Genomic DNA, 144179 nt, shown 5'->3' on the forward strand with positions numbered 1-144179 from the left:
CCCTTTTGGTAATGTGACAACCAGAACTGTTCATAGTATTCCAAATGTGGCTGAACCAAAGTCTTATAAAACTGTAACATGACCTGCCAGCTCTTGTACTCAATACCCCATCCAATGAAGGAAAGCATGCTGTATGGCTCCTTGACCACTTTACTGACCTTCAGGGAACAATGGACCTGAACACTCAGATCTCTCTGTACATCAATTTTCCTCAGGACTTTTCCATTTACTGTATACTTTGCTTTTGAATTGGATCTTCCAAAATACATCACCTTGCATTGCCATTTCTCTGCCTAACTCTCTGACCTATCTATATTCTGCTGTGTTCTCTGACAGTCCCCTTCACTACCTGCAACTCCTCTAATCTTAGCAAATTTGCAGATGACACTAAATCAGACCACCGATACCTTCCTCCAAATTACTTATGTATATCACAAACAACAGCAATCCCAGCACAGGTCTCCTTCACTGGTCACGAGTTTCCATTTTGAGAAACCCTCTTAAGGAGTAAGGTCATACCCATTTACATGAATTTGTGTTGCTACTTTATTTTTGTTTTAAATAGGTACAATATTACATTCAATTCTGGTCTTCTTCCTAACGGAAAGATGTCGTGAAATTTGAAAGGATTCAGAAAAGATTTAAGGGTGTTGCCAGAGTTGGAGAATTTGACCCATAGGGAGAGGTCGAATAGGCTAAGGCCGTTTTCCCTGGAACATCGGAGGCTGAGGGGTGACCTTACATAGGTTTACAAAATCATGAGGGGCATGGATAGGATAAATAGACAAAGTCTTTTCCCTGGGGTTGGGAGTCCAGAACTAGAGGGCATAGGTTTAGGGTCAGAGGGGAAAAATATGAGAGACACCTCGAGGGCAACTTTTTCACGCAGAGGGTGGTACGTGTATGGAATGAGCTGCCGGAGGAAGTGGTGGAGGCTGGTACAATTGCACCATTTAAAAGGCATCTGGGTGGATATATGAATAGGAAGAGTTTGGAGGGATATGGGCCGGGTGCTGGCAAGCAGGACTTGATTGGGTTGGGATATCTGATTGGCATGGACAAGTTGGACCGTGCTGTACATCTTTATGACTTTATAATACAAAAGCTGTTGCTTCTTTTCAATTTATAAAGGAGTGTTTTTGGGATTATAGACTTACTGTATAGTTAAAATCTCTGAATTTGTCCTATAGGTAGATGGTTTGATTAATTTATCTTCATTTCTCACAATAAACGTTTTAATTATTAAAACAAAATCTATAGCATTGTGTGCTTATGTTTCAGTGAGAGACCACTTTGTTAAAATCAAAATGACCCATCAAGCCAAGTTCCTGTCTGTAATAACATCAGTTAAGATCATTACATCCAATAAACATTATAAATTGAAATGTGACACCTAGCCACACAGGTTGGTTTGGATGATTTCGAATTTGTGGAGACCAGCACTTGGCCAACCGACCAGGAAAAAATTAGAATAGTCAAGTCTAGAGGTAAAGAAGCAGGAATGAGAATTCTCGCAGGTGAACTTAGTTAGAGATGACGTCAAGCAGTGATATGGAGGTGGAACTAAGTAGACTTATTGATGACACCACTGACGTTGGAAGCTCATCTCAGGGGTCAAATGCAGAACCAAAGCTGTGGACTGCCTGGTTTAGCCTCAAAAAACAAAGGGTCACTGGACCGGAAATGTTACCTCTGCTTTCTCTCCACAGGTGCTGTCATACCTGCTGAGTTTTTACAGCAATTTACATTTTTGTATCAGATTTCCAGCATCCGTAGTTCTAATATTTGGTTTAGCCTCAGACTGTTGCTGTTGAAGGATGGAGTCAGTAGCTGAATATCAAAGAAGAGTCTTTGCAATGTCTACAAAGCAAGATGTTTTAAGGAGGCTTTTGAAGATGGGGAGAAACTACCAAATGAAGAGATTAGCATAAGCACTCAATTTTAAAGTCACGATGCCTGATGGCAGGAGGTCCTTGAAGTCAGGTAGGGGTGGATCAAAATAAGTCACTTGGGTAGAGTGGAAAATGCCTAAAAAATTTGCAAACAATGCCCAACACTTTAAAACAAACATTCTTGAAGATAGCTGATGAAAGTGGAATCTGGAGAGAGGCTGGGACTTGAAGTAAGTTTACACCATAGTCTATAAGTCCCCAATTTCTCTACTGCTTTGAAGGGACTCCTGAGAACCTGTTTGTGGCCCAGCTTCTGATTGCTGACCAGAGGATCTCCTTTATCAGCTTGTATTTATTTTTATCTAAACATTTTTATTTTTATCTGTGAAAGGCCTCAAAGCATCACTCCACATTAGAACTTTAGAATTTGAGTTGTCAATTTATCTACAAAACAGTGGTCTTATGTTTTCTACTCTGGTATGCAAGGAAATAGAGTTCCATATGAAAACTCAGCCAACTCTCAACGCTCTAATAAAGTCATCTAGACTCAAAACATGAGCTTGCTCTCTTTCCATGGATGCTGTCTGTGACTTCCTGCATTTGTTGTTTTCAGTATAGATTCCAGCAGCTGCAGTAACTTACTCACTCATAATTAGCTTTGTCAGAACAAATGATGAACTACGTAAAACTAAAAGTTATCACTGGATTAGTAATCTAGAGGCCAGGTTAATGACCTAGGGACATGAGTTCAAAAGCCAGCTCATGGAATTAAGGCTAATAAATAAATCTTGAATTAAAAGCTTGTCTCAATAATTGTGACCATGAAGCTGTCATTGATTGTCATAAGAACTTATCCCTCGGAAGAAAATCTGTTGTCACGTCTTCTGGTCTCCACCTAACTCCAGGCACCCAGAAAGGTTTTTGACACTTAACAGAAATGGCATGGCCATCCACTCAGTTGTACTCAACCACTGCAAAATCAAAAAGGTCAAGGTGAAAACCAGATGGACCATTTAGTACAGGCCGAGATACAAGAAATGACACGGCAAACACAGAATTGTTGACCTTACAAAATCTTCCTTATTAATATATGGGGGCGGGGGCCAAAATTGGGATGGCTGTGGAAATTACGAGTCTAGCAATAGATTGGATGGTTTGATTTCATGACTGCATCAATTTCCCAGACACCGTCAAAGGAACAGGTGCCCTTGGACTACTCATTGATTCTGAGCCATATGAAGTCTCATGGCTACATGTTTAGTACGGGTAAGGAGACCATCTGCTGATTCCACCTATCAATTCCAAGTCCCTCCTCCCCTTTCAGCAAGTGAATCAGTATAATACTGAACACCTCTTGGAACAAGCACTGAGACACAGAGTAAACACTGTTTGGGGAACTACAATATCCATCAGAGTAGCTCAGCAGCACCAATATTGAACGAGTTGGCTGAGTCTTAAAGGATGTGGGCAGCTAGACAAATTCAGCAGCAGGTGATGCAGAAACCAAGCAGTAAAAAAAACTTACTTTACCTGATCCTACCAATCTGTTTCAATAAATTCGTCTGACCATGACAGTATCAGGAGGAACAAAGAACAAAGAAAACTTTACAGCCCAGGAACAGGCCCTTCAGCCCTCCTAGCCTTAGCCAATCCAAATGTACTGTCAATTCCTAAGCAACTGTATTCCTCTACTCCCCACCTACTGATGCATCTGTCCCGACACATCTTAAATGAATCTACCATGCCTGCCTCTCCCACCTCTGCTGGCAACCCATTCCAAATGCCCACCACCATCTCTGTGAAGTACTTGCCGTGTGTATCCCCCTTAAACTTTCCACCTCTCACCTTGAAATCGTGACCTCTCGTTATTGAACCCTTCACCCTGGGAAAAAGCTTGTTTCTATCAATCCTGTCTATACCCTTCATGATTTTGTAAACCTCAATCAGGTCCCCCCTTAATCTCCTTTTTTCTAATGCAAATAAACCTAACCTACTCAACCTCTCTTCATAGCTAGCACCTTCCATACCAGGCAACATCCTCACAAATCTTCTCTGCACCCTCTCCAAAGCGTCCACATCCTTTTGGTAATGTGGTGACTAGAACTGTACACAGTATTCTTAATGTGGCCAAACCAATATCTTGTACAATTTTAACATGACCTGCCAGCTCTCACACTCAACACCCCGTCCAATGAAGGCAAGCATACTATATGCCTTCTTGACCAATCTATCCACCTGTACAGCAACCTTCAGGGTACAACAGACCTGCACTCCCAGATCTCTCTGCCCATCAATTTTTCCCAAAGCTCTTTCATTCATTGTATAATTTGTTCTAGAATTAATCTTGCCTAAATGCATCACCTCTCATTTGTCTGGATTGAAAGCCATCTGCCACTTTTCCGTCCAACTCTCCAGTCTATCTATATCCTCCTGTATTCTCTGACAGACCCTTATTCTTTCTGCCACTCCAGCAATCTTTGTATCATCTGCAAACTTGCTGATCATACCAACAGTGTGTTCTTCTAGATCATTACAAACAACAGTGGCCCCAATGCTGACCCCTTTGGAACACCAATGGGCACCTTTCTCCATTTCAAGAAACTCCATTTAACTACTACTGTCTCCTGTTGCTCAACCAGTTCTTTATCCACCTAGCTAGAACACCCTGCACACTATGTGACTTCACTTTCTCCATTAGTCTACAATGGGGAACCTTATCAAATGCCTTACTAAAGTCCATGTATATGACATCAACAGCCCTTCCTTCATCTATCAACTTAGTCACTTCCTCGAAGAACTCTATCAAGTTGGTAAGGCATGATCTCCCCCATACAAAACCATGTTACCCAACACCGATAAGCTCTTTCCTTTCCAAATATAAATAGATCCTACCTCTCAGTACCCTCTCCAGCAACTTTCCCATGACCGTCAGGCTCACTTGTCTGTAGTTACCCAGAATATCCCAATTACCCTTCCTGTACAGGGGGACATCATGAGCAACCTTCCAGTCCTGGGAGATCCAAGATGGCGGCGACTCAGCAAGTCTGAGTTTACAGTGCTCTTCCCAAAACCTGGGTAAAGTGAGTTACTCACGCCCACCACACTTACCAAACCACCCAAAAAATTTTCTAACCTTAATTAGCTGCTTACTATTATATTTAAGCAGTTTAATATTAAGTGGATAATGAGTAAACCAAAGGGATCCCACAGCTCTCAGAAAACAAAGACCCCTCCCCCACCCTCCTCTCCTCCTCCGGCTGCAGCTGATGTAAAAACAGGCCTTGAAGAGATGATTGCCAGGCTGGAAACGACACTCGTCAATTTCATCGCAGAATCCAGACAGAGATGGAACTCATTCGAAGAAAAGCTACAAAAGCACAGCGAGGCTCTCGAGGAATTACAGGGCCGAGTGAAGGGGGCAGAGCTAAAGGCCACGACCTCCGAGGCTGCAGCACAAACAGCTGCAGAACAGGTGCCAGCTCTGGAGCAGAGAGTCCGGGCCTTTGAAATCTACATGGATGCTGCTGCAAATGTGTTGCTGGTCAAAGCACAGCAGGTTAGGCAGCATCTCAGGAATAGAGAATTCGACGTTTCGAGCATAAGCCCTTCATCAGGAATGAGAGAGAGAGAGCCAAGCAGGCTGAGATAAAAGGTAGGGAGGAGGGACTAGGGGGAGGGGCGATGGAGGTGGGATAGGTGGAAGGAGGTCAAGGTGAGGGTGATAGGCCGGAGTGGGGTGGGGGCGGAGAGGTCAGGAAGAGGATTGCAGGTTAGGAGGGCGGTGCTGAGTTGAGGGAACCGACTGAGACAAGGTCGGGGGAGGGGAAATGAGGAAACTGGAGAAATCTGAATTCATCCCTTGTGGTTGGAGGGTTCCCAGGCGGAAGATGAGGCGCTCCTCCTCCAGCCGTCGTGTAGTTGTGTTCTGCCGGTGGAGGAGTCCAAGGACCTGCATGTCCTCGGTGGAGTGGGAGGGGGAGTTAAAGTGTTGAGCCACGGGGTGATTGGGTTGGTTGGTCCGGGTGTCCCAGAGGTGTTCTCTGAAGCGTTCCGCAAGTAAGCGGCCCGTCTCCCCAATATAGAGGAGGCCACATCGGGTGCAGCGGATGCAATAGATGATGTGTGTGGAGGTACAGGTGAACTTGTGGCGGATATGGAAGGATCCCTTGGGGCCTTGGAGGGAAGTGAGTGTGGAGGTGTGGGCGCAAGTTTTACATTTCCTGCGGTTGCAGGGGAAGGTGCCGGGGGTGGAGGTTGGGTTGGTGGGGGGTGTGGATCTGACAAGGGAGTCACGAAGGGAGTGGTCCTTGCGGCGATCGCGGGGGCTCCGAGGTCGGTGGGGGCGGAAGTGACGTCACGGTCGGCGGCGGCCTTTGGTGCCGCGGGCGCTGTGGAGGCCACATGTGTAATGGCGTCCGACAGGCCTGTGGAAGATTCTGGAATAGTTGAGGGGCCACGAGTGTGGGGGTAAGTACATGAATCAGTCGGTTCCTTAGGCAGGTGCTGAGGAAGGAGATGTGGCTGTGGTAACGGGTCTGTTTGAGAACGTGGCTGAAGAGCTTCTGTGCAGAGGAGATGACCTGGGGGGTGCAGTGAGGGAGGGTCTCACTGAAATCCTTGTAGAGGGAGGAAGAGAGCTTCTTCAAGGAAGGCATCCTTGTAAGAGGATTCGCAGTAGGTTAAAATCTTCGAGTAAAAAATGAGGTCTGCAGATGCTGGAGATCACAGCTGCAAATGTGTTGCTGGTCAAAGCACAGCAGGTTAGGCAGCATCTCAGGAATAGAGAATTCGACGTTTCGAGCATAAGCCCTTCATCAGGAATAAGAGAGAGAGAGCCAAGCCGGCTGAGATAAAAGGTAGGGAGGAGGGACTAGGGGGAGGGGCGATGGAGGTGGGATAGGTGGAAGGAGGTCAAGGTGAGGATGATAGGCCGGAGTGGGGTGGGGGCGGAGAGGTCAGGAAGAGGATTGCAGGTTAGGAGGGCGGTGCTGAGTTGAGGGAACCGACTGAGACAAGGTGGGGGGAAGGGAAATGAGGAAACTGGAGAAATCTGAATTCATACCTTGTGGTTGGAGGGTTCCCAGGCGGAAGATGAGGCGCTCCTCCTCCAGCCGTCGTGTAGTTGTGTTCTGCCGGTGGAGGAGTCCAAGGACCTGCATGTCCTCGGTGGAGTGGGAGGGGGAGTTAAAGTGTTGAGCCACGGGGTGATTGGGTTGGTTGGTTCGGGCGGCCCAGAGGTGTTCTCTGAAGCGTTCCACAAGTAAGCGGCCTGTCTCACCAATATAGAGGAGGCCACATCGGGTGCAGCGGATGCAATAGATGATGTGTGTGGAGGTACAGGTGAACTTGTGGCGGATATGGAAGGATCCCTTGGGGCCTTGGAGGGAAGTGAGTGTGTTAATCTACATGGATGACCTGGATAATAGAAATCGGAGAAAGAATATCCGTCTTCTGGGCCTCCCTGAACAAGAGAAGGGAAAGGACAGTTAGTAGTATTTCTGGAGCGATGGCTGCCCCAGCTTTTAAACCTGGGGGCTGAAACTGACCGGGTAAGGGTGGAGTGGGCCTACCGGGTCGCAGCACGCGGATCTGGCCCAAACCAGCGCCCACGTCCGGTCCTGTTCCGGCTGCAGAGTTATAGGGAGAGGCAGATACTCCTGGATGCCTCCAGAAATCTTGGAAACTATCCTAAAGCCATGATCCATGAAGGATCCAAGATTATGTTATTTCAAGACTTCTCCCCGGCTTTGGCACGAAGGAGGAAGGCGTTTGATGAGGTGAAGAAATGTCTAAGGAACTTAAATATTCAATACACCTTACGCTACCCAGCGACGTTATGCTTTACCCACGAAGGATCCGAGTATAATTTTAGATCACCAGAAGAGGCTAAGGAACTTTTAGACTCGTTTAAATAAATCGTAAGAGACAATTTATGTTGGCTTGCCTCTTCCACACTCCGTGGGGAGAAGTGGATACTTTACTCTACTTTTGCTTCTGGGAGCAGGGTTGTCTTCCCTTGCTATTTTATGTTATTATACTTAACTGTAATCTGTTGGAGTTGTAATTTTATAGTTATGTGTGTTTGTACGTGGCATTGATGCTATCAGATATACTCAGGTATGGGTGGGGGTGGGGCACTCACTGTTAACTCTAGCTCGGTATTATATCTAAATCCTATTAAGGAGCGCCCGGGTCAAGGGTGGGACACTGTTTGGGAGAGGATATGGTGGACCTTTAGAAAGGAAGTAAGGCCCCCTGAGAACAAGGGGGAGGATCTCCATTCAAACATTTTTTTTTGTTCTTATTGTTTGGAAATAGTTTCCTTTTTATTATACTGTTATGAGTGTATTAGAGAACATTTTCTCTTGTTTGAAGGATGTAAGTGACTCAACTATACACTCTGGATAATTGTGGATTAGATTAGTAGTTAACTGAGTTTCATTGTTTTTCTTTCTTCTTTAGTATCATTCCTTTGAATTTTGATGATTATATATTTAAGATCTATTTTTATATTAATGTTTGTGCTTGAAAGTTCTGTTTATTTTTGTAAATCTGTCAAAATATTAAATTTCTAATAAAAATATCTTTAAAAAAAAACCTTCCAGTCCTACGGCACCTCACCTGTATTTAAGGATGCCACAAATATCTGTCAGGGCCCCAGCTATTTTCTCTCTCGCCTCCCTCAGCAACCTGGGATAGAGCCATCTGGTCCTGAGGATTTATCCACCTTAATAACCTCTAGCCTACCCAACACATCTTCCCTACTTATGTCAACATAACACAGACTAATCAAACTTTATCTCTAATTTCAAGATTCATCATGTTCCTCTCCACAGTGAACACTGATGCAAAGTAATCATTCAGAATCTCACCCATTCTCTCAGATTTGGCACACAGCCTTCCTTCATTATCTTTTAGTGGACCAATCCTTTCTCTAGTTACCCGCTTGCTTCTAATAAAACAAAATGCTTTGGGATTTTACTTAATTCTGCTAGCTAAAGCTATTTCATGACCCCTTTTAGTTTGCTTGATTCCTCATTTAAGACTTGTCCTACTCTTCCAATATTCCTCCAGGGCCCGTTCTGTTCTTAGCTGCCTAGACCTTATGTACGCTTCCTTTTTCCTCTTAGCTAGTCGTACAATTTCTCCTGTCATCCACGGTTCACAAATCTTGCCCTTCCTTTGCCTTCAACAGGACATGCCTATCCTGCACTACCGTTAACCTATCTTTGAAAACCTCCCATATCTCAAATATGGACTTCCCTTCAAAGAGCTGTGTCCAATCCACATTTCCCAGCTCCTGCCTAATTTTGATATAATTGGCCTTGGCCCAGTTTTGTACTCTTCCCTCAGGGCCACTCTCGTCTTTATATAAGAGTATTATAAAACTTACAGAATTGTGGTCACTGTTCCCAAAGAAATCCCCCACCGCAACTTCTACCACCTGTCCTGGCTCGTTCCCCAGTACCAGATCCAATATGGCCCCTTCCCTCGTCTGACTATTGACATACTGCTCTAGAAAACTCTCCTGGACGCTTCGTACAAATTCTACTCTATTCAGACCTCTGACGTTAAGTCAATGTTAGGAAAATTAAAATCTCCATCACCACTACCCTATTGCCTCTACATCTATTGATAATCTGTTTACCTATTTGTTCTTCTACCTCACGCTCACTGTTGGGAGGTCTGTAATACAGCCCCAACAATGTAACTGCACCCTTCTCATTTCTCAGCTCCACCCATAATGCCTCTACCCAAGACCGCCATAGTGTCCTCCTTTAACAGAGCTGTGATATCATCCCTGACCAGCAATACAACTCCGCCCCTCCATTTACTTCCCTCCCTGTCCTGTCTGAAATGTCTATATCCTAGAACATTCAATTTCCAATCATCATGCCCTTCCTTCAACCAAGTCTCCGTGATGGCAATAATGTCATACTCCCAGGCACCAATCCAATGCACAGCCCTTGTGGAAGCAAAGTCTTCGCAATGAAGATATCCTTTATTAAGTTGTGGGACATGGCCACATTGTCAAAGGAGATAGATTTTGAGTATACTTTGCAGCTCAAAATCCTGAACTCTCCCTAACAGTAATGCAGGTGTCCTCGCACCACATGGTTTGCAGTGGTCCAAGAGGAAGCTCATCAACATCTACTCAAAAGCAAATTAGGGATGGGCAATAAATACTGGCCTTGTCCACATTTGATGACCGAACAAATTTTTAAAAGCCTTGCAAACTCACCCATCTCTCCATCGAAAACAGGAGGAAATATAGTTCAATGAAATTAAAATATTTCACATTTACAGAACTGGAATGAAGATCTGTGCCTCGTCAGCATAGTGTCAACACATTTACCCTCCTGGAAGCAGTGAAATAATATTCAGACCCATAAGTGCTCACAAAACAGCTTATTGTCTGCACAGTCTTAAAGAGAAGCGTTTTTATTTTTTTTACAATGTTAACTATCTTTACATAGATAAACAGGTAAGAAGCTTGTGCCAAGTGGCCAGAATTATCTTAGTAGCCTTAACTCATTTCTGGAACAATCAAATTCAGCTTTACAAAAAGATTTAACACAGAAATATTAACATGATTTACAATCCTTAGATATTGTACAGTGGAAATTAGACACTATATAGAAAGCCCAAAAGATCTGAGAAATTACCCAGATTTCTTTAAATTATGTTGCAGCCTTAGAAATAACATCCAAACTTCCTATGGAATTTATTGGAAATATTTCTAAAGCTATTTATTTAAAATACCAAATACACTATTTTAAATCAAATTAACATCAGTGCCTTTTATATAACAATGGGTAACTTGTTTTGAGGGCAAGAGTGAAAGAATTCTATGCAGCTATTATCCAATGAACTTATGAAGGCTAGATGTGTTATTACAACAATCTGAGAGCGTACAATGCTGTAATAGATTTTATTTCCCTGAATCAAAGTTCGACATGAGGGAAGATATGCTGGGAACAATGAAAATGGCAGCTGACCAAGAGAGATGGGATGAAGTATTTGGTCTTTGGTTGACATGACTCCCAGCTCTAAGCTGCCTCCCTGAAAATGCAGGCAATGCGTACATACTTGAATGGCAACAAGAAAGATTATGTTCATGAATAGATGATTAAGAGAGTGGCATTTTGCAGTTTTCTACTAAAATAAGTTGTTTTTTCACTTTGCATCAAATCAAAACGTTGTGTTACATTAACCCATGGTACAATACCAACAATGTTTTCCATTATCAATGCACTCACTAGTAATGAGACAAATGTTAGGTTTTGCTTAGCAATCCATTGAGGAGGATGGAGGAAGTATAAACAGAATATCCTCAGTAACTCCTACTTGTGAATGGAACACAGGATGACCACCAAGACATTACCTGGAATTTTCAGTCATGTTTGAGGACTGGAATGCGGACTACCAAATCGGTAAATGATGCGTCAGAGAGAGAAACAAATTTCCAAATTCATTTGGATGTATTTTGCCTAAATTTTCTGGTTGTAATGCAGTACAATTAGAGTGGGCAAGGGGAGGACGGGGAAAAGAAAAAAAATCGGTTGCATCCTTCCAATTCAGCCACTTCCAGGAAAAAGGGAAAAAAAATTAGCACACTTAGTGTATAAAATCAAACTTTTAAACAAATGCATGCCATTACCATTGGACAATTAGCTAAGTTTAAATCTTTATCTTGCCAAGAAATCATTTTAAAATTATCAGATGTCAAAGTATCTGGTTTCCTGTTAATATCACAGTGGATAAGTTCATTATACACAAATCTAAACAAGTGCCGCACCCATGGCTCCAGATTCCAGTTATTTCCTGAATAAAGTGGACATTCAGTAGTTTTCCTTTCCTTCCCTCATGAACTGACAAAAACACTTGCTATCAACCCCAGATCTCAAACATCGCTGCTGTGTGTCAACGTGCGCCCTTTTATCCTCTTGAAAATTTTGACATCTACCCAGGATGCAGTTCCGCAGACCTCTAGCACACCAATCACAGGGCATTCTTAGGGACTCGGTGCTTATCAAATACACTTTCAGCAGGATACACATTCAAGTTTTAGCATCTTCAGGCAATTTTGCTTTTCTCTTGGCCAGGGTACAGAGGCCAATTATGGCAACACAACAAATTTAAACAAAAAAAAAATCAGCAAACTTGGCAAATAGCAGGAGTCAGACATTGTACACCATGATTAGTCAAGTGCACCCTTTATCAAAGGAATCATTGACAGCTATAATCACAGACTTCTTTACAGACGGACTTTAAGTCTTTTTTTGCGGGAGTGGTGGGTGGAAGAGAACATAATGAGCTGCATAGACAAAGCATGGTGAAAAAAAGAGGGGGCAAAAGCATGACTTTAAGTACAATACATCTTCATGTAGATCAACTTAGCAGAATGAGAAAAGATATTGTGTTTCCGGTGTCAGGTGAAAACTGATTACAGTTTAACTAATCCTCACTGAAGGCTTAAAGTGTATGCTGTTTTTGACCAAGCCTATAAAGCTGAGAGAAAAAAAACCTACTTCCCCTCCTATAGTGAAGTTGGAGGACTGCCTCAGTCATAATCCCTGATATCCTGAATGTACCAGGGAGAGATTAACCAATGAGAAGTGCTAATATTGTAGTAAAGTAACGTTACACAAGGCAGATGGGAAATGCGGTCATGGGTAATTAGTTGCTTGCATTGTGTCAATCTTAGTTCCAGTTATAAAATAACTTACTTTGTGGGGACTGGATTGAGTTATCAACATGGTGCAGACAGTTCCAAAACCCTAGATGACAATCAAAGTCAATTAAAGTACTTCCTCCCACGAATTTGAGAAAGTTTAGATTGATATCCAGGCTATTTCATGATCATTTCAGAAGCAAAATCAGCACACATTGCTCCACAATTCAAAAGTATGCCATTAAGCAGCATTCTTTTGCAGTAAATTTGTTGAGGCCCACTGCTTTAACACACATCAATAAATTATCCAATAGAAGTGAAATTTTCTTTTGCACTTTACTGGTTAGGCTAAAAGGAGAAACACCAACTGAAACTGTGTTAACACAAGCACTAACTTCTTACTTCTGAATGAAAGGTTAGGGGGTAAGGGCCATTTGAATGGATCTGTGCGCTACATTAAAAATTAAGATTCAGCTCATGGCTATATAACAAAAAGAACACATCAGAGAAAAGCTCAAAGGAAGTGAAGAGGGATGGTGAGGGGGAAGGTTAGCAAACAAGACTGGAACAAAGCCCTTTACCATCTTGCTTCCACTTGTTGGTCTGCAGAGCTCTAGAGAAATCTACAGTCCAGGACTGCTGCTCATTTAATTAGAGGAAAGTGTGCTTCTAATAAGTGGCAAGATACAGAGCAAAAATAAAGGAGGAAGTGTTGCACAGCGCACTTGCAACCTAAAATCTTCCTGCAATTATTTTATTCACATTTATTGGGAGATAAATATATTACTTGTTTTGCAATTATCAGTTATTGAGCCATTGTGATGCATAATCTTACAAGATTTATAGACACTATGTTAAACAGTAACAAAAACTGGTAATAAAAGGGTTGTAACATTTTTAATTAAGCCAAAGATCCCATCTCTAAAAAATATGCTCTCTGCTAATGGGCTCACAAAAGATTCAAGCTGACATGCAACTCAGAAAACCAGTTTCACCAGACAATGCAACCTCTTGAAACAGGTTTCTTTCAGGTAATAGTCATGCACTGACATCCATCTAAAAGAATATGACAAAATCAATGAGGGGAGATCCTGTTTTACTTGATGTAAGAGTTCCCCAAAGCAAGGAACACTCAAACCAAGATACCTGACATGCAGTTTAGCAAGAACAAGATGAGAAAATTCTCATTGCAAGCCTATTCTGACCAAATGCAGAATAGTAATGAGTCCTTGTTTTTCAAAGTTTGATTAAGCAACCTCCACACAGTCTGCATGGCTTTAGAGTTAAGGCGGCAAACTCTTGACTTGACTCATGCTGGGATAAAGTTCCACAGGTGCTGTGCGCGCATGTGGAAACTGCAAACATTTGTAGGTGGACAACATTCAGGCCTTGTCCCCATCCAAAGGCCGAGTGTACACTGCCAAGTTTGGGATTTTAATGGATTAACAATCAGGAACCTGTACAGAATTTTCCCTTAGCATAAGGTCAGAGGCCAAGTACTCAACTTCAACATGGATTAACTTCACTTCCCATAGTTTAAACAGGAACATTCATCCATTAAACAAGGCAACTGGGATGCTTCGACACCAAGCTTAAAACTGAAAACTCAGTGATTACTTACAAATGCAAACTGAAGTTCAAACTTTCTAAAATAGGCAGGTTTTAGCAAAAAAAACTACCTAAATTTGATACTCTATATACATTATTAATATCTATGATAAATCCTGAAAATATATTACAAATATACTCTAGCTTAAGAATAGGTTGTGTTAAAAATAAGTCAGGGTTCCCAAGTGCCCTCACCCCACTATTTTCTCACCCAGTCCTGAAAATACTGAGTCTTGCTGGAGTGGTTGCGTCAGCTCCAGCTCTGACCCAATAGTTGCACGTCACGAGCTTAGACAAGTGTTCCGGGCCAATTCAGGTATGGAGTGCATCAAAACCAGATTCAGTCTGGCCCTCGACAGATCTCAAAAAACACTTTCCACCAAGACTCAGGGACTACTGATCGAGAGCAGCATTCCAGGTGAATTGCCTCTAGCTATCCCAGAATGTTTCAATAATTGCTAAATAAAATTGTTACTCTTCACAGAATAACAAAGCCAGCATAAACCAATTATTGCAGTAGCGACTTCCGGTTAATGATATTCTGTACTACACCTTTGTATTCAACAAATAAAGTCAGAGAGAGAAGAGAGGTTTAAGTCTGAATAATCAAAAGAGTATACACTATTTTATATGTTAGATGTTGATGCAGTCATTTCAACCCAGAGATAACAGCTGGAAGTAAGCCACACTCAGATTTACCTTATTTTCACTTTATATTGAAAAAGACTAAATTTGCCCCAAAATAAACAGACTTAGGAAATCTTTGGAAGTTGCAATCAAATTTTCAAACAAATCTCTGCCAAATTCCCTCAATAATTTGGGATATCCCTTCAATTAACAGTGGATACTGCTTCTGTGCTTGATTCTTTTCTTCTTTGTCCTTTCTTCAAACCATCAATTTATTCTGGGCTTTAGACCCATGGGTGTCAACTTTCCCAAACTGCAATGTACTTACAGAATGTGTATTTGCATAACTTTTGCCAAGCTCAGTGCTGTCCTCACCCAAGCACACAGGCTCACAGTTTCAGCAGGGCCATGTTAGTTGACCAGAAACAAGATTCTTGGCTAAGGTCTTTACCGTACCCTTGTTGGTCCCTGCTGAAATTATCTATTGCAGGTTAGATAATAATTTTTTTAAAAATTGGTATAGAAATATAATCTGTATGCCAAGTAGATTTTGGCGGTGATTTCTCAGCTGTGTTATAAATTTGCTTTCTTATACAGAAAAAAAACTTGAGGGAAACCCACATTTCGTTTGGTTGTTATCATAGGTTACAATGGATGAACACTAGATTCTAAACTGGGAATAGGAATGGGAGACTAAGTAATAATAAGGAAATGATAGAACAATTAAAGTGAGTCTCCCAAATTGTATGGGGCTGAGAACTTATTATCCAGGGATTGCTATGGGAAGGTTTTTAGAAAGAAGAACCTTTTCACAGATGGATATATGAAGTGAACATTCGTGGACAAGACAGAATTATAAAAAAATTCTGTTCAGCTGGTCCTGGTCACATAGAGTGCGCAGTGTTACTAATGAATGTTATTTTTCTTTTAAAACTACTATTCTATTCCACTATTCTTTTTAATTTTATTTCTTATCCCTCTCCAATCTTGGAAATTTACACCTATCTTATTTGCAAAGTGTCCATACAGCTGATAAATTTAAAACCTATAAACAAGATGTGAAGTAGATATGTCAAGGTGGCCCTTGAGCGTTGTATGCAGGGACCAGGTGGGGACACGTCAAAATGTCCTCAGAAGTTCAATACAAAGTTGTACCTAGCGGGGAAAGGGGACGCATGTGGGAAAAGTTCAATCTCTAACCAAAGACAACATTATTTTACAGCAGCCTTTCCTGAATCAAAGGTGTCGGCACAGATACCACAAAAATATTTTCCAATCAAGCTCTATAAAACTAGAGCTACGATTGATCTACATCTCTCAGTCCTTTAAAAATATAGGGCAAAAGCCTCTGTTTTCTAGCTACACTTTATAGAGAGGAGGAAGAATACATCTGGGATAATGAGCACTACTGTCAGAAGTTTTTCTAAGAGACTGCTTAAAAGAAAATTCACGAAAGGTGCAATGTTAGAGTAGACATCTGTTCATCAAACAGTAGCCTGCACCTATCTTTCAAGTATCAACAATGCTGGAAAAAACATTTTAATAAGAATTTTGTCACAAGGTAGGGACTCCCTGAAGTTCACTGTACTTGCTTAAATTAAAACATTGTATTAAATTAAGACATTGAGATGCATTTAAATTAATCTTTAAAATGAAATATGATTACATCATTTAGCAAAGACGAGGACTGAACTAGGGGGGTGGGTGGGGAAAGAGAGAGAGAGAGAGAGAGAGAGAGAGAGAGAGAGACGCACACGGAGAGAGGGGGGGGGGGGGAAGAAGCCTGCTATAATGGGCCATGAGGACACTGTGGTGCAAGCAAAAAAAAAAATGGGGGAACAATAGTATAGGAGGGATACACACAATCTAGGATTGTTTCTTAGCTCAACAATGGAATACATGTATGGATAGTAGACATGTATTCCAGCTCTGCTCTGCCAACTGTAAGATGCTATTAATTCCAGGAATCCCATTCCCAACCATATCTTATCAACAGCAGCCAACTGTATTCCTACGTCTAAATGGGGTAAGCATGGCTGCTCCTTCGTGTTCAACAGAAATGAACATACTACAGATTTAAACTGTTTATCACAGCACATTAATTCTATTTAAGCATGTACAATTTCCTCATTATATTAAGTTCTTCAGCTTGTAAATACAGAGTTTTGAAGGCAAGACAAAGGCTTTACAGCCATTTCCCACAGGATTTCCAAAGCAAATAGACAGTCCTGATGTGTCTGGATAAACAGAAGTCTACTGGAAAGTAAAGCACAAGTAGTGAAATGCATTCCTCCTTTACAGAATCTTTCAAATGACATCACAAAACTCTCTCCTGACAAGACTTTCATACAGTAGTTACTCTTGTCCAAAACCTTCAGTTTCCTCAATTGCGAATAATAGCTTTTCCTTCAGTTGCTCAAAGCTCTTGTATGGTGGCAAATCCAGTCGATTAAAACTACAGGGAAATAGTTAAAACAAAGATCAGAATTCTGAAAGTTTCATTAAGGACTAAGTTCAATAACTCATTTAGATACTCATTTGCTACCTACTCCAGCCACAATTAGTTTTATATATTCTGTGGAAAATCAGGTTCCACCATCACCACCAACCATGCTCCACCCCACCCCCACCACCAAAATATCTTTGCCTATTTGGTTCCAGCTGCTCTGTCACAAGCTCCTCTCAGAGTGAGGGGGAGAGAAATCTAATTGCTGTCTCATGTAGGGGTCTGACTTACAGAAGATAGTACGGGAGATAGATCATGAATTTATGTACATGAGGTTTCATAAACCCTCTCTAGTACTCTCACACAGCATTACATTATTGATTGTATTCTGGGGTACCAGTGAAAGATATTTCACCCAGTGTCAGAAACTGTTCTTAATGAGCATAGTAAACCCTTCTCCACAGTAGCCAGATTCTAAACAATTTTCTTAAGCTGCTGGCCTTAACCAGTCAGCACATTCACAAACCATTATCCACAAGGTTTACAATATGGATGGCAGTAAATTACAGGAAGGGCTGTGTGCCTTCCATCAACTGCTCTCCTTTAGTACAAAAGCATTTGAAGGATATTTGGCATTCCTGGTGTTTGCTTCAAGGGGCAGGGGAAACTGATGGAGACAAAATGGAGCTAAGTAGATATAATAAAAATTTCTTCCATCAAAATATGAGGAACACATTCACTCATCAAAACTAATCCAGCTAGAATTAATGAGGTTCGACATATATTGAATAGAGGGTTTCAGATTCAAAATAATGAAAAACCTGTGGCTTAATCCCAATTACTACAGAAGAACAGGGGAAGGCAGTTTCATCAGTATGACTGGCCCAATCATAGCTGAAGTAGGCCAGAAAATGGCTAATATGGTTATAAAAGATTTGCCTATGTTTTACCAAAAAATACCCTTAATCCACCCATATACTAAATAGGAGACAAACACTCATTAATCTTAAGTAAACAAAGTATTGCAAGAGCTTCGTACCAGGAACTGGGAGAAAGCTTTAAAAATGCACATGCAAATGTTGAAGAAAATCTGTTCCGTGGGTTTTTCCAAGTTGAAAAGGTGACCGTGGAATGGCCACATAAAGTAGAGAAAAGAGAGCAAACCCAAACCAGTACTTCCCAATCAACTGAAACAGTTGGACAAGAGAATGCAAGGGTCAATGAGTAAGTGGCAAATTTCAGATAGACAGCAGAATCTTTCCTCACTTGAAGTGGAGTTTCATAGAGAGCTGGGGAAAGAAAAAAGCCCTGGAATCATGTAAGAAACAATTGGGGAGTGATCAAGTAGAATCTAAAAGAAAGAGATCATTATTCAATGTGATTTGAGCTGGAATGATTTAGTAATTCCATTCAGAGGTTGCAAAGCTACTGGTGTAGGTGGTGAAATCTTCACTGCCCTCCGCTCATTAGGTGGTTTAAAGTTGGTCACGGTGAAAAGTTACATTCCAAATATATGTTTACCTTACCTTGGGAACAGATATAGGAAAAGTGCTCCATTTGCCAGCACTCCGCACAAATATTTAAAGTTAAGAGGTTAAGGAATGTAAAGAACAGAAATGGTATTCACAGCTTTAAAAAAAAGACAGACATTTCTTGAAATACTCAACTCACCAGGTATGGCTTCTTGGCAACCAATTTTCCTTCCCAACTTTCTCAATACAAAACTTCTGAGGACCATTGCTCCCTTAAACCAAAATGCAAACATGAATTACAATTTAATATATTTCTTTTCAGCGATTAACAAGAACAAATTGCATTTATACACCATTTTCAACATTCTTTACAGGCATTATCAGATAGAAACTTGACACTGATTTGAAGCCACTGTTTAAAACTCATTCATCAGATGTAACTGTCCTTGTCTAGGATCTGCATTTGCCCATCCAAAGTTGCCCTGCCTTCTGGAATTGCCGCTGTCCTTGGAGCATAGGGATACCCATGCAGCTGTAAAAAAGACTGTTCCAGAACTTTGATCCACTGATAGTGAAGAAATTATCATCTAGTTCCAAATCAGCTAAGTGTGTGGTTTGGAGGGCAACTTGCAGGTGGTGATCCTATGAATCTACTGCCCTGATTTTTCTAACTGTTGAAGGAAGGTTGCTGAGTTACTTGGAATGTATCTTGCAGATGGTACACACTGCTGCCACTGCGTGTGCGAGATGGTGAGGGAAATATAAGTAGGTAGATGGGATACTAATCAATTGGGGATGCTTTATCCTAAATGGTGTCAATGCTTTGAGTGCTGCTGGAACTGCATCAATCTAGTCAAGTGGAGGCTATTCTAGCAAACTCCTGATTTGTGCTTTGTGGATGTTGGACAGGCACCTACCATAGAAATCTTAGCCTCTGACCTACTCCTGTGGAAACAATACTGATATGGTCCAGTTCACTTTTCAGGGAACAGTAATGTCTGGGATGTTCAGGTGGAGAGTTCAATGCAGGTCATGCCAATGAATGTCAAGGGATAATGGCTGGATCCTCCCTTGTTGCAAATGTTCATTGACTGGTATCTGTGTGTACTAATGCTACTTGCTAGTTATCAGTCCAAACTTGGATGTTGGCAAGATCGCACTGGATATGGACACAGATTGCTTCAATATCTGAGGAATCACAAATGGAGTCGAACATGGTGCAATCATCAGCTTAACATCCGACCTCAAGACAAAAGGCTTAGTCAGAGTTTTTTTTTAGTAGTTCTTTAAAGTAAGACAGATGCAGAGAGATTTAGGAAGAAAATTGCAGAGTTTGCAGTTTTTGCAACTGAAGTCTGCCAATGGTGGAGCAATTAAAATTGGGAAAGGTCAGAAGGCCAGAATTTGCAGAGAACAGAGATTTTGTGAGGCTGTCACTGTGAAGGAAATGAAATCAGTGGGGGAAGAGTGCTGCTAAGAATGGATATGAAAACAAGTAAAAGTTTGCATGAATAAGAGGTGAACTCATTGAAACATACTGGATCTTAAGAGACTTGCTGAGAGAATGTTTTCCCTTGTGAAAGAGTCTAGAACCAGAGGGCATAGTCTCAGAATTAAAGGAGACTAACTTGAGGGGATCCAAGATGGCGGCGACTCAGCAAGTCTGAGTTTACAGTGCTCTTCCCAAAACCTGGGTAAAGTGAGTTACTCACGCCCACCACACTTACCAAACCACCCAAAAAATTTTCTAACCTTAATTAGCTGCTTACTATTATATTTAAGCAGTTTAATATTAAGTGGATAATGAGTAAACCAAAGGGATCCCACAGCTCTCAGAAAACAAAGACCCCTCCCCCACCCTCCTCTCCTCCTCCGGCTGCAGCTGATGTAAAAACAGGCCTTGAAGAGATGATTGCCAGGCTGGAAACGACACTCGTCAATTTCATCGCAGAATCCAGACAGAGATGGAATGCATTCGAAGAAAAGCTGCAGAAACACAGCCAGGCTCTCGAGGAATTGCAGGGCCGAGTGGAGGGGGTGGAGCTAAAGGCCACGACCTCCGAGGCTGCAGCACAAACAGCTGCAGAACAGGTGCGAGCTCTGGAGCAGAGAGTCCGGGCCTTTGAAATCTACATGGATGACCTGGATAATAGAAATCGGAGAAAGAATATCCGTCTTCTGGGCCTCCCTGAACAAGAAGAGAAGGGACAGTTAGCAGTATTTCTGGAGCGATGGCTGCCCCAGCTTTTAAACCTGGGGGCTGAAACTGACCGGGTAAGGGTGGAGTGGGCCTACCAGGTCGCAGTACACGGATCTGGCCCAAACCAGCGCCCACGCCCGGTCCTGTTCCGGCTGCAGAGTTATAGGGAGAGGCAGATACTCCTGGATGCCTCCAGAAAGCTTGGAAAGGGTCCTAAAGCCATGATCCATGAAGGATCCAAGATTATGTTATTTCAGGACTTCTCCCCGGCTTTGGCCCGAAGGAGGAAGGCGTTTGATAAGGTGAAGAAATGTCTAAGGAACTTAAATATTCAATACACCTTACGCTACCCAGCGACGTTATGCTTTACCCACGAAGGATCAGAGTATAATTTTAGATCACCAGAAGAGGCTAAGGAACTTTTAGACTCGTTTAAATAAATCGTAAGAGACAATTTATGTTGGCTTGCCTCTTCCACACTCCGTGGGGAGAAGTGGATACTTTACTTTACTTTTGCTTCTGGGAGCAGGGTTGTCTTCCCTTGCTATTTTATGTTATTATACTTAACTGTAATCTGTTGGAGTTGTAATTTTATAGTTATGTGTGTTTGTACGTGGCATTGATGCTATCAGATATACTCAGGTATGGGTGGGGAGGGGTGGGGGTGGAGCGCTCACTGTTAACTCTAGCTCGGTATTATATCTAAATCCTATTAAGGAGCGCCCGGGTCAAGGGTGGGACACTGTTTGGGAGAGGGTATGGTGGACCTTTAGAAAGGAAGTAAGGCCCCCTGAGAACAAGGGGGAGGATCTCCATTCAAACATTTTTTTTTTGTTCTCATTGTTTGGAAATAGTTTCCTTTTTATTATACTGTTATGAGTGTATTAGAGAACATTTTCTCTTGTTTGAAGGATGTAAGTGACTCAACTATACACTCTGGATAATTGTGGATTAGATTAGTAATTAACTGAGTTTCATTGTTTTTCTTTCTTCTTTAGTATCATTCCTTTGAATTTTGATGATTATATATTTAAGATCTATTTTTATATTAATGTTTGTGCTTGAAAGTTCTGTTTATTTTTGTAAATCTGTCAAAATATTAAATTTCTAATAAAAATATCTTTAAAAAAAAGGAGACTAACTTAAGAGTGAGATGAGGAGCAATTTCTTCCCTCAGGGGGTTGTGTGCCTTTGGATCTCCTTGCCACAGAAAGCTGTGGGGGCTGAGGCTTTATGTATATTTAAGGCTGAAATAGATCCTTGATCAGTAGGGGCCAAATAGCATACACCTGCTCCTATTTTGTGCGGTTTTATGGTCTTTTAAACTTGTGGCATTGCTTAACTGGGAGCCAATGTAGGCAAGGTGTCAGAGCAGAGATGAGTAAGCTGGATGATATCACTAAGGAAATGGGCAGCAAAGAATTGAATGAGCACAAGCTTACATGAGGGAGAACCAGAGAAGGCAGCAATGAGTGCATTCCATTAAGTCAAGTCAGGGATAACAAGGAATGATTAAAGGATTAAATCAGTGATAGAAAAGAACACTTATTTATAACAAATGGTTAATTTAAAAAATTAAGTACAAAAACAATTTGCACATTCAAACTGTCACAGAAAACTCCATCCTCATTTGAGAGAGGTATGTAAACCAACTGCTTTCATCAGAGGGAGAATGTCAGCATGTTTTGGAGCACTACTGAATATTGCCTACTTAAAAAATGATGATCAGGTAAGGTATGTGATGAAACCATAATGACCCAGCAGAAACTCTGATGAGAAACATCCACCCGTGAGACCAACTGGAGGGCATCTAGACCTGAGGAACTGCCCAATGGTAAGTGAAGCAATGCCCTGAGAAAGACGGCAGGGCACGGTAATAAAGCGCACAGGGAAAGAACGAGAGAGAGCAAGCTGTGGGTGGTCCACACTATCACCAGCTGAAAATCCTTATGCTCCATTTGACTGAAACTGCTAATGTAAGCAAAGCTCCAGTTCCCCCAGTGAAAGAAATTGATAGACAAGTATGTGGAAATTAATCCAGAGGCAGTTTACTATGTGATAAGCACAGACATGCAAATGAGGAAAGGCATGAAGCCAAAGTTTTTAAATGTTGTGTCTGCTTTGGCACAACTTAAGAATAATTTATGCTACTTAAGAACTAGCACACTGTGAATGCACATTTTACACCACTGGTAGGACACTTAACTGCTTTACACAATTGACAAATTTAATTCTAGGTTTTTGAGGAAAGGATTCAACATTAATAATCACATCTGAAGGAAAAGCTTATTTTAAAAACAATCTGTTCATGCAGTGAGTCACTTACATTGGTTATGGTTTGAATGAGTCCTGCAAATTAAATATTTAAGTCATTTTTTTAAAAATGCACTATGGAACTTGGGTGTCGACAATATGGCAAGAGCAGTCCAATTTTGGGTAGGGAGATCCAGGATATTGACACAGCAATGATGAAGGAACAGGAATATATTTCCAAGTGAGGCTGATGTGCGACTTGAAAAGGATTTGGTAGTAAGCCCGTGAATGTACTGCCCTTCAGCTTCTTTGAAGTAGCAGCTGGGAGTGGCAGTCAAAGAAACCTGGATGAGTTGCTACTGCCAAGTTACAGCTAGTACAGTCTGAGGGTAGGGTGTACCAGTGATGGTGGGAGTCAATGCTAAAGGTGATGGATGTGGTCCTGAACTAGTTGTTTTGTCAGAGATGGTGTAGATCATGTTTTGCTGAACCTGCACTCATTAAAGAAGAGCAATGCCATTAGAGTAATTGCCCCAGTTCTTTAAAAACATCAGTTCAATAAACTTTGACAAGAATGCGGAGGAAAAGTCACCTTGTCTAAATTAACTGAATTGATGTTTTTAAAGAACCATGGCTACATATTCAGTATCGATTTAGTGGCTGCTTATCGACATAACCTGATCTGAAAATTTGTTTTACTCAACATATTTTTTTTAAAACATTGCAGGATTTCAAGATTAGTTGCCTAAAGGTAACATACAAGCCGTGTCTGGATGAATGTAGCTCTCATAACACCCTAGAACCATGCAAGATAAAGTAGACCACTTGATCAACACATCAATGTAAATATTCATTCCCTACTGATGAAAAAGTGCATGTGCCACCTTCAACGTGCACTGCAGCAACACAAAAGCAAATCTTTCAACAGCACCTTCCAAACCCACAACCAGTACCACATGGAAGGAAAGGGCCTGTTAAAGTACAGATTTGAGACGGGCCAGGGAATCCCCTTGTGGACTCAACCTGCAAGCCTCTCTTGATTCGTCCCAAAGATCATACGCTTTGATAGTCTGGAATAAAAAACCTGTTACAGACAGTTAAGTTTAATTTTAGTCATGCCCTTTATTTACCAATAGCATCACTGTTACAACATAACACTGATACCTATAAGCTAAACTAACTAGGTTCTAATAATCCAGGAGAGTAGGATATCGCTCTTCTTTTAAGAGCCCTCGCAGGCTACTCTGCTGTACTGTCACAAACAGGCTTCCTTTGTGCAAAATGTTTACAAGAACATTGCATGTTCTTATCTAGGCAGATAACAGTGAAGGAGAATAATTCGTAAGGGAGAGAAGTTAATTGACTGGTCTGTGTGTACTTGACTGATCACTCCTACAAGCCCTAAGCCATTCATCAGGTAGGAAAAAACAAATCCAGCCAAGTTAGGCGGCTGCTCGCAAGATAAGTTCCTATCATAGAGAAGTACCTGTCTGAATTAAGTGGGAGATGTCATAAGGGAACCTTGCACAGCTTGCATGTCAGATACAATTATTTTACGAAAAGGCTTCTTAGCAAGGAGGGCAAACTTTTGACCATAAAATGGCTTCCCGAAACATTGTGCCAGAATCTCTTCAATGTTAGGTTTAGAATAGTTTTTAGGCTAGGAGCAGATACCTGCTTTTTATCTTAAGCACCAAAATATTCTGTACCTGAGGCTGAGATGTTACCATAAGGTTGTATTTAAACTGATGCATTAATCTTGAATTAAATGCGCTTTCTTTTCATGGTTGTGATGCAAATTCAAATAAAACACAAGATCTGATTAGTTAGAATTGACAGTGGGGCAGTCTGTAAGGTCTGTAGAATGGTCTGCAAGAAACTTAAAGCTTCATCAATATTAACTTACAGAATTTGCATTTCATAACCAATAATGGCTACTCAAAATCAAAATCTCAGAAATGCAATTAAGTTCAATGCATAGCAAATAGGCACAAAGAGTTAATTTTCTACTAGCTTTTGCAGTCCCAGCACTAAAATGGTCTCTCTCTCTAGTATCTTTTTGAACTCAAGTCAGGAACTTGTAACAGAAAAGATGTTGTTCCCTCTGTGTCTGCCTCGCTTGCAAGGGGTTAATAAGAATCCATTATGATTGATGGGATCCAGACTGTCAACTACAAGGCTTTTGATGATACAGCGTTTCATTTCGAGGTCAGAATCAAACACCTATTAATTTCATAAGGGAACAGCCATGAATGTTATCACTCGGTGTCCTGTTCACAGAGTTTCAATATTAAGGCAAATGTTCTTAATTGCCTTAGAGCATCCTGTTATCACTTGGTGAAAACAGATGTTTTTATCTTCTGCATAACTTTCAGTTCCCCCTTTTCTCATGGCTAGACCCTTCCTGCCTGTCTATTTTCTAGTGTGCAGCAAATGTGTTCTATAATTCAACATTACATTTTAGTCTATATGTTTAAAGACAAGTTTTAAGGCTATAGACTTTCCCAGGCCTATCTCTAATATTTCAATTAATGTTACTGCATGTCAAGCTCCACAACAATCTGAAAGATAACTTGCAATTCCTCACAAGCTGATTCCTGTCAGACAATCAATCAATGAGCGCACTGAAATAAAAAGCTACATCCAAAGAAAACTAGAACACCTCCAAGTCAAATACAGTCGAGTCTGAGGGATATCACATTTATTTCATTACTGCTGACTCAAAATCCTGGAAGCTCTAACGTCACAGCACTTTGAGACGACTTTCACCAAATGGACTGTAGTAGTTCTTCAAATAGCTCACTAGCATTCATGACACAGCTAAGAATTAGGATTAGGATTAAGCCTTACAGATCCACAAGGGTTGGCAAGGTGGCTCAGTGGTTAGCACTGTTGCCTCCCAGGTTCAATTCCAGCCTTGGGCAACTGTCTGTGTGGAGTCTGCATATTCTCCCAGTGTTTGCGTGGGCTTCCTCCCACAGTCCAAAGATGTGCAGGTCAGGTGAATTGGCCATATTAAATTGTCCGTAGAGTTAGGTGCACGAATCAGAGGGAAATGGGTCTGGGTGGGTTAATCTTCGGAGGGTTAGTGTGGACTTGTTGGGCCGAAGGGCCTGTTTCCACACTGTAGGGAACCTAATCTGATCTAATCAAGCTTGCAACATACTTTAACTCAACTTATGTCTCATTCAGTTTCATTGAAGGTACATCGTTCAAGTTAAGATCAACAGAGAAGTTATACTGAAGCTCAATTGGAGTTTCACCTCTACATACGTGTTACATGTTAAGTCTAGATTTTCTCTCTTCAGTTAAACAAAGTGTGTGTTTGAACTTCACCCTGTCTGATATTTTACAGAGTAAGACATTAATATGACAGATTCCTAAAATTAATAAATCTGGGGTCAAATATAGGTTAGTCTGGGTAGGGATGGCTGTTCCTTAGTGTTACTAAACAAGTCTTTTGACAACTGCATGGCTTTTTAAAAAAAAACCTATCATAGGGCATCACTCCTGAGCTGATACCATTCTCACCTGACAACTTTAGATGCAGTTTTCTGCATTACTGAACAACAATCAGAAGCCAAGAAACCGGACAGATTTTCCAACCTGAGCACTGAAATTACCTGTAATGTGTAACTGTCGTCCCAAGTCTGCTACATTATTGCCAAGCACAGGTTCATCATCAATGTGGTGTATTTGCTTACTAAATAATTGGAGGAACTCCTCCCATTACATGAAAGCATTTAAGAATAATATATCCTAAAATGGACAATGAATGATTGCCAACAAAACAAGCAACTTGAATGAACTTAAATTTCACCAAGCTTATATCCACCATTTGCTTTTGAACAACACTTACCCATAAGATCAGCAAATCCACCAACTGGTAAGCGGCATGTTCCTGTGACAAACTGCAGCAGACGCATTCGCTTCTCGTTGTCCATTTCTTTCACAACCTAAAGGAACAGTGCCACTAAGTTAAGACAGTTATTCATAAAACTTAATTTGTGCAGTACACATGCTTCTCTACCAGTCTACTTTCTCTTGATGCAAGAAATAGAGGACAATTGAAAATTCAGAAAAATCTTTAAAATCCCATCAACATTTAATATTGCAATGCTTAGACTTTGCTTCTTGGAATTTTAACAGATCTTACTTGTTACAGGTAAACTGCTATTGACTAATTAGATTGCAATTTTAGATCCTGTAACCAACGAAACTGGTTCATCATCAATGTGGTGTATATAGGAAGTGAAAGAGTAGTTTTTTTTTAATTCATTCACAGAATGAGGGCATTGCTGGCCATGCCAGCATGTATTGTCCATCCCTAATTGCTCAAAGGGCTGTTTCCGAGTCAAGCACAATGCTGTGGATTTGGAGTCACAGGTGGGCCAGACCAAAAGTAATGGGGGCAGTTTCCTTCCCTAAAGGACAACAGTAGTGGAACCTAGGGCTATACATTCACAAAATCCTGAAGAAGCAGGATAAAATTATAAGGTAGTTAAGAAGCCGACGTTGTAAAGGTCATGTTATTGAGGGTACATATGTGGATGTTTGAGCTATGATTAAGAGAAGCTGGAAAATTAACTGACAAAAGATAAAGATTAGTATGTAATACAGTACAGAGGCCCGCCCCAGGGCAGAAGATCTGGGATCAAGCCCTACCTATCAGAGGAATGTCATAACATGTCTGAACAGGTTGATTAAAAACATTTTAAAAGATTTATTCCTACCCAAGAGTGACTGACCTGTAGGACACAAAGGTGATCTCCATTTATATTATTTGGAGTATAGCAAATAAATCCTTTGTGGAATATAGATAACCTCTTGCTTCATCCTTTCACAGATGCAGGCTCATTAGATTAATAAAGAATGTATGTGGGACATTTAGCTTTCCAAAGCATGTTGAATACAAAAAGGAAATCATGATCAATCTGTACACATTAATAATTTGGCCTCAACTGGAATATTGTGTGCAACTGTACAGACTGGCATCATACTTAGGGAGATGTCATGGTTTTGAAGAGAATATTCAGGAGTATGAGATCCTAGAAGAGAAGCTTCAGTCATGTGAACAGATCACAAACTGGAGTTGCTCTCTTTATAGCATGGAAGGTTAAGAGTTGATCCAATAAAAGGAATTCCAATTTGTTGAGTTTAGAAGGAGGAATTAAGGAAAAACTACTATTTCTAAGTGGTCCAGGATTTAAAATAATTTGCAAAAAATCTAGTTGGAAACTTAGGACCAATTATTTCACAGAGTGCTATAATGATTGAGTGTACTAGCTGAGAAGGTGATGGAATCAGATTCCGTGTGAGCTTTTAAGTGACAATTGGACATTACGTGAAGAAGGCTAATTTTCAGCATGATACAATTTGACAAAGATTAGTGGTAGGCTAGTTGGTTGGGAAGAGTTTTAAAAATTAATAAAAGACAACCGAAAAAAAGGAAGGCGGCAAACTTTGAAGGGAAATTTGCAAGTAATATCAAGACAGACAGCAAGAGCTTCTTGAAGTACAAAAAGAGAGAGAAACCAAATTGAACAATGGTCCCTTGGAGAATGAGACTAGGGAAGCAATAATGGGGAACCAGGAAATGGTACAGGAGTTGAATAAATACTTTGCATCAGTCTTCACAGTAGAGCTCATTATCATTTCAAAATTACAAAATCTAGAGGCAAAACGTAAAGACAAAGTAGGTATAAAAAATATTACAAGAGAAATTGCCCTATAGAAACTAAATACTGACAAGGCCCCTGGACGAGAAAGGATGCTTTCCACAAAACTAAAGTAGTAGCTATAAGGATAGTGGGCACACTGGTAATCTTCTAGGGATCCTTAGATTTTGGAAAGATTCCAGAGGATTGGAAAACTCCTAATGGAACATCTTTATTTAAAAAAAGAGGAAGGAGATGAAAGATCAGGTAAAGTTAGGCCAGTTAGTTTAAGGTCTCTTACTGGGAAAATTAGGATTTTATAAAGACTATATAAAGGAAGTAATAGTAGAGCAGTTAGAAACCCATAGTATGATCAAACACCAGTCAACAAGGCTTCAAGAAGGGAAAAATCATGCCTGATTTATTTAACAGAAATCTTTGAGGTAACATGCTGTCTGAAACAGAAAGTGGATGTAATGTGCGTAGTCTTTTCAGGAAGAGTTTCTAAGGCACCACACATTAGGCTAATTAAGATATGAACCCATCATGTTGGGGATCGTATCTTAGAATGGATAGAGGATTGACTAGCTAATAGAAGACAGTTGGAATAAGGGGCATTTTTAGGATGGCAACACGTAACTAGTGGAGTGCCACAGGGACCAGTGCTGCAGTGACAATAATTTACAATATATGTTCATGACATGGATGAGGGAAGTGAATGCACTAAAGCCAAGTTTACATAAAAGTAGATGGGAATGGAAATAGTGAGGTTGAACAGCCTGCAGGGGGATTATAGACAAGGAAACATGCAAAAATCTGGCAGATTGAATGTGAGGAAATGTGAGGTTATGCACTTTGGCAAGAGGAGGAGGAGATGGAGATTATGTAATTGGAACTACATAGAGGGATTTGGAAGCTCTCAAAAATCACAAAAAATTAGCTTCCATATTCAGTGACTATAAGGGAAAGCAAATGGAATGTTGGCCTTCATCTCAAAAGGGGCTGGAGTATAAACTTTGGAAATTTTGCTAAAACTATACAAGGCACTGGTCAAATCACAGCTGGGGTACTATGAACAGTTTTAGGCCTCTTAACTAAAGGAGAAACATACTGACATTAGAGGCAGTGCAGAAACATTCACTAGGATTTGGAGGGAGTGGCTTATGAGGAGAGGTCGAGTAGGTTGAGTCTGTGCTCACTGGAACTTAGAAGAATGAGAAGCAACTTTATTGCAATATAACAGACTTTTGAGGACTTGACAGGGTAAATGTGGAATGATTGTTTCTCCCTGTGGGAAAGCCTAGGGCTACAGCACAACACCTCAGGAAATGGGATTGCACATTTACGACAGAGATGGGGAGGAATTCTTTATCTCAGAGGGCCATGCATTTGTTGAATTCTTTAATGCAGAAGGCTGTTGAGGCTAGGTTAAGTATATTCAGGGCTGAGACAAGACAGATTTTTAAACAGCGAGGAACCAAGGATTATGAGTAAGAGCTGGGAAAGTAGACTTGACAAGTAAAAGGTCAGCTGTGATCTCATTGAATTGTACAGCAGACTTGATGGGCTGAACGGTCCTACATCTGCTACTATGCCTTATGATAATACTGAAAAAAAATACAAGGCTTGGAATCAAATTAGGTTGTTCCTTCAAGCATAGGAAATCAATACAGCCTTGTTTATGTAATCCTATGAATGCACCTCATGGGATAAGTATGCTGATATTGCTGACTGACTGACTGTGGCAGTGAGAACACACAGTAATTTAGAAATAAACATTTAAAATATATATCTCCTGAAATACTCCCATAATAGAAACACTTTAGCATAACATGTGAAGAATGCAGAGCCCTTACCCACCTGCCAAAACCAGACCACTTGCTTGCTGTTCCGGGTATAGTTGCGATAGATTGCATTTCTCTGCCAATCATTCAAGTCTATTTCTTGCATTCCACAAAGAAGCACCTGTAAATATTTGAGCAGAATTAAGAATACCTTAACTCAAGACTAAGGAGAAAAAGAACACTGGCACAATAAAAAACAACTACATTTTGGTGTTTGCTCATATTGCTTGAGTAAAAAGTGAGGTCTGTAGATGCTGGAGATCAGAGCTGAAAATGTGTTGCTGGTTAAAGCACAGCAGGTTAGGCAGCATCCAAGGAACAGGAAATTCGACGTTTCGGGCCGGAGCCTAATGAAGGGCTCTGGCCCGAAACGTCGAATTTCCTGTTCCTTGGATGCTGCCTAACCTGCTGTGCTTTAACCAGCAACACATTTTCAGCTCATATTGCTTGACCCTTGTTCAAAAAGAGGTCCCCTCCCCAAATACCGATACAAACCCCTTCCATTCACATCTTCCAGGTATCTTCTTTGGGCACTGGCAGAAATGATACAGGGGTGACTTAAAAGGCAAATCCTAATATTAACACCGATTTTTAACAATTCTAACCAAGGATGTGCGTAAAACTAAACACTCGAAGAAATCCAAAAGCTGACCTCAGTTGAGAAATGAAGTTCAGATCAAGCTGACTCAGATGTTAGAGTAAAGGGATGGAATACATTTTTTAAAGAGAGAGATCAAAAAAGAAACTGATGTATTAAAATGCTGAAAAACATCTTAAATAACATAGCATTCTTCGAAAATGCAGTTAACGTTTGAGAAATACAAATACAGCTGACAAATAAAGTGCACCTCTCAAAGAATACTACTCATCTGTATTAAATACATACAGGTACCATTATGCAAAATGGATATTCTAGAACAAGTGACTGCCTCCAGAGTCAATTTCAAATCGAAGAAAAATAATGACAGCATAGTTTATAAACGGTAGGTGCTGGCTTTGCACAGCTAATTTGCAGTCCAGTGACCTTCACTTGTTCCATGCTTCATTGGAATGCCCCTCTCAATTCAGAAAGGGATCAATATAAAAAAGGTGGACAACCACAGGTCACAGTGTCACTACTATCCAGTTAAACAAAAGAATGAAACAAAGTACTCAACAAATTACAATACCTCCAATTCTTTGGCATCAAATGACTGAAGATAGTGTAGAGGAAGCACTTCATTAAATCCCTCTAAGAATGCCTGTGTCTGTTCTTCAACACCTCGTGACAGTCTCCAATCAGCTACAAGCCTATACAGTTCAAACCACTTGTATTAATAACTTGTTGGGTTATTATCTACTTACAGCCGGTTTACAATTATGTAGACCTTTGCTTTAAATTGCCTGGCTTTAAGTTATCTTGATTTAACATCCATCAGATAAAGTAGTGGGATTTTTACATTTCATGCCATAGGCATCATTTTAAAGTTGCTTTATGCTGGCTGTGACACATGATACAATGAGTACAATTTTGCAATGGCTTCGCCTGATCCCTTGACCTCACTGGTTGCTGGCTTGATGTCCAATTTGTTGACTGATCCTCCCAGTTCCCATTCCTCAAGAGCCCTGACTGCCTGTCATCTTGCCACTTCTCCAACTTTTGGCTACCCCCTACAACCCTGCAGCTTAAAACCTCATCCCTGAACCCCTGCTGACAGCGAGGGTTCAGGTAAGGAAAGTGGCAAGACGTAGGGTTGATCAGATGGAGAACATGTGGAGGTTTGTTTAAGTTTTGTTTCTGAGAGAAAGGTCTGACATAACCGGAGTACACTTTTTACACTGGCTTTAATGGGGAACATTGATTAAGTTAACATACCTCATGTCACCATATGCACGTTTCAGCAACACAAGTACAATGTTAAGCAAGAATTTCCAGTGCAGTAAACACAAGAATTCTTGCCTAATTTTTCACAATCTACACAACCTTTGTTAGCAAGTATCATTTATATAGTTAGCATTATACATTGGAGTAACTTGGAAAAAAAATAAAGCGGTGATCTTAAGATACAAAATGCTCAAATCTCACTAGCATCTGAAAACATTCACTTCATCTTACCCAATATACTCTTCTTTGTTTTCTTCAGTCACCAGTATATTGTTACCATCAGCTTTCAGTTCGTGGGTTTGTATTTCACCTAATATTTCCTTGTCAACTGAGAAATACATTTCCAGGCCACACTCTTCGAGGTTGTTTTCCCTAGAAATAAATTTTTTCCCCATTAGTTACAATTACAGAAACAAAATGAATAACTAATTGTGAATTAGGTCTATTTCATATGCAAACTGCTTAAATTGAACCACGTAATTCAAACGTTCCAAATATTCACTGTGAAGGATGTAAACCTTTCTGATCCTGGCTGCAAGATCACTGCAGGATAAGGGTTGAACAAATATTGTGATATAAATCTAATGTGCACCAAGAATTTTAAGAGGCTCTCCTTTGTTTGGCTTAATTAGGCCATGCCTACTACAATACTCCAGCAGCAATGTTAGTAACCAATGCAATACCATAACCAACAGATGGCTGATCGTACTTTTTGCTATTCTTTCCTGGGACATGGCCATTTGCATTCTTGAATGCTAGGGCTTGCTGGGCTACTTCAGATAGCAGTTAAGAATCAGATTACTGTTGTTCTGGAGTCACATGTAAGCTAAATCAGGGTAAGGGATGAATACAGTTCCCGTCAGCTACGAAGTTGGTATTTGAACTTATCCCCCAGTGTTTTACCTTGGACCATGAGACATTCCCTCAGAGTTTTTCCCCCACTGCTTGTACCTCCAAGGTCTGTGCGCAACAGTGACTTCTGCACATGGAAGTCAATGTATCAGCACACCAATTGGTAGTGCCAGATTTCCTAGCAGCTGCACACCTTAGGGAGAACCTGGGTTTTGGATTATTAGTCCTTTGACATTACCACCACACCACCAATTCCCCAAATTGCAATGTAGGGACAGGAGGAAGAAAAAACAAATTGGTTAGAATTCAGATTCAGATAATTTACTCATCATAAATTATGAACATTCATCAACAGTAAACAGCTTTTACCATTTGGCAGCTGGGCTTATAGTACCGTTCCAGGGTAAAAATTTTCAGTTCTAAAGGCATCATATTTCCTAAATGAGGAAAGTCAAGGCAGGATCTAGTACAACCTTGTTATAGCACAACCATGATGCAAATGCCTTGCTGATGAACAAACTTAACCCAAAGTCAGAAAAGTACCGCTTTCTCAATTGCTATAACATTGGTTTGCTCCTCAATTGCGGAATGGGTCAAGTGGCACAACAACATGGGCCGAAGGGCCTGTGCCGTGCTGTACTATTTTCTATAGTACTGTACCTCAACATTTCCTTATTCCAGCACCATAGTATGGCTTATTTGTGATCTGCTCCTCCTCTGAGGAAACAATATTCTACAAAAATTGAAGTAGCTTTTCTCAATAAAGGGCAGGCAATCCTGGTCCAGTTTACTTTTTTAAATTCATTCCTATCATGCATTAGAATGCTCAATTAATTTGTGTCCAAGTTAATTTTCACACTGACATGATATAACATAACCACCATTGTACATATCAAAGTGTTTTATGAACTTCTAACATTTATTTATAAAGCTTTGATGCAACAAACAAACCAAGATAGAAAACCATCAAAAGCTTCAATAATCAGACACCTCAAGAGTAGCCCACATTTTTCAATTTGGAATGGTTAGAATCAATTAGATCTATGTAAACTAAGATGCCGGCACGCCTAATGTTTCTTCGCATGTTGGAGGGAAAAACACCAGAAGATGACTGAAGAGGAAAATCTAAGCTTGAAGCACTGCTTTTCATTAATTGCACACAATCACACAACAATTCAGAGGGCATCCACTGGATCACTCATAAGTTATTCCTTTAGGTTAGCACGTGTGGCTGTACAAGTTAAAGAAACTGGATACATAACTCAAACTGCATACAACAAAAATAACTTCGAAATAATTGGTTCAGGGACTTGCACATTCCATGAAAATTTTGCATTTTTACAAAAAATATTATGCACTCTGATGTATTCCAAGCATGTTCCAATTCACACTTACAAAGCATTTGATGAAAGGTAGAAAAGAGGAGAGAGATCCAGATTTTCAACAGACTGATAATTTCTCTAAAATTGACCTGCACAATTAATTTCATACATCCTACTCTGTTCCAATTTACAGATACTCTATCTACCTGCTGCCCACCCAATGTTTCCAATTCCAGCTCTCAGAAACAATATCTCAAAAGCCAGAATTATTGTCAACAGCATTCTGAATGAATGAAAGAGCGATAACCTGAGATCAAGTCCTTCAGTAGCTAGATTTTACACAAACAATATGAAGAAACAGGGTTCAGTTTGCATTGATCATTAGCTACCCACTATCAACACCATGACTGCCCCTTAAGCAAAAAAAGCTGATTGTTCCAAATGTAATGCCAACTATGCGCCAGTTCAGTTAATTAGATTGGAAACATTAATGGTTTAAAATAGAAATTATACAGCTTCCTCACATCAAAAGGTGCCAAGCTTGATAAAGGATAAAAATACCAGATCAAAAGGCATTTTATTGGGAAGGTCAAATGGACTACTTGCTGCCTCCTTCTTCAAACATACTATTACTCGATCCTACAGCTTTGTTTTACTTTAATTGCATAGTCATTAATAGGAAAAGCTCGTAATCAAAACTGAAAATAAAAAAAGATACAAACCTGATCCAAATGAGGGAGTTGTAAAATTCTGGATCAATAGATTCCAAGTCTTTGGTTACTATGGGTTTGTTTAGCATACGTTTGTAAAATGGGAGAGAAAATCCAGTGTCAATAAATTTTCCATGAAATAGAGCCTGTCATGAAAAGGAAAAGCAAAGTGAAATCTATAACTGGTTTCATGAAATTCTCACACACATGCACGCATCTCACTGCTGATAAAGACCACATGAGTATATCAACTAAATTAATGGGCCCTTAAGCAGTTCAGATTACAGTGAAAAGTACAGTCCTCCACAGAAACATGCTGAGATTTGAGATAAATTTCCAGAGTCAGGGCACATTGTAGTGGTGACAATAATACGGTGAGCTAAAACAAGAACTTACAAAACTAAGTTTGTCTGCACAGGCAGTGTTCAATCTTTTATTTATTGTTGAGAATACCAAGAATGTGCTGATGCTTATGTCAAGTGTTAATCTTAGCTGTGAATATATCCATAGCAGTGAAACATTTAATAGATCACTATTTTGTAGTGAATTAATTTTTTGTCAATAAAGATATTCAATTTCATACTTTAAAAAAATAATTTTGTATACAGTTGTGGACAAAATGCTGTAGAAGGCACCTGACTACCAGACATTTGGGCTAATAGAAAACATAAGAGTGAGGCATAGTTGTTTAATTAAAATGCAAGGCAGAATGCACTATATAATTTCAAAATGTTAGTCAACATCACTGTAAACTTAATTTTCGAAATATGTAAGTTAGTGATTACAATTTCAAGTTAGAAAAACTTTAGTCAAATAGTGCATATTTGATTAAAGAGGAGTTTAACCAAACCTACATAGAATAAACAGCATAGAAATTGGGTTCTTGGCCCAAACAGACAACGACCAGCACTTATCCTTCCCTCAAACTGACTCTCATTTTCCCTCATTCAGCTTTATGAGTATTACTATCTAGTCTTTCTTTGGCATCTGCTTCTCTAGCTTTCCCTAACTTTACCTCAACCATTCCCCACAGTGTCAAGCTGCATAATTTTTCAATTCCCCGGGTAGACATTTTTTCTGAATCCACTATTGATTGGTGACAAGCTTATATTTATGGCCTTTGGTTTTGCTCTTCCCACAAAGGGGAAACATTCTCAGAACTTACACCATTAAAATCTTGCATTAGTTTAAATAACTGTCAGATTAACCACCCTACCCAGCCCCAGCCTTCTCTTTTCACGAGAGATTCAAACCCTATTCATCTGACAGGTGTAAGCTCAGTTTGGGTACCATCTTTAGAAATCATCTTTATTGCCTCCTGCCCCATTCTCTCCTGTCTCTTGATGCTTGTTATAACATTTCAATCATAATTGACACTGGCATTCCAAAAGTGGTTTATACGAAGATTCCATAGATTTTACCTATTAAAGGACTGGACACTCTGGAGGCAGGAAACATGTTTCCGCTGATGGGTGAGTCCCGAACCAGAGGACACAGCTTAAAAATAAGGGGTAGGCCATTTAGGACAGAGATGAGGAGAAACTTCTTCACCCAGAGTGTGCTGGGTGTGTGGAATGCTCTGCCCCAGTGGAGGCCCAGTCTCTGGATTTGTTTAAGAAAGAGTTGGATAGAGCTCTCAAGGATAATGGAATCAAGGGTTATGGAGATGAGGCAGGGACAGGATACTGATTGAGGATGATCAGCCATGATCATATTGAATGGTGGTGCAGACTCGAAGGGCAGAATGGCCTACTCCTGCACCTATTGTCTATAAAATCGACTTTTCAATTCTATTCCTCTAGAAATAAACCATGATGCTTTGTTTTATTTTAAATAAAATTCTAACTTAAACTACCACTTCAATGATTTCTGTATTTACACTCAAAGCATCTCTTTGCATCTTTAATTCATTGAGAATATTGATTGTTCATGTCATACCCTTAAATGTTCTTACCATGGAATGCCAAATTTGCAAGCTTATGAATGCCTTCTGTAATTTGTTACTGTATTCCTCAGCTTACCCCAAGTTGCTGTCATTCATAACTTAAGAAATTGTGTTGACTCCAAATTGTCAGTATAAATTGTGAACAATAGTTCCAGATTGATCTTTGGGGAATCCACCTTATGCCACACTTTACTATTTTTTTGTCGGGAAGCTAGTTACCTGTTCATTTTGCTAGTCCCTGATTCTGCATGATCTGATGTTATTTTCAGTTATTGATAACCTTTTGGAAATCTAGATGGCACATACCACTCTGATCTTGCCAATGTCCTCTGATATCTCCTCAAACATTCAGTGAGGCTGGTCAAATAAGACAGCCACGTGTGAAATCCATGCAAATTATTAATTATATATTGGGCTTCATCAAGTTTTCTATTTTCATCTTTACATGGATTGATTATATTTCCTATCACAAGCTGACCGGGCAGACAATTTCTTGAACATTCTGGGAGTTCCTCTTAAAGATAGGAAATAGATTAGCTATTTACCAGCCACCTTGCACAACATACTTTCCCTATTAAAAACACACCAATACCTCCCTTGACTGTTTTTATGACATACATATGTAATTCACCAGACAAAATTATTAATCTAATATTTCTCTCTTTTTAAAAGATGATCATTTTAAATCTCAGCTTTTGAGATATTATCCAGTTGATAAGCCTCCCCTACAAAACACAGAAGCGAAGAAATTATTAATTTCTGACCTTCGCAATACACGGACTTGCAAACACTGTGAAACTTGACGTTTTAGCTAAAGTTTTGGTTACCATCTCATTTTTTTTACCTAATTGATTTTAACACTACTGCGAATCCTGTTGCAAGGATGTCTGCCTTGAAGAAGTTTTCCTCCTCTCTCTACAAGAATCTCAGGGAGTCCCTCTCCCACTGCAACTCCCAGGTCATTTCCTCTGCCCTGAAGCTCTTCAACCATGCCCTGAAACAGACTCGCTACCACAGCCACATTTGGTTCCTCTGTGCCTGCATCCGTAACCAATTCAACCTTTAAACCAGCAGAGTTCGGATCCGAACATGACAAACAGTACAGACTACAGATTCAAAACCACCAGCAACGGTTCTCCTTCAAGATCCTCTGCTCCACGCATGCAGCAATGTGCCGGCACTAACCTCTCTACAGTCAGCCCTGCCTCAGCTGAGGGTCTCACACTCTCAGAATTGCAAAGGACCCCTTCTGTACTACATCCTCAGGAGAATTCATACTCTCAACAAACAGTATTTCAACTCCGTCTCAAACATCAAAAACAGTAAGTACAACAAACTTTTATCTATCCACCTTCATAACCAGCACTCCACAAACATTCCAGAAGATTCCCCCGGCCTCTGGAACTGCTCGGATGCCATTAGTCATGTGGCTGATGCACTTCCAACCCCATTATGGCCGCTTCCACAGCCACTTCCACCCCTCAATTCCTCATGCACCATGTGATATCACTTCCACCCCTCACATCATGGCTGATGTCACACGCTCAGTGCCTTCCGCCTCCACCCCGCCCCCCCCCAGCTGTGTTTGCCACCATGTCCACCGACGCCACTCACCTGCATTCTGCAGATATGCACCCCACAGATCCCACTGCCACCATCCCCGCACCTAGAACCCTGAAAGGAACACCATCCCTGCTCATGACTCCACCCCCATTCCCCTCACCACCACACCCACTTCAGGTACAGGCTCCGCCCTCACTCCCAGCTGCACACCTACACCAGGTCCTAGCTCACAGCCCTGCCGAGTTTTCACCATCCCCCCCAGACCTCCCCCTCACTGAGGACGAACAATCAGTCCTCAGCAAAGGACTCACCTTCATCCCCCTCCACCCACGCATCAATGAATTTAATACACACCGTGACGCTGAACACTTCTTCCCCACTTCCGAGCTTACTTTCACAATTAGAACACCTGCCCACCTTCCGAGGACCCCTTCGCGGGCCTCCAACACACTCCATCCACCTGGACACCCTGTGCTGGCCTACTACCCACCCTTGACCTCTTCATTTCCAACTGCTGCTGGGACTTTAACCGTCTCAACCTGTCTACCCCTTTCCCCCACTCCAACCTCTCACCCTCACAAGACGCTGCCCTCCACTCCAATCTCGACCTCACCATCAAGCCAGCAGATAAAGGGTGTGCAGTGGAAGTCTGGCGCACTGACCTCTACACCGCTGAAGCCAGATGCCAAATCGAGGACAGCTCCTCCTCCTACCCCCCCTTGACCATGACCCCCCCCCCCACCCCAAACAAAACCATCATCTCCCAGACCATACAGAACCTTATCACCTCAGGAGATCTCCCACCCACAGCATCCAACCTCATAGTCCGGGAACCCCGTACACCTCCTTTCCAAGATCCACACGCCTGACCGACCCATTGTCTCAGCATGCTCCTGTCCCACTGAACTCCCCTCTACCTACCTCAACATTGTCCTATCTCTCCCCACCACCCACTCCCCCTCCGGAATCCAGGAACTCCCCACATACATTCGAGACACCACCCACACCCTCCACCTCCTCCAAGACTTCTGTTTCCCTGGCCCCCAATGCCTCATCTTCACCAGGTCCCTCTACACCTCCATCAGCCATAACCAGGGCCTCCAAGCCCTCCGTTTCTTCATCTCCCGACGTCTCCAACAGTACCCTTCCACCGACACACTCATTCGTTTGGCCGAACTGGTCCTCACCCTTAATTTCTCCTTCAAATCCTCCCACTTCCTCTAGACCAAAGGGGTAGCCATGGGCACTGGTATGGGCCCCAGCTATGCCTGTCTCTTTGTTGGCTATGGAGAACAGTCCATCTTCCGTAATTACACCGGCACCACTCACCATCTCTTACTCCGCTACACTGATGACTGCATTGGCGCCACCTCGTGCTCCCATGAGGAGGTTGAGCAATTCATCAACTTCACAAACACATTCTACCCTGACCATAAATTTACCTGGACCATCTCTGACACCTTCCTCCCCTTCCTGGCCCTCTCCATCTCCATTAACGACAACCGACTTGACACTGACATTTTTAACAAACCCACCGACTCCCACAGCTACCTGGATTACACCTCTTCCCACCCTACCTCCTGCAAAAATGCCATCCCGTATTCCCAATTCCTTCGCCTCTGCCGTATCTGCTCTCAGGAGGACCGCTGTATCTGCTCTCCACCACAGAACACACCAGATGGCCTCCTTCTTTAGAGACTGCAATTTCTCTTCCCACGTGGTTAAAGATGCCCTCCAACGCATCTCGTCCACATCCCGCACCTCCGCCCTCAGATCCCACTCTTCCAACCGTAACAAGGACAGAACTCCCCTGGTGCTCACCTTCCACCCTACCAACCTTCGCATAAACCAGATCATCCGCCGACATTTCCGCCACCTCCAAACGGACCCCACCACCAGGGATATATTTCCCTCCCCAGTCCTTTCCGGCTTCCGCAAAGACCGTTCCCTCTGTGACTACCTGGTCAGGTCCACACCCCCCAACTATCCACCCTCCCATCCTGGCACCTTCCCCTGCCACCGCAGGAATTGCAAAACCTGCGCCCACACCTCCTCGCTCACCTCCATCCAAGGCCCAAAGGAGCCTTCCACATCCATCAAAGTTTTACCTGCACATCCACCAATATCATTTATTGTATTTGTTGCTCCCAACGCGGTTTCCTCTACATTGGGGAGACTGGACGCCTCCCAGCAGAGCGCTTTAGGGAACATCTCTGGGACACCCACACAATCAACCACACCGACCTGTGGCCCAACATTTCAACTCCCCCTCCCACTCTGCCGAGGACATGGAGGTCCTGGGCCTCCTTCACCGCCACTCCCTCACCACCTGATGCCTGGAGGAAGAACGCCTCATCTTCCGCCTCGGAACACTTCAACCCCAGGGCATTAATGTGGATTTCATCAGTTTCCTCATTTCCCCTTCCCCCACCTCACTCCAGTTCCAAACTTCTAGCTCAGCACTGTCCCCATGACTTGTCCTACCTGCCTATCTTCTTTTCCACCTATCCACTCGACCCTCCTCTCTGACCTATCACCTTCATCCCCACCTCCACTCACCTAATGTACTCTATGCTACTTTCTCCCCACCCCCACCCTCCTCTCATTTATCTCTCCACCCTTCAGGCACTCTGCCTGTATTCCTGATGAAGGGCTTTTGCCCAAAACGTCGATTTTCCCTCTCCTTGGATGCTGCCTGAACTGCTGTGCTTTTCCAGCACCACTAATCCAGATCCTAACATCTCAGTACAGTTCATAATTCCCAATGCTTTACCACATTAAACTAAATTAACAGGATCTGGTCAACTTAAGAGTTAAATATGATCTAGCCAGCTTTATTTAAACTGTATGCAGGACTTAAAAAGAGCAGTAAAGTGAAGGTTCAAGTAAATCCTGGAACATACCATGGCTATGAACCGACCTATGAACCGGAAGTACTTCAGATGGTCTGGGTTGATGTAAGATGCTGGGTTTATTTGCAAGCAATAATTTTCCTTCCCAGCATACTCAAAGAGGCAATACATGGGGTTCAAAACTTCATGGGAAAGTAGAAAGAACCATTCTCTATTTTAAAAAAAAGAATATTAGATAACACTGGTAGCAAGATTTCAGTCATTTTCAACATATAATCTGATCCATTTTTAAAGCCAAATCACTGGACCAAATAGAACTGTGCTTGACCAAATAGTCGTCTAACTTCATTAAATATTCTACAATAGCAGCGAATTCAAACTGCATTCTGTGGGTAAACTTTTGTTTGCTCAATTTTAAACATGACAAAATGTTTCAACTTGAATTAAGATCAGTAATTTGGTACAGTCAGAACATTTGCTAATCATGTTTCATTTTTGAAAATAATTTACAGTTTGGTCAGAGGTCTCTTGTTCTCCTTAATCTTCTCATTTCTCTTTGCCTGAAATCACTGACTGCTCACGGAGATGCAGTCCATCTGCACGTTATGGTTATAACATACTCAAATGGCTATTATTCCTGAGAGATATTGACAGTGAAGGCTGACTGGCCATTTCAGCACTATAGGTATCACAACAGTGGCCACACAACACAAAATCACATAACTCCAGCAAAGGACACTGGACAGCAATACCATGTGGCCTTGGTTGATAAATGTTTTCAAAATGAGGATCAGTTCACGCAGCACAGATTGGGGACTGAACCAGAGACCTTTCCAGTCTACCTGGTACAGTTGCCGGCTATATCATTTACCAAACGGGGAGAATTTATAAATTTCATTTTAATGCTTACTTGTCATAGAAAAGTAAGCGTGAATCTCTTCTCCCAGAATGGAGGGGTCAATTGTTGGGGAGGGGGTGGGGGAGGGTGGGGCTGGACAAGAGATGTACGAGTCAAGTTTTCCACTCAAAGGGTGATGAGTGCGAGGAACATGTTGCCAGAGGTGGTGGTGGAAGTAGACAACAGCAGCATTCAAGAAATACCTGGATGAATACATGAATAGGAAGGGAATAGAGGGATATGGATCCTGTAAGTGAAGACAGTTTGAGTATGGAAGCTCAAAATGTGTCGGCTCAAGCTTGGAGGGCCAAAGGGCTGTCCCTGTCGTGCATTGTTCTTTATTTGGATAGCTGCTGCCTCTCCCATCAATATGCCAGCTGCTGGGTAACCGTTGGTAGCAAGAATGGAAACAACTTACTTTTGAGAGCCTAGCTAAGATTGGGAACATGACATTTATAAATTTGGTTCAATTATGAACCAAAAATGAATTTTGGTGGAAGTAGAGGACATAACTGAGATATTAAAGGAGCACTGTGCAGTTATCTTCACGAGAAATGAGGATTAGATTAGATTACTTAGTGTGGAAAAAGGCCCTTTGATCCAACAAGCTCACACTGACCCTCCAAAGAGCAACCCACCCAGACCCATTCCTCTACATCTAACACTACGGGCAATTTAGCATGGCCAATTCACCTGACCTGCACATTTTTGGACTGTGGGAGGAAACCGGAGCACCCGGAGGAAACCCACGCAGACATGGGGAGAATGTGCAAACTCCACACAGTCAGTTGCCTGAGGCTGGAATTGAACCTGGGTATCTGGCGCTGAGACAACCTTGCTAACCACTGTGCCGCCCCATGCTGCTAAATGTCACTGTATAAAGGAAACACTATAGAATAAAGGTTGGCTGCACACAGAACAGGAAAGTCATCTGACCTAGAAGGGAAGCACCCCAGATTGCAAAGGGAATTAAGGCTGAAAATTGTTCGAGCTTCTGACCACAATCTTCCAGAGAAATTGGGGGCGGTGCCAGAGGATTGCAGAGCTCTGCATGTAATACTAGTGTGCCAAGAAAGGCACACCCACTAACTTCAGGCTTACCAACCTAATGTCAGTTGTGTGAGAACTGATAGAAGAAACACGAATCAAAAACAAAATTAATTGTCATTTGGCAAAGTACAGCCTAAGAAACGAGAGACTGCATGGACTTGTTAAACGCATAACATGTTTGACTAACCTGATTGGGTTATTTTATGCAACATATTGATGAATGTAGTGCAGTTAATAATGTGCTTACAGACTGCTACAGACCACATGATAGATTTGTTTGCAAAATTAAAGCCCACAGGATTAAATGGACATCAACAACTACAAAACTGGAGAAAACAGTCACCAAATGGTTGTTTTTCAAAAGTAAAGAAAATACACAATGGTGTTCCCTAGGGTTGATGTGAAGGCCACTGCTCCTCCTGACACTTATAAATAGCCTGGGTTTACGTATACAGGTTATGTTTTCAAGGCTTGCAGATGATCTGAAACCTGAAAATTAGGATGATGGCAATTGGCTAGGAAGACATGACTGGTAATGGGAAGGCATGTGGTTACTGAAACTTAACATACAGAAGTAATATATGGTGGTAAGGAGGAGGAGGCAAAATAAACTAAATTACAATTTTAAAGTGGGGAGGAACAGAGATACTTGGAGCTGCAGACATTTAAAGATGGAAGACTAGTTGGTAGTTCGGTTAAATCAGAATATAGGACGCTGGATTTAGTAATAAATCAAATACAAAAACATGGCACTTGTCAAAAAGCAAAATTACGTTATGGTATTTTCAAAACACTAGTTAAGCCTCGGTTAAGGTATGATGTTCAGTTTTGGACAGCATATGATTAGAAAAAAATCACGGGCTTAGTGAGGGTACAGAATAGATTTACTAGAACAGTATCAGGGATGACAGATGGCGCAAAGACCAGAAAACTGAAGGCTTTCTGAATCAAGCAGTGAAGGCTAAAAGGAAATTAAATGGAACTTAGGGCAGATTTTTAAAAGAGTAAATCAGAAGAAATGTTTCCCAGTGGTAGAAGCATTGAAAACCAAAGTGCACAGATTTAAGCCAATTGCCAAAAAAAGCCAGAAGGTATAATGGAGAGACACTGCATAAAGGTCATGGAGGGATTGCTAACAATAACTTGCAAAAAGGAACTGGATAAATACTTAAAGGGGAAACACCTGAAGAGTCACGGGAAAGACATGAGCAGGACTAATTGTATATGGTTTGCGAAAAAGTGTGCCAGAGGCACCATAGGCTTCGTTCTATGCTGCATCATTCTATGGCTCTGTACTAAATAAATGCTTTCGTGCATTCAGCACAACTGTTGCTTTGAATCGGCTGGTCTGCAAAATGAAAATACTTACCTTGCTACACCTCCATAATCTAAGCCTTCCTCTCCTGGAAAAATGATCCACAATCGTCGTCGCAAATCTTGAGGGTTGAAGCTCATAATCTGAAGCACAAAGCAAAAGTTAATCAGGGAACATTTTAGTTAGTCTGAGGCAGAACCACTTATTTCCCAAACAAACAAGTTAAACTGCATGTCTCCAATGACAGGTTAACTGCACTTAGCCACAACCAGGACAAAATTTCTTGCATATGTCATTATAATCACTCAGGAAATCACAAAACAACTTTTACAATCTTGGCAATGTCATTTGCAAGTTCAAGTTTTCTGAACTGAAGTCTTAGCAGATGCCTTTACGTGTTAGGACCATCTTAATGAGTTCTGATGTTCTACTCCCAATGTTTCATTTATCCTCCTTCTCTTACTACTAGACAAAACACAAAGTTCTTTCTTCTTCAAGTCTCCCCTACACCACTGTCCGAGATACAGGAAAGATTCTCACAAATGTCCATAGTGTTAACGGCTTAGATAGAGAGAAATTTGTTAAGTGCGTACAAGAAAATGTTCTGGTTCAGTATGTAGATATATCTACTACAGAAGGTGCAAAACTTGACCTACTCTTAGCAAATAAGATAGGGCAGGTGATTGAGGTGTCAGTGGGGGAGCACTTTGGGGCCAGTGACCTTAATTGTTTTAAAATAGTGATGAAAATGTTTAGACCAAGTTCTAAATTGGAGGAAGGCTAATTTTGACAGTATTAGGCAAGAACTTTCAAAAGCTGACTGGGGACAGATTTTCACAGGTAAAGGGACAGCTGGAAAATGGGAAGCTTTCAAAAATCAGATAATGAAGGTGTGGAGACAGTATATTCACCTGATAGGGTGAAAGGAAGAGCTGGTAGGTACAGGGAATGCTGGATAACAAGAGAAATTGAGGGTTTGGTTAAGAAAAAGAAGGAAAAGACAAGAGAGATCAAGAGAATCCTGAGAAGAATATAAAGGCAGTAGGAGTATACTTAAGAGGAAACTCAGGAGGGCAAAAAGGAGGCACGTGATAGCTTTGGCAAATAGGGTTAAGGAGAATCCAAAGGGTTTTTATAAATACATTAAGGACACAAGGGTAATGAGGGACAGAATAGGGCACCTCAAAGATCAGCAAGGCAACCTATGAGTGGAGCAGCAGGAGATGGGGGAAATACTAAACAAGTATTTCTCATCAGTGTTTACTGTGGAGAAGGACATGGAAGATATAGAGTGTGGGGAAATAGATGGTGACATCTTGAAAAAAATGTCCATATCACAGGAGGAGGAAGTACTGGATGTCTTGAAGTGCATAGAGGTGGATGAATCCCCAGGACCTGATCAGGTGTACCCAAGAATTGTATGGGAAGCTAGGAAAGTGATTGCTGGGCCCCTTGTGAGATACTTGTATCATTGATAGTCACAGGTAAAGTGCCTAAAAACTGGAGGCTGGTTAACATGGTACCAGTATTTAAAAAAGGTCGTCACGAAAAGCCAAGGGACCACAGACAGGTGAGCCTGACATTATTGGTGGGCAAGTTGTTAGAGGAAATCCGGAAGGATAGGATGTACATGTATTTAGAAAGGCAGGACTGATTAGGGACAGTCAACATGGTTTTGTGCGTGGGAAATCATGTTTCATGAACTTGGTTGAGTTTTTTGAGGAAGTAACAGTATTGGTGAGGGCAGAGTGGTAGATGTGATCTATATGAACTTCAGTAAGGCTTTCGACAAGATTCCTCATGGGAGACTGGTTAGCAAGGTAAGATCTCATGGAATACAGGGAGAACTAGTGGAGGGTTGCTTTTCAGACCGGACGTCTGTGACCAGTGAAGTGCCACAAGGATTAGTGCGAGGTCCACTGCTTTTCGTCATTCATATAAATGATTTGGATATAAACATAGGAGGGACAGTCACTAAGTTTGCAGATGACACCAAAATTGGAGGTGTAGTCTACAGTGAAGAAGGCTACCTCACAGTGCAACAGGATCTTGGTCAGATGGGCCAATGGGTTGAGGTATGGCAGATGGAGTTTAATTTAGCTAAACGTGAGCTGCTGCATTTTGGAAAAGTAAACCAGAGCAGGACTTGTACACTTAAATGGTAAGGTCCTAGGGAGCTGAACAAAGACCTTGGAGTGCAGGTTCATAGCTCCTTGAAAGTAGAGTTGCAGGTAGATAGGATAGTGAAAGTGGCATTTGGTATGCTTTCCTTTATTGGTCAAAGGATTGAGTACAGGAGTTGGGAGGTCATGTTGCGGCTGTACAGGACATTGGTTAGGCCACTGTTGGAATATTGCATGGAATTCTGGTCTCCCTCCTTTTGGAAGGACGTTGTGAAACTTGAAAGGGTTCAGAAAAGATTTACAAAGATGTTACCAGGTTTGAAGGGTTTGAGCTACAAGGAGAGGCTGAATAGGCTGGGGCTGTTTTCCCTGGAGTGTTGGAGGCTGAGGAGTGACTTATCGAGGTTTATACAATCATGAGGGGGATGGATAGGGTAAATAGACAAAGTATCTTCCCTGGGGTGGTGGAGTCCAGAGCTAGAGGATGCAGGTTTCAGGTGAGGCCGGGGCAGGGGGTTTAAGAAGAGATATAAAAGGGACCTAAGGGGCAATCTTTTCACGCAGAGGGTGGTATGTTATTAGAATGAGCTGCCAGAGGAAGACGTGGAGGCTGTTATAATTACAGCATTTAAAAGTCATCTGTATGGGTATATGAATTTGAAGGGTTTAGAAGGATATAGGCCAAGTACTGACAAATGGGATTAGAATAGGTTAGGAAATCTGTTTGGCATGAGCAAGTTGGACCGAAGGGTCTGTTTCCACGCTGTACACCTCTAGGACTGTGAACAATTTTGAGTTCAGCTATTGTGTCGGGAAATAAAAATAAATGAAGGTGAGCAAACTTTATATCATTTATATCTTGGTGGTCTAGTGGGAGGGAGGGGCCTGGATTCAGATCAATTGCTTATCATTCCACTAAGATTAAAGTATTTATATTTCTCTGTCCAACCCAAACAAATTACCTGCTGAAATGAGTCCTCAAATAAGGTTTTCCTTGAAACAGTTATCTTGATGTGTTGAGGTGCAGCCAGTTGCTAGAAAACAAAGCAATTCCATGATATATCAAATATTCATTCCTCCAAAAATGCAATCCTGGAATGTCTAAAGGCTCGCCAATTAAGCCTTTGCAAAACCTTGGATAAATGATTAAAGAGCCATTCCACCGTTCAAGCAATTTTTCCACCACCTTTTTGATTAATACACTGCAGTGAAATGAAAGAATACTCCCTGGTGTTATGGAACAGATCAAACCCCCTCAAAATATATTAAGATCACCTAAATCCCCCTCCCATTTTCTTATTTTAAAAGGTGACTGTAAGGCATTGCTTTTCAGAATCAATTCGATTGGTCAAACTACTCAATGTTAAGTAAAACACTCTATTTCATCTGAATTTTAACTGGAGTATAAAAATAAAGAGAAAATTGGCTTCAAGCATAAGCATTCCTCACGAAGAGCTTATGCTTGAAACGTCGACTCTCCTGATCCTCGCATGTTGCCTAACCAGCTGTGCTTTTCCAGCACCACACTTTGAAACTACTCAATACCTTTGTCCTAAGCTTTCTTCATTTAAAAATAGAACAGAATACACCTCTTAAACCCACAGTATTGTTACACTGGACTGAACGAAACACTGCTTACCTGACACCAGAACCTGAAGTAAGAAACTTTGGATCTGAAATCACGTACATATGCTATGTTTGGACCATTTGACCTGAAAAACATAAGGTTGGGAACATGGTGGTGGGGAAATGGTCGAGCAGAGAAGAAAAAAAATTATAGTTTGCAAGATTCAAAATGTAAGAATAGCTTCTTTGGAGTTACACAAGTACATTTAAAATGTATTAATGCTTGTACTCCATCTGCGAGTCACCTCTAGCTAATACACCAGCACATTAACATGACATCCCAAACCAGATTTCATTCACCCTATTTGGACAGATACTGCGCTCAGCAGAGGTTGAAATTAAATAAATTAAACCAGGATCCTAAATACAATTTTTATACAATCTAAACAACGTAAATTTGCTCTGCACGAGAAAACACTTATCTAATCAGTATCCAGGCTAGTATCTCGGAAGCAGAGATTGTGTGAACCAGAAACATGATGCGCCCTTAAGAGCAATTAATCATAAACAACAATAGCTACAGACTGGATCAATTGATAAATTAGTTCTTCTGTGATGCAGCACTGATATAAAGCCTACAATGCTAAATTATAAGGGCTCTTGCAGCACAGTGGCAGTGTTCCTACCTCTGGGCATGAAAGCCTGGGTCCAAGTCCCACCTGCTCCAGAGGCGTGTCATAGATCTGCACAGGTTAATTACAAAATCTACAACTTCTGGTAGGAAGATCAGAAATTTGAGGCACAGTCCCTGGGCACAGAAACACAGCCAAAACAGAATCCCTACCACCTTCCCAATTAAGTCAGTTAGGTATTGGATAAGCCTTCAGCAGCCTGTTGAAGCAAAGAACCACACTACAATCTCAACCTTTAGCGCAGAATTGTAGGAAAGCTAAACAATTCTGTCAACACAAGTCTGTAACCTTAAAATTATAGAAACATTTACACTCTATTCATGACAAAAACAGTGTTAGCAATGAATATGCTCAGATCAGAGTTCTTTTTCCATGTAGGATGAAACTTTCTTGGAAGATGTTGCAATACCAATGTGATTGTTTCATTTGTCATTTTATGTTTACTTACAGTCCACAATATCCTAATTATGAACAATCTGCACTCTGGTCTTGTATAAACTCAATTTATATGCTCCTTAACACAGCAAATTATCTTGCTTCACGGATGCTCCTTTATTTTGGAATGCAGTGACCTATGCAAGTCAACCTGGCAGCCAATGTACACTAACAATAGCCCATAAACAGTAAGATTAATGACTAGTTGATATGATTTTTCTGGCAATACATATTGTGAGAGAAGTCATGGATAGGACACCATGAGAATTCTGTGTATTTATTTTCAAATACTAGTACAAGGTCTTTAAACAGAAGACTGAATTGGCAGATAGGACAGTAACTCAAGGTCTCACGTGGAGGAATCTTTCAGTAGCAATCTGAGCTAGATTGAACAGTAATGCTATTCTACCCAGTCCACCACTCATTGCTAATAACTGCTGCTCAACAATCATAATTTATTTCACTTTAAAAATGTACAAAATCAAATTTTAAATGCTTACAGTGCTGACTTTCCAGTGCGTGGGTCAATGTAAGTCGTTGTTCGTCTGTTATGATCTACAAAGTATGGAACGCCATCAACTGTAAAGCGCATTTCCCATCCATCCGGTAAGGGTTTCTCGTTGAGAGTGCTGCAAGAATGAGTAAATATGAAAGACTCTTCAGTCATACCAGACTCAAAATTTTAACTGTTTTCTTTTCCACAAATGCTGCCAGAGGTGCTGAGTTTCTCCGGCATTCTCTGAAATTGGTCTTAATGATACTCTCTTAACTTTCATTTATTATTTACAGGATCTATATTTTATCAAAATCCAGCTCGTCTTTCAGACCATCCTCACTCCTCTGGTTCGTGGAATAACTAGTCTATTTAAAAACTTTAACATAAAAGGTGAAAGGTTTGTGTAAAGATTTGTAGCTCAGGTGCCGGTTGAATTTGTTGTGGGTATTTTTTGTGAAGTTGGCTTGCAGACATTTTGTCCCTTTCTAGGTGACATCCTCTGTGCTGTTCAGCCTCCTGTGAAGCGCTGCTGTATTGTGTCAGTTGGAATTTATTTAGTTTCGTTCCCACTGCTTCCGGTTGCCGGTTCTGTTTCCAGCCAGACTTCTCCAACACTCGGATTCATGACAGCACATAAGCTGACAGCAATGTTCAGACAACAACTCATCAGAACAGAAGACCCAATAGCCTTCGTGTTCAGGACGAGCATGATGAACAAGACTCTACAGGGACTGCAGGAAACATTACATAGGACAAACAGGCAGACAATTTGCGATCTGCATTCATTAACATCAACTAGCCACTAAACACCACGACCAGCTGTCCCTAGTGGCTATACACACAGACGACAAGGACCACATATTTGACTGGGACAACACAACAATAATAGGACAAGCCAAACAGATGACAGCCAGAGAATGTCTAGAAGCATGGTACTTATCCATGAACTCCATCAATTAACACTGACCTGGACCCAATACACCGAACACTGCAACAACCAACCAGAACAACGAACAAGCAGCAGGAACGAAACCAAATAAATACCAACTGACAGTACAACAGCAGTTCAGAGGAGGCTCCATAGCACTGAGGTTATCACCTCGAAAGGAGACAAAATGTCTGCAAACCGACTTCCTAGCTCAGCGAACATACCAGCAATAACTATAAAAGGTGAAAGCCTAATATTTTTTGTTAAAACTCATTTTTAACAAATGAACATTAAATATGAAAACACTGATTTTGGTGAACCACAAATTTCAATCCACTCTCAGTTCAAGTTATTATCTTATGTCATTTCATCAGGTTCAGTCCATAAATTTAATCAATATGGTTTCTTTCCGAAAGAAAGAGAACAGTAGATGAAGGATTCATTCACACCTTCGTCTCAGGACAAAGGCAAACATTGGACTATGGAGTTATCATCAAAACCTTAAAACTCTCAAACAGCAACCACCGAAAACTACCCACATAAACAGAAACTGTTGCAAACCTAGATTCCACATAGCACAGCATCTCAAGACACATTCAACTAATTCAAAACAATTCATGACCTAGCCAACAAACTATTTTATTTAAGGATTATTTATCATGCAGATTACAGGATTTCAGGCACACGAGACAGAAAACTGCAGCTTCAACGGGTAGTCTTATACACAGTTGAATAAATACTGGGGCTTTCAGCTAACCTCTTCCCAATATTATTTTTCTTCAGTTTCCTACTGGTTTTCTCCACTCCTTCCCAAATGTATCATGCCTCTTGCTAGGATATGGCAGAACAGGTTAGTCAACAGCTTTAATGTTATAAATCTTTATCAACTTGTTTTATATTTGGTTCCATAGCTGTAATAACTTTTTAAAAATATGCTAAACTTAAAAGTGGCACTAATACCTTTATGCTAATAACACAGCAGTCACTGTTGGTACGACATCAATGATGCAGAATGGTTAACATTCCAAACACAGCCCAAAAACCCAATACTGGATGAAAGAATTTTGTCAATTCTAATGTTGAATTCAATCAGCCATCTCGGTCATTCTTGGTTTGACTTTTGCCCCTTAGCAAGGATGTTCAATGACAAGATTAATTAATACTTTCAACCCATCAGACAGCCAATACCAAGCAGGGATTTGGAAATTAAGGAATTTGAAACAGAATCAAGCTTGCTCAATCTGGCACAAGCCATTTTTCCTGTTCAGGAAGGTATGAATGGAAGGGCAAATTCCAACTTGGCCCAATCAACATAAACTTGGGGACCTCTGGCAGCTTTACAGAACACTCATATTTTAGTTTCTCCTTTACTTTGCACATTTCTCATGATAGGATGTGGGTGTGGGTGTGTTCATAACTTTTGGAAGAATGTGTTTAGACTTCCACAGCATGTTTTAGACTTGTGACCGACTCTGCATTGCTGGTTCCTCATCTTTTGCATTAAAAAGGATTTAAACTCTGCAAAAAATTGACTCTGGGCAAGTTACTACTCTCAGGTGATTTGCTCGACTTAACTTGAAGGGTATTCTTTCAAAGAAAATGACTGCCAGAATTGCAACAAGGTTTAATCACTGAAATCCAAAATGCGGTGTGGAAATAAACAAAGTCAGTCAGCATCTGCGGATGAGCCCTAGTTCAGATGTGAACAGCTTAGTCTAGCGCCTTGATTTGTTCTCTCTTTTTTGGAAGATATCAATGATCTGCTTCATTTTCCACATTTTTGTCGTCACCATCCAAACAGATCAAATACAGTACACATTTATATATCACATTTGACAGACTCCTGACTGGCATCAAGGTACCAAAGCATTTTATCACTGTTTTATACATTACCAAATTTGCTCTTAACTCACAAATGACACCTTTTGTGCATGTGAAAGTAAACCGTTCTCACATCCACCCCAACCTGTGTGCAGCCCTCAACCTTACTGACCACTCAATCCCTCCAAAGACTCTCTACAGACATCCAGCTGGATGGAATTGCCCTCATTTTGTTCCATTCTTATCTAATCAAATCCAGAAAATCATTTGCAAAAGATCTGCCTCAGGTGTCTCCCATTAATCCATCCTCAGCACTCCCTATTTCTCATCTAAATGTTGCAACATCATCTGAAAGCAGAGTATTACTCTGCACAAATATGCTGAAGATACCCAGCTCTACTTCACCACCACCTCTCTTGACTCTTCCACCTTTGCTGAAATGTCATATTGCTTATCTGATATCCAGTACTGGACAACCAGCTATTTGCTCCAATTACATATTGGGGAAATTCTGCAGCTACAAATTCCATTCCCCCTTCAAACACTGTTCTTTAGATATGGACTCCATCCTCCTTCCTGGCAAACGCAGTCTGTATTTAAACCAGTCTTTTTGCAACCTTGCTCTCACATCTGCTTCTGACCTCATATCTGTAACATTAAGACTGTCCATAACAACTCCCCCAAACATTTCTCAATTTAGCCCACCTCAGCTCATCTATAGCTAAACTTCTCATTCATGCCTTTATTACAAATTGCCTATTCAACTGTATTGCTGGCTCATCTACCACATTTTAACTTTGGTAAACTCGAGGTCATTCAATACAGTATAGCCCATGTCTTGGTCCATTTCTAGTCCTGCTCATCCCTCACTTTTGTCCTCGGTGACTTTGTGGCACCCAATCAACATCTTTTGACTTTAAAATTCTATTCTCGTTTTCAAATCCTGCCCCCCATCTCCTTGCCCTTCACTATATTTCTAATCTCCTCCATGCTGACAAATCTGAGAGGCATCTGAGCGTCACCAATTCTGGCCTCTCAGACACCCTAATTTTAAACTGTCCATCATGGGTAGCTGTACCTTTATTTAATAAATGCTAAGCTTTGGAACACCCTCAATACATCTCAATATTTTCTTTTAAGATCACATTACAAAATCTTTTTATTTTGTCAAAGATGCTACATAAATCTAAGTATACTTTATCATTGTTTATCACTCGTTAATTCTGAAACTACGTTAAAACTACAACTTTCATAGGCAAAAGATCAAGGTGGAATGTAGTTTATAATTCAGGTAACAGCAAGAAAACAACAACTTACTCTTAATTGTGAACCCTATGGTTAAGTTACTATGTACTCGACTCTGGCATCCAGTAATCTCTTATTTTCTTTTTACATTTCGAATAGAAGAAAAAAAACATTTAAATCTAGTACTCACCCCTCTGTCCGAGGATCTTCCCACTGAGTGGTACGGGTTAAGTGGTTTACAAAGTACATTCGACCATTACTGTCTGTTCTCTTTTCTATGAGAATAACAAAGTTTTCAAATTATTAAAAAATGGGGAGCTTGTGCTCCAAATGAATAGAAGTAATCTCCAACTAGTCATAAGCACCATTACTGATTAATGATTGGAAAAGCAATGTGCATAATCTGTTATCTCTGTATGCTTTAGCCTTACTTACCCCATCCAGTTGGTAAGGGGCCAAGTGGGTCAAATTCAGCTGGCACCACCTGTTCAGGATACTGAAAATGAACACATTACCAATCAGGCTGTTCAAAAATATGATTTATGCCAATAAAATCTAACACGTCACTGGGTAAAAAAGACAAATCGAAGCCATTACAAGCTCGTCTCAATAGATAATTCAGAACTAAACAACACTGTTTTAGAGGTCACAGCGATGCAAATAGAAGGGGCAGTTAGACAGAGGTCATACAGAAGGACAACTCCAATAAAAATCGCAAAACAGTAAAGGGGTCTGGCTAGATTTAAATTAGTATCTGAAACAACATGCCTTCTTTACCTACTGCTGAAAATCTAAAATGCTTTGCTTCATCAACACCCAAATAATTCACACTGGTTCCCTTTGGTGTGAAGTTATAAATTCCAGCTGATACTTTCACTAAGGCCCAGAGTGGAAATGATTGGTTGCCACAGAAGAACAAAATTTCAAATGCAATAAGAGAAGTCACTCTTATCCAACCACATCAACTACTGTGTCATGCTAGTGCTGGGCATATACTGCTTGATATCAGCTGAACAAAACCATCCAGCACACTAACACACAAAGGGAAAGCGCGATCAAGAGACAAATCCCCATAATGGAGGGGACCATGGTCATACCAACAGATCATGGGAAGTGATAAATAATTAAGCTTCTACTGTACAATTTAAGCTGATTGTAAGTTTCAGCATATAAATCAATACTTATGACTTTCCATTATTAAAAACACATTTTCACTTAAAAACTGCTGCCAATCAAGTTGCTTACTAATCTAACAGTAAAGCCAAATATCAGATTTTAAAGTCAACATGAACAGGGCACCTAAACTAGCAACCTATTCAGTTTGATCAAGGACCCACAGTCCGTGGAGAAAAATTCACTCAAGACCATTTTAGTTGATCCATGAAAAATGGAGCCCGTTTTCCAATGAAACATCTACAAACATAAATAAACAAACGGACTGAGAGGAAGAGGGGAGGTACTAACGAATACAAGTCCAACTTGCACAACCTCTCATGAGAAAATCCCTGCATAGACTAGTGAATGTTTGCTAGGTAGCCTCCGATGCCAGTATATTTTTCCTTAGATAAGGAGACCTGTACTGTTCCTGGTATTCATGCTGTGGTCTGACCACTGCCTAGCACAGTTTTAGCAACACTTCACTACTTTTAGCACAATATTTATTACTTACTGAAAAAATAACTTAAATTGGCAAAAAAAAATTCCCTTTCACAAACCAAGTTGTGTCTGCCTGATTACCTTGAACGTTAATGTGGCCTGCTGTAACTGCTTTAAAGATAGTTTCATGTTTTCCCTGACAGATGGCAAGCTAATTGGTCTATAGTTTGCGACCTTCTGCCTCACTTCTTTTTAGAATAAAGGAGTAACATTGACATCCCATTTTTTATAAAATACAGATATATCCATTTAAAGTAATGGTTAAAGCATCTGTCAGATAGGTTTAAAGGAGAAACAAAATGTTGGATTGAGGTGAACACATTTTTCAAAAGGTGCCGAAATCACAATGTTGATTTTCTACACATTAGATTTCTGGTCCTTCCTTTTAAAAGTCAAAAAGTTAGATTAGTAAGTTAGTTACCGAATAAATAAACCTCTGGTTGAACTGCTGCATGGCTCCCTGTAGCTGATTTCTCTGTGACTGCCACTGCTCAAAGTTCCTGACTGATTCCACTGTGGGCCGCTGCCACGTGGTCGTCCTGGTAATGTGGTCAACATAATAAATCCTGTGCCTCTCATCGACCCTCCGTTCCCAGCTATCAGGAAAGAATTGGGGAGAACGTGGTTAATGACAGATTATTCTTCATTCCGGCAGTGCTACCAGCACTGTTGGACAGTAATCTCTTTTATTTCCAGATGTGAAGTTGGTTTTAGTGATAATATTGTAATAATGGTCATTGTAATGCTTGACGTAGGCATTATGCATCAGGGGGATATAGACCAAGCATTTACTGATAGTAATACAGAATAGCAATTGATTATTAGTCTTGTTAAGATAACAGACATGTTTTCAGGTACATCACATCGGGAAGGAGAGCCAAGATTAAGAGTTGTTACCTAGGAAACAATGATAATTCATAGCTAAGAGATAAAATCACACGTGCACTGCCCTGGAAGAACAAGCTTCATGTGTGGCCTCATGGAAAAATAAATAGATAGATCACAAAGAGATATTGGAATTATTTTTAATGTTGAAGCTGCTTTTGTATTGAGTTTTAAAAAAGCTTATGGCGTTCATGGTGAATGGTTTGGACTTTAAAAACAGACCAGAGACTGCGGTTGAGTGTTTCCATGGTTACACAATTCTCTCCAGGAATTCAACAATGTCATTTCCGAACACATTCTACAATAGCGCAATTAGTATGTATTATATAACGGTGTGGCACAAGGATGATAAACTGAATGATTTAGCACAGAACCAGGCCACTATGAACATGTATCAAAATCTATTTGATAAAGCAATGAGAGAGAGGAGTACAGCAAATGCAGAAAATAGCTAGCCACATGGATAAGGAGTCCTTCAAATACCAAAAGGCATGAGGGTTGTGGAAGGTGGTTACAGTAAATATGCGTGTTACCCAAAATCAAATATTAAAAATAAATAATGATGCATCTGACTAGTCCAATGGCTCAGATGTAAAGGAAAACGTAAAGGTAAAGTTGTGATAATCCTACTGAGCCAAAGGGTTGCCAGACAGACAACCATGAGCAATTTAATCTGAGGTTGAGAAGGACAGTCCTTCAAAGCAACCTCAGCCAGTGTAAAGTACTTTGCCTCTGCACCCTACAGCTGAGGACAGACCCAGATTCAATGCTGGGAATGATGTTTAGTTAACAAGTGTTAGTTAGGTTATGTACAAGATCCTGAAGGGGCTTAACAGGTCAGACACGGAGAGATGTTTTCACTGGTGGGGGAATCTGGGACAAGGCCTCCGGATAAGGGGCTGATCATTTAGAACTGAGATGAGGAGAAATTTCTTCAAAGGGTTGTGAATTTTGGAATTCTCTACCACACATGATTATGGATTCTCTATCATCGAGTACAGCTAAGGCTGGCATAGACATATGTTCATCTCTGAGTCAGGGAAAATGGGAACAGAGAAATGTGAAGTTGAAGTTCAAGATCAATCATGATCCTGGAGAATGCTGCATCAGGTCAATGGGTCACATGGTTTCTTCCTGTTCCATTTTCTTGTGCTCAGGGGTAAAAGAAAATGCACTGGTTTAGGCCACAGCTTCCCAGGATATTAAAAAGGGACGATCAGTATATATATTCTTAAATCACTATCCAGCGATTTCCATTAGAGCAGGGAAAGTGACTTGACTGTGACCTGTCTCACCACTTGTGACCAGTGGTACTGGAATAAAACCCAGGGAAATTACACCTGAAGCAGCTATGTTGAAGAAGACATGAGCAAATTATTTTAGTCATTTGTTTCATCATCATCCTGTGAAAGAAAACTGATTGACTTAAATAGTTACTCAAAGAACTGCTATTTACTAATGAGCATCTTAAATTTGATGTGTGATCCACTTACCCTGGAGGCAATGGCTGTGGTCTTTCCCACGTTGTTCGTTTTTCAATGTGATCTACGAAATACAATCTGCCATGCTGATCGACCCTCTGCTCCCAGCTTTTGGAAAGAAAGTAAAATATGGGGTAATACTAACAGAGAGAAGCAGCATATGAACCAAAAAAACCTACATTTCACTCCCTGCCTTCCATCCTGGTATCATGAAAGGGGGATGCTGTTTGCATAGCCTCCTTAACTCCATTTAAGACAGAGTTAAGTCATAGAATTTTCATAGTCATGAGAAAGGAAGAGAAATGGAAGTTACACAATATGTATTTCCTGCACCCTATTCAAAGCAATTTTGAAAGTAAGTCGAGAAATAAGTCAGGAATTAAGAGCTAGTTATTAATGTTAATTCCTGAAGGAAAATTCAATGCAATATAAATTTGCATGAATTATTGACCTTATTCAACATCTCCAAAGCAGAAAGAAAACGTTTTGACCAGTTGGTTCTGACCTTAAAGGGATTAAATCATCACTTCCCTGGGAAATTACACGTACATGGTGATCAACAGTTTCTGATATCTACATATTGCTTATTCCTTTATTCAAGTAGTCAGCGAAGTGTGAATGATATATTTTAGTTGCAAGGTTGATGAGAAAAAGTAAACTAAACAGCACAATTATAAAAATAGGTTGCACGAACACCAACCTTTAAAATTGACAGACTAAGATGCCAATAAAGAATATAGGATCCCTGGTTTTATTATCAGTGCTATTGAATACAAAAGGCAAGGGCACACTAAATCTTCACAAATCATTGGGAAGGTCCTAACTAGAGTACTATGTCCAAGTCTAAACAATACACTTTAGAAAAGGATGTCAAGGCTTTTTAGAGCATGCAGAAGTTATTCTCTACGATGAGAAAAAATATTACAGAATTGAAAAATGCGATAATGTTTCTGATAACTCCAAGTACTGTACTTCCTTGGCAAGTCAAAAATGTAAGAATGAGCTGAGGTGGACAATAAGCCAAGCATAAATTGCAGCTTTCAAAACCAGTTTAAGTTAAAAAAATTGACAAACTTACAGAACTCAATTAAAATCAAATTAACATAGGTTTTCATAGGTCAAATGGTTCCCTTCTGTGCTGCATGATTCATCGTTACATGGACAAAACCAAAATGCTCCCTCTGTATTTCTAATTGTGTTCAATAATTGCAACTGGCATGGCTGAGGTATTAAATTAACACTTTGCATCTGTGTTTACAAAAGAGGAGGATGGTTGGCCAGGCCACAGAAATTCTGTCACTAGAAGGGTTCAAGATTAATCAGGAAGAAGTCTTGAATAGATAGTGATTAAAGTTAACAAGGATTGTGAAAGAGGTGAGTGTAGATGCTGCAGGGCATTGGCCACAATCAGTCTTCTCTGGACTCAGGGGAGGTGCGACAAGGCTGGAATGTTGCCAACAATAAGGTCATGTTCAGAAAAGGTTGTATGGGTGGTTCCAGCAATTACAGACCAATTAGTTTAAGTTGAGAGTGGGAAAACGTTTGGAAATAATTATTTGGGATAGAATCGTGAATCAAATGAAAAAAAGGTAGATTAATTACAAAGAATCAGTATGGATTTCTAATAGAAAATAGTATTTAACTAGCTTGGAGTTTTTTATGAAGAGGTATAGGAGGGGGTCTATGATTGTGATGCTTTTGACATGGTACTCAAGATTTCCAGAAGGTTTTTGGTGGGTATATGAATAGGAAGCGTTTAGAGGGACATGTGCCAAGTGCTGGCAAATGGGACTACATTAGGTTAGGATATCTGGTTGGCATGGACGAGTCTGACTGAAGGGACTGTTTCCGTGCTGTACGTCTCTGACTCTATTTAATATTATTGTATTGCAAATCAGAAAATAAAGAACCTTCTAAAATTCTTATTTTGGTTTGTCATAAGGACATCTTCAGTATATGCTACTGCATGGAAATATTAAGAAACATATAAAATTAAACAATCTGGAGCAAAAACAAATTGCTCAATAATTCAGAAGGTCGGGGGGAGGAGGAGAACAAACACACTGTCTGCAAGAAAGACCATGACCTTCTAGTTGCCTGCCACCTCATCACACCACTGTGTTCCCTGGACAACATCTCTGTTCATGGTTTATGTTCCTGTTGTCTATTGAGACTTCCAAAAGGTCTTCGAAAAGGTGACTCATGGGAGGCTGCTGAGCAAGGTGAGGGCCCATGGTGTTTGAGATGAACTACTGGCATGGATTGAGGATTGGCTGTCTGACAGAAGGCAGAGTGTTGGAATAAAAGGTCCTTTTTCGGAATGGCAGCTAGTGACAAGTGGTGTCCCGCAGGGTTCAGTATTGGGACCGCAGCTGTTCATTTTATATATTAATGATCTGGAGGAAGGGACTGGGGGCATTCTGGTGAAGTTCACCGATAATACGAAGTTAGGTGGACAGGCAAGTAGCACTGAGGTGGTGGGGAGGTTGCAGAAAGATTTAGACAGTTTAGTAGAGTGATCCAGGAAATGGCTGATGAAATTCAACGTGAACAAGTGTGAGGTCTTGCACTTTGAATAAAAGAATACAGGCATGGACTATTTTCTAAATGGCGAGAACATTCAAAGCCAAAGTACAGAGGGATCTGGGAGGGCTTGTCCAGGATTCTCTCAAGGTTGACTTGCAGGCTGAGTCCGTAATTAAGAAAGCAAATGTAATGTTGTCATTTGTCTCAAGAGGGTTGGAACATAAAAGTAGTGATGTGCTGCTGAGAATCTATAAAGCTCTAGTTAGACCCCATTTAGAACACTGTGTCCAATTTTGGGCCCCACACCTCAGGAAGGAGATACTGGCACTGAAGCGAGTACAGTGAAGATTCACACGGAAGTTCCCTGGAATGGTAGGCTTAACATACGATGAACAGCTGAGGATCCTGGGATTTTATTCATTAGCGTTTAGAAGGTTGAGGGAAGATCTGATAGAAACTTACAAGATAATGAATGGCTTAGAAAGGGTGGACGCTGGGAAGTTGTTTCCTTTAGATGGGGAGACTTGGATCTGTGGGCACAGCCTTAGAATTTGAGGGGGTCAATTTAGAATGGAAATGAGGAGACATTTCTTCAACCACAGTGTGATGGGTCTGTAGAAATCATTGCCATGTAGTGCAGCGGAGGCCGAGACGTTAAATGTCTTCAAGGCAAAAATTGATAAATTCTTGATCTCGCAAGGAATTAAGGGCTACGGGGAGAGTACGGATAAATGGAGTTGAAATGCCCATCAGCCATGATTGAATGGCAGAATGGACTCATTGGGCCAAATGGCCTTACTTCCACTCCTATGTCTTATGGTCTAAGATTTGTAGCTCGGATGTTGGTTATAGGAAGATGTCACCTGGAAAGGGGACAAAATGTCTGCAAACCAAATAAACATAACAACTGCAACATCTGTCCCAGGCTCGCTGCAGTGCTCCAGTGAAGCTCAATGCAAGCTGGAAAAGCAAGACCTCATCTTCCACTTGGAAACTCCATAGCCTTCTGGACTGAATAATAAGTTCAACAATTTTAGGACTTGAGGCATCATCTCCCATGTCCTTACCCACACACAACAGGCCTTGTTATCACATGGTCAGCTAATACACACTATCCATTGTTAGCCACTAATAGTTCCTATCAGCAGCCATTCATTTTCCCAAGCCTACTTTTACCTACTCATTTGTCCAATTGTTCTTCGCTCTCTGTGGGCTCTAAACTCCGCCTATAATTTACTCCTTACTCCCATTCTCCCACCCTATGTTCTGCATAAAAACCTACATTTTCCCAACTACCATCATTCTGAAGGAGTGCCAGTGGACTCGAAATGTTAACTGATTTCTCCCCACAGGTGCTTTCCATTTTTTAAACTATTTCAAATAAATTTGACTGGCTGTGAATCTAACATGGGTTGCCCTGACAAAGTAGTATTTCAAACTACAAACCTTTTAAAAGTGTATTAAAGGGATTGTCTTTACTTTAAACAGAATATTCGATACATCTTTTAAAAAAAAATGCAATCTTACCCAGGTGGAAGTGGACCCTTGCTCACGGTATTTAATGTTCTGTCACCAGGAGAAATGGACGTATTTGGTGGTACTGTACCATTACTGGGTGATGCATCTGGTTCACTCACTGCTACAGCTGCAGGAACAGTGGTGGTCGTAGATGGAGTTGTAGAAGAAGGGCCATTCTCTAAGGGAATTGGATATCCATTTTCACAGGCTGATGACAAAAACAGAATCCGGAACGAGTCACCAAGGACACTTCGTAGGTAGTCATTTCACCAAAAAAATTGCGCCTTAATTTGTTCAGTTAGAATACTAAGTATGTGCACATTATTTGTGTCTGCAAAAAATGTAGGGAGCTGTGTATTGAAGAGATGCAGCTTTCAACAGCTTATGGGGTACTAAGCTGAACTAGCCATATAAAAACCATGGATACAAGAGCAGGTCAGAGGCTAGGAATCCTGCAGTGACTCAACTTCTGATCAACCCCCCCCACCAAAAAGCCTGTCGATCATCTAAAAGGCACAGTCAGGAGCATGATGGAATTGTCTCCACTCTTAAGGCAAGAGTTTGAACAATATTCAAGACAAAGCAGCTGGCTCAATTATTTGTGGTTGCGGTGCTACTCAGTCCCTCTACCGCTGACACTCGTCATTTATAAGACGCACTGCATAAATTACCAAAGGCTCTTGGACAGCACCTTCCAAACCCATGACAACTTCCATCTTATTAGGACAACAAGAACAGATACACAGGAAAACCACCAACTGCAAGTATCTCTCTAAGTCAGTGACCATGCTGACTTAGAAATGAATTGGCATTCCTTTAGCATCACTTGTTCAAAATCTTGGAATTCCGTGGCATTAGAAGTGTATCAGCATTGATAAGGTTTGGTTAACTAATGGAAGAGACAGTTACGATAAAGTGGGTATTTTCAGAATGGAAACCTGCAACTTATGGAGTGCCACATGGATCAGTGCTGAAGCTATATTAATTTATAATATATATTAATAACTTGGATGAGGAAAGTGTGCGTATTATAGTCAAGTTCGTAGTTGGTACAAAAATAAGTGGAAAGGCAAGTGGCGAGGATGACAGTCTGCAGAGGGACATGGACAGGTTAAGCAAGTGGACAAAACCTTGGCAAATGGAATATAATGTGTGACATTATGGATTATTAAAGGTTAAGATATCCTTATCTTTCATTAGTAACAGAATCAAGGATTATTGGGAGAAGTCAAACAAGTGGAGTTAGAATGATCAGACCCACCATAATCTTACTGAATGTCAAAGCAGATGTGATGGATTGAATGGCCTACTTCTACTCCGATGCCTTATGGTTCCTTTAATAGCATTGTAGGTGCACCCATACCAAATTGACTGCAGTAGTTCAAGAAGGCAGCTCAGCACCACCTCCTCCATGGTAAAAAGTGATGGACAATAAACAAGTCCACTTGTCCTGAATGGAAATAAAAAAGTATCAATTTAAGATGGTCAGTTAGGCCTGCAGTGTGCCTTCCAGTACGTACAAACACTAATACACAGGGACCCGCTTTTGCAGACACAAAGATGGTATGTTTCAACTCAACAAATGATCTTGATAACTTCTTAGGGGAATGCCTTGATAAATTGAAGTCAGATGGCTTTTTTAAGATATTAGCTGTTAATATCAGTTATTAAACTGGTACATACTCCATGGTAACACCTTGACTAATCAAAACGCGCTTGCCTACCAATCAGCACACCCCTCTCATACAGCTTACATAGCTTGTTCTGTTTTAATTTGTAATCTTGCATATTGTTCTAAATGAGTGTAAGGTGAAGAGCTTCAATAAATGTCTTTATTGAGGAATACTTAACTTCTGCACTATCAAACAACTTTCTGAATATCAAATCGAAAGATAAGTTTATCTATGCAAAAATGGGGCAAAACTAAAAGTCGGCAATGAGATATATTTTCTGTTTCAGAATGACTGAAAAACAGTCTGCAACTCAGTACAGTGGTATTAACTTTAGAAACAAATTAACTGATCAATTGAAACACCTCAGACCGAACTTTGATATTTACTTATTGGCTTGCAGACTGGTATAATGTAAGCAGTTCACCCTGACAAGACTGTAGTAATGCAAAACATAATCAAACATTGATAAGAGAAAAACTGTAGCAGGTACTGAAGTTGGGAAGATTTAAATGTTGATTGAATGATGTAAACTAACATCATAAGCCTTGTCCAAAAACAATCACAAAATAGAATTAAATCAAAAATACTGGCTAAATGGGTCTAAGTGGGTTACTTGGAAGATCGGTGTTGGGCCGAAGGGCCCATTTCCACACTGTAGGGAATCTAATAAAATAAATTTCCAATTGCCCCTAGTTTGATGTCCAAAGTCAAAATTTTAAAATATAAATATCTTAAAGGCTCAGGGGTCAACAGAATGAAATATTGTATATTGTGATTGAGTGGTGCATGCCAAAGTCAAATGCAGTCAAAGCCACGAAGAAATGTGAGAACGCCAGGTTGATAGCCAAGAGCCAAAACGAAAATTTAAACATACATTTTAAAATATACCCAAGGGCAAAGGGTCTAAACAACTTGCATGTGTATCACACCTTTAAACAGAGTAAAACGTCCCAATAGCTTTACAACAGGATAAACAAACAAAACCTGACATCGTCAAAAGGAGACCGGTGATCGAAAGCCTAGCCAAGGAGTTAAAATTTTAAAAAAACAACTTTAATGGAGACAAAGTGGACAGTAAAGGATGTTTAATTTGAATTCAAAAGATACTTCAAGTTCTTAGGAGCATTCCTATCATGAAATCCACTACATCTTACAAAATATATTTTATCATATGAACGATCTGCTGTCCACGAAGGGTAAATTCACTTCTTGATTTACCTGCTGTACTGACAGGTCTGGATGGGACGGCAGGTGGAGGTCGTGAAGGTCTTGGAGGTCTCACTGGCTTTGGTGGTTTTGGAGATGGTGATGGTGTACTTTTGCCATTCATGCTGCACTCATCAGCAGACCTCATTTCCGATGAACCTTCTTGGGACACGGCATCGCCATTTGCGCTGGAGGTGATTGTACAACTCTGATCAGAATTCTATTGCTATGCCATAAATTATGTGAAATCCAAATGACTCTGCTAAAATCAAACCTTCAGATCAATTAAATGTGGTAATTAAAAAGTAAAATAAAAAGGAAACTTGCCAAACTGCCTGCATGATTAAAAGACATACGAGTATCCCAGGAAAGTCCTTCAGAACGATAAGACATGGATGACCATTTTCTTTTCAATGCATTCGTCCTTACACCCATTGGGGTGGTCGCTAAATCTGATTCTAATACTAGGATCACTTACATTTTTGAAAAGTGTAACACTGATAACTCAGTAATTAGAAGATAGGTGCCTTTTCTAAACATCAGATACAGCTTTCAAATTAGGGTAATAATTTGGAGGAATTACCACTTTGAAGAAAAATTAATACAATGCTCAATGTGAGGTGAAACCATTGTCAATGATCTATTACAATTTGGTTGTGAAGTTCAACAATCATAATCAATCCTCCTACTAGCTTAATGTTTTTCTTCTTTATCAAAAATATTTTATACATCAAATTATGCCAAAGTAATTCATTTGTGCAAAATCAAAATTTAAGACTGAAACAAAAGAAAATAGAACTGGTTTTATAAAACTGCTACAGGCAATACAATATCTATTTGAACAATGTCTTAAGACTCTGTTTACAACTTATATTCACTGCTTAACCACCCCTTTTGTAGGGGTGGTGACTTCATGATTGAAAAAAACTACACCAGTGATGTCCTATCACACCCGCTGGACTGCTGGTTTGGGTCTTAAGTCTTTTGAATGTTTCATAGTAATAGAAGGAGTAGGTCATTTGTCCTGTCGAGCCTGCTCCGCCATTCATTAAGATCGTGGCTGATCTATCCATTGACTCAGCTCCTCCTACCTGCATTATCCCCATAACCCTTAATTCCCCTACTTTGCTAAAACCCATCCAACTGTGTCTTGAATATATTTAACGAAGCTGCTTCTACCACTTCCTTGGGCAGAGAATTCCATAGATTCACTACTTTATGGGAAAAACAGTTCCTCCTCATCTGTTCTAAATCTACTCCCCCTAACCTTGAGGCCATGTCCCCTCGGCCTAATCTCACCCACCAACAGAAACAACTTGCCTGCCTCTATTTTATCTTTCCCTTTCATAATTATACGTTTCTATAAGATCTGCTTTCGATCTAAATTCTAGTGAGTACAGTCCCAGGTGGCTCAACCTTTCTTCATATAATAACCCACTCATCTCTGGAATCAATCTGGTGAACTTCCTCTGCACCGCCTCCAAAGCCAGTACATCCTTCCTCAAGTAAGGAGACCAGAAAAGCACACAATACTCGAGATGCAACCTTGTACAATTGCAGCAGAACCTCCCTGCTCTTATATTCAATTCCTCTAGCAATGAAGGCCAATATTTTTTTTGTATTCCTGATTACCTGTTGCATCTGCAAATCAATTTTCAGCAATTCATGCACAAGCACTCCTAAGTCCCTCTGCACAACAGAATGCTGCAATCTTTCACCATTTAAATAATACTCTGACCTACTACTTTTTCTTTCAGGGAACGAGGAAAGATACCCCAGGCAGAAGACAGATAATGCGTTTTTTGGCCACCTGAGCTCATCTTCTACTCTTACTTTAGTGTTGTGAAAGTGAAAGTTGTGGCAGGTTTTTGGAACCACAAATAGTTTAAGGCGAGTTTTGTACCACAGCAAGCTGGACTCAATTCTAACACAAATTTGGTTATTTATTATTCTGAAACTGGGTATAACTGCACAGCAGTAGTGGGTCTTACTGCTTCATTAGGATAGATTTCCCATCTAAGAAACAATGAGCCCCATTAATAAATGATTCATATACACTGGCCTGCAATTTATCTAGTGTTCCACTACACACATTACAGTGTTCATCATTGCAAAAATGGAAATATCACTTTCAGGCAAAGTCGAAGGATAATTCTGAAGAGAGCAAATGAAGAATTCTGAAAGCCAGGTTGTACCTTGATGGGTTTAGTACATATGCCTCAGTGCCACATCTGGAACCTTTATTTGGGGAGTTACCTGAAAGAAATCAAAGTTATGAAAATGTAATTGCGCAGTGACATATTAGACAGAAGGGCATTGGCTCATCTCGATTGTCCATGCCAGAAAATTCAGACACAAGTTACCTTTCCATCAAAACAACAGAACCTCAAACCTACTCCTTAGAAGCCTCATATCATTTGCTTTAAGAGGGGATTCAAGATTAACTCACTAAGTGTCAGCTCATAAATATTCTAAGACCAGGAAAGAGGGAGACCCCACAGAGAAATTAACTTCAAAAGGAGCACATGTACATAAAATATTTAATTAACTTGAGAACATGGTGACGAGGCGACAACTGTGGCACATCTAGTTAACTCACGATCTAGAGCATGGCACTTGTTGCCCCATCATTTCTTTTTTGGGGCAGATATTTGTTTAAATCTTCACATTTTGCTCCCCTTCATAATCAAATACATGCTCATTACTCTAAAATCGAAATGCTGCTTTATTCTATCATATACATACTTTCATAAATAAATGTAGGTAGAAGCACAGAATTAGGTCTCCACAACGTGGTTCAAAACCCTTTACTTTCAAACTGAACTAAAGAGTTGAATATTTTAAAGGGGGGCATATTCTGGGCATTACTTCCTCCAACATGCACACAATGAGCATTGAAATGTTAAATAAAAGCACAAAAATATAGCTCTCAGTACCAAGATGATGATTTAGAGGGAACACAGGTAGAGGGAAAATTTGGAGGATTTGAGTCATTGACATCATCTGAGTGATTGATTTTTACACATTATTCCAGATTTCTGTTAATTCACTCATTATTGCAGACATTGCGGGAAAGGCTCAGCATTTATTGGCATTTTAATTCCCCATGAGAAGGGGATGGTTAATCATTTTCTTGAACACAACTGATTAGCTGACAAAGTCTTTTTGGAGGGCAGTTTAAAAAAAAATCAACCAGATATACTTGCACACGAATACACATGCAGGCCAGACTAGGTAGTTTTAAACATGTCAGAACTAGCTAGATTTATAAACACAAAAAAATTGCTAGTCATATTGCCACCATTACTTGGACCAACATTTTAGTCCAGATATAGTTTAACTACTTAAGTTAAACTGCCTGGTTGCAATGGTGGGATTTGAACTCTCTTCCTCAAATCATTAATCTTGACCTTAGGATCACTAATCCAATAATAAAACCTTAAATATTGTTGAGAAAAGAAATAGGCAGTTGAAGCTTTTGCATTACATGTTGTCAGGACAAACAAAAGAATGCCGAATTTTAAAAAATCACAACAGAATATATGGCAGGAAATGGGAGCAGATCAGTTGCAATGATCAAAATATTTGCAGTTAGTGGATAAATTCAGCCCCATAGCTCCCCAAGAAAACCCACTCATGAGGTAAACTGAAGACAAGTTATCCCAGTAAATAGAATGGAAGGGAATTCTGAGGAGCTGCAACATCAATCACAGTGCAGTTCTTTCCAGCAATAAACAGGAGAGAATCAACCTTGGAATGGAGAAGCAAAGGGCAGCGAGCAAAGTGAGAGAAAGCAGTGAGTGAGTAGGGAGTCACATTTCGTCAAAGCTAAGTTCAGGGACCATCTTTTGTTCAGACAGAAATAGGGTCACCTTTAGCCAAGGCTGGGATCAAGAACTTTGTCAAATCTGGGAGTTCCAAGTGCGAGATTCAGGCATATACTTGGGGTTGTTGTGAAGAGTGTAGGAGACTGTGAGAGTGTTGTTTGGGGGCTCGCAGGGAGAAGAGACAGCTGCAGGATGGGAGAGGTGGATGTGCAATGGAGAGAGAACAAGTTTAAACCTGTAAACAAAGAAATACTCAACCAAGTGTTTAAAAAGAACTTTAAAATCTGATTTGTATTGAATTTCTCATAAATAAATGTGTAATCTCTGGATTAAGGCGGCATTGGCTCTGGAGCCGAGATACCCAGAAAGAAAATTGTAGCCGATCCTGTAGTTAAAATTCAGTATGAAACTGAAATGTAAGATGCGCAAAAATGGGTTCTAACTGTCTACACAAAATATTCCAGTTCTGTGGATATGCAACTGAAATACAGTAGGTGTAATCTCACCAGCTATGTAAAGTATATTTAGAATTATAACTCTTGAATGTAAAAGTGTCAATTATTATGGGAAATATAATTGCTAACTTGTGCCTATTATCTTGTACCAATTTAAATACTGTGATATCTAGGATATTAACATGTTCTTGTGCATTACGACTTAAAATTTGATTTAGGAGTTATTTACGATTGAGAATAATTGACCAATTCTTATAATCCGGCATTTATACAAAGTCTAAATACTTCGTTTTCACCACTAATACTGAAGGAACTGCTTCTAACTGACTGTGAAAATGAAAAATGCAGCCCTTGAGAAGTTGTCAAGAGAAGCCCTTGAGGGAAAATAAAATGACATCTGATTGGTTAAAGTAAAGGCTCCTCATGCTTCAAGTTATTTCAAACATGACACCAGGCTTGAACAAGTTCTATTTTCAGTGCAGAGAACAAGCACCACATAAGAATGTGCATTGATACACAAGATGTGTATCGCGTTATCAACTTAACTATTATAATGGCTGCTAGCGTGGCTTTAGTACACTCAGGGTTGTTCAGCAAGTGATGTCTAGTTACAGAAGTACATCTGACAGCAGAAACTATTTGGGCTTTACAAATGCATACTGGCTGTGTATCGTCTTCACCCTGCCTATTACCAACAGCCAGAGTTACACGCTTGATTTGATTAGCTAATCATTGAAGAATATAGCCTTTGTATCTCTCATTACACTAGCTATGAAATTCATAACCAGTGTTGCTCAGTTGTGACAGGACATATCTTTGGACTGACAACATTATGTCTGGCAGTGTTTCTTTTTTCACCTATAGTCAACCTTTGAATTACTATAAACACTTTGCTACTGTTTCCCGTTTTACTGAGTGTGTGTTTTATGGATGTTTCAAATTTTAGTATTTGTTAATCTTGGCCTACACCGTACTCACTTTCCAAATAAAGAATGCATCTCACCCTAGAATGTGTGCATAAAGTTGAGCTTTGTCAGTTGTTCATACCAAACATTTTGTATTTGAATTTTTTTCAAGTTCAAGATGTCACTGTTCCATTCACGTCCTAAATAATTGCTAACAATATTTACAAAAAAATTAATGGCAGTAACAGTTAGAATACTTCTTCCAATGGAGTATGTGGATCTTAACTTATAACTGAGCTTTTCAGACAGGTCATTTTGAAGCTTTTTTTTTATCATCCCACTATAGCAAAGGCTAGATACTCCAATCCTAGGCACCCAATTACTGCCTGTGTTTATCACCTCATCAAAGCTCTCAAGGTTCCCACTTACAATGGTACAAATAAGATAGTTTCAAAGCTTAACCTTTGACCCAAAATCAGTTATTCCACTAGAGCATGCTGTCCACAGTACAATTATGTTCGTGAAATGGGATTCCAATTTTCTTACATACTTCTTGCAGCTGTAGGGTCGCCATTAGTTAAGACTTCCGGATCTACAGTTAACCCATCCAAGGACACAATAAGTTCGCTTGCCCCATCCACAATGTCTCGCTCATTTGTGAGTGGTAACTTTATAACCACATCATCAACTGAAAGAAAGATTTAGATGCAAAATTAATCAGGGATACCACGCTTGCAGTGATACATTATTTTTTTCTCTGTACAAGAGTAACTGCATCAATACATGTTGCACAGGTAAAGTTAAAATTCATCAAAAATGTTTTGCACCATTAGTTAGTTAGTTGCAAAGTTATCAGCACAAAAATCATTGTTCACAGGAGACCCTCTGCTGATAAAAAGGCAACATACAAAACAAGTGACCAAAAAACAAGTAGCATAATGTGAATTCAAGATTGTAATTAAACATGATTTTAGATCGCTGCTATAAAAACTTGTTAAACTTTACCTGTACCTACAGCATCAGAAAGTAGGAAATACAGCCGGAGTAGAGTTTGAACATGCAAGCCTGCTCCGCCATTCAACAAGATCACATCTGATTTTATACCTCAATTTCAACTTCTTGCACTATCACCGGACACCTCAATTCTATAAACGTCAGTCTTGAAAATACTTAGCAAATGATCATCCAACTGGGAACAGAATTCTTAAAACTCTCAAACCTTTGAGTAAAGAACCTTCTCATCTGAGTCCTACATGGCTCCTTATTCTGAGCTGCGTTTTCTAGACTCTGCAGCCACAGAAACATTGACAGTTTTCCTCATCCACCTCCTGTAGCCTTATTATGCTCATCCATTGCAATTCTGCAAGAGGAAGCAAATACTAGAAGCCTCACCTATTATATAAAGGATATATATCAGAATTTGGACTTTGGTAGGACCCTCAATACCTTGCTTGGCAAGGACTATAGGTTGCCAGGTTAGTATCAACAAATATTTTGGTGCTCATTTGCAATCAGGAGGAGAAAACGAGGACCGCAGATGGTGGAGATCAGATTCGAGTATGTGATGCTGGCAAAGCACAGGAGGTCAGGCAGATCTGAGGAGGAGAATCGACATTTCGGGCATAAACCCATAAGCTTATGTCCGAAACATCATTCTCTTGGTCCTCAGATGCTGCCTGACCTGCTGTGCTTTCCCAGAACCACACTCTTGATGCTCATTTGCAGTCAGTTTATTCTAAAATCTACAGAAAAAAATCCTCATCGGGGGAAGTTATACAGTGTTCTTAGGTTGGCCATAGAGGAGACATTAAAAGAGTTAAAAATTCTGTCAAACTTAAAAATTTCTTCTATAAAGAGAGCACTTTGAACATAATGTACTCCTTCAGGCACTTTTCGTAGGTTGCCACTCTGCTGTGAATTTTATGCAATACACTTCACCAATCTGGACTGACAACCGTTAACATCAAAGTCCAAAACTAAATAAAACAAAATTATCAAGCTATTATTGTGAAAAAACAAAGCTATAATTGCAATTTTAGGCTGTGCTGAGACGAGTGATATAAGGCAATATAAAAAAAATTAATTTACTCAGCACTTTTAATTTGGAAAAACATGCCAGCATTTTTGAGGAATATTATTAAACAAAATTTGACACCAAACCACATCAGAAATACATAATTAAATTTGGTCAAAAAGGTATTTTTTTGAGAAAGGTCATAAAGGAAGAGAATGCATGAGAGAAACAAAGAGGCTCAGGGAGGACATTCCTGAATTTAAGGTTCAGATAGCTTGGGACATTGTTACCAAAAGACAAAGATGCTTCAATTGCTCTCAGCATCTCAGAACAATAATCTGAACCCCCAATTTTAATGTAGCAACTTGTGCGTTTAAGTGATTGCCAGGCAAAGACAGGTTTGGTTTGGCTGCAGTTCTCCCTACTGAGTTACACAGCTTGCTGACATATTCTAATCTAGAAAGATTCAAGAGTTGGAGAATGTTCAGTGGTACAAGGTTTGTTTTAATCGGCACCCTAAATAAACCTATAAAATAAACAGAAATGCAAGTCTTGATGAACCAGCACATACCTGGTCCCATAGGTGCTGCTTAACAAAAGGTTTACTATTTGGCCAGGCCAGCAGCAATTATGGTAAATTGGTATTTAATTTCCAGGGAGGAAAGTTTTTAAAAACTAATTTACAGAATTTGAAAGTGAATAGAATGAGATCATATAATCAGTCCTATCTATATTTATTCTCTATCTGAGCCTATTTTAGGATGAGATCATTTGATTCCTGAAGTCTGTGATAATGCAGCAAGTGTTAAATGGCAAAGTGATGCGGGTAAACCGAAACTGTGCATCAAAATATAATATATTGCAAAACAACTGAACTTGAAAAATAAACATTTAAAGAAAGGTTACAAAACTGTATGCATTAAATATGCTTGTTAAAAACATCAGGAAAGTTGCAGGGTAGGTAAAACATAGTAAGGAACAGACAGAATAAGTGTTCATTCCCATTTACACTGAATTTGAATGAGAGAATGATATATTCCTTTCTTGCTACTTATGATCGTACTTCTCTATCAAAAAAAGCAGCCCAATTTTCATTACTATTGGCTTCTGAAGCCCTGAAAACTAACTTGCTCACTTTGTGGAATTTCTCCAGGAGTATAATAAAGTGACACTTGTGTCATCCTGTCCTTGTGCACAATATAATTGTGCTCCTTCTTTAGGTTCCCACATATTGCAATTCAGCTCATCCTTCAGTCAGCAAATGGTTAACAAACCTGTACCATTCAGGTTACTCTGAGCAGCATGGGAGTGGCCTAATTAATGTATCAGGGCTGAAAAGTACAACAAACTCACATTTCATGTTATTAGACTTTAATGTCTCACAGATATCCAGAGTGGCACAACCAAGGAGAACATCCGATTTTAGTGTTTGATGGCTCCAGACTTTGAAAGTGATCATGCTGAATGGTGTAACAATCCTATGTAAATAAAAAAAGGTAATGAATAAAAAAAGATATTTGGAGTCAAAAAACATACAGGACAGTACAGAACACCAACAGACCCATTGCGATCCTATTATAAACTAATCTTATGTTCCTCTTTCATCACTTCTTTTGGGTACTTTAACCGAGCGTGAGAATGAGACTCATGTGCAGCTCTTCCCCAATAGTGGCGTTCATAGACTGAACTGGAAAACCACATCTTCAAATGGGAAATGTCACAGCCTTTGAATTAGGCCTTCTGCAATTAGTAATCAGATGAAGAACTAGCAGAGCTGGAATTTCTCCCCTCTCTCAGGTACTCACATTTTCAAAATGTTTTTAATTTGGTCAACTGCGCACAGAATTCTAAAATGACAAAGAGAGATCCATTTGTCTCAGTGTCACACAGTAAGGAGGATCTATGGGCGATGTAACAAAGATAGTTATGAAAGACCAAATTCTCCAGAATGTGAGAAAAGGAGAAAATAAATTAATTAGTGATTTACATTTTAAAAATCCTTTCTGCACCCTTCAGTGTCTCAATGACCAGAAATTCTGGATTTCAAACTCATGTTGAATTAATTTCCATCTGTGGTATAGAAACAGAGGCTCAGAGTCAAAACCTAAAAAGGGAAACTTTTCTACAACAACAAAAAAACTTGGTACTCATCATTCTGGGTACAGTTCTGTAATCATCAGATGTGGCACTAGAAGCAGCCAAGATTTAGTGAGTCAAAAACCCACCATGACAAGTAATAAAAGTTAATTAAACCTAGCAACTTGTAGACGAGCAACAGAAATAAATCGCAAAACTGCTGTATTGTATTAGAAATGTTCTCCAATGTTCTCCTGGGAAGAAAACTCACCCTTATCATGCCACTTACTCTGCAAGATCAGGCTCATATACAATTTGAACCCAGGAATATACTAGTTTATAAAGTCACCCTAAGCAAGACTCATGTCCCCAGACCAATGGGCCCATGCTGGCTTTGTGGATGTACCCACATAAAATGGATTGTGGCCATTTAAGAGGCTGTGCACAACCACCCTCTAAATGGCCAACAAGGGATAGGCAATATAGATTAGCCCAGTCAGCAACACTCACTCCAAGAGTGAATTAGACAAAAAACATCTTCATCTTGTGTGACTTACATGTAACTGCAGTCTACCACAAAGCAGTTGACTCTATGACATTAAAAGTCAGTTTATTTCAAAAAACCATTAGCAAAAAGTCAGCAATATTCATACCTCAAGAATTTTGATAATTTCAGTATCCTTGCTAAAAATTTGTATTAATGATTAAGGAAGATAAAAGTTTACATTCAAATAACCTCAAATACTAGCCAATAGTGAGAGAGATCCCACCAAATCACTCAATGAGGAAAAGCATTGGAGAACATTGGAAATAGACAGTGACATCTAGGGGTGCCATATGATGCACGATATTTCAGATAAACAAAAATTAAGGTCTCTCAGTTTTTGGTCATCTTATTGAGGAGGCCTTTTATCTGTTCAATGAGAACAAAATACCATGATCAACATGACCACATTTTTATTTTTGTTATGCAGTTTATCATAGGCACCAGTTGCATTGAACAGATTTAATGCAGTTACATTCACAGTGATAACACAATTAAATGATCGACTTCTCAACATACACGGTGACTTGCTGCTTCCATTTGGGGTTGTGCGTGTTGGTAACCTTGTCAGTTTTCTTCGACTGGCCATCAACTGCCACTTCCACATAGGGACTGGGACCAAACCAGTTCTTCTTATTTTCCTTCAGCTTTGCACAAATGACTAACAAATATAGAAACACAAACTTAGAGGCAACAAATCTTTAAAAGGGAGTGCAATCATTGAACTGAAATACAATATTTCCATATTTTTAAATATTACTAGCCAGTTGTAAACCATCACCCATGATCTCACCCGAATAGAAAAGATTAATAATTGCAATAGATTCATGTACCAATTAAACAAAGGGCTTCAGCTAGCAGATGTCATGGCAGCCAGCACCAGCAAAAACACCATCCAAAGAAAACAATCACGTTAGACAACAAGTAAATGGATGTGATTACAGGGCAGTAACGTTAGAATGCAAGAGACTTTAAATAACTGGAGTGCTTTACATTCAATGTGATGTTTCAACTGCATACAAGAATACTGCACTACAGCAAGGCTAGATAAGTTTTCTATTTCCTAAATATCCAATCTTTTTGGCTACTGCGCAAAATGAACTGAAGGAAGTCTGGAATTCCCTACCTCTGATGTCCCATTCTGGGTACAAAGCTACATAAGGATTAGAACAACAATAAAATCTTCATTACCAATGTATTACACTCCCATCGATCAGGAGGGACTCATCTGCCTAATTATTTCAGTCTATGTATTTTAAAAATACCATGAACTGCTTGAATACATGACAGCAGGGGGGACAATAGCAACGCCTTGAGAAATAAGCAAATAAGAGTCTTGCAGTTTGGAGTTCACAGATTGACTGGAGAAGAGCCTGCTTGATACCAATAATTAAAAAGAGCAGAAAATCAGAACGAGGACACTTATAAACTCTGTAGGCTGGCTACAGGAAGATAATGAGAAGAGATTATTGTATCCTCTGTCAAGATTGTTTTAAAAGTCTCAAACTGGCTTCTGCAATATAAGGTAGCACAGCATAGTTAGGAACAGTAAAATTGTTGACTCCAGTATAAACACAACATCTTATCTATTTACAGTGCTGTTTAGGGGACAGGCTCTTGTTCAAAAGTAAATGACATTGAGGAGAAAAGTAACGTGTTGGAAGATAAACTAATAGATGTCACAAAATCTGGAATAAGCATTCAAATCTATGACTGAGATCTCAATTCTGGCTACACATCTGTGGGGAAACAGTAAATGGCAGTCAAAAACTTAAATCAAGCAAAAGGTGGGCATGCATAAATGCATAATGAATTTTAAAAAGTGCATTTCAAAACATACCTTTTATTCCAAGTTGTGATTTTGTTGTATGGCTGCTTGCTGGACCAGAATTTGTACCATTTGCAGCCATGATTCAGACTACGCGAGAAACCTAAAAAATAAAGTCAGCCATGTTAAAAAGACATTTCAAAAGATAGTGTCTGATTATTATATTAGTCTAGAACAAGATTGTTTAGTACAATTAGCATCAGTGTGTCCAGAGGGCACCATACATACATGTATATCCAGGACATTAAAATGAATGAATGAATGATTAATTATCACAAACACCTAGGGGGATACAGTGAAAAGTGTTCTGTTGCCACAATTCGGCACCATTTTGAGGTACAGAAGAATAAAAAGAAAGCACTTCGAGTTTATCATTGGGATAAGGTCTCAAACATGGCTCCAGGACTTCTGGAAGGTCGCTGAACCGGGCCTACCGCAGACAGAGCCGCGCCCCCCCTCCCCCACCGCTCTGGTAAAAAGATCAAGCATCAACATAAAGCTAGACGAATGATGTAAAAATTCAATATCTATTGAGTTGCCATTCTCAAATGTGGGGTGCCACAGGTATGTAAAAAATCAATTTGGATGTCATGTATGCCATTTTTGCTTGACTTATTAATTAGGTCACAGTAGAATGCTTCAGATCACCAATCCCACCTTCATCAACCTATCGCATTCCCAGCGACTTTCTCCCCACAACCCCACCCCAACCACCCTGCCCCACCCACCCAGTTTATCGCTCGGCCACCCTCCCCCTTTCTCCCCCATTTCCTGATGAAGAGCTCATACACGAAACATCGATTCTCCTGCTCCTTGGATGCTGCCTGACCTGCTGTGCTGTGCTTTTCCAACACCACCATCTGATTCCGACTCAAAGTAAGGTGAAACAAAAACTGATACAGCTGAAAAAAAAACTCAGCAGGTCTGGCAGCATCTGTAGAGAGAAAGCAGAATTAACATTTCAGGTGCTTAGCAAGTTTTGAGAAGATTTGTAGCTCATGTTGAGGTTTTAGATGTAGATTTGCTCGCTGAGCTGGAAGGTTCATTTCCAGACGTTATGTCACCCTACTAGGTAACATCTTCAGTGGCCATCAGGGGAAGCAGTGTACATGATTCTAGGTTTCTATTCATATGTTTGGGTGTCTTTGGGTCAGTGATGTCATTCCTATGTGAAGTCACTTCCTGTTCCTTTTCTCAAGGGGTGGTAGATGGGGTCTAACTTGATACGCTCGTTGATGAAATTCCAGTTGGAATGCCATGCTTCCGGGAATTCTCATGCGCGTCTTTGATTGGCTTCTCCTAGGATGGATGTGTTGTCCCCATTGATTGAACAGCTGTACTTCCTGCACGAATGCCTAAGAAAACAGGTACTATCTAAATACCTTTAATGCAAACCTCCCCTTAACATCCCACTAGCCGAAAGAATAGCAGAGCAAAACGGCCACAGAATGCGGAGAGAAATGATTAATGATGCCCACAACAGACTCCATAAATGCAACGGGGAAATTTTGCACCAAAAATCTTTACTCACTCATGCAACAGACCACAAATGGATAGACACAGTACAACAAGCCATAGATATTAGACAGCGACAAACACAGAAAATGAAACTAGATCTGCAGAAAAAAAACTAGATAAACTTACATAAAGTAACAACACTGACAACACAGAAGCATGGATAAAAAAAAGCTTATCTGACCGACCCTTAACAGACACTGAAAAAGCCATCTTAGTTAGAGGATTAAATTACAACTGCCAGGATGTGGACAAGATAGATTTCTTAGCAGCATTAGAAACAACACTAAAAGACAACCAACTCACAGAAGAAACCCAGCAAACCATCAGACAGGTAGTCGCACCAACATTAAGCAAAAAGGGAAGGAATCACGCTCAATACACAAAAAAGGAAAGCACTGGAAAGACTAAAAAAGATCAAAACATTGTTCTCCTACCTGCAGACAAAAGATGATTGACAGTCATTCTAAATCGAAGAGGCTACGTTGAAAAAGCAAACGCACTACTTACAGATAACACTTATCAACAAGTGGCAATAGGTCCGACCCCACAACTAGAGAACCGAATCATAGCCCTACTAAAAATAACACTTCAGAAATCTGGAGAAATAAATAAGACCGACTTAAAAAAAATGGAACCAAACGGATCCAACACCACGCTTCTATGGATTATCCAAAATTCACAAACCAGAAGCCCCCTATAGACCCATCATCTCACTATCTGGAACACCAACTTACTGATTGGCCAAGGAGCTACACCAAAGACTAAAACACTTAGTAGAGGACTCACCCCACTCCATCCACTCGACCCAAGAATTCCTGAAGACCAAAGACACCAATATAGAAAAGAATGAAATAATGGTCTCCATTGATGTAACAGCCCTGTTTACTTCAATCAACATTAACCTGGCCAAGGAAACACTGACTACACTATTAGAAGACCCAAAGACACATACACCAAACACTATGTCACAAGGAATTAAGGGCTACGGGGAGAATCTGGTAAGTGGAGTTGAAATGCCCATCAGCCATGATTGACTGGCAGAGTGGATTCGATGGGCTGAATGGCCTTACTTCCACTCCAATGTCTTATGGTCTTACTACTAACTTCATCAACAAAGACAGTATCAAGCTAGTGGACCTATGACTTACCACACACTTCATCTTCAACAAACCTACAGACAAACCAATGGAACACCCATAGGATCTCCGACATCAGGGTTCTTAGCAGAGGCTGTAATGCAGAGACTTGAACAAACAGCTTTGCCAACCATCCAACACTTTTGTCATCACTAAACAAAACAAATTAGAGGAAACATTCAAGACCATCAATAATACCCTTAGTGGCATAAAATTCAATAAAGAGGAGGAAAACAACAACAAGTTGCCATTCCTAGATGTCACAGTAGAGCAAACAACCAACTTCAAACCAGCGTCTGAAGGAAAGCAACACAAAGGACCAAATATTGAACTACAGAAGCAATCATCTCAACATCCACAAACGAAGCTGCATCAGAACATTAGGGGGCGGCACAGTGACACAGTGGTTAGCACTGCTGCCTCACAGCACCAGAGACCCGGGTTCAATTCCCACCTCAGGCGACTGTGTGTGGAGTTTGCACGTTCTCCCCCTGTCTGCGTGGGTTTCCTCCGGGTGCTGTGCCACCGTGCCGCCTTTTGGTTTTTTTGAAAGATGACTTACCCATCTTCTTAACAATTGACCTATACCCTCAAAATGAACATAAAGGAAATTACGCCCATAAACTGCAACCTTTTTCTGGGGTGGTATGGTAGTGGTGTTGTGGAGGGGACAGGATTAGGTTAGGGGCAATTTAAAAATCCTTACATTAGAGAGAAGAGAAATATCATGCAATTCACATTATACAACATCTATGGTCATAAACCAGCTGTTTTACCATGTAGCTCACATGAAGCAATTTTTATCAAGAATTATAAGACAGCAGTAATTATGTTTGATCTCATTTGTCTTCCATTCTTGTACTGAATTATCATCCAGTTTCCAGACCAATTCAGCATATAGGTTATTGCTGCCTATTCACATCTTACAGTGCACAAATTAACCTCCACTCCAGGTCACAAACAATATTGCAGAGTTCCATTAAATATCCTGAAAAAAAACTGAAAACTTCCTCAGCCTTTCACAGACCTAAATCAGATTATTCACGCAAATTGCGACAGTTCAGCTGGCTACTGCTGGACCTCAATTGGAAGCAAAAGCACGAACTCCTCATCCCCTATTTTCTCACAACCAGTTAATCGTTTCCTCATGCTTCCTGCAGTTAAAGTGCAGAAAGAACCAAGGCCATTAGCACCAGCACACAAACCAAAACTTGACTGCCTATTGAACGGATGAATATTCTCAAACTAGATTACGTTAACAAGAAATCTAATTTAATAATGAACTTAATTAACACTGTGCTATTGCGGTATTAAAGCAGGAACAGATTTAAGTAAATCTGTACAAATTTTACTTATTCAGTTATTCAAGTGTTGTTATTACGATTGAAGCAATTTTCTGTATTATTCTGTAGACTATGCGGTTGGTCATTTAGTGTTATCAAGAGATAGATGTTAGGGGCCATTTTAAGCAAAGCCAGCTGTTTCACTGTTCCACTGTTAAATAAATTAAAATCCACAGAATTAAACATAAAATAATAACTCAGATTTGTGTGCTTGGGTTGAACACTGGCAATTTTTAAATTAGAGTAGCTGGGTATTGCTTGGGCTATTTACCTCCCAAATTCCCAACCTCCACCACCGAGGAGGACAAGGGCAACATCTCCACAGGAGAACCACCATCTGCGAGTTCCCCTCAAAGCCCATGATATCTTGCTTGCATCTATAATCAATGTTCCGTCACTAACACTAGGTGAAAATTCTGGAACTCCCTTCTTAACTGCTCTGTGGGTGTACATACATTCCAAAGACTGCATCACCGCCTTTTCAAGGCCAATCAGTGGTGGACACTAAGCCAGTAGCATCCACAAATCATGAATGAATAAAGCAAAAGGAACAGCTTTATGAAGATGGACACAAACTATTATAATGAGTCGAAAAGTGTGGCGCTGAAAAAGCACAGCAGGTCAGGCAGGAGAATTGACATTTTGGACATAAACCCTTCATCAGAAAGGGAGTGTGGGGGGCTGAGAGCTCAATGGGGTAGGGGAGGGGGTTTGAGGATGGTGTGGGGTGGGGAGTAGCTGGGAAGGCAATAGGTAGATGGTGACAGGTGCAGTGGATAGGCGGGAAGGAAGATCAACTGGTGGAACAGTTCAAGGGGGCTGTGCTGAGTTGGAGGTTTGGATTAGGGATGAGGTAAAAGGAGGGAAGATGAGGAAACTGGCAAAATTGACTGATGCCGGGTCGTTGGACCGTCCCAAGGCAGAAGATGAGGCATCCATCCCTCCAGGCTTCAGGTGGCTAGGTTTTGGCAGTGGAGGCAGCCCAGGATTTGCTTGTCCTTGATGGAGTGGGAGGGGGAGTTGAAGTGGTTGGCCACAGGGCAGTGGGTTGCTTCAGACGTCCTCTGAAATGTTCCGTGAGCTGGTGTCCTGCTTCCTCAGTATAGAGAAGACCACATCAAGAGACCATAAGACATAGGAGTGGAAGTAAGGCCATTCGGCCCATCGAGTCCATTCCGCCATTCAATCATGGCTGATGGGCATTTCAACTCCACTTACCAGCATTCTCCCCATAGCCCTTAATTCCTTGTGACATCAAGAATTTATCAATCTCTGCCTTGAAGATATTCTTCTCTGGCGGAAGAAATGTCTCCGCATTTCTGTTCTGAATTGACCCCCTCTCGCCCAACAGAAACAATTTCCTAGCATCCACCCTTTCCAAGCCATGTATTATCTTGTAAGTTTCTATTAAATCTCCCCTAAATCATCTAAACTCCAATGAATACAATCACAGCAATGGACATACTAGATGGAGTGTTTGGATGTGCAGGAGAATTTCTGTTGGATGTGGAAGGATCTTTTGGGGCCTTGGATGGAGGTGAGGGGGCAGGTGTGGGTGCAGGTTTTACATCTTTTGCAATTGCATGGGAGGTGCCTCTATCCCCACCTCATCCCTAGATCCAACCCTCCAACTCAGCACTGCCCTCTTGAACTATCGCACATCTTCCATCCCACCAACTGCTTCACACTAACCTATGACCATCACCCCCCCCACCTGCATCCACCTACTGCCTTCCCTCAGCATCAATCTCTCCCCTCCCACCCCCAATTTATCTCCAGCTTTGACAAAGGGTCAGTTAGACTCAAAATATCAGCTCTTTTCTCTCCTTACATATGCTGCCAGACCTGCTGAGATTTTCCAGCATTTTCTCTTATCTCTCAGCACTGCTGGGTAATCATGAAATAAAAACAAGTTCAAACTCGAACAGTTTAAACTATGCCCTAAGATACCAAAGTCCAATTAAACTTGAATTTGGTTTTAATATTGTCAAAATAATAATAAAACAATGATGTTTTGGAGTGGAAAACCAGACATTTGAACAGTTCGGGGGAGAACTACCAAGCAACAACAAATGTAGACTGCTAGCTGAAGAGCTCTCTGAAAGGTACCTGACTGGGGAGTTTGTGCAGCAGAACATCAAAGCCAACCTGGAGAGAATCTAAAGAGGAAAATCTACAAAGGAACATCGGCAAAACAGACTAGTTTTGAAACGTGATTTTTTTTGTTGTAAATCTTAAATCGGGATTTCTTAATCAGACTAGTATTGTAGAGTGGGAGGTAAAAGATAGGTTTAAGAGAAAGGAGCTGTAAATAATTGTTAGTTTTAATATTCTCTGTTGGACTTAAAGAATAAAGTTGTTAATTTTTACTTTAAATAGTGAGCTGTGGAATAGTTCTTTGCCTCTTGAATTTTAACAGATTACAGCAGTAGATGAACCTTTTCGGTGTTGCAGGTTTAAATTAGCAGAGGGGTTTACCCAGTATCGTAACAGTACCATCACTATACAGACGTCAAAGGTTCTTGATGAAAGAGGAGCACTCCAAAAGCTAGTGATTTCAAATAAATCTGTTGGACAATAACCTGGTGTTGTATAATTTCTGACTTTGCCCATCCTAGTCTAACACCAGTACCTCCATATCAGCAATTCAAGATGACAGACTGCTACCTTATCAACTGTAACTAGGGACAGACAATGCTAGTCATGACACTTTTGCCCACATTAAGTTTGCTTAGAAAAATTATTATACTGAAAAGATGTTGTGCCATAACAATGTAATTCTGCCATATAATGGACTTACAAATTAAAAAGAGCACTTTAAAATATGATGCACTAGCAAACGAGATTTCATACATTTTGACTTCAAAAATAGCATTCAGAGATATTAATTCAAATGGTTTTATCATACATACCAATCTACCAAGCAATGCCAAATTAGTCAGTCTTTCCTTGACATCTCTCTTGGAACAGGCCTTCAGCGTTTGATATTGGTTTCTTAGCTCGTTCTATAAAAGTTAAACAATGTAGAGATTCAGTTTACAACAGCCTATTCAGGCATTACTTATAGAGAAAACAAAATTGTGCAACTAAGCTATACTCAACTGACATCTATCAACAAGGAAAGCATGGCTGATCAGAAATGACTTGGGCTGAAGGATCTCTCTTCTGATCCCTCATGAAGATGACATCTGTAGGACATCTGGTTGCAATCAATAATTTGCCAATTTTTAGGTGGTTCGAATCAGGCCCCAATCCCTGGTTCTAATACAGGACATAGAAATGTGAAATAAAAGTAGTAGACAGGTGTTTCAGGGCAAAAGGAACTCTGCATTTATTTAAATACAAAAAGGTGAGTATAATATAAGAAATAAAAGGCAAATGCAAGAAACAGTGAAATTAACAACTATACAGAGGCCCATGATTAAACATACCATCAAATTAAAGAGATTTAAAACACTATTAGAAGCTAATCAGATGTTTTAATCACAAACTTTAACCAGGCTTCCTACCCTAGGGATACACGTACTGTCTCCATCCACCTTCCTCTCCCTGCTAGCTACAGTGGAAATTCTGGGTTTCAAGAGTTTCAACTTAATACCGAGGGAAAATACAGATTTAAAATGCGTCAGGTTGCTGAGACTCTTGCCATCAGTTCTCTTGGCTTGGAACAGCCTACACCTGGAAGGTCTTGTTTTGAGAGCACTCGGTTGGTTCCCCCACTCTTGGATGTCCCTCGTTGCGATGATGCTCTTGGTTTGTTTTCTTTATTCAGCTTCTCTGTTCGGCCTCTGTAGTTCTTGGTTCTAAAGCTGCTTGTTTGGTCTGGAGCCTTGGGGGAAGCTGCTTCTGCAGGACCTTGTTGTTGAAAAGGTTCTGTCTCTGCCAGATCAGGACTAGCAGTTGAATAAACTGTGTGCCCCCCATATCTCCTCTCAAATCTGTTTGCCATGGTGTTTTGCACCATAGATGCTCTCTGACCCGCTGTGATCTACAGCATTTTTGTTTTCACTACTGAGGACGTGTAGGATTGAGCAAAAATCCCTATAATCTAAAATCCTGTTGTTGTTCACTACAGATTCCAGCAACTGCATTAATTTATTACATCTTAAGTAGTACTGATAACTGGGCTACTGTTTGCAATGAAACCATCAAGAGAATAAATGTATTTAAACTAGGACTGTATATTTTAATACCGCACCAACCCTCCCTGTGTGGCAGTATTACTTCATTCAACAGTTCTGAAAAGGAGTCAAATCAGATTTGAAACATTAACTGTGCTTCTCCACAAATGCTGCTGGGTTGGGCGAGTTCTCCAGCACTTTCTGGTTTTACTTCTGGTTTCTAGCATCTTCAGTATTTTGCTTTTATATAGCACTTCCTTATCATATGCTTTTTTTGAAGTCCTTATGACAACATTTACTCAAGTAAGAATGTTGATGATTCATAATTTATGATGAGTCAATTATCACGGTAACTGAAAGAAAGCGTTTCCAAATAACTAACAAAAAATGACTTCATGTTATCTACAGGCTTCAAAGTACCAGTTTCTCTCACTATGGGTAATGTAGGTTAGATATTGCCACGCAGCAAAGCCAAACAAATATTTACAGCAGACAAGCTTACTTACTACATGACAATTGCAGAATATTGTATTAGAACAAAATCAAAGAATAATAAAAAAGACAGGCTGTAATTTTGGTCAATGAAGCCTGCTTTTTTTTTGAAAAGCATTGTAGTCAGATTTCCTTAAACATTCCACATACAGCTGCATACTTTTGAAGTCATTACCAAACTCCATTTGAAGGCTATCATTGAATACCCCATCAGATAGTGCATTCCAAAGGCTGTTCACCAATGTTCAGTTTAGGGTCTGCCAAAATCACTTGATCCAGACTTCCTCATCATAACCTTGCTACAAACATAGACAGAAGAGCTGAATTTAGGAGGGGATTTGAGAGTGACTGCTCTCGGCATTGAGGCAACACCTGACTGAACATGGCATCAAGGAGTCCAAATAAAATTTAGGTCAGTGGGAATCAGCCTTAAAGTTATGTTCATATTCCATAAATGAATACTAAAAAATTACCACTCCTATTCTATTTCACCTATACTGAAAAAGAACAGCAAGCAATATAACAGTTTAATAGTTGATTTATTTTAAAAACTCAATTTCTATTTTCTGCTCTTCTTCAACCAGCTGGAATATGCATAGTAACTTACCTTGGTTACTTTTGATAACAGCAAGACATGCATGTTTTTTTGTTCCACTGACGGACACTATTAGCCACTTTGTTTTCTTTACCAACTACAATCTAGCGACCTTCCATTCTCCCCCTTCAAAATAGTTAAAGAGCATATTCACGAGCATGTCCATAGACATTAACAGTTGGAGAACAAAGGAGTGGCACACTTAGATGCAAGCAGAACCACAGCTACAATTTAACACAAGGGCAATGGATAGATGAGACTTCCTGGAGTTAACAAAAAGCGTATTACTTTTGAGATTTTGGACAGTCAACTTACAATAGTACTTCCACACTTGAAATCAATCGAGTTTGAAACCTAACATAACTAGCACTTTGACATATTACTCATGCCCCAGAATTACAGTGTACTTCTGAAACTGAAATGAAGACAGCTCAGTATACAGATTGGATTCAAATGAGGTTTTGCATCAAGTTCGAATGCAACATGTACTTTAACCACTGACAAGATTGTTGTTTACATAACAGTGGTTTCCCTTCAGTAGCTACTGAAGTTAATGCATTATGTTACATTTACTCAAGGCTGTATCTGCTCTAAAGCACTGATCCATCTGTTATGACATATATTTAATTCTTAGATCCTGACCCTGTAAATCCTTAATTTTCAGCAGCTTGGTTCTAAAATAAAATTCAACAGTTTACATAGAATGCTAGCTGGCCAGGATGAATTGGTGCTGTAAACCACACCACTCTGAATTTTGATGTTCCAAAATAAATAAAAATGGCGCCATCAAAAATGTTACCAGAGTATGAGAGCATTGTTGTTACATGATTTTATTTGGTGCAATCACTGTTGTTTCTGTTGGTCTTGGTGAAGTAGACCAGTATGTTTTTTAAATGAAAAACTTAGGAGTGGCATTCCTAACAACCCAGGAAATTCTCAGCTGATTTCACAAAGTCTCACGGAGATGGTGCATGAAGATACACAAAGCAGAGAGCTACAAAAGAAGACAAAGTATGGATTCCAAAGGCCAATCAAAAATCAGCAACCCGTCTGGAAGTTTTGTGTGAACAACAAATTAGGAGAGACTCCAACATGATATCCTTCAGTCAAATGTTCTCAAATGTACATAAATAGGTTAGATATGAAGGAACAAATGCTATTTACACAAAATAAGTTCCAATTCAGACAAAGCTTTCTTACAGCTACAACTGTGTGCAAGCAGAGCTCCATTGTACATCTTCCACAATTAGAGTCATAGAGACGTACATCAGTGATAGTTTCACTGTATTCTAACAGATGAAAGGCTTAACAGACAACCAATTTTTCAATATATAATTTCAGTTACATCACACTGCAAATTTTTGCTATAAATTCTGTGTTACGATCGAGCCCTCCACTATCACCTGATGAAGGAGCATCGCTCCGAAAGCTAGTGTGCTTCCAATTAAACCTGTTGGACTATAACCTGGTATTGTGATTTTTAACTTTGTACACCCCAGTCCAACACTGGCATCTCCAAATCATGAATACTTAGAGATAGCGGAGATCTCCTTACAAACTTGTTTCTCAATTTCACGGACTATTAGGGAGTCTATAATACAATCCCAATAAGGTAATCATTCCTTTCAAATTTCTCGGTTCCACCCAAATAACTTCCCTGGATGTATTTCTGGGAATATCCTCCCTCAGTACAGCTGTAATGCCATCCCTTATCAAAAACACCACACCCCCTCTCTCTTGCCTTCCTTCTGCCAGTCCTGCCCAACCCTGAGCCATGTTTCTGTAATTGCTATTATATCCCAGTCCCATGTTCCTAACGATGCAGAGTTCATCTGCCTTCCGTTAGGAACCCTGCATTGAAATAAATGCAGTTTATTAGTCCTACCTTGTCCCCGCCTGCCCTGACTGTTTGACTCACTTCTGCTCTCAACTGTACCAGTCTCAGATTGACCTCACTCCTCACTATGTCCCTGGGTCCTACTCCTAACCTTACCAGTTTAAATTCTCCTGAGCAGCTCTAGCAAATTTCCCTGCCAGTATATTAGTCCCCTTCCAATTTAGGTGCAATCTGTCTTTCTTGTACAGGTCACTTTTACCTCAAAAGAGCTTCCAAAGATCCAAAAATGTGAATCCTTCCCCCATACACCAGCTTCTCATCTATACATTTATCTACTTTATCTTCCTATTCTTGCCCTCAGTAGCTCGTAGCACCAGGAGTAATCCAGATATTACTGGTCTCCAGAATCTCCTTTTTAAATTCCTGCGTAATGCTCTGTAATCACCCTTCAGAATCTCAATCTTTTCCCTTCCTATGTCACTGGTTCTAATGTGGACAATGACCTCCTACTGGCCCCTCTCCCCGAGAACAATCAGCATCCTCTTGATAAGTTGGAAATAGATATAGTGACCATATAGAAAACGGAGCTCAAATGTTAACTAAAATGGCCCCGGCATATTGGCTGTATTTCCCGGCATCCTAAGCGACAGGCTAAGCGAAACTAATTGCTAACATAGCAATTTGTAAGAAGCCAGCCTAGCGGTAAACAATCCTCCCCACAGGTCCAAGGATGAGATAGTACATAGCACAAGATAAAAGGGCAACCATCAGAGGAATACTGGAGCCTCATTGTTTTAGAGCTGTACTAATGAATATATGTTTAGTTTAGAGCAATTTTTGATATCTGAATGTTACCTTGAAAAGCAGAGTAAGAATAATGAGGGCTATGTTAAGAGCTTAGCCAGATGGCTGTTGGTATCTCTATGTGTGTTAGATTTAGAGCACTTTTGGTGTGTAAGCTTCCAATAAAGTATGCTTTGATTAATACACTGTGCGATAGCTTAATGATACGGGACTCTGTATTGCGTACGAAGTTATGTATAAATTTAACAACTTTCCCTATCAACGGTGAGAGAATCCACTCTTTAGTACCCGGCGTGGTCTAAGGTGGCTTTTCTCTCCCAAGCCTTGTTTGTATATTCATATACTGACAGTCTTGAATAAAAACAGTGCTGTTGAAATGTGTTAATCAAGTGGTGGTTCTCTGTTCTTGGACAGGCGTTCACAAAAAGCCCAGGAGCTCAAAGCTGAGCTTCCGCACTCTCAGACATTCTTGATCCTGGCACATGGGAAGAAACACTCCATTCTGATTTTTCGCTGCTGGCCGCAGAAAGGTCTGTGTGTACCTTGGACTAGAGTGTCCCCTAACCCAGTCGATATCTTGGAACCTGACGTACCCCTCATTGCATTAGAGCTAGTCTCAATACCAGAAACATGGCTGATCGTGCTACATTCCTGTGAGAATCCATCATCCTCCGCTTCTTGACCCATAAGTTCACTTTGTGTTCTTCCATTCAACTGATTCGCCAACATGTATAAAAATGTCTGCTTGGAATGAATTCTTAGCAGCTCTATGCTTAAAAGTTAGAGGCCCGAATTGTGTTGCCACATCATTTGTGCAAGCACCATGGTATATCTGGCATACTCATGTCCTATCATTGGCACCAGGACTGCTGTCAAATTCCAAAATTCCATTGCTGGATAAATTAAAATTCATGGCCATTTCATCTGCGTTTCTGATGTGACATATTGAGCAAAACATGTTTTTGCCATTCTCTGATGACAAATGCCTGGAAACAGGTTGTTTCGGTATCAAGATTTTTTACTATCCTCTGAAATGTTTGCTCGACTCAGGGCTTGTTTGGACCTACTTGTGTGCATTGTATTTCTGACGATGATGCGACCATGCTGACAATTTTCAAGCCTGGATAACTAACAGAATATGCAAACCATCCAAATCAACTGCATTCCACTTCATTTGGTAACTCCTAACTCTCTGATTCATCGATGTAAAATACAGACTGAAACTCTATCATTCTCTTTTTCTTCATTGTTACATTGACCTAATACACAGCATTGATGATTTTTAATATTGAGAGCATAGTATGCTTTAGATGTAAATAGAGTACTGTGGATTCCAAAAATAAATTGCCAAAAATTAATAACCTGTATTAAGCAGGTCACTGCAGTAAAGCCTCAAACAACAGCTTGGTGTTTGCCCTCAGGTCCTGGCATAAAAATAGTCATTCATTTCAAATGTAAACCACTGTATTGGGAAACTACAGCAAAGAACTTTTATGATTTGCAAATGTGTATTTTACCTGCATTTGACATGCTTACTCTTAATAGATGTTCATAATGAATAGCCCTGCAATTTCATAAAGGCATGAAATAAATTCTCCATTCATTATGGCACAGCACTGTTTTATATCAAAAAGGTCATAATTTACAGCTACAAAATAATTACAGCTAAGATTGGCAATTTGCCTTAGTTCATCCCCTAGAAAGACCAAAATTTCAAGATTTAAAAGATTTCCACAGCCTTTATTTTCAGTGCTTCATTATGAAGTCTACACCACAGGTTAAATCAGTGTTTTAATATTTTCAGCTTTATCTAATACTTGCCCCTTTTTGCTACAATTGTAATTTGTCATTCAAGCAATATTTATCTTTCGGTATTACTCCATTCCTACAAGAAAGAATCGAAAGTTAGTACCAAACATCTCAGGTTAAGTAGTTGGGAAAGCATCAAATTTAAAAGGTAAAAGTATACACCTGAGCAAAGTTGAGTAGTGGTCAGAATATAAAGAATGGCAGAGAATGACTAAAAACTTCATCAGAAGTGAAAATTGAGAATATGAGAAGCTAGCTATACAGGTGAAAATGTATGGTAAGAGTTTCTCCACACACTTAAAAGGTTGTACTTGCTAACACCAAGGAGTTTGTGGACTAACAATGGTATCCCTCAAATACAGTATTAAATAGTTACAAATGATGTGGAGGTGCTGGTGTTGGACTGGGGTGGACAAAGTAAATAAAAATCACAACATCAGGTCGTAGTCAAACAAGGTTTATTTGAAATCACAAGCCTTCAGAGTGACACTCCTTTGTAAAAGTGCCTTTAAGAGATGGCCCACCGCCAGAGTGCACAGGCAGAGATCTCAAAGGTGCAAGTTGAGTGAACAAACCTAAAATAGCTGACTGAGAACTCTGTTAGAAAGGAGATCCAAGTTTCGATTGATTAAGATGCAAATTCAGAATCGGTTTCAAGTCACTGCCCTGAGATAATTAAAGATTCTGTCAGTGTCTAACTTTACAAACTGCAATCAGCCAGAGATATGAAAGGTGACATCTCAGGTCAGACACTGAATTGTAAGTGAGAGGCCTCATTCAGAATCAGAGTTTTAAATCAGGCTGGTCTTGTTCTGAAAATGTCACACTGACTGTGACTACAATTGTGTGTTTTGTTGACAAAACAGAATGTACTTGCAAATAAACAAACAAACATCTTGGATGAAATGGTTCACCCTATAGATTCATGCGTTTTAGTGAGAACGCACGGGCACATGAGAGACTGGTCATCAAATCAGCAAAGGAGGAGCCATCATCATGCAGAATAGAATGGACTACTGCAAAGTAGTATGCTGATAATTGGACAACCAGGAACGCAACAGACAACTACCTGCAGATCCAACCAAAGTACACTCATGTGAATTCATCGGATCGATCAGGACTTTTGATCTAGTCTTTGAGTATTCTCTGCACTTCCATCCTGCGTACGTCTTGCATAGGGAGCTTCTATTACCTTCCGAAGATACACAAAGCCAACACACTTGGATGTCCCAACATATCAGGTAATGGGACCCTGTGAGAGAACCTCTCTGGCTATGGAGAGGGCATCTTGAAACCTATTGAACAAGGAGCTCCCAGCTTCTGTTGTAATACTACGGATTTTTTTCAGAAACTCAGCACCCATGGACGAGTCGAACCAAGAACATTCCTGGTCACAATGGACATTTCAGCACTCTGCACCAGCATCACTACAACACCTGAGTACGTAATACCAACTGCTAATTTTCTGATGCCATCCTTCAACTCATCCGCTTCATCCTCAACAACCAGGTCTTCATCCAGACACATAGAACAGCTGTGGGGACCAAATTTGCACCCCAATATGCCAACATTTCCATGCACTAGTTCAAGCAAAATCTCTTTGTTGCACAGGGCCTCTGATCAACACTATATACCAGATATATTGATGCCATTTTCCTCCGTTGGACTCATGGCGAGGAATCACTGAAACTACTACATAGCAACATCAAGATTCATTTCACTAGATTTCCCATAGATTACTCTCCAGAATCAGTATCATTCTTGGATCCAACAAAGACAGATACTTTAATACCTCACTCTACTGCAAGCCCAGGGATAACCTCACTACGCTGCACTTCAAACTTCCACCCTAAACATATTTAGAAAAGCTATCCCCTATCGACAAAACCTGTGTGCACACAGGATCTACTCTGATGAGGAGGAACACTATGGACACCTAAGTGTGTTGAAGGATACCCTCCTAAGAACAGGATACGATGCTCAACTCATCGACTGCTAGTTCCAATGTGCCACACCAGAGAAAAAGCAACAAACTAAGACAGAAATGGGATAGAACCAATAGAATACCCTTTGTCATCCAGTATTTACCCAGAGTGGAGAAACTACTTCATGTTCTTCACTGCCTTCAACATGTCATCGATGACAATGAGCACCTTGCTAAGGTCTTTCCTACACCTCCACTTCTTATCTTCAAACAACCACCAAACCTTAAACAGACCATTGTTCACAGCAAACTACCCTTCCTTTAGGACAGCATTGACTGCGATACTACATAACCCTACCATGGCAAGCTCTGCAGGACGTGTCAGATCATCAACATGGATACAACCATCACACTTGGGACCACCACCCACCACATACATGGCAGAGACTCATATGTTGGGAGGAGGTGGGTACTGCAGATGCTGGAGATTAGAATCAAGATTCGAGTGGTGCTGGAAAACCACAGCAGGTCAAGCAGCATCCAAGGGCAGGAAAATCGACGCAACAGGCAAAAGCTCTTCTGCAGTGTCCACTTCCACCTAGTTGTTTTTAGCCTTACTGCGAATCCTCTTCCAAGGATGCCTACGTTGAACCAGTTCTCCTCCTCTTTCCTGAAGAAAAGCTTTTGCCCGAAAGGTCGATTTTCCTGCTCCTCTACTGCTGCCTGACCTGCTGTGCTTTTCCAGTACCACCCTAAATCAGATATTCATCTGTTGTCTCTCTCTTATGATGCAGGCAAGTATGCCCTGAGGCATGACATATTCGCGGGATCAAGCAAACACTACGAAGATAGATGAATCGCCAGACAGGAGTGTTCCCTCCCAGTTGGGTAGTACTTTAGCAGCCAAGGACATTTAGTCTCCAATCCTTTGGAGAAGCGTCCTCCAAGGCAGACTTTGAGATACACAACAACGCAGAATTGCCAAGCAGAGATTGATAGCCAAGTTCCATACCCACAAAGTGGACCTCAACCACGATCCTGGGTTCATGCTGCGCTAAGGTGACCCTACCACACTGTTGTCTGTAAAATCTTCCTTACTGCCCTGTTTTGACAGCATCACCGTGATAAATCATCATCTCTCCACCTTAATTAGTTTGTACAGTTTTGGATTACTTATTCCACACTTCCCCCTCTCTCTCACACATATACAGAAGAATCTCGATTATCCAAACGAGATAAGCAGATTATTCTGTTCATTGATTTCCTCTGGGGCTCGGGAGTTTTCTGTGAAGTCTGCTCCCCCTTCAGGAGACTGGACAGTATCTTACCACATGTGAGCCCCCCAATCCTATCCATGCCCACCCCTGGGGCAGTCAGACTATACACCAACATTAAGTTTGCTGCTGCCTTGTGGGTACGTTCCACCTTTGCCCTCTACATTCTATTTTGTTCAAACACACAATCTGTAGACAGTGTGGCATTTTACAAATTCCTGCTTTCAGAACAAGACCAGCCTGATTTAAAACTCAGATTCTGCACAAGGCCTCACACCTACAATTCAATGTCAGACCTGAGATGTATTGATTGAAGTTTGCAAAGTTAGGCAGACACTGATAAAACCTTTAATTATCTTGGGCAGTGACTTGAAACTGATTCTGAATTTGCATCTTTATCAATCAAAACTTGCTTCTCCTTTCTAATAGAGTTCTCCATCAGCTAATTAGATTTGCTCACTCCACTTATACCAATTGAATGATCCTTTGACCTCTCTGCCTATACACTCTGGCCGTGTATGCCATCTCACTGCACATGATGAAAAAATGTCACTCAAACATGCGTTGGGTTCTAACCTGGTATTGTGCGATTTTTAACAATAGTTACAAATAGCAATTAATGATATAATTTTAATGTAATAGTATACATGGTCATAGAAATAAACTTTTAAAAGTTGAACTTTTCTTTTAATTGTGAAAAATCAGACTAATGTTAGGCAGTTGGTACCAATCAGCATTGTGTATTTGTAGTCAGCTATCAATGGCGTTTTGCTATTGGCAAGAAGATCCCATTTAGAAAAGTGCAAGTGTTAACCATCTAGAAAGCAAGAATTGAGAATAGAAGGAAATGATAGATGATAGATATTTTACTTTTGTCTTTCATATAGAGGTGCCAGAAAACATTCTAGTGATAACTGTAAATCGGCAGGTGGAAGGGAGAGTGAAACATGATTTCAGAATCATTAGAGAAGCAGTGCTAAGCAAACTGATGTTGAAGTCTGACAAATCTCTAGATCCATATGGACTTCATCCTCAAGCGGAAAATGAAGTAATAATGCATTAATTACATTTCCAACATTCCTCGATTCAGGAAAGACTCCATTAACCTGGAAAGCAGCAAACATGATCTCTTTGTCCAGGGAGGGTAATAAAGAGTAGTATGTACATCATCGTCTAACTTTTCCTGAATAACTATTTTACTTAATTTTAAACTTAAATCGAGGGTTCTAGGCATAATGGAATTGCCCAGAAGAAAACAATTTCTCTGGCAATTGTCAGAGCATGCTACAATGGGGATTCCACAGCGTGCCTATGTTGTGTTCTTTTTCTCTTGAGATTCTTACACACTTGATGCAACTGCAACACGCCAACTTCTTTGAACCACCAAATTTTATTAAGTACAGTACAGTACAAACTTTGGAGAAACTCTTAACAGTCTTCACCATGCTTGCATAGCATGTCTAGAGGTCTCTCTGAACAAAGGAAACAGTTCTTCCTTTACACAAAATGCCCACAAGGCAACCCCCTGAAGGGCTCTTACCCAAAACGTTGATTCTCCTGCTCCTCGGATGCTGCCTGACCTACTGTGCTTTTCCAGCACACCACTCGCAACCTCCAACTGCACCCTTACAAGCACATGATAGTCAAGACACTGTGCGGCAGCACAGTGGTTAGCACTGCTGCCTCACAGCGCCGGAGACCCGGGTTCAATTCCCACCTCAGGCGACTGATTGTGTGTGTGGAGTTTGCACATTCTCTCCGTGTCTGCGTGGGTTTCCTCCAGGTGCTCTGGATTCCTCCCACAGTGTGCAGGTCAGGTGAACTGGCCATGCTAAATTGCCCGTAGTGTTAGGTAAGGGGTAAATGTAGGGGTATGGGTGGGTTGTGCTTCAGTGGGTTAGTGTGGACTTGTTGGGCCGAAGGGCCTGTTGCCACTCTAAGTAATCTAATCTAATCTATGCAGTGACCTGATCATCTCCTGAAAAAAAGTTACATAAATCATCCTTTAATGGTCAAATCTGTTGCATGCCGTTTCTGTAACTGTAGGGTGCAGTCAGAATTTTAATTGCAATGTTCTAATTGATTCTGAATAGGTGATGACGATGCAAAGGGCTCTGAATGGCAAGGGATGACAACATAAATTCACTTACATTTTACCTGCAGAATAGAGACATCCCACTCTGCCCCTGGGGCATTCCATTTCTTGTAGGTCGGCAGAAGAAATTAACACTTTAATATCTCACCCACATGCAATGTAAATCTATGCTGGCATACTGAAGGTTCAGCAGAAAGTCCAGGCCAGTATATTCATTTACCATCATTCATTAAGAACTGACTATTCAGTGTGACAGGTCAAATTACATACAGACAAGGTTTACTGCACGGGCATTGAATTTAATTGGTGAATCTGCACTGAAAGTTAGATGAAAGAGCAAAAACGGCTACACGTTTTCAGGTGTATTCATGGTATTGCGTCTCTTTATCTACTTTGAAATGACCTTAAAATTACTGAGACCTCACCACCACCCCACCATCACTAACCTCGATTGGATGGGTATGTGAATAGGAAGGGTTTAGAGGGACATGGGCCAGGTGCTGACAGGCGAGACTAGATTGGGTTGGGATTTCTGGTCAGCATGGACGAGTTGGACTGAAGGGTCTGTTTCCGTACTGTACATCTTTATGACTATGTCAGCTCAGGAAGCAGACCTAATCGGGTGGTTACTTTTCACATGGCAGCTACAATAGTTTTCTAAAATTACTTAGGATTACTACAAGGTAGAACTGAGTGTTAAGTTCACAACTCACTGGGGATAACATTCTCTTAATCAAGTCCCACTGTTTCCCAAATCATCACAAATGTGAAAATTTAATACAAATGTGAAAATTTAATTAAACCAAGACATGCCCATTCTCCCAATTGTTTAATTAAAAGTTAAATGAAATGCACAATTGGTTTATTCTATTAACAAGCAGCTATTAAAAACAATTTGCGATGGTAAAAGAAAAAAGTGAATTGCTAACGACTGAAATGAATTGAATTTGAATTGAACTGAATTTATTGTCATGGGTACCGAGACATCATGAAAAACTTTGCCTTGCGAGCAATACAGGCAGATCACATAGTTAAGTAGCATAGATAAATAAATAATAGGTAAACGGTGGCAAAAAACAAAAACACAGGTAAAGGCGAATGTTAAGAGTTTGAGTGTCCATTCAGTATTCTAACAGTAGGGTAGAAACTGTTTCGAAACCGGCTGGTGCATGTGTTCAGACTTCTGTACCTTCTCCTTGATGATAGAGGTTGCCAGTGTGGGGTGGGATCTTTGAAAATGCCTGCAGCCTTTCCTTGACAGCAGACCTGGCAGATGGATTCTGTAAATGGGAGGTTGGCCTTTGAGATTGTCCGGGCCAAGTTCATCACCCTCCGTAACCATTTCTGATCTTGAATGGTGCAGTTGCTATACCAGGTAATGATACATCCAGACAGAATGCTCTTGATAGCGCACCTATAAACGTTGGCAAGGGTATTCACCGTCATGCCAAAATCTCCTCAGCTGCCTGAGGAAGAGAAGACGTTGTTGGGTCTTTGTAGCCAGTTAACCAACTGTACTTTTTAAAATTCCTATACAAATTGTCTTAACTTCATAGTTATTCATTCATTGGTTGAGGATTTACCTTTTCAGGTTCTCCAGAGGTGATTTTGTTCCTTTTCATTTCAATAGGGGAACTTGCAGAGTGCAGCCCAGAGAGGAAGGTGAAGGAGAATAGCTACATGCTAGAGATTTTATTTTAGTTCTACATAGAAGCAACAGGGAGCTTGGGAGGTCATGTTGTGGCCAACACCAAGGAGCCTTTCATAGGTTAGACATTTCTGCTGTCACACAAGGCTATAGCTACCTACACAAGAACCAATCAATGTGTACAATGCTAAGCTCTCTTGAACCCATAACAACTAGTGGCAATTGAAAAGTCAATAATAGGACAGTCCCAATTGCCCAGGACATACACAGGACAATTTGCCTGGATCCTTCTCTCACCGCTCCAATAATATAAGATTGTACATATAACTCATGTGTTCCAGTAACTTGGTTTTAAAACCGCAAACACCTTCTCACTCATTTTATATAAAATTAAAACACTGTAAATGCTGTAAATCTGAAATACATTCAAAGCAAGACTGCGCAAGAGACAGCACGAGAGATAACATTGAGTCCAATATGAGAGTTCTTCAGTTCACGTTAGACTTAAGACATTATCTGTTTCTCAGTCCATGAATGTTTCTGGACCTGTTAAGTTTCTCCAGCCTTTTCCATTTCTTACAGTTTCCTTTGTATATAGCAGCATAATTTCCCCATTTTCAATCCTCACACACCGCCCCCCCTCCCCCCCCCCCACAAAACAAAAAGCCATCTTTACTCCAAGCTACTGCAGTACTTATATCCCATATCAGAATAAGCCACTCTATCAAATTCTCCACAGTACAAAGTTCCCAGTTTGATCACATGGGAGACTTACGTAGAGATCAGGAATTATCGTTTTGCAGTAGAGAAACATTACAAAGCAAGATCCCCCAGCTTTTTACTGCACTCAGAGGGGTAACAATAGTGATAGGATTGTGCATGGCCTCTCTGAGCAGATGTTAGAAAAGTATGTTCCCCAATGCTTCGACTGTCCCTGTCTAATCCAAACAGCTGCCAATAGCAGGTAAAGGGTGCTGACCATGTCCAGTAACCTTCCTAGTATCTGGTACAGAAAGGACGTTGGGTGCCAGTTAGCTGAACCTGCTGGTGGCATCAGCAATGCTGGTGGTAGTTGGGAGAACTTGACTTTTTGCTGCTGGAAGATGAATGTGCCTTTTAAAAAACAAGGGGTGAGGACTGCTCAAAAATACCAGTATACCTGGCCATGATATTGACTTTATCAATAAGGAAACTTTTGAACTAGCTTTAATAAAGCATTTGATCTATTATTTGCTCCCAACTGCTAGCACTAGTAGAGTCCTGGTTATCTAGATCCCACGTACCCAGATTTCCACTTTTGAAACAGATGTCAGCTGCATGAGAATTCCGGATGCTCAGGATCTGAAAAATGGGAAGTTTACTGTAACCTAGCAGGAGAGGAGCTTAGCAGAAAAGACAGTGGAACAGCAATGGCTAGAGGTCGTGGGAGTAATTCAAGAGACACAGCAAAAATTCATCCAGAGGGAAAAGCAACACACTTAAAGGGAGGATGAGGCAACAACGGCTGACCAGGGAAGTCAGGGACAGCATAAAAGCAAAAGAGAAAGCATATAAATGTGGCAAAGGACAGTGGGAAGTCAGAGGATTAGGAAACCTTCAAAGACCAACAGAGGACAACAACGAAAGGAATAAGGAGGGAGAAGATTAAATAGGAGAATAAACTAGCAAGATTGCAAGAGTTTATTTAGACATTCAAGGGTAAAAGAGAGGCACAAGTGGACACTGGGCCACTGGAAAATGATGCTAGAGAAGTAGTAATGGAGAAGTAAAGAAATGGCTGAGGAACTGAAGATGCACTTTGCATCAATCTTCACATTGGAAGTCACGATAACATCCCAAAAATTCTTAAACGTCTGGGAGTGGTGGATTTGAGTATGGTGGTCATCACCAAGGAGAAGGTGCTAGAAAAACTGAAAGGTCTGAAAGTGGATAAATGGATAAATCATCTGGACTAGATGGACTACACCCAAGAGTTCTGAAGGAGATAGCTGAAGAGACATTGGAGCTTTAGCAGTGATCTTTCAGGTATAACTGGAGTCAGGGAGGGTCCCAGAGAACTGGAAAATCACTAATGTAATCTCCCGTTTAAAAAGGGAGCAGGCAAAAGACAGGAAATTATAGGCCAATCAGCCTGACCTCAATTGTTGGTAAAGATGATATTTCTGAATACTTGGAAGTACATGGTAAAATATATCAAAGTCAGCATGGTTTCATCAAGGGGATATGATGCTTGACAAATCTGTTAGAATGCTTTGATGTTGTAACAAGCTGGTTAGACCAAGGAGACAAACAGATGTTATTTATCTGGACTTTGAAAAGGCCTTTGATAAGGTGCTGAGATAAGAGGCCAGGTACTAGCATGGATAAAAGATTAGCTGTCTGGCAGAAGATAGAGAGTAGGGATAAAAGGGTCCTCCGCAGGATGGCAGCCAGTGACTAGTGATGTTCCACAAGGCTCGATGTTGAGAACATAACTTTATACATGAATGATCTGGATGAAGGAACTGAGGGGCATTTTGGCTGGGTTTGCAAATGATACAAAGATAGGTGGAGGGGTAAGTAGTATTGAGGCAGCAGGGAGGCTGCAGAAAGATTCCGGCGGGTTAAGAGTGTGGGTAAAGAAGTGGCAGATGAAATACAATTTGGGAAAGTGAGAGGTCATGCACTTTCATAGGAAAAAGAGAGGCATGGACTATTTTCTAAATGGGGAGAAAATTCAGTAATCTTAAGTGCAAAGTGCAAACTTAATAGTTAACAAGGCAAATACAATATTGTCATTCATCTCATGAGGATTAGAATATAAAAGCAGGGATGTACATCTGAGGCATTCAGGCTGTGGTCAGACCACATTTGGAGTATAGTAAGCATTACTAGGCCCCATACCTTAGGAAGGATATACTGGCCCTGGAGCAGGCCCAGAGGTGATTCATCAACATCAAATGGGACTAGATTAGGTTAGGACATCATGGAACATTGGGGTGAAGGGTCATAGTCAGAGATGTACAGCATGGAAACAGCCCCTTTGGTCCAACATATCCATGCCAACCAGATCTCCCAATCCAATCTAGTCCCACCTGCCAGCACCGGGCCCATATCCCTCCAAACCCCTCTTAAATGTTGCAATTGTACCAGCCTCCACCACATCCTCTGGCAGCTCATTCCATACATGTACCACCCTCTGCGTGAAAACGTTGCCCCTTAGGTCTCTTATATATCTTTCCCCTCTCACCCTAAACCTATTCCCTCTAGTTCTGGACTCACCCACCCCAGGGAAAATACCTTGTCCATTTACCTTATCCACGCCCTTCATGATTTGATAAACTTCTAGAAGGTCACCCTTCAGTCTCCAACACTCTAGGGAAAACAGCCCCAGCCTGTTCAACCTCTCTCTATTGCTCAAATCCTCCAACCCTGGCAACATCATTGTAATCTAATCCCAATTTCCAGCACTTGTCCTATATCCCTCCAAACCCATCCTATTCATATATCCATCCAGATGCCTTTTAAAATACTGCAATTGTACCAGCCTCTACCACTTCCTCTCGCAGCTCATCCCATACATGTACCACCCTCTGCATGAAAAAGTTACCCCTTTTATATCTTTCCCCTCTCACCCTAAACCTAAACCCTCTAGCTCTGGACTCCCCGACCCCAGGGAAAAGACTGTCTATTTACCCTACCCATGCCACTCAAGATTTTATAAACCTCTACAAGGTCACCCTTCAGCCTCAAATGCTCCAGGGAATACAGCCCCAACCTGCTCAGCCTCTCCCTATAGCTCAAATCCTCCAACCCTGGCAACATCCTTGTAAATCTTTTCCGAATCCTTTCAAGTTTCACAAGGTCAAGTTCTGCACCTTCCCTAGTAGGTACATCCACATACCAAATCAGAAAATTTTCTTGTACACACTTAAATTCCTCTCTATTTAAACCTTTAACACTGTTGCAGTCCCAGTCTACATTTGGAAAGTTAAAATCCGTTACCATAACCACCTTATTATTCTTACAGATAACTGCGATCTCCTGACAAATTTGTCCCTCAATTTCCCATTGACGATTTGGGAGTCTATAATATTATCCCAGTAAGGAGATCATCCCTTTCTTATTTCTCAATTCCACTCAAATAACTTCCCTGGATATATTCCCAGGAATATCCTAAGTACTGCAGCTGTGCTATCCCTTATCAAAAACGCTGCTCCCTCTCCTCTTTTGCCCCCTTTTCTATCGTTCCTATAGCATTTATCTCCTGGAATATCGACCTGCCAGGCTTATATGTCCCCGAGCCACGTTTCTGTAATTTCTATGATTCCCCAGTCTCATGTTCCTAACCATGCCCTGAGTTCATCTGCCTTACCTGTTCAGCCTCTTGCATTGAAGTAAATGCAGCTTAATTTATCAGTCCTATCTTGGTCTCTGCTTTGTCGCTGCCGTGACTGTTTGACTGGTTCCTTTTCCCAACTGTACCAATCTCAGATTGATCTCTTTCCTCACTATCTCCTGGGTCCCACCCCACCACTTTACTAATTGAAATCGTCCAGAGCAGCTTTCACAAATCTCCCTGCCAAGAGATTAATCTCTTTCCAATTCATGCTTATTTTACAGGTCACTTCTAACCCAGAAGAGATTCCAATGATCCAAAAATGTGAACCCTTCTCCCCTACACCAGCTCCTCAGCCAGATGTTCATCTGTTTGATCCTCCTATTCCTACCCTCACTAGCCCTTAGCTCCGGGAGTAACCCAGATATTACGACCTTCGAGGACTGTCTTTTTAAATTCCTGCCCAACTTCCTATATTCTCCCTTCAGAATCTCATCCTTTTCTCTTCCCATGTCATTGGTTAGAATGTGTACAATGACCTCCTGTTGGTCCCTCTCCCCCTCGAGAACATTCTGCACCCTCTCTGGAGACATTCTTGATCCTGGCACCAGAGAGGCAACACACCATTCTGATTTTTCGCCTGCTGGCCACAGAAACTTCTGTGCTTCTGACTAGATAGTCCCCTATCACAAGCCAGTCTTGATACCAGAAACTTGATGTTTGTGTCACATTCCCCTGAGGGTTCATCACCCCCTACATTTTCCAAAACAGCGTACTTGTTTGAAATGGGGATAGTCACAGAAGATTCCTGCATTATCTGCCTACCTCTACCTTTCCTGGAGTTAATCCTTCTACCTGACTGTATTTGCTGTTTTTCTCCCTTCCTCTAACTGCCACCCATCACACTCCCGTACTCTTGTAAATTCCTCATTGCCTCTAACTGTCACTCCAACTGATCCATTTGATCCGTTAGGATTTGCTGTGTTTCCATGCTGTACATTTCTATGACTATGGGACTATACACGATGGAGTTTAGAAAAAAGGGAGACTGGATTGAAAACTTACAAAATAATCAATGGTCTGGACATGGTGGGAAGATGTTTCCATTAGCAGGAGACACAAGGACCCAAGGGCACAGCCTCAGAGTAAAAGGAAAATCTTTTAGAACGGAGATACTTCTTTCGCCAGAATGGTGGAATCTGTAGAATTAATTGACACAGAAGGCTGTGGCGGGCAGGTCATTGAGTATAGTTAAAACAGAGATAGTTAAAGAAAATGGGGTCTTGTGGTCTAATTATTACCATAGGCATCAACGATTTCTGCATAGACACATTTCTCAATAGACAAATTCCAGCATCATTCTGAAGGTAAGAACAGTTCTAATTTTCACAACTTTACAGCCAGATACCTACTCCCCCAGCTTACATCTTCACCATATTGGTCCAAACCAGTTCGAGGTCTTCATTTTCAACTGTCAAAAAAATTGAGCTAGCCTGTGGGCAATCTTTCCCAAACCCTAATCCTCCCCTCCCCGATTCCATATTACAATGTCCAAATCTATTTTATTTATTCACCCTAACCAAGTGCTCCACTGATGAATTTCAGGACATGCACCTTCAACTCTATCCACAGATTTGCTCTAATTTGAGCCAGCCATCTTTCCCACAGCACACTCTTTGTTGATTTTATAACAAAGCTTGTATACCACTTTCTTCTCCAGGGCCTTATTTTCCATATCTATTATGACTGCACACTTGCAACTCTTCCAAAACTACTTTTCCTCCTTCAAAAGCCTTAATGCTTCTTTTCAATTACCCTCATACTCCCCTCAATTAATCTCTAGCTGTCTCCTTCTGGGATTCGCTTCCTTCTAAAGGGCAAACAAACTTTTCTATGAGGAACATTACAAATTGTTTAAAGAACATTTGCTTAATACAATTTGACTTTTGATTTTTAAAAAAAAATTCAGCATAAATAGAATCGGTAACAAACAAATAGTCATCTTGCAACATGGTTTTTTTTTGAAAACATAAGAACTGGATGTGAATTCTAAGAATTAACCATTAGCTCCAGCTCGAATCAAAGCAAAACTATCAAGCAGTTTCCATTTCCTATAATGACACAGAAAAGACAATTAAGCTGCATACTTTCTGTAAGGCGGAAGTTTGTAATGCTCTGATGTCAGCAATTGTGATTGTAATCCAAATACTTAATAAGTGAGTCATAAGGAAGAAATATTGCAAAAAAATGAGCAACTTACGTAGTGTCACTATGTAACAAGACATCACAAGATACTTTGCAGTGAATGTCATAATACAAGTTTAACACCAAACTACACACGACGATATTTGGACAAACGACAAAGGACTTGGTTAAAATGTAGGTTGTAAGCAGTAGTCACAAAATGTAAGAGAAATACAGAGGTTTAGGAAGAGAATTTTGGAGTTCAGCACCTTGACGCCTGAATACACTGAACAGCATTTTTATTTTTAAGACTCCATTAACACAAGATTAGAAATAAGGAGGAGTCAAGGCCCAAGTTGAGTCACTATCTTTGGTGGAAAAAAAGAAAACCAAACTGAAAAGAATGCTCATGAAGACAACTGAACACATACAAAACCAGAAGGATGGTTTGAAATGAAGTTATATTTATAACGTAAACCAAACAACTGAGGATGCTGGAGATCTGAAACAAGAACAGAAACTGTCAGAGAAAGTCAAGCTTGTCAGCATTTGTGGAGAGAAAACAGATGACATTTAGAGTCCAGTGACTCTTGAAGAAGAGTCACTGGACTCTAAATGTAAATGCTATTTTTTCTCTACAGACGCTGCCAGGCTGGCTTGAGTGTCTCCAGCAATTTTTGACAGTATCATTTCCACAACCCGAGACACCCCACAGCACGTTAGAATCAATTAAGTACTTCTTTATTGTGTAGAGACTGCTGGAAACATGGCACTCAATTTGTACACAAAGTTCTATTTTAGCAATAGGATAATAAGCAGACTTTCCACTTTAGTAATGCTGCTGGAGGGATAAGTATTGATCAGGACATCTTATGAAGTAGTTGCTTAGTTTTTTTAAAAAGAGTTTGGTTACCAAAACGGCTAACCTTAAAACAGACTGTACAGACTGACTTTACGAGACAATTGCTACACATTTCAGGTGTTGTTCATTCAAATTGGTGACGTTCCTTTGATAGCCCGAGTCGTTTAGATACTCTTATAGGCGACACAACAGTCATAAGATAAAACGTTCTGGCTAAAATTGTCTTCCTATATATGGTGATGAAGTTGATGATGTAAACAAGGTAATTGGGTAAATACTTCAACTGGCAAGAATATGGTATTCTACAATGGCCTCAACTTATTATTTAATAAACCCTTAGATGATGGGATAGAAACCTACATATTCAAGTGCTGACAGACAGACACTGTATACAGAAACAAATTAAGAGAAACACTAATTAAGATAAAAGGAGGATCACTATACCTGAAACATTAACTCAGCTTTCTCTCTACAGATGCTACTAGATCTGCTGAGTTTCTACAGCAATTTCTGTTTTTATTACTGATAGATTAAAATTTCGCAATGGATTTCAATGTAGACAAATGTGACGCAAACTACTCTGGCCATAAAGTGGCTAGAACAGGATATCTTCTAGTTAGGGTAAATCCAGAAACAGTGACTGTTCAAAAAGACTGGGGATCCAGGTCTTTCTCTAGCTTTGTATCACGACTGAGGAGATCTAATTGAGATATGTCAAGATGTCAAAGGGGATTGACAAAAAAGATGGAGAGAGTATATTTCTTCTTGCAGGGCAGCCTAGATTGAGAGGTCATAGATTTAGGATAAGGAGGTAGCAGATTTAAAACGGAGAGGAGGAGAAATCACTATCAAAAGTTTGTGAAGCGGAGTGCAGTGGATGCCAAAACAGTGTGTCAATTTAAGGAGATACATAGATTTTGAGTTAGTAGTGGGTTGAAGGATTAGGGAAAGTAGACAGAAAAGTGGAGTTGAGGTCAAAATGACTCAGCTTTGTTCATATCAAATGGTCAAGGCGGCTTGAGAGGCTGAATTGCCAACTCCTGGCTATGTTCTAAGCTGAAGTTTCCAAATGGGAAGGAGAGAAGGCTGGTATAAATGACGTACTTCAGCTCCAAGTCCAAAGTTTAATAATTTTTGAAAGTCTAATCAGTTGAACATTGCAATAGTAACGTAAATGGTGCTTATACAACTACACTGCTACCTCTCACACTTAAAACAACTCATGGCATGTATGCAGGAATCAGTCTGGTGGTGTAATGTTACATATGAATGAGGGTTCTGGCCTATTCTCTAATTTAGCCTCAGATCTTGCATGTAATTTGAAGTTGGCAGACCAATTGGAAGACTGTGTGTTACATTAGGAAACATTAGGTTCAGTTAACATTGACATTTTTTAATGCTTTCTTGTCAACTTTTCTTCAAAAGAGGTGTTTATTTTTGACCTGTGTATGGTCCAACAGATGCATGTTGCCTTGTACCCCTTTCTCACACGTAGGCCTCTATAAATCATTGGGGAATATTAAATGGGGTTGCCCTTCTCATGTATCAATGTAAGCACGTGCAGAGAAACTTGAATGCGAAAACAGCTAACTGTTGCAGCACTGGAGAGTGTAACATTTACCATCATCCTAACAGATTGGACACCAATGACCTTCCGAGCCTGCATGACCTAGCTATTCCAAGGATACATTCACAAAGTCAGAACTGGGAGTCAAAACTAAACTTAGCAGTAATTCAAACTTTCAAGAGACAAACATTTTTGTAATGTTGAATTCCAAACTGAAGGAGCACAAGACATTAGAGGTCTTCAACAAAGACACCTTGGAGATCAAATACATAACTCTTGGAAGTGAAAATTGGCATATTAGATAACATAAATATGACCCATAGAATGAGACTTTAAAATAATTGCACAATATTAAAGTAGCAGAATGAATTCATACACCGTATGATAAGGTAATAAATTTCAGTTTTGGGAGCTCCGTAATAAAAAAGTAACATTTTTTAGGTGCATAATGGAGATTCACCAGAACAAAGTCAAGACAACATGGGAAAATGTCATTGAATAAAGTTGCATAATGACATTTGAGATGCCACATATGACTACAAAGGTACTGTGGTTCGTATAACATGGTTTGACTTAAGGGGCTGACACCTTGTTGGCCATCAAAACAGCTAGTAGACTGAACAAAAATATCTCAAACATATTTACAGATAACAATAAGTACGAGTGATTCTTGCTCTAAGGATTTAATCCACTTTAGAATGAAACAATCATGACCTTTGAAGTTTTGCATTTATATTTTATGATATTATTGAATTTCCTTGATTTGTTATTGAACACACACCCTCACGATTAGAAAAAAAAGGTACAACTCCTAAGGTAATTTTGCATCTCAAGGTTCAGACAGATAATGCAGATTTGTTTGAGCTTTACTCTTAGGAGAGTGTGTGGCAATTGTAACATGTCAATAGGTCAGTTGTTAAAGTTAAGCCAATATCTTTTAAAGTCCAATAGGCTTGTAAACTGAATCATCTTGTATTGCTTGCAGGGCCCAAACTGAACCTCATACAAGAAAGTCTGCAATTCCTTCCTTTGGGATAGCCCTTTAACATGGTAGGAAAACTTGCGTGTTATGTCCCTACAACTTTGTTGGTAGAACAGCATTCAGGATAGGGCCACGCAAGACAGGCAGGACAATAGGTGGAAGCCAGTCTGTAGGCAGGTCCTGGATTTGCTCACAGGCTACAAAGTTAAGTTAAACACCTAACACAGCACAAAAGGATGCGCCCACCACAGATAAAATCCAAAGGCAAGACAAGTCTGTTACACTACCACAAATATAAACATCAACTGGGGAAAACCACAATGTGCCAGTGGAAAGTAACACTGAGCAGAACCAAATATCTTGTCCACCAGGTAAAAGGAGACTGTGAAACTACACTGTCATTAGGAAAGCTTACAAGAAAATTTTGCACTTCTTTTCAATGTTCACGCAGGTTGTAGACATGCTGATCATATGATAACAGATAAAAATAATAAGGTCAACCTCAAAACTGAAATCAGCAGTTGCAAGTATTCATTGCAATTTTTAAATACACAATAATGTATCTTGATGCACAAATATAACATTATGCCCACTTGGATGCACTGTTAATAAATGCGTCCCATCACAATGTAAAGATGAGAAGTTATGGTTTCTGTCCCGAGATGAAAGACTAAACGTTACATGACTTAACAACTCAACATGAGTTTTAAAAAAATCTTACATCAATAACTACAGATTCAAGAACTAATGAAATAAAACGGAATAAATTAATCAAGTTTATTGAAATAGCATAATAAAATTAAGCATTTTATTTTGTAAGTGAGATGCTAAATTGGTTCAGTTTGTGATCAGTCAAGCTTTCACAGTGCCTTTATCAGCTCTGATCTCTGAAATGACAACCAAACAAAACACCTTATTTATCTCATTTGCTATTTGGGTCCTTTCAAATTGACTGCCATATATGTCTACAAACCAGTAATTACGTTTCAAAAACACACTCATGGGCTATAAAGCATTTTGCGACATCCTGAGGATGAGAAGAACTATATAAATGCTGGTTTCTCTTTCCTACTGTAATTAACAAAAGCAAACCTAGCCTAAAGTAGAAATAATAATCTTGTACAGCATTGGTTTATTCCATGTAAGGTCACATTTCCTTCGATGCTGCTTTCAGTAAAGTGAAAATATTAAAAGGTTAAACAAAACTGCATGATAGTGTCGGTTTACTACTGCAATATGTAGTTATTTACTTCCTTCATAATTAAGTTTCACACAGTGCATGATCAGATAAATAATTGATTTTAATTACTTGCAATGGGAGTGGAGGGTAAAGGTCAAGACGGTTTGCTACAACTTACTGGGCATTGATGTGGCCACACTTGAACTATATACAGCTTTGGACTCCATCCTTAAGAGATATACTTACAATGAATGGAGTTCAGAGGAGAAACACTAGGCTGACTTCTAAGATCAAACAGTTTGCCTTGAGGAATGCTTGAACAGAGTGGCCTATATTCATAGGAGTTTAGAAAAATGAGAAGTAATCTTGTTGAAATTTACAGGATTGATGCTGAAGTTTGTTTCCTCTCATGGAAAAAATCTAGAACTAGGGGAATTGTTTAAAAATGAAGGGTTTCCCATTTAACACAGCATGAGGAATTTCTTCTGAGAGCCTTTACTTTCTGGAATTCTGTTCTACACTCGATCAATATTGAGTCATACAGGCAGCCTTATATAAAGAGACCCCTCAATCCAACTGGTTCATGACAAATCAGGTATCCTAAACTGACCTAATCTAATGTGCCAGCATTTGCCCCATATCCCACTAAACTCTTCCTATTCATGTACCCATCTAGATGGATTTTCCACGTTTGTAGTTGCACCACCTCTGGCAGCTCATGCACCACCTTCTGCATGAAGAAGTTGCCCCTTAGATCCCTTTGAAATCTTTCCCCTCACTTTAAACCTATGCCCTCTAATTTTGGACTCCCCTACCCTGGGGAAAATATTTTTCCCTATTTGTCCTATTTATGCCCCTATTCACCCTAACCACGATCCTCTATAAAGTCACCTCACAGCCTCCGACACTCCGGGGAATAAAGCCCTAGCCTATGCAGCCTCTCCCTACACCTCAAATCACTCCCCCCCCCCCCCAATCCTGGCAACATCCTTATAAGTCTTCCCTGAACACTTTCAAGTTTCACAACATCTTTTCTTTACTATGGAGACCAGAATTGAACATCACTGAAGGCTGAGGTACACTGATAAATAAGGGAATTGGGATTTACAAAATCATGAAGGGTATAGACAGGGTGGATAGAGACAAGCTTTTACCCAGGCTGAAGGATTCAATAACGAGAGGTCATGCTTTCAAAGTGAGAGGTGGAAAGTTTAAGGGGGATACACGTGGTAAGTACTTCACAGAGGGTGGTGGGCATTTGGAACATGTTGCCAGCAGACGTGGTAGAGGCAGGCACGGTTCCCCACCCCACCCCACCCCGGCCTATCACCCTCACCTTGACCTCCTTCTACCTATCCCACCTCCATCGCCCCTCCCCCTAGTCCCTCCTCCCTACCTTTTATCTTAGCCTGCTTGGCGCTCTCTCTCTTATTCCTGATGAAGGGCTTATGCTCGAAACGTCGAATTCTCTATTCCTGAGATGCTGCCTGGCCTGCTGTGCTTTGACCAGCAACACATTTGCAGCTCATTTAAGATGCATCTGGACAGATGCATGAGTAGGTGGGGAGCAGGGGGACACTGATGCTTAGGAATTGACCAACAGGTTTAGACCATACATTTGGATCGGCTCAGGCTTGGAGGGCCAGAGGGCCAAAGGACCTGCTCCTGGGCTGTAAATTTTCATTGTTCTTTATTCTGTCAGGCAGAAAACTGGATGTAAGGCCATAATCAAAAGGGCGGATTGACAACCTCCTGCTCCTTTCCTTATGACGTTGTGGTAAAGCAGTTGGATTAGTACCAAAGAAAATTCAACACCGTCCAAAATCATTCCACCAATCTCAAAAGAGACTTATAAGCAGTACGTCAGAACAGTCAAAGCCCAGCCACTGAACTTTGAACACCAACCTCTCGAATGGAACTAGGGAAGACCTGAAACAACTACCTCCTTAAAACTGTCATAATAAAATGCTCTGGACCTGGGGAGTTGATCAGCTACAAGCACAAACCGACCTTTAAATCTGGTAGGAAGAGTACATCAGAGTCTCGGTGTTAAAAAGCCCATCCTTCCAAAAGAGGGGAGACCAGAAGTTTCCTTGGTCTGAAACTTTCCCACATTTGGACAATTTAAACTAAAAGAAAAAACTCGCAAGTCGGTGGGCGACTTGAACCTCTCAAATAGACAGTGAAGCGGCCTGCCTCAACAGACAGACGGGGAGGAGAGGGTGGAAACCACAGGAGGCCCCGGTGGGTGAGTGAGACAAACTGACTGCTCTCCCACAACATCGGCCATTCCCATTCCCATTCCCATTCCCATTCCCATCCCCCCCACCCCAAGCATCGGGAGGGGTTCCCAACCGCCTCCTTCCTTCCTTACATGCCACCTCCCCCCCTCCGAAAAAATACATTCCAACGAGAACGGGAAACTGAGAATGTTTCCTTACCAAAGGCGGCCAGGCCCGCTTCAAAAGGACAACCGCGGGCTCCTCTCCGCCGCCGACGCCTCCAACGCGGCCGCCATCTTGCAGCGCCTGCTCACGTGACCCACTTTCACCCCCCCCCCGCCTCGTCCCGCTCCCATTGGCCGCCGACGTCATGGATCCCGCCTGTTTCACCGGCGTATTCTGATTGGTTAGCGCGGATGTCAATCAGTCCCGGCGATGTTGCCAAGGTGGGCAGAGTGCGCACGTGCGTGGGTCAGCGCTGAGGTGTTCCGCTCCTCGCTGGGAGAGCCCCAACAAGTCACTGCATTCTGCTGCACCCTCCCAATTATTTTTAAAAGCCCACCAATTCCAAATTTACAAAAGCCTTGGTATTCTGCCTAAACTATTAGTGCAGATGTGGAGGTACTGGGGTGGACAAAGTTAAAAATTACCAACAGGTTTATTTGGAAGCACCAGCTTTTGGAGCGCTGCTACTCCGTCAAGCAGCTAATGGAGCAACATCACAGGATACACGAATTATCGTAAAACATCAGTGTCATACAACTGATGCGATGTATTGAACAAACCTAGATTGCTGTTAGGTCTCAGAATGGGGCTGCAGGTTTTGATTCATTAATATGAAAATCCCAAAACTTCTTTCAAGTCAAAGTACCAAGATAACTTAAGGTTTTATCGGTATGAACAAATAAGGTGAGGTTAGAGACTGTCTGTATCCCAATCTTGCTCCAGAAACCTAAGGTAATTTCTGGAAAACTCAGGTGCGAATCCTACCAGGCAGGTATTGTAATTTGAATTTTTTTTTAGCTGCAAATGTGTTGCTGGTCAAAGCACAGCAGGCCAGGCAGCATCTCAGGAATAGAGAATTCGACGTTTCGAGCATAAGCCCTTCATCAGGAATAAGAGAGAGAGCCAAGCAGGCTAAGATAAAAGGTAGGGAGGAGGGACTAGGGGGAGGGGCGATGGAGGTGGGATAGGTGGAAGGAGGTCAAGGTGAGGGTGATTCTGTGCAGAGGAGGTCATCTCCTCTGCACAGAATCACCCTCACCTTGACCTCCTTCCACCTATCCCACCTCCATCGCCCCTCCCCCTAGTCCCTCCTCCCTACCTTTTATCTTAGCCTGCTTGGCTCTCTCTCTTATTCCTGATGAAGGGCTTATGCTCGAAACGTCGAATTCTCTATTCCTGAGATGCTGCCTGGCCTGCTGTGCTTTGACCAGCAACACATTTGCAGCTGTGATCTCCAGCATCTGCAGACCTCATTTTTTACTTGAATTTTTTTTAAATGTGCATGTAAGTTTGCTCGCTGAGCTGGAAGGTTTGTTTTCAGATATGTCATCTGAATACACAATATACAAGAAAGGAAAGCACTTAGAAGGACTAGCCATTAGAATCATAGAATCCCTACAGTGTGGAAACAGGCCCTTCAGCCCAACAAGTCCACACTGACACTTTGAAGGGTAAACCACCAGACTCATACCCCTACCCTATTATCCTATATTTATCCCTGACTAATGCGCCTAACTTACACATCCCTGAACACTATGGGCAAAGTGTTTCTTTTTTCCTTTTTAATGTTGGTGTGACTGTCTGGCTGATGGTTTGCTGGGTTTCTTCTGTGAGTTTGTTGTCTTTCTCTAGGTCCGCTACGTGGATGACATCTTTGTCATCACTAAAATGAAACAAATTAGAGGAAACCTTCAAGACCCGTGAGATTCACTAAGGAGGAAATCAGCAACAAACTGCCATTCCTACATGTGACAGTAAAGTGAACAGCCAATGGGGATCTTTTGCCCGAAACGTCAATTTTGCTGCTCCTCGGATGCTGCCTGAACTGCTGTGCTCTTCCAGCACCACTAATCCAAAATCTGGTTTCCAGCATCTGCAGTCATTGTTATTACCCTATCTTTAAACCAGCATCTACAGGTAAACAATACATATGGACCAAGTACTGAATTACAGAAGCAATTCCTGAAGAAGGGCTTATGCCCGAAACGTCGAATCTCCTGTTCCTTGGATGCTGCCTGACCTGCTGCACTTTTCCAGCAACACATTTTCAGCTACAGAAGCAATCATCCTAACATCCACAAACGAAGCTGCATTGGAACATTATTTCAACAAGCCATCACACACTGCAGCACAGAGAAACTAGGAAGAGCAGAGGAAAATCATCTGTACTGTCTATTCAAAAAGAATGGATATCCAATAAACACAGTCCACCGATTTCTCAGCCACAATCCCAAACAAGCAGACAAAGCATGTCCAGAAACCCTAGCCACTCTCCCCTACATCAAGGACATCTTGGAAATGACTGCCAGACTATTCAGGACCTCTTGGCATCACGGTAGCCCACAAACCCACCAACATACTAAAGCAGCAGCTAATGAACTTGAACTATACAGACAACAAGCAAAACTAATATCATTGCAAAATACCGTGCAAGAACTGTAACAAACACTACTTTGGACAAACAGGCTGAAAACTAGCCACCAGGATACATGAACATCAACCAGCCACAAAAATTAATGACCCACTCTCACTAATATCTTTACATACACAGATGAGGAAGGACACCACTTCAAATGGGACAACACATCCATCCTAGGACAAGCCAAACAGAGACACGTACGAGAATTCCAAGAAGCATGGCATTCCAACTGAACACATTAACTTGGATTCCATTTAGCACCCTTTGAGAAAAAGAACAGGAAATGACATCACTGCAGGAAATGATGTCACCAACCAAAGGAAACCTAAACACAAAGAAAAAGCGGGCCATACCGCCAGCGCTTCACCAGAGTTTCACCAATGATGTTACCTAGTATGGTGACAAAACGTCAGAAAACAAATCTTCCAGCTCATCGAGCAAACTTACATCTAGAACCTCAACCTGTGCTACAAATCTTCTCAAAAATCTTTTTAAAAATGTAATGATGACCATGAAACCATTATCGACTTTTAGGGAAAAAAAAATCTGTTTTTTTTAGAGAAGAAAGTTGCCATCTTTATCCTGTCTAGAGACAAATAAGAAACTGCAGATGCTGGAACCCAACGTAGACAAACAGGAGGCTGGAAGAACACAGCAAGCCAGACAGCATCAGGAAGTGGAGAAGTCACCGTTTCCTGAAGAAGGGTTATACCTGAAACGTTGACTTCTCCATCTCTTGGTGCTGCCTGGCTTGCTGTACCTTTACGTAGTTTGACCTGAATGTGACTCCAGACCACAGCTACATGGTTGACATTACCTGTCCTCCGGGCAATAAAGGATCATCAGTAAATACTGTCCTGGCCAGCAGCACAATATCCTGTGAATGGATTTTTAAAAAACTCACTCCAGGAGATTGGATTATAAAAATAGAAAAGTCTTATTGCGACTGTAAAAGGTGCTTGTGAGACCACCCCGAAGTACTATGAGCAGGTTTGGCCCCCTTTCTTGAAAAATATAATTTCTTTGGAGGCAGTTCAGAGAAGGTTCACTAGGATGATCCCTGGTCTTATTGAGCTGGTGTTATGGTTTTCATGTGAATGTAGGAGGTACGGTTAGTAAATTTGCAGATGACACCAAAATTGGTGGGGGAGTGGAGAGGGAGAAAAGATTATTTCAGAGCACAACTGGACCTTGATCCGATACGGCACTGGGCTGAGGAGTGGCAGATGGAGTTTAATTTAGATAAATGTGAGATGTTGCATTTTGGTTAGGCACATCAGAGCAGGACTAATACACTTAATGGTAAGGTCCTAGAGAATATTGTGGAACAAATAGATCTTGGGGTGCAGGTTCATAGTTTCTTGAAAGTGGAATCATAAGGAGACAGCACAGTGAATAAAGTGTTTGGTACACGTGCCTTTATTGGTCAGTGCATTGAGTAAAAGAGTTGCAATGTCATGTTGCAGCTACTGGTTAGGCCACTTTTTTTTGGAAAACAACATTCATTTCTAATCTCCCTACTATAGGAAAAATGTTGTGAAACTTTATAGGGTTCAGAAAAGATTTACAAGGATGTTGCCAAGGTTGGAGGTTTTAAGCTATTGGTAGAGGTTAAATAGACTGGGACAATTTTCCTTGAAATATCGAAGGCTGAGGGGTGACCTTATAGAGATTTATAAAATCATGAGGGACATAGAATGGGTGAATAGTCAAAGTCTTTTTCCTTGGGTTGGGGTGTCCAAAACTAAAGGGCATGAGTTTAAGGTGAGAGAGGAAAGATTTGAAAGGGATCTAAGTGGAAGGGGAAACCTTTCAATGCAGAGGGTGGTGGGTGCATGGAATGAGCTGCCAAAGGAAGAGGTGGAGGCTGGTTCAATTACAACATTTAAAAACTATCTGAATGGTAATATGAACAGGAAGGAGTAAGAGGGATGTAGGCCAAATGCTGGCAAATGTGACTAGGTCAGTTTGGGATAATTGGTCAGCATAGATGAGTTGTTTCTGTGCTGTTGAGGACCTGAAATCTGAATATAGGCTGAAGAAACTAGTTGTAGTCAGGAACAACCGCTTAATACATGCTCTTACTAACATACGCAGCAATAAAGTGGCTTCTTAATGAAAATAACATGACAAAATGGCTTCTAGGCTGCAAATTGACAATTCAGCTTAAAGCTGCATAAACTGGCTTCAACAAAGATTAACAGACAATGCTTCCTTTACAGCATAGAAATAACTAGACGAGATAAGACATTACTAGCCATCCTAAGTGACTTTCATGTGCAGGTGCAAAAACTCGGTTCATGAGATAAGACTGGCTTAAATTTTGGAAGATAAGGTTGGTTTCCAGGAAATATCATTGGGCTGAGTTGCTATCAATAAAGTCATTTCATTAAAATTGATTGGTAATTGTTTGAAAGTGCTCTGTGATTATGACCTGTACTTCTCTCAAAAAAGTGTTTAAAATGTCTTTGTCAGATCTAAGATGGCGGTGACCTGAGATCACACTGCAGAGCTTCGCATCGTAGCAGGAGCAGGGCGGTCCTTTAACCCACCCAACCCAGGTCATCAGGATTTCTTGGGGCGTTGGAAAGATTGTGGAGCCCCAAGAAACATTTAAAAATTGACTTACCTGTATTTTCAGCTGTCCAGAAATGCCTAAAAAGGGAGGAGGAGCATCTGAGACCAGGCCTGCAGCTCAGCCTGCAGCAGCCTCAGAGCAGATTACTCTCCAGGACCTGGTGAACCAGCTCTTGAAATCTCGTGAGATGTTGGGGAAACAGATTGAAGAGAAGCTGGCTCCAGTCTCTCTCATGCTGCAGAAGCATGAGCAGCAGCTGGGAGACCTGGAGAAGAGGACGGATGAGGTGGAGCACAGGGTCACAGTGGTGGAAGCTGATGCCAGTTCATTCAAGGAAGAGATCCAAGCCCTGAAGACGCAGGTTCGTAATTTGTGTGACCAAGTGGATGATCTTGAAAACAGGGGCAGGAGAAAAAAAAATCAGATCATCGGTCTGCCTGAGGGTAAGGAAGGTGAGTGGCCTGCGGAATTTGTTGAAGATTGGTTTCCGAAATTCCTTGACTTGGAGACTGGCATGAGAGGATTGAAGATAGAGAGGGCTCACCGGGTTGCAGCGCGGAGGTCGGGTCTGGGTCAATGCCCTCGTCCTTTCCTGGTGCAGTTCCATCATTACCGGGATAAGGAGGGAGACATGGAGGCTTCCAGACTCCAGGGGAAGGATCCACAGGCCCTAATTTACGAGGGGTCTAAGATCATGTTTTTTCAGGACCTTTCAGTGGCGGTGATCCAAAAACGAAAATTGTATGATGGTGTCAAGAGAAGATTGAAGGAGCTTGGGATTCAGTACTCCCGGAGATATCCGGCAATGCTTCGGATCACCTTAGATAGATCCATGCATCTCTTTGACACATCGGAGAAGGCAATAGACTTTGTGGACAAACTAACCTAATTTAAACAATTGTAGTATGTATAAATATCGTTGCTTGGGTATGCGTTTATCATTCTGTAAAAGAAATGGAGGAAATCCGGTTGGACCTTTGTTTTTCCCCTTTTTTTTCCTCTATTGATAATAATTTGGTTCAAACTATGTCTGGCGGTGGTTAAGATGTACATTTTAAATTTCTAAGTTAGGACATGCCAAAGGATGGATGGAGTATTTATTCCCCCTTTTTTTATAAAAGAATTTTTTTTATTCATATTGATATTCTATGGGGTGTTTATTCTTTTTACTGGATCAGTGGTGCTGGAAGAGCACAGCAGTTCAGGCAGCATCCAAGGTGCAGCAAAACCGACGTTTCGGGCAAAAGCCCTTCATCAGGAATAAAGGCAGTGAGCCTGAAGCGTGGAGAGATAAGCTAGAGGAGGGTGGGGGTGGGGAGAAAGTAGCATAGAGTGCAATGGGTGAGTGGGGGAGGGGATAAAGGTGATGGGTCAGGGAGGAGAGGGTGGAGTGGATAGGTGGAAAAGGAGCTAGGCAGGTAGGACAAGTCCGGACAAGTCATGGGGACAGTGCTGAGCTAGAAGTTTGGAACTAGGGTGAGGTGGGGGAAGGGGAAATGAGGAAACTGTTGAAGTCCACATTGATGCCCTGGGGTTGAAGTGTTCCGAGGCGGAAGATGAGGCGTTCTTCCGCCAGGCGTCCGGTGGTGAGGGAGCGGCGGTGAAGGAGGCCCAGGACCTCCATGTCCTCAGCAGAGTGGGAGGGGGAGTTGAAATGTTGGGCCACAGGACGGTGTGGTTGATTGGTGCGGGTGTCCCGGAGATGTTCCCTAAAGCGCTCTGCTAGGAGGCGCCCAGTCTCCCCAATGTAGAGGAGACCGCATCGGGAGCAACAGATACAATAAATGATATTAGTGGATGTGCAGGTAAAACTTCGATGGATGTGGAAGGCTCCTTTAGGGCCTTGGATAGAGGTGAGGGAGGAAGTGTGGGCACAGGTTTTACAGTTCCTGCGGTGGCAGGGGAAAGTGCCAGGATGGGAGGGTGGGTTGTAGGGGGGCGTGGACCTGACCAGGTAGTCATGGAAGGAACGGTCTTTGCGGAAGGTGGAAAGGGGTGCGGAGGGAAATATATCCCTGGTGGTGGGGTCTTTTTGGAGGTGGCGGTAATGTCGGCGGATGATTTGGTTTATGCGAAGGTTTGTAGGGTGGAAGGTGAGCACCAGGGGCGTTCTGTCCTTGTTACGGTTGGAGGGGTGGGGTCTGAGGGTGGAGGTGCAGGATGTGGACGAGATGCGTTGGAGGGCATCTTTAACCATGTGGGAAGGGAAATTACGGTCTCTAAAGAAGGTGTGTTCTGTGGTGGAATTGGTCCTCCTGGGAGCAGATACGGCTGAGGCAGAGGAATTGGAAATACGGGATGGCATTTTTGGAAGAGGTAGAGTGGGAAGAGGTGTAACCCAGGTAGCTGTGGGAGTCGGTGGGCTTGTAAAAAATGGGCTTGTCAGTGCCAAGTCGGTCATCATTAATAGAGATGGAGAGGTCCAGGAAAGGGAGGGAGGTGTCAGAGATGATCACCTGGTGGTCACCTTCCACCCTACAAATCTTCGCATAAACCAAATCATCCGCCGACATTTCCGCCAAGGAGCATCTGAAATTACAGCAGAATGGCTTTGACCGAGTTTATTTTGCATCATTTAATACCAGAAGTAGGGGAGTGGCTATATTGGTTCGGAAAAATCTCTCATTTAAATTGTTGGTATGTGTTAAAGACACATACGGGAGGTTTATAATTCTTAAAGCCTTGATAAATGGGGAAGAATATGGCATTTTAAATGTTTATTGTCCCCCAGCTCATCCTCTTAAATTCTTGGTAGATACTTTTTCTAAACTGGTAAGTCTCAAGTCTCGGCACATCATTATAGGGGGAGATTTTAACTGCCTCATGGACGCCACAGTAGACAGGTTGCCTAAAGGTCCCTCGATACCCTCTGCACAAAATAAACAGTTATTGTGTTTGTGTGGGGAATTAGGATTGATGGAAGCCTGGAGGTGTCTCCACCCTACAGGTAGGGATTTCACGTTTTTCTCCAATCCGCACAGATGTCACACGAGGATTGATTTTTTTCTGACCCCTGCAGTAACCCTGGATCTGGTGGCTTCCTGTAAGATTGGTAATATTGCCATCTCTGATCATGCTCCAGTGTACCTCATGGTTAAAATTAAGGATGTTATAGTGGATTCAAGATACTGGCAAATGGACCCCTTTATTCTCATGGACAGCAAGTTTGTGGAGTATTTCTCTAGGGAATTTCAGGCATTCCTAGACATCAACATAGGCTCGGTTGATAGCTCATCTTATCTCTGGGAAACTGCCAAAGCTTATGCCAGAGGGTTAGTTATTTCATATTCCACAAGTAGGAAGCGGCAGACGGGTGAGCAACAACGTCTCCTTGAAGCACGGTCGAAGGCAGCTGAGAAGGTCTATTTTGACAGACCCTCGTTGGTCAAACTACAGAGGATTACGGCGCTGCGGCCTGCACTAAATTCCGTGCTCACGCAGATGGCCAAGAAGGAGCTGGCTTTTGCAAAGCAAAGGTTATACCAGCATGGTGACAAGCCAGGCAAATACTGAGCATACCTTGCCAGAAAGAGAAGTGCCCCCAAACCATTACAGCAATTAGGGAAGGGTCTGGGAACCTAACATGTGATTCTAAAAAGATTAATGCGGCGTTCCAGAGATTCTACTCTAAGTTATATCAGTCTGAGAATTGTGAGGAGGGGCAGGCCAAAATGGAATCCTTTTTTAGAGATCTGAAGTTTCCGGGTATGACTCCCGAACAACAGTCCTTTCTCAATGCCCCATTATCAGAGCAAGAAGTGCAGGAAGCTGTGAGGCAGCTTCAGAGTGGTAAGGCGCCTGGTCCTGATGGACTTCCCAGTGAATTCTATAAGGAATTTATAAGTATACTGTCAGGCCTGATGCTGAATATGTTTAATGATTCATACAGTCATGTTTGTCTCCCACCATCTCTGAGAGAAGCCAATATTTCACTTATCCTTAAAAAAGGGAAGGATCCGGAAGACTGTGCTTCATAAAGGCCCATCTCGCTCTTAAATGTGGACTTTAAGATCCTCTCTAAGGCTCTTGCGTTAAGGCTGGAGACTGTGTTACCTTCTATTATTAAAGAGGATCAGACGGGCTTCATTAAGGGTCGCAGATTCTCCAATAACGTTAGGAGGCTGCTTAATGTAATTCAAGCATGCCAACAGTAGTCAATACAGGGATTGGTGATTTCTTTAGATGCAGAGAAGGCATTTGACTGAGTTGAGTGGCCGTACCTCTTCTATACTCTAGACCAGTTTGGTCTGGGCGAAGTTTTCATAAGATGGGTAAAGGTTCTCTACAATGTACCTCTCGCTGCGGTCATTACCAATGGAGTACGGTCAAGCAATTTTAATATTTCTAGCGGCAGCCGGCAGGGTGTCCCCTTTCACCATTACTTTTTATGTTGGTGGTTGAACCGTTGGCAGAGGCCATTCGTGGGGTTCTCAATATATCAGCTCCAGAAGTGGGGTCAAAATTACATAAGATCTCGCTGTATGCAGATGATGTTCTAATTTTCTTGACAAATCCAGCAGCTTCAGTGCCTTGCTTGATACAATGCATTCACGCGTTTGGCGTTTTTTTCAGGGGATAAGATTAATTTTGCTAAATCAGAGGCTATGCCTATGGGTGGTCTTACAGAAGAGTTGGCTGTTGAGATTGACTTTAGATTCCCATTTAGATGGTCACAGGGGGCTTTTGTGTTTTTGGGCATACTCATTACTCCAGTTCTGGATTGGCTGTTCAAAGCCAATTTTACTCAATTATTTGAAAAAATTAAACAAGATCCCCAAAGATGGGAGGCACTTCCAGTCTCATGGTTGGGTCGGATAGCGCTTATTAAGATGAATATTCTCCCTCGTTTGCTATACCCTATACGGATGCTCCCCCTGATTTTCAATAAACAAACACTCAGGAGACTGAACAGTTGGTTCAGCTCCTTCATCTGGCACCGTAAACGGCCCCACATTAAATTAACCAAACTGCAGTTGCCTCACAGATTGGGGGGAGTAGACCTTCTGGACATTAAAAATGACCAATTAAGCTCGCTTTTGACTTATGTGAGTGATTGGGTTTGTGGGGACCCTCTTTCAATATGGCTAGATATTGAAGTCTCCCAGGCAAGGTGCCCCCTTACCAGTTTGCTGTTTTTGGACAAGGTGAGGACAGTTCGGGAATATTGCCATAACCCAATAGTAATCAATACTGTTAAAGCATGGAGGGCAATTCGGCGGAGGGAAGGTAATATTGGCAAAACATCTTTGTTTACACCTTTAGTGGATATGCCGAGTTTTCAACCAGGTATGATAGATTCAGGATTTAAACGTTGGGCAGCTAGGGGTATATCTTGCATGGGTGATTTATTTGAGGGAGATGTAAAGATGTCCTTTGATCAATTAGTACTGAAGTACGAGTTACTTAATAGAGACCTCTTTCGTTTTTTCAAGTTAGGGATTTTATTCAAAAAAAGACCAAACTTTTGACTGATCCCAACAAATCTGACATAGAAAGAGAGGTACTAAGGGCTAAGAGTACACTCTCTGTCAGTACTCTATATCACCAATTGAGGGGTGCCACCTCAGATGAGTCTGATCGACTCTGCAAGATGTGGGAAAGAGAGCTGGGTGTTGAAGTTTCTTCAGAGGCATGGGAGGATATTTGGGAGAATGCAAGAAAGATATCAATTTGCAATAGGACCCATGCTTTACAGTTGAAGATTCTCCATAGGGTCCACTTAACCCCAGACCGTTTGTCAAAATTTAAACCAGGGGCATCTTCAGCATGTCCCAAGTGCAAGGTCTGTACGGGTACTCTTACCCATTGTCTTTGGTCTTGTGACAGGCTTCAAACATATTGGAGCGCTGTGCTGGGTGCAATGGAGAGGATTTTAGGTTTGGGGTGGAGAAGGACCCTATTTCGCTCCTTTCGGGCCTACCCATTGTATTTCCTGCAGACTTGCATAAGACAAAACTTTTCAATATTCTTACATTCTGTGCAAGGAAGAATATCTTGCTAGGTTGGATATCAGAAAACCCCCCCAGGCCTGTCGGGTTGGCGGAAGATTGTTATGGAGCATATTCCCCTGGATTTTCTCACAAATATGGTACACCACAAAACTGAGAATTTTTACAAGACATGGCAACCCTTTTTGAAATACCTGGACACAGATTTATCTGCCACACTAACAAGGGTTTTTATATAGCCGTAACGATTGTGTTATGAGTCCAATATCCAGGGAGGAGGAACTGTGAATGTATGAGTGTTTTGAATGGCTGGGCTGAGTTATTACTATTTATTTGTTTGTTGTTAGGTATTTATTCAGTTAGTTAAATAGCTAGTTTAGGGTTTTTAAAAAATTTATACTTCTCTATATTTGTTTATACATTTGTATAGGAGGGTGGGTTGGGGAATTTTTCTTATTATTTGGGTTTAGTTTTGTGCTATTTTTGTACTGTTTTGAATTGGATTGTTTTGTATTTGTTGTAATATTTAAAAATCTATCTTTTCTTAATAAAAATATATTATATAATATATGAAAAAAAATGTCTTTGTCTTAAGCCATGTGGGCAGTTTCTCTGACGAACACGGAAGTGTTTAACAGCTGTGTTACTGGACAACCTGTGCCTGTCCAAGATTGAATAAAGTGTGAAATCTTACAGAAGCAGACAGAGAGCCAGTGTTTATTGACTGATCGTGGAACAGAGAGACCCCTTCCCCCCAGGATCCAGATCCTCACTGTGCATCTCTGTGACTCTACAACAAAGGCTAAAGAGGTTGGGATTCTACTCACTGGAGTTTAGAAGAATGAAAGGTGATTTCATTGAATCATAGGATTCTTAAAGGGTAAATGCTTCCCCTCATGGGAAGGTCTAGGACCAAAAGGCATAGTCTGAGAATAAAGGGGCGCCAATTTAAGACTGAAATGAGAAAGAATTTCTTCTGTCACAGGATTGTGAGTCTTTAGAGATCCTCGCCACAAGAAACTGTGGGGGCAGAGTACTTGTGTGTTTGTAAGGCTGAGATTGATTCAAAGGTTATGGGAAAAAGGCAGCAAAGTAGATGTGAGGAGTGTTGGATTAGCCATTGAGTTGTGGAGTAGAGACAAATGGCCTTCTCTTGATCCTATTTCTTATGGTTTTATTTCAAAGCATTTCCACAGCACGCAGCTCAAGCTGCTTTACTTATTTTAATCTACCCTCTCAGATGTGTGATGACTCACCTGTGGAAGTTTTGAGCCCTTGAATTCTGTCCTAGCAGTAGGGACACTACCATTCTACTACAAAAACCCCAGCATGCTGATTTATGCTGATGTTTGTGCCCTATACAAGCCTCCTTCCACACTTGTCTTCAAACACCCATTTTATTGCTCAATGCATAGAGAAGCAAAGCATTTTGGGTACCAGAAATATGGAATAAAAACAGATAGTATGGGAGCAGATCAAGCAGCCTATGTGGAGGGAGAAATAGTAAAGTATTTCAAATCCAATGGGACTGACTCTTCTTCAGAATTGGCTTCAGAATAGCTTCTATTTGTTGTTGCCTTGGATTGACTTATTTGCTCAAATTTAATGCTCCGCTGAACAATTCCACATGCTTACCAATATCCTCTCTAAGCTGCACAGCCATGCAGTTGTGCAATGTCCAAAGATCCACATACACTGATCAGCATGCCAACACTAATGCATTCACTTGCAGTTTCTCCAGCCACAGATCTCATAGGTCCAGGCAGCAGCTGAACAAATTAGCGGGAACATAGATTCTTGCCTGACTCAACAGGTTTCTCCTGAATATCCTACTGCAGAGTTTTGTGTCTATCTTACATTTATGGCCACTAGTTCATGGTATCCCCTGTATCTTCTGTTCCTCCATCCATCTGGCCAAATGGATCCATGCCAGGGTTAATGCTGTATCCTGTAAAGGGCTCATATTTGGATATGTCAATAATCAGGTTGCATCAGAAAGATGACTCTGAATACAATTTTGTGCTAGGCCTGATAGTACAATGGTAGAATATAAAATAACAAGATAATCTTACCAAAAGCTTAAAATCCACAGTCAGCGTAGATCTTGGCTCAGGACACAACCCCTTTTAAGACCCACCACCATGATAACAGACGGGGACAATGAGTGAACAACCCTCCAGCAGGTGAAAGGCAGTGGGAAACAGCAATGAAGCCAAAGCTCAGAAGGGATAGGACAGAGCAGTGGGAAGAAGCAGAAGACAAAACAAGACACTAGGAAGCAGTTTATGTCGAGTGATTGAGCACACAGGACTGCACAAGAAGCAACCCCAGCAAAGAGAAGCCATAGAATAAACTCTACCGCTCCCAGAATCATTAAAGAATATGAAGATCCAAAACAAGTCAAAAAGAAGCAAAACTGTTGCAATTATTTCACCACATACTGGAACACTCTAGGATTAGCAGCTAAGCCAAATCGGACCAGGTCATTACTGTTCTGAATGCAATCAGCAGCATACAGGCAATTCTTTTGTTGAGACAAGGTAGAAATGAAGGAATTGCCATTTGTAAAGATATTATTTGGGCTTGTGATACTTATTGCAGCCGTTGAAGAAATTTTAGAAAGGGTGAGAATTAATGCCTATATAAAAATTGGGAGACAGCGTAGAGCCATAGAGATGTACAGAATGGAAATAGACCCTTTGATCCAACATGTCTATGCCGACCTGATATAGCAACCCAATCTAGTCCCACTTGTCAGCACCTGGCCAATATCCCTCCAAACCCTTCCTATTCATATCCCCATCTAGATGCCTTTTAAATGTTACAATTGTACTAGCCTCCACCACTTCCTCTGGAAGTTCATTCCATACATGTACCATCCTCTGCATGAAAAAGTTGCCCCTTATATCTTTCCTCTCTCACCCTAAACTTATGCCCTCTAGTTCTGGACTCCCCCACCCCAGGAAAAGACTTTGTCTATTTATCCTATCCATGCCCCTCATAATTTTGTAAACCTCTATAAGGTCACCCCTCATCCTCCGATGTTCCAGAGAAAACATCCCTAGCCTATTCAACCCCGCTTTATAGCTGTAATCTTCCAACCCTGGCAACATCTTTGTAAATCTTTTCTGAACCCTTTCAAGTTTCACACAGCTTTCCCATAGGAAGGAATTGCATGCAATATTCCTACAGTGGCCTAACTAATGTCATATACAGCCGCAACATGTCCGCCCAACTCCAGCACTCAATACTCTGACCAATAAATGAAAGCATTCCAAACGCCGTCTTCACTATCCTATCCACCTGCAACTCCACTTTCAAGAAGCTATGAACCTGCACTCCAAGGTCTCTGTTCAGCAACACCCCCTAGGACCTTAACATTAAGTGTATAAGTCCTGTAGAGATTTGCTTTCCCAAAATGTAGCACCTCACATTTATCTGAATGCCTTTGATTGATTAGAAGATAATTAACAGTTTGGAACCCTGAAACATGGCCTAGGTAGAGACCAGAAGAAAGTGAGGACTGCAGATGCTGGAGGTGGTGTCTAAAAATGTGACAGTGGACAAGCACAGCAGGTCAGGCAGCTTCAAAGAAGCAGGAGAATCAATGTTTTAGGCATAAGCCCTTCATCACGAATGACAGAGGGTGCAGCTCAGAGGTAAATGGGAGGGTGGGAGTGAGCGGAGGGAAGGTAACTGGGAAGGTGATAGGTAAATGGAGGATGGGTGATGGAGATAGGTTGGAGGGGAGGGTGAAGCTGATAAATGGGAAGGAAGATGGACAGGGAGGACAGTTCAAGTGGGCAGTGCTAAGTTGGCGGGTTGGATCTGGGATGAGGTGGGGGGGAAGATGAGAAAAGCGGTGAAAGCGATGTTGATGCTGTGTGGTTGGAGGGTCCTAAAGCAGAAGATGAGGGGCTGTTCCTCCAGGTGTTGGGTGGCTAAGATTAAACTGTGGAGGGGGCCAAGGCCTTGGATGTGTTTGGTGGAGTGGGAGGGGGTGTTGAAGTGGTTGGCCACAGGATAGTGGAGTTGTTTGGTGTGTGTGTCCCAGAGAGGTTCCCTGAAATGTTCTGCAAGTTAGCACCCTCTTTCCCCAGTCTAGAGGAGGCCACATTGAGAGCAACAGATAAATGAGGTGTTTGGATGGGCAGGAAAATCTCTGCAAGATATGAAAGGGGGACTTTGGAGCCTTCGATGGAGGTAAAGGGGGAAGGTGTGGGCACACGTTTTGCACCTCTTCCAATGGCATGGGAAGGTGCCAGGACTGGAGGGTGGTTTGGTGGGGGTGGGGGCGTAGACCTAATGAGGGAGTCATGGAGGAAATGTCCCTGCAGAATGCTGATAGGGGTGGGGAGAGACCACATTGTGGCTGGAGTCTCGGAAGAGAATTGGATGTTTTACAATCATGGGAATTCTTGAGACGAGCAAAAGCAAGTAGATGTGAGTAAACAGAACCAGGTTTTAATCAAGGCTACAGGGAGGTTTCGGTGAGAAAACCAATTAAAAGCAGTGCAGTTTGTGGAACCTAGGAGAGAAAACATATCTAAACTGAGTCTAGGAAAAGGTAAAGCAAGAGTGCTGGCTGCATTTTGCTTTACTGGGAGAAAGCTGCATCAACGCAAAAATGACGCTGTTAAAAATGCTGAGTGCCAGTCGTAGAGTCAAAGAATCATATAGCACAGAAATAGACTCATCAGTCCAACCAGTCCATACTGACCAAACAAAGTCCCAAACTAAACTAGTCCCACCTGCCTGCACATGGCCCATATCCCTCCAAACATTTCTTATTCATGTCTTTAACATTGTATCTGTACCTGCATCCACCACGCCCTCTGGCAGTTCATCCCACACACTCCTTGTGGATGAAAGGTTGCCCCTCATGTCCATCTTTCACCTCTCACCTTAAAAATATATCCCCTAGTCTTGAAATCCCACACTCTAGGGAAAGACACCTATGAGGTCACTCCTCAACATCAGATGCTGTACAAGTTGAGCATAACTTTATTTCTTTTGCAGTCTGTGCCCCATCAATAAAGCCTAGAATGTTTTATTGTTTACTAACTGCTCTCTCAACTTGTCCTGCCACCTTCAATGATCTTTGCAGATGTATATCCAGGTCCTTCTGTTCCAGTACCGCTTTAAAGATGGATACTTTATATTCTGTTATCTCCCAATGTTCTTCCTAACAAAACAGATAATTTCACCCTCATTGCCACTTGTCCACCCCCATTCCAATAACTTGTCTATATCCTTTGGAAGTTCTATGTTATCCCTTTCATGATCCATAAAGCTTCCAAGTTTTGTATTATCCGCAAATGTTGAAAATATGTTCTATTCACAAAGGTCATTGATGTAAAGCAGGAAGAGCAGGGATCCCAACACCCAGGGTGCCTTCCTCCAGTCCAAAAAATATCTCATGATCATTCCTGTCATTTAGTCAATTTTCTGTCCCTTTGATTCTATACACTCCAACATTGCTGACAAGTCTGTCATGTGGCATTTTATCAGTTGCCTTTTGGAAGTCTATGTACACCACATCAACAGCATTATCCTCATCAATCTTCTCCATTATCTTCAGCAAATAATGGTCAACTCTGCTTCATCTGCACAGCATGTTCAAATCATCATGAGGTTTACTCATCATGAACCTTCCGCCTGGACTTTGTTTTAATGAGAACAGAATTCAGCAACACCTCACAGCTACTTGCAACTAGCAAGGACAGTCTTCAGTTCAAAGCCCCTTTAGAGAACTGAAAGTTCAGCCTATATTCTTGGGAGTTTAGAAAAGTGAGGGGAGATCAAATTGAGGTATTCAAGATGATAAAAGGTGTGGATAAAATAGACATGGAATGGATGCTTCCTCTTTTGACGCATTCTAGGATGAGAGGTCATAGTTTTAGGATAAGGGGTAACAAATTTAAAACAGAGTTGAGGTGAAACTATTTCTCCCAAAGGGCAGTGAATCTGTGGAATTCGCTACTTCAAAGTGCAGTGGATCCTGGGACAGTGAGTAAATTTAAGGAGGGGTTATATTTTTAATTGATAATGTGTTGAAGGGATATGGGGAGAAGGCAGGAAAATGGGGGTGAGGAGCATATCAGCTATGATTGAATGGCAGAGCAGTCTCGATGGGCCGAATGGCCTAATTCGGCTCCTTTATATCCCTTATGAACTCATGAATATGCATAATTACAAAACTTTTTAAAACTGTTTGCCACGGTAAAAAGAGTCTAACTCAAACATAAAAAGAAAACTCCACCGCAATGAATAGCACTGAGATAATAAGATTGAAGAGTGTTCTGAACGAAAGGTCTCTGGACCTGAAATGTTAACTCCATTTCTCTCTCCACAGATGTTCCCAAACCTGCTGAGTTTTCCTGCTGTTTTTATTTGTATTAGATTCAAGAAACAAATTAGATCCAAAGATCCATATGACAGCAAATACATTGTCAAACATTCCAGTTGAACAACCAACACATGTGTGCATAAATTTTATTTGCGACATGGTCATAAATGTCTGAAGTTATAAATTACCCACTGCAACAAAGGGATTGGAAAGAAACCAGAATGCTCAGGAAGTAGAGCAAGAATGTAGTTCCAAGATAAAAGTGATGGCTAGAATACATTTTAAGTAATCAATACTTAAGCAATACTTCAAATATCAAAGATGTTTGCATGTCATAGATGATTTCTTGATTAACATAGAACATAGAACATAGAAAAATACAGCGCAGTACAGGCCCTTTGGCCCTCGATGTTGCGCCAATCCAAGCCCACCTAACCTACACTAGCCCACTATCCTCCATATGTCTATCCAATGCCCGTTTAAATGCCCATAGAGAGGGAGAATCCATTGAAAGATTGGTCCTCGGACTCACCATTCTTCAGAAGATACACGGAGGGTATGTATTATAATAAGTTATATCAGAACACAAAAGTTCAGGTTGTGGTCATGGATTTCAAGATCATTGGAAGAAATTATTTTGAACCAAATCACCTGTGCCATTTCCTGTCAAGAAAAAACTGAAGAGCTAATGGTTTCTTCATTTCTGTCCAGGCGATGGAAGCACCTTGATGTGACCTAAAATATTTAATTTGCATTTGCAGAATTGTATTAGCGGATAGATTCTATTTTACCTGCAACCCGTTCTAAAAGATGAAAGACTTAACAGCAATCTAGGTTTGTTCAATATATTGTTTCAGTTGCATGACATTGTAATCTTCTGCTATAAATTGTGTATCTTATGATCCTACTCCACAACTACCTGATGAAGGAGCAGTGCTCTAAAAGCTAGTACTTCCATATAAACCTGTCGGTTGACAACCCGGTGTTGTGTAATTCTTAACTTTGTCCACCCCAGCCCAACACCGGCACCTCCATATCATAAAATATTTATCACGGTCCTCAACTATTACACAAGATAGAGTGAGGTTAACCGCTTGCATGGACTCACATTCAAAGCCATCATTACCTTACTCAAGAAGTTTTTTTGCGACAGGCAGCATTCCAGACGTAGTTGTTTCTGATGGCAGCCACAGTTTGCAAATGAACGTCACAGAAACCAAGGAGATTGTTTATATCACCATCTGCCCTTTATACTCATAGGCTAATGGAAAGGCCAAGAGGGGAGAAAACTTACTCAAAGCCATTTGAAAATAAGGTAAGGATTTCAACTTGGCATGAATGATTGACTGTTCTGTGCCATGACAAAAGAGTTCTTGCTCTATGCAAACTTTTAATGGGCAGAAAATTATGGACTCAACTCCCAGCTCTTTTCACAAATATACAATAATGGTTGCAGCAACAGTGAGAGAGAGAGAGTATCAAGCAAGCAAGCCAGAAACTACAACCAACACAATAGAGTTCATGGCCTCTCAGAACTCTGAACAGGGGAGTTGCTATGGATACATGAACAGAACAATGAAGACAAAATACTGGAGGAATGTAGCAGTAAATGTCCTATATCGTGCCAAGGAAGAATTGAGTCCAGGGAGAAACAGGGTGCCCTAATTTCCAATAAAAAGAGACTCCCAATGGAATGGAGCACGACGGACAATGGAGAAAACAACCTGAATTAAAACTGTAATTCTCTGATGACGCAGCATCTCTTTTTCCTCAGGCAGCTGAGGACATTTGGCATGACGGCGAATACCTTTGTCAACTTTTATAGGTGCGCCATCGAGAATATTCTGTCCAGATGTATCACTATCTGAAATGGCAACTGTACCATTCAAGATCAGAGATAGTTACAGAGAGGGGTGAACTCGGCCCGGACAATCACAAAGGCATCTATAGAATCCATCTACCAGGCCCGCTGTCAAAGGAAAGGCTGCCAGCATTCTCAAAGATCCATCTCACCCTGGCAATGTTTTTCTACAACCTCTACCATAGGGAAGAAGGTACAGAAGCGCGAACACATGCACCAGCCTGTTTCAAAACAGTTCCTACCCTACTGTTGTTAGAATACTGAATGGACTCACAAACTCTTAACATTCACCTGTATCTGTGTTTTTGTTTTTGCTGTTGTTTACCTATTATTTACTATCTATTACACTTAACTCTGTGATCTGCCTGTATTGCTCGCAAGACAAAGCCTTTCACTGTGACTCAGTACACGTGACAATAAATTCAATTCAATTCAATTCAATTCAATTAGTCCCCCGGAGGATCTGTTTCTATGCTGTATGGGTGCAGGAGAGAGAGAGAGAGAGAGAGAGAGAAAGAGAGAGAGAGAGAGAGAGAGAAAGAACCTACACAGTTACTGCCGTTGCTGTTTGAATTCGTGTATTGCTGGACATCAGACTATATCTTGGAAAATTAACAAACGGTGAAATTCACAACTAATCTTGGAGGAACTGTTGGGCAAAGTTCACAGCACAGAATCAGATAAGTTAATTGTTGTTTTAAGTCTGTCCAAGAGAAAGGCTGCAGTAGTGAGTATAGTGGATTCTTTCTTGATTATGTTTTTGGAGATAAGTCTCTTGATTAAACTTAAAATATAAGCCATAGCTATTAATTTAACCTGGGGCAGTGTTTGTAGAGGAATAAGATTATGTTATGATTAGATTTGATTACTTACAGTGTGGAAACAGGCCCTTCGGCCCAACAAGTCCACACCAACCCGCCGAAGTGCAACCCACCCATTCCCCTACATTTACCCCTTACCTAACACTACGGGCAATTTATCATGGCCAATTCACCTGACCCGCACATCTTTGTGACTGTGGGAGGAAACCGGAGCACCCGGAGGAAACCCACGCATACACGGGGAGAACGTGCAAACTCCACACAGTCAGTCGCCTGAGGCGGGAATTGAACCCGGGTCTCTGGCGCTGTGAGACAGCAGTGCTAACCACTGTGCCACCATGCCACCCACGGGGTCTGTAGATTGTGAAGGGCAAAAATGGCCTTTGCAGTGATATGTACTTCTTGTCAGATGTGGAAGTTTATAGAGAGTTTAAGGGTTACTGCGGATTCTATCTGCCATAAATGCTGTTGGATGCAAATCTTATCAGATCGAGTGGATCGGTTGGAGAGGCAGATAGAAGCTATGAGGAATTTGCAACAGCAACAGTATGTGATGGATGGCAGTTATAGGAAGGGGGGAAAGTCTCAGACACAGTCACATAGATGGGTTAACTCCAGGAAGGGTAAGAGAGGTAGGCAGCTAGTGCAGGAGTCTTTTGTGGATATACTCATTTCAAACAGGTATGCTGTTTTGGAAAATGTAGGGGGTGATGGATTCTCAGGGAAACATAGCACCAACAGCCAAGTTTCTGGTATTGAGACTGGCTCTAATGCAACGAGGGGTACGTCGGCTTCCAAGAGATCAATTGTGTCAGGGGATTCTGTAGCCTGAGGTACATACAGACGTTTCTGAGGCCAGCAGAGAAAAAACAGGATGGTGTGTTGTTTCCCTGGTGCCAGGATTAAGGATGTCTCAGAGAGGGTGCAGAATGTTCTCACGGAGGAGAGGGGCCAGCAGGAGCTCATTGTCCACATTGGAACCAATGACATTGGAAGGGAAAAGGTTGAGATTCTGAAGGGAGATTACAGAGAGTTAGGCAGAAATTTAAAAAGAAGTCCTCAAGGGTAGTAATATCTCGAGTACTCCCAGTGCTATGAGCTAATGAGGGCAGGAATAGGAGGATAGAGCAAACGAATGCATGGCTGAGGAGCTGGTGTATGGGAGAAAGATTCACATTTTTGGATCATTGGAATCTCTTTTGGGGTCGATGTGACCTGTTCAAGAAGGACATCTAAATTGGAAGGGGACTAATATATTGGCAGGGAGATTTGCTAGAACTGCTTGGGAGGATTTAAACTAGTAAGGTGGGGGTGGGGGGGGGGGAACCCAGAGAGATAGTGAGGAAAGAGATCGGTCTGAGATGGGTACAGCTGAGAACAGAAGTGACTCAAACAGTCAGGGCAGGCAGGGACAAGGTAGGACTAATAAATTAAACTGCATTTATTTCAATGCTAGGGTTCTAACAGGGAAGGCAGATGAACTCAGGGCATGGTTAGGAACATGGAACTGGGATATCATAGCAATTATGGAAACATGGCTCAGGGATGGGCAGGACTGGCAGCTTAATGTTCCAGGACACAAATGCTACAGGAAGGATAGAAAGGGAGGCAAGAGGGGAGGGGAGTGGCATTTTTGATAAGGGATAGCATTACAGCTGTACTGAGGGAGGATATTTTTGGAAATACATCCAATGAAGTTATTTGGGTGGAACTGAGAAATAAGAAAGGGATGATCACATTATTGGGATTGTATTATAGGCTCCTCAATAGTCAGAGGGAAATTGAGAAACAAACGTGTAAGGGGAAATTGCGGTCTTTGAAGAAGGAGGCCATCTGGGTTGTTCGGTATTGGAATTGGTCCTCCTGGGAGCAGATGCGGCAGAGGTGAAGGAATTGGAAATATGGGATACCTACATTCCCTGCAGCTCCACGCCTTGCAGCCATGTGCCGTTACCTACATTTCCTGCAGTCAGCCGTGCCCAGATCAGGACAACACTCTCACAGACCTGCAAAGGAACTGTAAAAATGCCATCCCATATTCCCAATTCCTTCGCCTCTGCCGCATCTGCTCGCAGGAGGACCAATTCCAATACCGAACAACCCAGATGGCCTCCTTCTTCAAGGACCGCAATTTCCCCTCAGACGTGGTTGACGATGCCCTCCACCGCATCTCCTCCACTTCCCGCTCCTCCGCCCTTGAGCCCCGCCCCTCCAATCGCCACCAGGACAGAACCCCACTGGTTCTCACCTACCCCCCCATCAACCTCCAGAAACATCGTATCATCCTTCGTCATTTCCGCCACCTCCAAACGGACCCCACCACCAGGGATATATTTCCCTCCCCTCCCATATAAGCATTCCGGCAAGACCACTCCCTCCGCGACTCCCTCATCAGGTCCACACCCCCCACCAACCCAACCTTCACTCCCGGCACCTTCCCCTGCAACCGCAAGAAATGCAAAACGTGCGCCCACATCTCCCCCCTTACTTCACTCTAAGGTCCCAAGGGATCCTTTTGTATCCATCACAAATTCACCTGCACCTCCACACACATCATTTACTGCAACCGCTGCACCCGATGTGGCCTCCTCTACATTGGGGAGACAGGCCGCCTACTTGTGGAACATTTCAGAGAACACCTCTGGGACACCCGGACCATCCAACCCAACCGCCCTGTGGCTGAACCCTTTAACTCCCCATCCCACTCCACCAAGGACATGCAGGTCCTTGGCCTCCTCCATCGCCCGACCATGACAACACGATGCCTAGAGGAAAAGCGCCTCATCTTCCACCTAGGTACCCTCCAACCACAAGGGATGAATGCAGATTTCTCCAGCTTCCTCATTTCCTCTCCCCCACCTTATCTTAGTCCCCACCCTCAGACTCAGCACCGCCTCCTTGACCTGCAATCTTCTTCCCGACCTCTCCGCCCCCACCCCCACTCCCTCTCCAGCCTATCACCCTCACCTTAACCTCCTTCCACCTATCGCATTCCCAACACCCTTCCCCCAAGTCTCTCCTCCCTACCTTTTATCTTAGCCTGCTTGGCACACCCTCCTCATTCTTGAAGAAGGGCTTATGCCCGAAACGTCGATTCTCCTGCTCCTTGGATGCTGCCTGACCTGCTGCGCTTTTCCAGCAACACATTTTTCAGCTCTGATCTCCAGCACCTGCAGTCCTCACTTTCTCCTAAATTGGAGAAAGGCCAATTTTGACGGTATTAGGCAAGAACTTTCAAAAGCTGATTGGAGGCAGATGTTTGCAGGTAAAGGGACGGCTGGAAAATGGGAAGCCTTCAGAAATGAGATAACAAGAATCCAGAGAAAGTATATTCCTGTCAGGGTGAAAGGGAAGGCTGGTAGGTATAGGGAATGCTGAATGACTAAAGTAATTGAGGGTTTGGTTAAGAAAAAGAAGGAAGCATATGTCAGGTATAGACAGGATAGATCGAGTGAATCCTTAGAAGAGTATAAAGAAAGTAGGAGTATACTTAAGAGGGAAATCATGAGGGCAAAATGGGGACATGAGATAGCTTTGGCAAATAGAATTAAGGAGAACCCAAAGGGTTTTTACAAATATATTAAGGACAAAAGGGTAACTAGGGAGAGAATAGGGCCCTTCAAAGATCAGCAAGGCGGCCATGGTGTGCAGCCACAAAAAATGGGGGAGATACTAAATGAATATTTTGTATCAGTATTTACTGTGGAAAAGGATATGGAAGATATAGAGTGTAGGGAAATAGATGGTGACATCTTGCAAAATGTCCAGATTACAGAGGATGAGGTGCTGGATGTTTTGAGATGGCTAAAGGTGGCTAAATCCCAGGACCTGATCAGGTGTACCCAAACTCTGTGGGAAGCTAGAGAAGTGATTGCTGGGCCTCTTGCTGAGATATTTGTATCATCGATAGTCACAGGTGAAGTGCCGGAGTACTGGAGGTTGGCAAACGTGGTGCCACTGTTTAAGAAGGGCGGTAAAGACAAGCCAAGGAACTATAGACCAGTGAGCCTGACCTCGGTGGTCGACAAGTTGTTGGAGGGAATCCTGAGAGACAGGATGTACACATATTTGGAAAGGCAAGGACTGATTCGGGAGTCATCATGGCTTTGTGCGTGGGAAATCATGTCTCACAAACTTGACTGAGTTTTTTGAAGAAATAACAAAGAAGGTTGATGAGGCAGAGCAGTAGAGGGGAAAGATATAAAAGAGACCTAAGGGGCAACTTTTTCATGCAGAGGGTGGTACGTATATGGAATGAGCTGCCAGAGGATGTGGTGGAGGCTGGCACAATTGCAACATTTAAGAAGCATTCGGATGGGTATATGAATAGGAAGGATTTGGAGGGATATGGGCTGGGTGCTGGCAGGTGGGACTAAATTGGGTTGGGATATCTGGTCGGCATGGACGGGTTGGACCAAAGTGTCTGTTTCTATGCTGTACATTTCTATGACTGTATGACTAAAAGCATAGAGATTAGAGGCCCTTAACCTCCATTTGGGGAGACTGGTGAAACTACCACATCACTTACCTATGTGAGCCAGAGATAATGACTGAGTTTTAGGGGGATGGCAGAGATATAAATACCATTACAGTCCCCCCAGAGGACCACATTGGAGAGTCATAGTCATAGAGTCATAGAGATGTACAACACACAAACAGACCCTTCGATCCAACCTGTCCATGCCGACCAGATACCCCAACCCAATTTAGTCCCACCTGCCAGCACCCGGCCCATATCCCTTCAAACCCTTCCTATTCATATACCCATCCAAATGCCTCTTAAATGTTGCAATTGTACCAGCCTCCACCACATCCTCTGGTAGCTCATTCCATACACGTACCACCCTCTGCTTGAAAAAGTTGCCCCTTAGGTCTCTTTTATATCTTTCCCCTCTCACCCTAAACCTATGCCCTCTAGTTCTGGACTTCCCGATCCCAGGGAAAAGACTTTGTCTATTCGTCCTATCCATGCCTCTGAGCTGAAGCAGAGGGCCACCATGCCTCAGGGAAGAGTGAGATCAGGAAGGTGGGAGTTTCATGGTGATCTCAACTGGTAAAGAAACTGAACCCAGACATTTATGTGACTGAGAATGTAATGTTAGTTGTAATAAATGTCTGAAGAAGGATTCCTGAAGAAGGGCTTATGCCTGAAACGTCGATTCTCCTGCTCCTCGGATGCTGCCTGACCTGCTGCGCCTTTCCCGCACCACACTTTTCAACTCTGGTCTCCAGCATCTGCAGTCCTTACTTTCTCCCTGTAATAAATGTCTGTTAGTTTCTTCAAGACATGTATATATACATGCCTAATTTCTTATGTTACAGAAGATAACATAAGTATTGTGTGAAGTACAAGCGAACTCACAGCTTGGTACTAACACGCCAATATTTTGATGGCAGGTATTTGTAAAACTACTCAAAGAAACAGCTATGGACAGTGGAGAATTTGGACAAAGGAGCAGTTTCTCACCTTCCAGCAGCATCAGTTTACCTGAGTACAGATAGTTATAAAGATCTGTAGATAGGGCATTAATCACCAAGAAGATGAAGGTAATTTCTTCTCCCATGTCCTTACCTCAACATCCACACACCAGGTCTTGTCATCACAAAGGCTGTGAATCACAAACAATCCATTGTCAGCCACTAATGGGGACCATTAGTATTGATTTTCCCAGGCTGGTCTTTACCCATTCCTTTGTCTATCTAATGGTATTTCTCTCACTCTGGGCTCTGTCTTCACATATCATTGAATCCTCTCCCTCCCATCTTCACCAACCTTCATCTAGCTACAATCAGTTCTGAAGAAATGTCCTGGACCCAAAATGTTAACTTTGCTTTCTCTCCACAGATACTGCTACACTTACTGAGCTTTTCCAGGAATTTCTGTTTTTGTTTCAGCTTTCCAGCAACCAGAGTTTTTTGGGCTTATTTTCATTTAGAGGTAACTTCTTATTGAATAGAACATTAATTCTTTCATGACAGAAAAATTTTTAAAGAGTGACTTACTTAAAAATGCTTCATTAACAAATCCAAGGAAAACTCAAGGTTACAGACCTATACTGTGCGAGTTTGATACATTTCTCCCGCTTGTTAAAATAAAATCAAACTTGGGAATGCTTCTGATGTATTCTGTAAATGAATAGTAGTTAATTAGTCCTGAATGCACAGCTCCAAAGAGCCTCTGGTTGCAAGCAGAAAAATAAAGGTGGTTTTCTACAGCAAGATCAACATGATACAGTAAGAGCTGAAAATGTGTTGCTGGAAAAGCACAGCAGGTCAGGCAGCATCCAAGGAACAGGAGATTCGACGTTTCGGGCATAAGCCCTTCTTCAGGAAGAAGGGCTTATGCCCAAAACATCAAATCTCCTGTTCCTTGGATGCTGCCTGACTTGCTGTGCTTTTCCAGCAACACATTTTCAGCTCTGATCTCCAGCATCTGCAGTCCTCACTTTCTCCTCGAAGATGATACAGTAAGATACAGCAAGATTAAAGATCAGGAAGGTGGCCTTTGTGTAGAGCCGCAGAAAATAGGGGCGATACTAAAGGAGTATTTTGCATAACTGCTTACTGTGGAAAAGGACATGGAAGATATCGAAGGTAGGGAAATAGATGGTGACATCTTGAAAAATATCCATATTACAGAGGAGGAAGTGTTAAATGTCTTGGAAAGCATAGAAGTGGATACATCCCCAGGGCCTGATCAGGTGTACACTCAAACTCTGTGGGAAGCTAGGGAAGTGATTGCTGGGCCTCTTACTGAAATATTTGTATCATTGATAGTCACAGTCGGTGAGGTGCCGGAAGACTGGAGGTTGGCAAACGTGGTGCCACTGTTTAAGAAAAGTGGTAAGGACAAGCCAGGGAACTATAGACCAATGAGCCTGACCTCGATGGTGGGCAAATTGCTGGAGGGAATCCTGAGGGACAGGATGTACATGTATTTGGAAAGGCAAGGACTGATTAGGGATAGTCAGCATGGTTTTGTGTGTGGGAAATCATGTTTCACAAACTTGATTGAGTTTTTTGAAGAAGTGACAAAGAGGATTGATGAGGGCAGAGCAGTAGATGTACTCTATATGCACTTCAGTAAGACATTCAATAAGGTTCCCCGTGGGAGACTTGTTATCAAGGTTAGATCTCATGGAACACAGGGAGAACTAGCCATTTGGGTACAGAACTGGGTCAAAGGTAGAAGACAGAGGGTGGTGGTGGAGTGTTGGTTTTCAGACTGGAGGCCTGTGACCAGTGGAGTGCCACAAGGATTGGTGGTGGGTCCACTACTTTTCCTCATTTATATAAATGATTTGGAAGTGAGCATAAGAGATATAGTTAGTAAGTTTGCAGATGACACCAAAATTGGAGGTGTAGTGGACAGCAAAGAAGAGTACCTCAGATTACAACAGGATCTTGATCAGATGGGCCAATGGGCTGAGAAGTGGCAGATGGAGTTTAATTTAGATAAATGTGAGGAGCTGCATTTTGGGAAAGCAAATCTTAGCAGGCCTTATACACTTAATGGTAAAGTCCTAGGGAGTGTTGCTGAACAAAAAGACCTTGGAGTGCAAGTTCATAGCTCCTTGAAAGTGGAGTCGCAGGTAGATAGGATAGTGAAGAAGGCATTTGGTATGCTTTCCTTTATTGGTCAGATTATTGAGTACAGGAGTTGGGATGTCATGTTGCGGCTGTACAGGGCATTGGTTAGGCCACTGTTGGAATATTGCGTGCAATTCTGGTCTCCTTCCTATCGAAAAGATGTTGTGAAACTCAAAATGGTTCAGAGAGGAAGTGTTGGCAGCATTGAAAAGACATCTGGATGGGTCTATGAATAGGAAGCGGTTAGAGGGATATGGGCCAAGTGCTGGCAAATGGTACTAGATTACAGCGATGTTGCCAGGGTTGGAGGATTTGAGCTATAGGGAGAGGCTGATCAGGCTGGGGCTGTTTTTCCTGGACCGTCAGACGCTGAAGGGTGACCTTGTCGAGGTTTATAAAATTATGAGGGGCATGGATAGGATAAATAGACAAAGTCTTTTCCCTGGAGTGGGGGAGTCCAGAACTAGAGGGCATATATTTGGGGTGAGAGGAGAAAGATATAACGAGACCTAAGGGACAACTTCTTTGCGCAGAGGGTGGTACATGTATGGAATGAGCTGTCAGAGGAAGTAGTGGAGGCTAGTAAGACTGCAATATTTAAAACTCATCTGGATGGGTATATGAATAGGAAGGGTTTGGAGGGATATGGGCTGGGTGCTGGCAGGTGGGACTAGATTGGGTTGGGACATCTGGTCAGCATGCACAGGGTCTGTTTCCGTGCAGTAAATCTTTATGACTCTGTGAATCTAAGGAGACTTATCTGTATCCAACAATTGGTAGGCTCCATCATTTTCTATCTCCTAATTGGCAGAGTCCACTTCATTTTCTGGCATTATCATTGCCGTCTTGCAGAAAACTACTACATAACTACAATTATTAAATTACAAACCTACCATTCTTAAAGGAGCAGGAACAGGGGAAAAAAGTGCAACAAAAGCCAAAGTGTAAAACAAAAGGAAGGATAAAAATAAGCAAAACTAGTAAAAGAAATAAGCAAACACTGTACTCTCCTTTACTTCTGAAACAATGAAAAGAACTGAATGAAAAATTGAAGGTAAAGTCTTAATTATGGATTGAGCATGCAGAGACACATTTACCAAGTTCGATTCCAGCCTTGGGCGACTGTCTGTTTGGAGTTTGCACGTTCTCCCTGTGTCTGCATGGGGTTCCTTTGGGTTTCCTCCCACAATCCAAAGATGTGCAGGTCAGGTGAAGTGGTCACGCTAAATTGCCCATAGTGCTTAGGGATATGTAGGTTAGGTGCATTAGTCAGGGGTAAATATAGAGCAAAAGGGTAGGAGAATGGCTCGGGGTGAGTTATTCTTTGGGGGGTCGGTGTGGACTTGTTGGGCCAAATGACCTGTTTCCACAGAGTAGGGATTCTATGACATACCTTTCAATTTACTATCGATGACATAATTATTCAGTTATCAATAACTAATTATTCAACAATGATATGCAGTTTTATTTTCCAGATTCAAACAATACATGATCCTGAGAAAAGAGGTCTAAAAATTGTGTTTGCTATTAACAAAGAGGGGCTTTACAGTATTAACACAGCTGTTTTGTCTGTGGATAATAAAAAAAGATTCACAAAAGATCAGGAAAGTTCTCAAAAATCAGGTCAAAGTAAGAACTACCTTCAGGTTAGCAGCTTCGTAGGATATGTGGAACAGTCCATCTTCCGCAACTACACTGGCACCACCCCCCACCTTTTCCTCCGCTACATCGATGACTGTATCGGCGCTGCCTCGTGCTCCCACGAGGAGGTTGAACAGTTCATCAACTTTACTAACACCTTCCATCCCGACCTGAAATTCACCTGGACTGTCTCAGACTCCTCCCTCCCCTTCCTAGACCTTTCCATCTCTATCTCGGGCGACCGACTCAACACAGACTTCTATTATAAACCGACTGACTCACACAGCTACCTGGACTACACCTCCTCCCACCCTGCCCCCTGCAAAAACGCCATCCCATATTCCCAATTCCTTCGTCTCCGCCGCATCTGCTCCCAGGAGGACCAGTTCCAACACCGCACAGCCCAGATGGCCTCCTTCTTCAAGGACCGCAGATTCCCCCAAGACGTGATCGACGATGCCCTCCACCGCATCTCCTCCACTTCCCGCTCCTCCGCCCTTGAGCCCCGCTCCTCCAACCGCCACCAAGACAGAACCCCACTGGTTCTCACCTACCACCCCACCAACCTCCGCATACAACGTATCATCCGCCGTCATTTCCGCCACCTCCAAACGGACCCCACCACCAAGGATATATTTCCCTCCCCTCACCTATCAGCGTTCCGCAAGGACCACTCCCTTCGTGACTCCCTCGTCAGATCCACACCCCCCACCAACCCAACCTCCACCCCCGACACCTTCCCCTGCAACCGCAGGAAATGTAAAACTTGCGCCCACACCTCCACACTCACTTCCCTCCAAGGCCCCAAGGGATCCTTCCATATCCGCCACAAGTTCACCTGTACCTCCACACACATCATCTATTGCATCCGCTGCACCCGATGTGGCCTCCTCTATATTGGTGAGACAGGCCGCTTACTTGCGGAACGCTTCAGAGAACACCTCAGGGACGCCCGGACCAACCAATCCAACCACCCCGTGGCTCAACACTTTAACTCTCCCTCCCACTCCACCGAGGACATGCAGGTCCTTGGACTCCTCCACCGGCAAAACATAACAACACGACGGTTGGAGGAAGAGCGCCTCATCTTCCGCCTGGGAACCCTCCAACCACAAGGTATGAATTCAGATTTCTCCAGTTTCCTCATTTCCCCTCCCCCCACCTTGTCTCAGTCGGTTCCCTCAACTCAGCACCGCCCTCCTAACCTGCAATCTTCTTCCTGACCTCTCCGCCCCCACCCCACTCCGGCCTATCACCCTCACCTTGACCTCCTTCCACCTATCCCACCTCCATCGCCCCTCCCCCAAGTCCCTCCTCCCTACCTTTTATCTTAGCCTGCTTGGCTACTCTCTCTCATTCCTGATGAAGGGCTTATGCTCGAAACGTCGAATTCTCTATTCCTGAGATGCTGCCTGGCCTGCTGTGCTTTGACCAGCAACACATTTTCAGCATCCAACTCATGTCAGATAGACAGCAACCCCAAGGCTCTAGTGACTGATTTGTTAGAAGATGGCTTAGCAAAGGGCATGAGTGTGAATTTTGCAAAGCGGCTTATTGAGTTAATCATCGTCTCAACAATGATGAAAGTCTTGAGTAAGGATCTTTTGTAAAAGGATCCATTTATGCATATTTAAAGATGGACACAAGTATGAAGTCTAGCAGACCAACAACAATTATGTGCTTTAGATCAGATTTCTAAAACATACAATCAGGCCCAATCATAAAAAGTCATTATTGATCATGGTGCTACAATGTGAAGGAACATTCAAACAAAAAAGAAACAGATGAATGACCAAGGAATTAGCAAGCTCCAGTGTATGACACTGCAATTATACAATAACATTCAGGAAGAAAATTATAATAATGATCATTATACCATGATGTTAATTGGCAGCACCAAGTACCAAGACAAATTAGTCAAACAAGTACAACAGAAACCACAATGTACCTCTCCAACGGAATATACAATCATCAACCCAGGATGAGTTCGTCAAATGTCTAAAGTGTTACATTGAAGTTAGATTTCTTGTTAACAGCTGCTCTTATAATAGTGGCAACACATGCCTCTATAAACAATGTATTTGTGTTTAGGATGCTTTTATCTTTGGAAAAACTTGATGGAATGTTATGTTTTACAATCAGCATGCCTGAATACCTTTAAGTGACATGCTCATGATATGATCACTATATCGTAGCTTCTGGATTAGTGGTGCTGGAAGAGCACAGCTGTTCAGGCAACATCCAAAGTGCAGCAAAATCGACGTTTCAGGCAAAAGCTGCTCTGAACTGCTGTGCTCTTCCAGCACCACTAATCCAGAATCTGGTTTCCAGCATCTGGAGTCATTGTTTTTACTATATCGTAGCACCTGACCTGAGGATCTAAAAGCCTCATACTTTACCTTAGCTCAGGATTACTTGAAACTTGATTAACACCAGGCTATAGTCCAAAAGGTTCATTTCCAATTAAACCTGTTGAACTATAACCTGGTGTTGTGTGATTTTTAACTTTGTCCACCTCAGTCCAACACCGGTATTTCCACATCATTGAAATTTGCCGCCACCCTATTGGAAACAATGCTGCTTTGTGTAACTTAATGTGTCTGAAGACTGTCATGTGTGTTTGTAGTAGTTAGCTGTTATAAATGTCTGTTGGATTCTTTAATTCCATGTTATCCACATTCAATTTCTCATGTTGTGAGAAAAAACACTAGCACCACTACCAACAGGTAAAACACCTTGCCTGAGGTAAACTCACATTATGTAAGATATTAGAAATAATGTGTGGGAAAAGATCTGCCACCCTGCCTATCCATAGCGTGCCCACACAGAACATAGGAAATCAAACTTGGCCAAACCATACAAGGAATACTCAGAATGTCTCAGTGTTGGCCAAACAGGTTTACAAGAGAAACCAGACATGACCATAGTCACTCGCAGACAAGGGAATACACTTCCCACGACAAATTAACAATAAGCTTCTTGGACCCGGTCAATGCAGCTGTCCCAAAGCCCCGAGGGCAGTCTCACGACCCAATGATACCAAAGTCACACAAAAGGCAGGTCAGACGGAGAGGCACCAAAGGACCTCGCTCCCAGGACAGGAACAATGGAAACATAGTACTGTTTCAAAAGAGACATTCTCACCTACCCACAAAGAGAGCTGGAATCTCCTGATCCCATCAAGAACTCATTGATATTGTCAGGATGGTACATTGTATCGACAATCAGGACATTCTTCCAATAACTGTCTTTCAATTATCGTCATTGAAACTGGATTCCTTAATTTTCAAATACATTGCACTTTTCCCCATTTTAATAAACCTCATTGTACAAGATGCCTATAAAACCTGGTTTGGTTCTCAGTTTGAGGAGAGTTTTCGGCTACTTGGACAGACTGTCAATGCTGTTTCAGCTTAGTCAATTTCTCTTCAGCGATAATGCCTACTTAATTTCACTTCGATCTGTTTTGTGATCTCTGATTTATTGAGCTAATTTCTCCGACATAATGTGTAGTCAGAGACTTGTGGGAAGGTGAAAAGTAAAGGATTAATACTCAAATATATAAATAGCATCAATCAGTAATGATGTCAGAGATCACGTGACAACAAATTTTACTAAGGTAACATTTAACATACAGTCTTTTGCTGAATTTAGTAGTTTAAATACTTCCCAAAAGGTCAAATCAAAACATATTTTATAGCAGCAGTCTCTATAGCTCCTTACCCAGGACACCCCCTTTCCAAGGATTACAAACATCTGAAATTCCTTCTGTCTGGCTGCAAATCCATCAAGATGTTCTTTTTTCCCTTTCATTCTCATCTCATTATCCAGCCACTCATTGACTGAAGTTCAGCTTTTACTTTCAACTATTTCATGTGGGAGCAAGTTCCA

At 41.3% G+C, this 144179-nt stretch overlaps 1 protein-coding gene across 3 annotated transcripts; it reads right to left on the bottom strand.

Annotated features, from left to right (window-relative positions):
• Window positions 1-10318: 10318 nt before the first annotated feature.
• Window positions 10319-111165, bottom strand: LOC132822995 (E3 ubiquitin-protein ligase Itchy-like). Of its 3 annotated transcripts, XM_060836514.1 has the most exons (27): window positions 111076-111164; window positions 84049-84203; window positions 83855-83947; window positions 79612-79751; window positions 76958-77048; window positions 75637-75778; window positions 73851-73975; window positions 71034-71171; window positions 67492-67552; window positions 65309-65484; window positions 62427-62625; window positions 58386-58481; window positions 56429-56603; window positions 54787-54847; window positions 54542-54626; window positions 50362-50490; window positions 48808-48880; window positions 48131-48202; window positions 45100-45188; window positions 41834-41993; window positions 35435-35568; window positions 32770-32910; window positions 31844-31964; window positions 30691-30795; window positions 27033-27129; window positions 18920-18992; window positions 10319-17257 (listed from the first exon to the last, which is right to left on the bottom strand). In XM_060836514.1, the coding sequence occupies exons 5-27, from the start codon at window positions 77025-77027 to the stop codon at window positions 17158-17160; spliced, it is 2622 nt and encodes an 873-aa protein (XP_060692497.1). In that variant the 5' UTR covers window positions 77028-77048; window positions 79612-79751; window positions 83855-83947; window positions 84049-84203; window positions 111076-111164; the 3' UTR covers window positions 10319-17157. The 3 variants fall into 3 exon arrangements, with proteins under 3 accessions (XP_060692497.1, XP_060692495.1, XP_060692496.1); XM_060836512.1 differs by lacking the exon at window positions 79612-79751; XM_060836513.1 differs by lacking the exons at window positions 79612-79751; window positions 84049-84203 and having other exon boundaries at window positions 111076-111165.
• Between the last annotated feature and the right edge of the window lie 33014 nt (window positions 111166-144179).

The sequence above is a fragment of the Hemiscyllium ocellatum genome, chromosome 15 (genome assembly GCF_020745735.1).
Source record: "Hemiscyllium ocellatum isolate sHemOce1 chromosome 15, sHemOce1.pat.X.cur, whole genome shotgun sequence".
NCBI classification, from domain to species: domain Eukaryota; kingdom Metazoa; phylum Chordata; class Chondrichthyes; order Orectolobiformes; family Hemiscylliidae; genus Hemiscyllium; species Hemiscyllium ocellatum.

Excerpts from the sequence above, each read along its gene's own strand:
- LOC132822995 (XM_060836513.1), bottom strand. The coding sequence starts at position 77,027 with ATGGCTGCAAATGGTACAAATTCTGGTCCAGCAAGCAGCCATACAACA. Across the intron at positions 18,993-27,032 it reads TGGATTTGCTGATCTTATGG|GGAGCAATGGTCCTCAGAAG; the intron begins GTAAGTGTTGTT and ends TTTTGGTTTAAG. Across the intron at positions 17,258-18,919 it reads TTGCCAAGAAGCCATACCTG|TTTTAATCGACTGGATTTGC; the intron begins GTGAGTTGAGTA and ends ATTTCCCTGTAG.